A 144,179-nucleotide genomic window follows, 5' to 3' on the forward strand; every position below is an offset into this window, starting at 1 on the left:
AAGTGTCGTGATGCCGTGATGGAATAAGAAACACTATCGTCGGACAAGTTTGCTCACGTCGACACATGTCTACGTGTTGATAAGTGTCGACACATGATACACGAGGAAAAGCCTAAGTGTTTGGGTAACATTGATTAAAGTAAAAAGTTATATAACGTGTCAACTTTATGATATAGGATTAAGGTGCACCTCAAGAAACAATCAAAACATATTGTTTTGACACCACAAAACTTTCCACTATATCATCTTGACCTCACGATGTATAAATATTAAAATAAAAATTAATTTCAAATTTAAATCGTCTTTTTTAAAGATTTTCATGTGTTTATAGATCTACTTGATTTGTACTATTTTTAAAGTTTTAAATTTCAAAATTAGGTACAAAAAATGTTTTAGGCCATCACAAAGTTTGTTGGCACTAAAATTACATCTTTTAGAATAATTTTGATGGACGCCTTACTTGGATTGTTTACAATTCATACCCTTTCAAGATGTTGATATGTTCAATTTTCAACATTTTTGAGACTTTGAATTCACGAATAAAGACATATTCTTTTCAGCCCATTGTAAAGTTTCTAATATAAGAACCACATCTCCAAACAAATTTTAGAGGCATGCCTTACTTCTATAATATAATTAGGACGCTTTATAAAAACCTCACCTTTTAATTTAAATTTTAAAATTGAGTGGATTTATAGACTCTTGAAAATCGATAATGTAGAGTCTAAATAACTTGTTTCAAACTATACTGTTTTTAGAATTTGAAATGAGGTTTTTCTTCATATCCGCACAAGTGGAGGTCTAAATGATAAGTTGGAGGGATTTGCAATGTCCAAATATTCTCTTCAAGATAATTTTTGAGGTGCACCTTAATAGTATAAGGGTAGACTTATGTAAACTTCTTCCAAATCAAAATTCATTGTGAGAGAGATTGAGGGAGACTTTGCCAGATAGATTGGGCACTAGCAATAACCGCCGCACCACAAAAAAAACACGTGCATTTCGAAGGTGGGTCTCTCTCTCAAAACTCAGAAGACATTTTCGAAATTTGCAGAGGAACCAGGGCCATTTTCCGGCCCGATTTGTACTCTCCTTCCACTTTGAATTGTGAAGCATCGCCGTTCTCTGCAGCAGGGAGGTCCTTACTTCCTTTTTTCGGCAACAATGGCGACTGCCCTCAATCCTCCTCTGCCTTCCTCCACTCCCCGATCGACACGTCTGACGGCTTTCTCCTCCTCTTTTTATACCTCCTCTCTTCTTCCTAAACTCTCTCTCCATTCTCTAAATAGAGACTGCAAGTTCAAGTTTGAATTGAGAGCCTTGGATCAAGAGTTGGGGTTAGGGTTAGGGTTAAGGTCACGCCACAGTTCCTCTGACACAGGACACTTTCAGTTACTGTCGAGCTCCTCTGCAACTCCGATGTCCACTGCTGCTGCTTTGAAAGCGTCTCCGCCTGTGTTGCCTGTCAAAAGGGTTTGCCTTTTCTATTGTGATGAGACCAGAGAACTTGCAGAGAGAGTTGCAGCTGAATCGGATGCGGTCGAGCTAAGGAGCATTAGTTGGAGGTATTTATTGCTTCGTTACTGTGTTTGATGGAATTGTTTTTCTATGGATTTCATGGTGAATTCGTATGCAGTTCAGAGTTTTTGTTGCTCATGCTTGTTTAGCTTAATTGGTGAATTGTTGGCATTGTTTGATTTGTGGCCTCTATTTGATGTTCGCTGTTGCGCTTTTTTTGTAATTTCAATGGTGTATCCATTTATGTTTATAGTCAGTGTTTCGTGCTATTCTCTTGTTAAATTGCTGATTTCTGTTACTTTTTCTTCGTCAGCTCTAGTGTTTTGCATGTTGGCTGTTGGAAGGTAGGCATGTTTCTTGATCTTTCTTTAACTCCATTGATGTATTAGTATTGCCTCTCATTTTTTTTGCATGTCGTTTCTCCTTGAGTTTGATTGGTGTATGAGTATAGTGCTAGTTGTTTTTCAAGACGTCTTATGGCCACTACAGATTTTTCTGTTAGGTTTCAATTGCATGCAAATATTTTATGTTTATTGGGGAATTATCTGATGTTATTTTATCACATGATGAAGATTTTTTTTTGAGCTTAAAATGCATTATGTAGATTACATGGTTAGGAGCATGTTTTTGGTCATCACACCATTCACATTATGATGACCTCTTCTTTGATAAATAGACGCCAAAGAATAGTGTCAATGATGCACCCATGGACTGTGTTTTTCAATCTGATAAATTCAAAGAGGAAAGATATAAAATAACAGCATAAATAACACTAAAATGTCCATCAGATGCCAAATATTACATCTGATCATCAATGTTTCTAACCTTACTAAAGCTTCTCCCGAGTTCCTAGTTCTTCGTCCCTTCTTGTGCACTTCTATACTTGTCTGTTGCACTTCGAAACAACTAGATTTAATGAGTTTCCATGCAATGTATGTTACTTTTCAAGAGAAACAAAACAAGAAATATATATATATATATATATAAATAAATAAATAGGGCAATGATATAATGCAACGATTGTATCATTGTATAATGTAACAACACTTCTAGAAAACTCCGTTTGTGGTATTTGTGTGACCTAAAATTTTGCACACTCTCTCTTCATCTCAATAATCAATCCAAAAAAAAAATTTCAATTTGAACTCTAGATATGGTCAAAATGAGTCCCCTCCAACAACGAATCTAGACCATTCATTCGGTGAATTTTTAGTTCTTAGCTTTTTCAAAATCACAATCATTTTTTTTCTACTTGAACATTGTTTATCTAATAATAAAGTCATCTAAAAAAATTGAAAAAAAAAAATTCCTTTTAAGGCCTAGATCTAAGCATCTTATCAAAATGGACAGCCTATGTTAATTGAGCTAAAAAAATACTTTTGAGGTTGCATTTTCAAATTTTTCTTTTTTGTGATCGTTCATTAGAATAAGAAGAATATATATTTTAAATATTGGATCAAACAAATGGCCCTAATATGGCTTTTGAAGATTGTTGCATTATACCACTATACAACCATTGCATGAAATCACTGCCCATATATATATATATATATATGACTAATTAAAAGACTTAGTGCAAATTAATTAAAAAACTTAGCACAAACTAATTAAAAGAGCAGAACCACATATAATCCATTAATTCACAAATTCACCAAAACTTACCAATCCAAATTGAAGAGTCTCAGGATTCTCTTCAATACGAAAACTAATTATACAAATATAGAAATCTACCATAAACAAATTCAAATGAACTTACATGGATAGAAGAGAGATGGACTTCGAGAAGGTCACACAAGAGGAAATGATACACTAACAGATATATAGACTGTGTACCAACTTTTAAAAAAAACACTCACACTGTATACAGACTTTCAGAAATAGAATTCTTAAAATTATCCTAAATTTTTCCGTTGCCTTCGAATGAGGAGCCGTTCTTCTTTTATAGAGGCCCTTTGCAGACTTATGGCACTCTTAAGTCCATAAAAGATGTCGGTGGACTTGAAAGTGGTTCAAATCCACTGCAGTATTGTCGGTGGACTTGAAATGAGTCCAAATTCGCTACAGTATGTCGATGGATTTGAAATGAGTTTAAATCCGCTATAGTAAGATTCACTAAAGTAGAATCTTTTGGAAAGTAGGGACACGTGGCTTGGATGGTGAATGGAGTCGATCCGTGCCTTTTTCTTTTACCTCTTGAACTTTTTCGTTTACCTCTGTGATGAAAAAGGGGAGGCATAGCTTGGGTCATATCCTTCTTCCCCCTTTGGATGGTCTTCTTCTTCTTCTCCTTTGGCAGATGTGGCTGAGGTGGACATATCATCTACCTCGTCAAATAGTAATAACGGCTGCTTTTTAATCTCTTTTTTAGTTAAAGTAGGGTTTTGAGTTTAAAGGGTTTTGACATAGTTTGTTAATTCGATATGGGAACCCTGCGGTTTGAGGGTTTTTTGAGGGATACTTTTTAGTATCAATGTGTTGGTGGAAAACATATTTGTATTATATTTATCCCACCATTTTATATAAAATTGAGGGATAAATATAATACATATATATTTTCTGCGAACAAGTTGATACTAAAAAGTATCCCTTAAAAAACCCTTAAACAACAGGGTTCCCATATCAAATTAATAAATTTTGTCAAAAACCTCTAAATTTAAAGCCTTAAAGAAGAGATTAAAAAACAACTTTTATTACTATTTGACGAGGCAGATGATATGTCCACCTCAACCACATCCGCCAAAGGAGAAGACGAAGAAGACCTTGCAGAGGGGGGAGAAGGATATGACCCAAGTTATGTCTCTCCTTTTTCACTACAGAGGTAAACAAAAAAGTTAAAGAGGTAAAAGAAAAAGGGACGGATCGACTCCATTCACTATCCAGGACAGTTGTCGCTATTTTCTCAAATACTTTACTTCAACGAAGCTTATTGTAGTGGATTTAAACTTATTTCAAATCCTCTGATGTACTATAGCGGATTTGGACTCATTTCAAGTCCACCGACAATACTAGAGCGGATTTGAACCCCTTTCAAGGCCACCGACATTTTTTATGGACTTAAGAGTGCCATAAGTCCACCAAGAGGCTCTATAAAAGGAGAATGGCTCCTCACTCGAAGGCATCAAAAAAATTTAGGATAGTTTTAAGAATTCTATTTTTGAAAGTCTGTATACAGTGTGAGTGTTCTTTCTAAAAGTTGGTACACAATCTGTATATTTGGTGGTGTATCATTTCCTCTCATGTGACCTTCTCAAAGTCCATCTCTCTTCTATCCATGTAAGTTCATTTAAATTTTTTTATGGAAGATTTCCATATTTGTGAATTAATGGATTATATGTGGTTCTTCTCTTTTAATTAGGTTGTGCGAAGTCTTTAGTTTGTGCTATGTCTTTTAATTAGTTTGTGCTAAGTTGGCATTAGAGCCATAACCCAAAAGTCTAAGTTAAAAAAAAAAAAATACCAAAAAATTTACAAGACAAAGGATTATATGTGGTTCTTCTCTTTTAATTAGGTTGTGCGAAGTCTTTAGTTTGTGCTATGTCTTTTAATTAGTTTGTGCTAAGTTGGCATTAGAGCCATAACCCAAAAGTCTAAGTTAAAAAAAAAAAAATACCAAAAAATTTACACGACAAAGGAATTTAGTAAGGCTAGTCCAGATTAGCAAAGTTGCAGTGGCCTACAAATCTTGTAAGTCCCAAGAACGGCAAGGTTAAGGCATGGTAGGGTCCGGACAAATAATAGCGAAGAAATAGTAATAAATAATATAGAAAAACAACTCCAAAATAGGAATATTTCTAAAGTTCGTTCCTGTGATGTTTATGGAAAAGGATCATTCGAATTTAGGAGTTATTATATTATCAAAACTGTTGAAAAAACTATTCCAGTTAATGAATCTCAACATAGATTCGAGTTATTATCAAAATCTTTGATCGAAAACATTAGAAGAAGAAATATAATTATTTACGTATCGGCTTAAGTCAAGTTGCAATAAAATCTTTAATCAGAACAAGGTGAAACTATTATGTACTTTTATGTTTAAGAGATTGTTGACATAAGAAGTTTACTGATTACTTATTAGGGATTGTAGAATCTAGCTTGAGTGAGGGACATATTTACTTTAATTGTTTTCCTAATTTTTCAGTCTCTTTAACAGATAAATATCCTCAAGGTTTTAAACTTAAACCTAAAAAGTTAGGGATTTGATATGGATATAGGATCCCAAAATCTAGCCATAGTCTATATAATATCCTATAAGGCTATGACTACACTACCTAGATGTTAAAAGAATAGATGAAAAGGGCAAACAGTATTTTTCCAAACTAATACAGAAAAATCCAATTTAATTACTCCCAGGACTATTTCTTGGAATGAGATCAGATTGCCTGAGAGATGGACCCTTCATAATGAAGACCCTTCATAATGAGGTTCAACCAAGACCTCTTGAAAATAAGGAGGTTGAATAAATAGTTGAATATGAAAATGGAGAAATTGAGATCTAGTTTACCCCATTAAGAAAAGCTAGAATAAATACAGGAACAAAGAATTAATATAAAATTCTTTGAAGGGTTAAAATATTTCTTAAAAGATCAAGGAATTCAAATTTCCTAATTTCAATAAAGAGATAAATATGGTAAAAAAAGAATTCCAAGTTTTTACCACTAAAGATGGCAAAGAAATTCATGCTGTCCATCCTCTTGAGATGCCCTTGGATATTGAAGGAATAAAAGCTGTTCCTTATGCTATCAGAGCCAAACATATTTGTGTTATATCTATGCCACCATTTTATATAAATTTGTCTTTGTAATTCGGGTATATAATCCTATTTATCAGTATCAAGGTTAATCATATAAGACCATTTGATAATCCAAGGGACCTCGTATGAGGCCATGAAATAAATGTGGTAGACCCTTTTAGGAACATGTTTTTTATTATCGACAAATTTTTGATGGGCTACTTGCACCGTGTTTGGAAGAATATCGGGATTTGATCCGCATACTAAGAACTAGTTAGGAAAATCTTCTGAGGTTTGTAATAACCGAAATTGTATAAACCAGCTATGAGTTGCAGCTGTATTTTGATATGAAAATATCATATCCCAAGCTTTAATATAGTCATAATAATTGTATGCTCTTAATTTAGAGCTGTTATTTTGCAAATACCTTGGTTTTAAAGGATCAACCCCCAGTCTTTATAAGGCATGATATTTAATATGGTCAACTTTGAGTATGCCAATTCATTGTTGTTTCTATAATGGTGCTTTATATATACTGACTCTGTTTCAGCCAGTATTCTTTCAAAATATTCTCTATTTTTCCCTCCCATATTAGGGTGCATATGATCTTTTAGATATATTTTAGCTATTATATTTGGCATTTGAGCTGCATGATCTTCCTCTATTATTATTAGAGGAATAACATATGTCTCCACATAAGGAGTTCTTGATGATGCTCGGTTTGATGGACTTTGAGTCCCTTCTATTATTATGGATATATTATCCTGATTTGAAGCCCTGGTTAAGGACGATGAAGAAGTGGCTCCTTTAGCCAATATCTTATTTAGACTCTGGATTAGTGCCTGTTTTGGATTCTGCACCCTTTTCTGCTTCCTTTTGTCGCTGTAAAAATTCTCGAGTCAAGAAGTCAGGCAAAGAATTTAATTCTCCTTTTATATGTTCTATGTAAAAATAAAAAACAAAGAAAATCGCTTGCCATCTTGCAAAAATTTGTTTTGAAGCAAAGTTTTTCACATCCTTTTCTAAAATTTCCTTGACAGACTTGCTATTGTCCTTACCAAATTTTTTTTATTAAGGTAACGTTCAAATTTGGTGATACAATTTACAATAACGAAGACTTCTTTCTTGACTGTAGAATAATTCTGTTGTGCAGGATTCCATGTCATCGACGTGAATCTTACCAACTGTTCTTTAGGATTGTTAGGAAATCTTTGTTTAAGAATTCTTCCTAACCTTATTTTTGAAGCATCTGTTTCTACTATTTTAAATGCACTAGGATGAGGGATGGCCAAACAAGTTAGCTCTTTAGCTTTAAGTTTTATTTTCTTAATTGCCTTAGTATGTTCATTTGACCACTTTGGTGGGTTCTTTTTTAGCCGTTGAAATAAGCTTGCAATCCAAGGCCAAATTTTTATAATAATGTGAGATATAATTTAAACTGCTTAAGAACCTTTGAAGCTGTTTTTATCCCTAATTTCATTAGGAAATTTTCTTGTTATTCTGTCTTTTTCAAGCTGATTTCTGAGCCTAATATCAGTACATAGAGCTAATCCTTTGGCACAAATTTCAGAGGAGAGTTGCCCCAATGTATTTCTTCCCATGGTATTATCCCATCATGCTTATTCCTTTGTCTGGTTTTTACCTTTTCAGAAAATATATTAGGAAGTCCTGAGACAAACTTTTCCTTTCAATAATTTGCCTTTGCATCTTCTCTGGTTAGCAATCTTGACCAGAACACATCGTTATACCATTTATAATGGGAAAGAGGGAGGCATCTAAGGTTTGATAATAAGTCCTTAGATTTTTCTAGTTGTAGGGTATTGCTACCTACAAAATGTAAAGTTGTTGTATAAAGCTGAGCATTTACAACATCATCTTCATCAACCAATTTATTACTAATTAAAAGACTTAGCGCAAACTAATTAAAAGAGCAGAACCACATATAATCTATTAATTCACAAAATTCACCAAAACTTACCAATCCAGATTGAAGAGTCTTAGGATTCTCTTCAGTATGAAAACTAATTATACAAATATAGAAATCTTCCGTAAACAAATTTAAATGAACTTACATGGATAGAAGAGAGATGGACTTCAAGAAGGTCATGCGAGAGGAAATAATACACCAACAAACACACTGACTGTGTACCAACATGTAGAAAGAACACTCACACGGTATACGGACTTTCAGACTCTCAGAAATAGAATTCTTAAAATTATCCTAAATTTTTCCGATGCCTTCGAATGAGGAGTCATTCTCCTTTTATAGAGGCTCTTGGCGGACTTAAGGCATTCTTAGGTTCGTAAAAGGTGTCAGTGGACTTGAAAGGGGTCCAAATTCGCTCTAGTATTGTCGGTGGAGTTGAAATGAGTCCAAATTTGCTACAGTATGTTGGTGGATTTGAAATGATTTTAAATCCGCTATGGTAAGATTCGCTGAAGTAAAATCTTTTGGAAAGTAGGGACACGTGTCTTGGATGGTGAATGGAGTCGATCCGTGCCTTTTTCTTTTACCTCTTTAACTTTTCCGTTTACCTTTGTGATGAAAAAGGAGAGGCATAGCTTGGTTCATATCCTTCTCCTCTGGAAAGTCTTCTTCTTCTTCTCCTTTGGCAGATGTGGTTGAGGTGGACTTATCATTTACCTCGTCAAATAGTAATAAGAGCTGTTTTTTAATCTCTTTTTTAGTTAAAGTAGGTTTTTGAGTTTAAAGGGTTTTGACATAGTTTGTTAATTCAATATGGGAACCCTGCGATTTAAGGGTTTTTTGAGGGATACTTTTTAGTATCAACGTGTCGGTGGAAAACATATCTGTATCATATCTATCCCACCATTTTATATAAATTTGTCTTTTTAATTTGGGAATATAATCCCATCTGTCAGTTTCAAGGTTAATCACATAAGACCATTTTATAATCCAAGGGGCCTCGTATAAGACCATGAAATAAATATGGTAGTCTCTTTTAGGAACATGTTTGTTATAATCTACAAATTTTTGATGGGCTACTTGCACTGTGTTTGGAAGAATATCGGGATTTGATCCCCATACTAAAAGTTTTTAAACCACTTAGGAAAATCTTATGAGGTTTGTAATAACCTGTCCTGTATAAACCAGCTATGAGCTGCTGCTGTATTTTGATATGAAAAATATTATATTCCAAGCTTTAATATAGTCATAATAATTGTATGCTCTTAATTTATAGCTGTTATTTTGTAAATACCTTGGTTTTAAAGGATCAACTCTCAATCTTTATAAGACGTGATATTTAATATGGTCAACTTTGAGTATGCCAATTCATTGTTGTTTCTATAATGGTGCTTTATATATATTGACTCTATCAAAATATTCTCTTTTTTTCCCTCCCATATTAGGGTACATATGATGTTTTAGATATATTTCAGCTTTTTTATTTGGCATTGAGCCGCGTGATCTTCCTCTGTTATTATTAGCGGAATAACATATGTCTCCACATAAGGAGTTCTTCCTGATGCTGGGTTTGATGGACTTTGAGTCCCTTCTATTATTATGTATATATTATCCTGTTGTGAAGCCCTGGTTAAGGACGATGAAGAAGTGTCTCCTTTAGCTAGTATCTTAGTTGGACTCTGGATTAGTGCCTTTTCTGTATTCTGCTCCATTTTCTGCTTCCTTTTGTTCCTGTAAAAATTCTTGAGTCAAGAAGTCAGGCAAATAATTTGATTCTCCTTTTATATGTTTTGTGTCAAAATAAAAAACAGAGAGGATCTCTTGCCATCTTGCAAAAAGTTGTTTTAAAGCTAAGTTTTTCACATCCTTTCCTAAAATCTCCTTGACAGATTTGCTATTAGTCCTTACCAAAAATTTCTTATTAAGAAGGTCACTTTCAAATTTAGTGATACAATGTACAATAGCCAAGACTTCTTTCTTCACTATGGAATAATTCTGTTGTGCAGGATTCCATGCCATTGACGTGAATCTTACCAACTGTTCTTTAGGATTGTTAGGAAATCTTTGTTTAAGAATTCCTCCTAACCCTATCTCTGAAGCTATCTATTTCTACTATTTTAAATGCACTTGGATGAGGGATGGCTAAACATGGTAACTCTTTAGCTTTAAGTTTTATTTTCTTAATTGGCTTAGTATGTTCATTTGACGACTCTGGTGGGTTCTTTTTTAATTGTTGAAATAAGAGCTTGCAATCCAAGGCCAAATCTTTATAATAATCTAAGATATAATTTAAACTGCCTAAGAACCTTTGACGCTGTTTTTATTCCTAATGTCATCAGGAAATTTTCCTGCAATTGTATTGCCCTTTCAATTGGGGCAATTGTTCCTTTATGAATATTATACCCAAGAAATCTTATTAAAGCTCTATCTTTTTAGCAGACACTACTAATCCTGCTCTTTTAACTGTCTTTAGAAAGATATTTAAATGCTTCTAATACTATGATATGGATTATGAGAAAATAAGAACATCAATATAGACGATAGCAAAACTGGTATAAGGGTTAAATATATTATTCACAATATTTAGATGGGGCATTCTTAAACCCAAAAGGAATCATGTTCCTTTCATAATGCCCGAAAGGAACTGTAAAGGTTGTCTTATACCTGTCTTTTTCTATAATCTGGATTTGCCAATATCCAGATTTCGTATCAAATTTTGAAAAAATAACTGCATTATGAAGTCGATTAGTAGATCCCTTTAATTAGGGATAGGGTATCTTACCCACCTAAGAGCTTGTTTATTACTATTCTGGGTACGTCTCTTTCTATTTCTGCAGCCTTCTCAACATAAAAACCTGGGCAGCCCCAAGGAGAGTGGCTTGGTCTGACTAGGCCTTTATCCAAGAGTTCTTGAATTTCTTTTTTACAGATTTCTTATATTCTACTATTCATTTGTTGCGGCCTGGATTTGTAGGAATAAGGCCTTCATTGAAATCAGGCTTGTAGGGTAATTCTAATACATTTTGTTTCCTGATCGAGAAAGCATTGGGTATATCTGCACAAACTTCTTTTTCTATCTTGTTTTGGAACTCTTTAATCTCCTTTTGAATTTTAGGATTCTCTAATCTTTCACTAATTGTCTTATGCTTTATTTCTTCTTTAAGATGTAACATGAATGTTTCCTTATTTTGTATTATCTTTTATTTGGTTGATTTCTTGGAATTTTGGTTTTTCTATGAATTTAATTTAACCTTGTGGCAGTCAATCTCTGACTCTATTCCTGTTTCATCCAATTTTATTATCGGATGAATCATATTGAGGATGGGGGTACCTATTATAACAGTCTGACTCAAAGTTTTTCACCATGCTAAAAGGCATAATGAAGCAATTATATATGGCAGCTTCTGATAATTTGTATTTAATTATAATTCTACTTCTATCTACAGTATTGAGGACTTGGGTTGTTTTGTCAAAGTATTTTGTGGGTTAAAGTCTTTCATTTATGCAATTAAATCAGTTCCTGAATCAACAAGGGCGATAGTTTTGGAAGCTTGAAGTTTGTTTGAGGGCTTTCCTCGGGAGGTTTAATTATGTATTCTTCCATTATTTCCTCAAATGATTTTTTACTCTCTTGATATTTTGATTCTTGGTTGGAAAAGTCATTTGCTAATTCCAAGATATTAACGCTATTTTTTAGAGCTATTAATTCATTATGAATTTCATTTCGTTCATGCATAAGTTCCTGAACATTAGGTTCCTTTTTTATGTTATTTTTGCTTTGGACGATTTTCATAATATCTTTAAAATTATAAGGTTCTTGTTGGGATTGATTCATTGGTTTAGGTCTGGGGCTTTCTTTAGCCCTCTTTTTTGGCTTGAATATCTTCAATCTTGTTTATAAGGTCTATGATGAGGCTTTCTTCCTTAGCTAGCACATTTAGCCACAAACCATTCATATTAAGAATAGACTTATAATAATTGCATTTGCAATCATCATCACTATTATCTTCTTCTTCAGATAAGCTTTCATATGAACTAGGCATAATTAAATTTTCATCTTCTATATTCCCAATAAGCATTTCTTCTTCCTCAAAATCTGATAAGATTTCATTATCAGCGATGATTTGAAAAATTTGTTGCTTAACTTTTTTGTGTACTTCTAAAGAATTTATTTTATTTTTAATTCTGCATTTATTTTTGTAATGCCCTAGTTTCCCACAATTATAACATATAGGGACTGTCCTTTTATTACCTTCTTTAGGAAATTTGAACCTATTCTTTTTAAAAGGTTTATTTTTGGTTTTAAAAGACTTTCCTTTATATCTTTTTTCATGATATTTATCCTTACTCTTCTTTTTAGCGATATTTATCCTTACTCATATCCAAACTGCTCACAAAAATCTCCTAGTTCTTTCTTCCCTGTTATTTTGTCTTTTTCAAGCTGTTTTCTAAACCTAATATCAGTACATAGAGCTAATCCTTCGGCACAAATTTCAGAGGAGAGTTGTCCCAAAGTATGTTCTTCCCATGGTATTATCCCATCATGCTTATTCCTTTGTCTTGTTTTTTCCTTTTCAAAAAATTGATTAGGAAGCCCTGAGACGAACTTTTTCTTCCCATAATTTGCCTTTGCATCTTCTCTGGTTAGCAATCTTGACCAGAACACATCTTTATACCATTGATAATGGGAAAGAATGGGACATCTAAGGTTTGATAATAAGTCCTTAGATTTTTCTACTTGTAGGGTATTGCTACCTACAAAATGTAAGGTTATTGTATAAAGCATAGTATTTATAGCATCATCTTCATCAACCAAACTTCCTTGTTTATCCTTTGGGCTCATATAGATTATCCACTATTTTTTAGCAGTTAGTATCCAGTTCCTAGTTTGTTCATCCAAGACAAAATTCCACCAACCTTTAAGTTGGCCAGTAAATCCACAAACAATTGCTTTAGCAATATCTGGGTCTCTATTCTTGTTATTCTTAGAGGCCGTAGCATACATAGTCATATGCTTCATCAGAGTTGTGATCTGATGCTTAGACATTCCGTCAATATTCCATTCTACTATGGATCTACCAGTATATTTTGCCCCTCCTATTGCTTCTTCTTCATACTGGAGGTCTACTGGTGAAGATCTAGGGTAATACAGTTTTGTGGGGGCAGTGAGAATTGTTTTAGTTCCTAATTCTATTTATCTTCAGGTTGGAATTAAATCCCTTTTCGATCTTGGCTAGCTCCTCTTCTGAATAATCTTCTATTATATCTTGCAGGGTTAATACCTGTCATGAACCTTGATGATCATCATTTTTAATATCTAATTGAGCCAATTTGACTGTAAGCTGATATAACAATTCACTGGTGACAGGATTAAGCTTAAAAATTTTATTTTGGAAGTTCCGGAGGAGGTCTAAACATAATTGGTTCTTTTCCCTTATTCTTGATCTCTGGTTTTTGTCCTAGATTTTCAGGATTTTGTTTTACACTTACTCCCTTATTAATCGCAAGTTCTATCCTAGAAACCTGCTTTCCTAAGCATTTTAAATATAGGTTTGTATAACTGTTTTGTTCAATTACATGGTTTATTCTTTCTACTGTTGTAGTTTGATTCATTCCTTTTGGTTCCAATTTATAAGGAACAACTTTTACTCCTTTAATATCCTGGGGCATCTCAAGAGGATGGATAACATGAATTTCTTTGCCATCTTTACTGGTAAAAACTTGGAATTCTTTTTTTTACCATATTTATTTCTTTATCGAAATTAGGAATTTGAATTCCTTGATCTTTTAAGAAATATTTTAACCATTCAAAGAATTTTATAAATTCTTTGCTCCTGTATAAATTTTTCATAGAACTTGTGTCTGAGTTTTTCTTGAAACTCATTATGGTTCATCTTCTTACTTCTCTGTTATCTTCAGAATAAAAATCATCTTTTATAGCCCTTCTATCCATTTCAAATGCTTTTTCTTTACCTAACACATTCAGATCAAATACCATATCTTAAAAAGTAGGACTAGTAGGATTTTTAAGTTCTTCATGGTATCTTGAGGATCCAGGTATTTCTACCCTATAATAGGGTCTCTGGACTTACTTTTGGGTAGTCTTAATTCCTTCTAAAATTATTCTTTCATGATCTTTTTCATGCTCACTTTGAGGAATAGACGAGCATGAAACCCTAGAGGGAATTTTGATATGGTTATCACCTATATTTATTCTGGTTTTTCTTATTGGGGTAAACTGGATCTCAATTTCTCCATTTTGATATTTAATTATTTGTTCAACCTCCTTAGTTTCAAGAGGTCTTGGTTGAACCTCATTCTGAAGGTTCCATCTATCAGGCAATATGATCTCATTTTAGGAAATATTCTGGGGGTAATTAAATTGGATTTTCCTACATTAGTTTGGAAAAATATTGTTCGCCTTTTTTCATCTATTCTTTTAACATCTGGGCAAAGTGTAGTCATAGCCTTATAGCATATTCTATAGACTATGGATAGAGTTTGGGATCCAATATCCATATCAAACCTCTGAGTTTTAGGTTTAAGGTTAAAACCTTGAGGATATTTTTATCTGTTAAAGAAACTGAAAAATTAGAAAAACAATTAAAGTAAATAGGTCCCTCACTCAAGTTAGATTCTACAATCCCTAATAAGGAATCAGTAAATTTCTTATGTCTACAATCTCTTAAACATAAAAGTACATAATTGGTTAACTCAGTTCTGATTAAGGTTTTATTGCAACTTGAATTAAGCCGATATGTAAATAATTATATTTCTTTTTTTGATGTTCTTCGATCAAAGATTTTGATAATAACTCGAATCTATTTTGAGATTCATTAATTGGAATAGTTTTGTCAACAGTTTTGATAATATAATCACTCCTAAATTTGAATGATCCTTTTCTATAAACATCACAGGAAGGAACTTTAGGAATATTCCAATTTTGGAGTTGTTTTTTTATATTATTTAGTACTATTTCTTCAATAATAGTAGTAAATAATAAATAAATCTTAGCACAACCAAACTTCTTATATATATATATATATATATATATATATATATATATATATATATATATATATATATATATATATATATATATATATATATATATGTAGGAAAACTCTTAAAAAATGCCTATAGGCAATTTTGAATAGTGTTTCACCCCGCCACAGACATGCCCAGGTGGTTTATTGAACGGAGCCGCAGCGGACGTTGCATGGTCCGTGGTAATTTCCTCGTGTTTTTTGATCGCACCGCAGCGGACATAGTAGGTCCATTGCGGTCTTTTAATCCACGCCGTCCGAAAAAATTGGATGGCGTTGAGCCTTTGGGCGAAAACACTGTTTATTTTTGCCCATAGGCGTTGCGTAGTGGGTTCCATATATATATATATATATATATATATAGAGAGAGAGAGAGAGAGAGAGAGAGAGAGAGAGAGAGAGAGAGAGAGCCATATACAGTCAACTTTCTCAAAAAAATTATCAAAAAAAAAGAAAAAAGAAAAAAGAAAAATAATTCCTTTTTATAACTATTGTTAGGGGGAAGAATATTGTTGTGAACTTCAGTTGTTTCGATGATCGAATATTTGCTTTAGCTTAACTAGGTTGGCAATTTTAGCAGTTGCCAGTTGGTCACATTTATGAGCAAGTCATTGTGGCGGTGAGAAGTTTGAGGGATTTGGAGGAGGTTCCTTAAGGGAAGTTATTGGAAAGTTATGTGGGCAGTTAGAACATAGGAATGTGAGTTGGTTGTATGGTATCTAGGTCTTGGAGGGTAATTATTTGAGTCCTCTTGGAATTTGTATTGGGATTAGGTTTAAGTATAATGGTGTGTATTGCGGGCACGTTTTAAGGTTATAGTTTCAGGTTTGGCTTGGCTGTCAAGAATCCCATATCTTTGGTAAGGAATTTATTTTTTGTGCAATTGGGAGGTAAGATGGAACCATTTGGTGGTTATGCTCAGGACTAGGAATGAGGTGATTGATGAGCTGGCTGAGATTTTACCTTTGTTATAAGAGATCTTCAACCTATTAAGTGCCATTCAATTTTTTGGCCCAAATTGCAAATTGGCTTTAGGCACTGTTTGATTTGCATAACCACTATCCTCATTAACAAATTGGCTTACAGTCTCAAGCATGGATGAAATAAGTTAGGTTTGTCTTTCTAAAAATCTGAATTGCATTTTCCTAAGGAGAGCTTCCGTGATGGAAAAGAGGTGTGCGCATCCTCCCTCTCTCTCTCTCTCTCTTTGTTCCTCTCTCTCAGAACCCTAGCCCATACCCCCAAAATCTCAATCTCAAATCATTGTTTTAAAATGCAGCCGCATGGCGGCATATGAGGCTGCATAATGTGCTATGTGCCCCGAGGCACATTGCCTAAGGGTGCATATGTGTTGGTGGGATGCACTTGCATATGCGGTGCATCCCACTGCTGCATATGCAGCCGCATAGCATAGCCTGCCCATGCTTGTGGGCAAAAATAGTGCCACAAGTGTGGGTAGTTTGGTCATTTTCCCCGCAAAAAAGGGAGGAAATGGTTTTGGGGGGTACTAAAACGCAAAACACAGCCCTATTTTTTAATCAAGAAAAGAGATTTGGGTGCAATGTTTTTGCACAAAATTGTCGGATTGCTTTTGTTGTTGGGGTTGGGTTGTCGATTTGCTATTGTTGGTTGGATTTCCTTACACTCAGATGCTAGAGATTCACATGCATATCTAGACTCTATAAATCATCATCATCTTTGAAGCCTTTTTCCAACTAATTGGGGTCGGCTATGCGAATTCTAGTTCACCATTTTGCTGTATTAAGGGTCACACCCTCAGTTAGGCCAGAAGTCCCCGTATCCTTTTGGGTCTACCCCTTGCCGCCCTTTTTGAGTCTTCTACTTGAACTAACTCGCACCTCCTAACAGGTGCTATATTGGGTATGCGCCACACATGGCCAGCCCACCTAAGTCTCTTTCTCTCATTGTATCGCCTATTGGTGCCACACCTAAACTTTTCTAAATGTATTCATTTCGAATTCTCTTCCTTCTTGTCTTGCCACTCATTCATCTTAACATCCTCATCTCTGCTACACTCATTTTATGGCTATATTGTTTGTTGATGACCCAACATTCTACCCCATAGAGCAAAGCTGGTCTCACAGCTGTCCTATAAAATTTACCCTTCAGCTTTTTGGTATGTGGCGATCACAAAAAATTCTGGTTGCACATCCAGACTCCTTAGATGACTTGTCTAATTGAGATTTGAGATTGAGACTAGAGACTTGAGAGTTGAGACCTGATTAGATTATCTTTTGATTTCTATTGCCTTTTATGTTTTGTTCTTGACTCTTGAACTCTTCGTAGGCTTTTAGTGTTTGTGTGTATATTTGCTTTAGAGTTTGTAATTTTAAAGTTGCAATTGCAATTATGGTTTTTGGATGTTTTTGAATAATGTATGATGTCTTCCATAAAGTTAGTTTCAAGTTTCTAGTTTTACTTTCTAATGTCTTTTTTGTCTATCAAGGGATTTAGAGTCTCCGTCAACTGATAAAATTGGAGTTAATGAATAAATTAAAGGGTGCGGTTTGTATAGAGCCGAGGCTCTAAACAATCAAAGTAAAATGGTTTTAATACTGAAAATCCTTGTGATAGCCTTAAAATATATTTTCGTCTTTAACTATAAAATTTAAAGCTTAAAAAATAGTGTGGATCGAGCAGATCTTTGAAAGCTTGAAAATCTTGAAAATTGATGGTCCAAAAATGCGTTACAAGATACACTATTTCCAAAACTTGAAATGTTTTTTTTCTTTATGTCCATGCATCTTGATGTCGAGATGATCAATTTGAGGATATTTGGGCATCAAATCAACCTCTTCTCGTGAAATTTTTTAGGTGGGCTCTAATTTGATTGTTTAGTGCCTCCGCTCTATATAAACTTTTTCTTAAATTAAATATCTACTATCATGTAAATTACTCCATATATTTTCCATGCATTAAACTATTTCTGAGATTTTTTTGGATTTGTTTTATCTTTATTGACCACATAGGGGTAATGCGCCAGCATCTACATCGCATTGAGCTGCATCGGAACCACATCCCACATTTTACAAGATTGTATCAAATCCTAACCCCACTCTTTCTCTCTTCTCTCCCCCTCCCCAATTAAAAAAAGAAAAAAAGAAAAGAAAACAGAAAAACCAAAACCATTTGATATATTGACCATAATCAAGTGGTGCTTCTAAGGCTTCAGGGGCTATCTATTAGGACAAGTGAAGGCTGAAGATCTTGCTTTTCTATTAGGTGAACTTGTTCCTTGATCCATTTAACAACATTTGAATTTCAAGTTGACTTTTTCTTTGTACTTCCTTTTTATTTCTCTGCTCGCTAGGTTTTATGTAAGATGATTCCATCGATAGAGATATATTTCATGTGAGGCAGCTGTAGATGTTTTCTTCTTTTCTTTGTGAACAAATTTTTTTTATTGGCTTTTACAGTTTTGGTGTCTTTTCGTAATGTGTCTGAAATTTTCAGGACAACTGTTGAGATTTTTGGGAGAGAGTGTTGAGTTTGTTTCACTAAAATTCATAGTCCTGTTTCCTAATAGAGAATTTTTGTGCATTTCTATGAATTTAATGCCCTTTTATTCAGCATCTTATCTCATTCACTAGTGGATCTCCTGCCACTAAGCAGTGGAATTATGGTAACCATCCACATTTTAGGGTTCCTTTTGGTTTTATTGTGGATCTCTTGTGTTGCATACCTGACTTCCATTGTTCTGTTCAAACTTAGAATGTACACCCAAGTAATTGCTTTTTGGGTAGCTATAGATTTGAACTTTATTATTGGAATTTAAGTGAATCCAATATATATCATTGCAGCTTATATGTGACTTCTATTTTTGTTTTTTTTTGTTTTCTTTCTATCTGCCTTTGATATTACTATTTCTTGAAGGCATGCCTTTGATAAAATCCTTTTGTTATGTTTCCACAAGAAAACATTACGATAGAACTCTGGTTATTAAGTGTGAGTTGGTTATGGTTTTGTTGGACTGGTAGACTCCATTAAATATATAAGAGAACCTTTACTTCGCCATTTTTGCCGAACATGAGATGGATGTTGAAGTTTGTTTATCGGATCTTGTGCCACACAGTATGCCTGGTGCCAGTAGCATTGTATATTACATCTCCTCTTCATTGGATAAACTCGATGAATGGGAAATGTTGAGTTTCCTCTTTTGTTTCCATTTCAAAAGATTGATTTAAATTTACTTGTAAAATCAAAATGATCAGTTATCAATGAGTTTGGTCGATGTTATTTGTATTGCACCAATTAATGTTACTTGTATTCATTGCCATTATTTGGGATGACCATCAGAGAACATCAATAAAATTTGTAATTGCTAGATTACCTATTTTGCATCTCTTCATTTGAAAAATTGTGCAGTGTCCTATGAAGCCTGAAATACAAGATCTCTGTAAAAGCTTGTTCTTTCAACGATTTTAGCTCAAGATGTGGTCTAGGTTTCCTGTTTTCTCTTTTAAGCTGAACATGATAATCTTCACTCACTCTTTCTCCCCCCTTTCCATGTTTTCTCTGAGATTATGTATATTTCTCAAGTGATTAGCTTTAAGCCTTCAAAGTGATTCTTGACCAACTACTATAATAGACCAGGCTCAAGTATTCTGTTGGGAGCATTTATTGTGTTGGTCTAGCTTTCAGTTTTTTCTTAAAGCCTGCCAAGGCTTGTGCAGTCACTAAGCAGTGTTTTTGGTATTGATAGGATTTACAAGACTATTCATTGAGGATGATATTCATTGCAATACGGTGAATTGTAGTGACATTAGAATTCTAAAGATTCGATATTCCTCTCTCATGGATTCTAGATCACTTTGTAGCATTTGGATTGTGTGGTGTTGTATGATAATGAATTATAACAGTAAGTTTTGGAGAACGGATGGCAACATGTGTTTGTAGAGCAACATGTGACCTGACATTGCTATTGCAAATTGTAACCTTCAAAAGTTCTAATGTTGTTTTATTTTGAGTAATTGGTTAAATATGTGCATGATTGTGCTTTGCTATTTCGATTGATTATCTGAAGATTATAATGGATATAAGGAAACACTGCCTCTGAACCAAAATTTGTCCCAGGGACAAACTTAGGAAGCTAACCAAGAGGCTGATGCCCTTGCCAATGCCAATGGAGATGTTCTCTTCTCACATTGACCTTTGTTAATCTTTTTTTATTTTATAATTTACTTCAGTAATAAAATTTATTTTTATTAAGAAAAACAATAGAACACCCCAAGACAGCAAATAACATTTCCTCAAACTGCAAATTGGTGAACATGGAAATTTGATAACAAATTTCTAGATTTGGAAGTCAATCGGTGCCTTAATAGGGTTTTGAGAGGAGGAATTCATCTTATGAATGTGATGGAATTCTTCTTCTCTTTTTGTTTGTAATTTTTTGAAGCTGTCAACAAAGTTGTCTGGGGAAGCACATTAGAGCTTTTATAGGTTGGCTATCTTGCTAGGTTGGTTGGGCATCTTTGAAGTTAGGTGCACCTTATATTAGTGATGGTTATATAACGTGTCAACCTTATACTATTGAAGTAGGGTGCCCCTCAAAAATCCTATAGAAGTAAATATTTCAATGTTGGAAAAATCTCCCATTGATCATCTCGACTTCGAGATGTATAGATGTGAAAAATATGCATTTCGAGTCCTAAAAGTAATGCATCTTGTAATCAATTATCTAGACCGTCTTAAGGTTTTCAAGTTTTTATAGATCTGCTTGATCTGTATCATTTTTGAAAATTTAAATTTCAAAACTTAGGTTGAAAATTGATTTTCACGCTATCATAAAGTTTTTGACAACACAACTATATCTCCAGGAAAAATTTAGAGGTGTGAGTTACTTCTATATTATATGGAGGGTGACTCATATAAACCTCACCCTTTAAGTCTTGAAAATTATGATCAAGGTTTTAAAAAATGCTTGATGGCCCTTAGGCTCCTGGGAGCTGCCTAGGGCGCCCAATGCCTAGGCAGTTGCCTAGAACCTTAGTCACCCTGTGGTTTAAGATATACACATGTATGCATATAATGCCGTCCAATTTCAATATATGCATATATGTGTCAAAATATGCATATATATGTAGTCTAGCTAACTTTTTATGCAAATATATCCGCTGAACATAGCTTGAAAAAGTTAGGGGGAAAAGAAACGAGGAAGTGCTTACAAAGCGTCAGAGCAATACATTGAGAAACATATGTGGAAATGCTTAGGAACCATTTTGAAAGAGTATGGGAAATGATTGAGAAAGGAACAAGAAATTTCTAGGGGAACGTTTTGAGATAGGTTATAGTGCAGATTAGAATTGTTTGCCACTACAAGATACAAGTCTAAAACCATTTAGCTTAACATATATTCCACTTTCAAACTCTTTAAGACTATAGCTTACCATCTTTCTCTCTTCTCATGCACCTGTAATGCATATTGAAGGTTAACTCATTTTTACATATCATTTCTCTCTGTCACTATGACTTACCTTTTCTCTCTATACCTCTCACCTGCACATGAATATGAACCTTTTTCTGTTGTAGTATGATTGTACAATGAGCCATAATGGAAAAATGATTATTAGAAAATATTTTATTATGACCTGTATTAGAAAACATTTTATTTTCAGTGCCAATATCACAATGCATGATTTTATGCAATTTTACACTGCATGTATGGTTTCATATAGATTAGCATCCCATCGGCAATTTCTTCACGTGACTTCTTTTTTGTTGCGATGTAGGACATTCGAGGATGGATTTCCTAACCTATTTATACCAAATGCACATGGCATTCGAGGTCAACATGTTGCTTTTCTGGCCTCATTTAGCTCTCCTGGAGTAATATTTGAGCAACTATCCATAATATTTGCACTGCCAAAAATGTTTACATTGTCGTTTACGCTTGTCCTTCCGTTTTTTCCCACTGGATCTGTTGAGCGCATGGAAGAGGAGGGAGATGTGGCAACAGCATTCACACTTGCTCGCATCTTATCAACTATACCAATTTCAAGGGGAGGCCCAACCAGTTTGGTCATATTTGACATTCATGCCCTGCAGGTTGGTACGTAAAATTTATCCTAATAAAGATATATCGTTGGTTGATTTATTGTTCTATCATGTTAACTTACTGCCATAATCAAATATCTTGAAATGTATGCTTTCTTTGCTATCCTTTTCTATCATTATATTTTTCCTGTTACATTTGATTTTACACCCAAGGAGATGCCTTTCAAATATTGTTGTAAGGGAAATAGGAAAAAAGGAAAAGTACTAGAACAATTCGCCAATAAAATTAGCAAGAATCAGGAGCCATGAGTGCCAAGAGAGAGTAAGTTGGAGCTTCCAAATGCAATTCTTCTTTATTTTCAAATATAAGTTCTTTAATTCTACAAATACATTCTTTTTGGATTCTACAAATAAATGTTTATGATGATCCTTGGTAACACCCGACTTTCTTGACGAATTCATTCGTATGCCAACTAAAAATATAAAAATATAAAGTTCATGACCTATTGAGATTCTAAATGGAAGTAATTTAGTATACTAACTCAAATAATGAACAGCATCAATAACCGCATTAAAAACAAATCCTAAAGGGGCCCATACACCTTACCGCATTATTCCTGGCCAATTGAGAAAAACTCGACTAGTGCAATTGTTGCAATATATATTGAAATAGTGTCTCAATATTTGCTTCCTTTGAGAGTAGGATAAGGCAATCTTCGACTCTTTGAAATTCTGTGTTCCACTTAGATTTGATAACTATTATATACAGATTCCCCTGAATAAAGGTACTCTTGGTTTCTAGTCTTCTACTCTATGATTTCTTTAGGCACATTACAATGTATGTCAGTTGCGCAAGCTGTTGTGATTCTCTTGGTTTATATGGGTACTCTCCCTGCAAATACCATCAGGAGCACATTCAGTTCTTCCCTCTCTTGCTACTATCATGATGCAACTTAGGGATTTATGATGCAATGCTCTGATCCTAGTTATTGCAGGGAAAAAATGGGAAGAAAATATCAGAAAAATTCACTAATATCTATAAGACTAACAGGAGCCAGGGGGCATGGAAGCCATACAAGATCTTTTTCTCTAGATGACAAACAATTCGGGGTAAAAAAAGAAAAAGAAAAGAGAAGTTCCTTATGTTGCCCTACTCCATATTAGTGGCTTCAGTTACTAAAATCTTTGTAAAACTCTAATTTACCCAGCTTCTTGTTTTATGATTTAAGTAGTCTACCTACCTTGCTTTTGAAAATTTACAAAGAGAAATAGACTTCGCACACTTCTAGTAGCTGTGTGTTTGATGTGAATTTTTGTATGGTCCACCATCTTCCCATCGTATATATTTGTTTTCTATCGATTGTCGCCCAGAACAAATATGCATGTATATTAGCAATATGGATTGCTCAACTTGCTATCTATTGGTTCATGTGTTTTTTTAAGGAAAACACTGATTAAAGCAGATACAATACAATAGAAAGTAATGAGCCCTGGGTTTGTTTCCTGGATGATTATGAACTCCAATTCCATTCATGGTAAGATTTTTACTGGATGAACACCATAACTCTTGACAAACACAACCTTTAGGATCTCTTTGTCATATGGTTAATCAACATCTTTTTCAAATCTCATTTATCTGCCCATTGGACCATATGTAATCTATTTGCCAATGCAGATCATTTGTTTTAGTTCCACTGATAAATGGCACCATATTTTTTGTGGACTTGGATCTTTTTATTTTGGACTGGCTTGGTGATCTCTAAAAGGAAGTTGATTTGCTATTTTGTCTGATGAAACTGGAAGACTTATATCCATGTTATTTGCAGTTCAGATCGTTTCTAATAATCTGTGTATCAAATATTTTTAGCACTATCTTCTGAGTTCAATATTGATGTCAGAGCAATTTCTTGCTTTCTCTATCACTGTGGCTTGTCCATTATGAAGTTTAGTTTGGTCCATACTCTTGGGATACTCCTTTGAGAACTCATGCATAATCGTATGTCTCACTAATGTCTAACCATCATTTGTCAAGAATCTGTGTCAGATTTTTCGTAGTTACAGTTTTTCACTTCTTTACTAAGGGAAATCGGGGAGTGAAATATTTTTCTTTCAATTAATAGAGATATAGAAATAGATTTTCAATTTATTGCACATTGATTTTAAATTATGACAGCGGAAAACTACATTGTGTGTCATTGGACACACAATGTATACCGCTCTTCCTTTTGTCTTGCAGAAATCATCGCATTTGGGATTTGCATTCTTTTGCCTTTATTTTGATTTTTTTTTTCTTTTTCTTTTTGGAGAACGCATTACATATAAAAATTAGTATCCACCAAAATCTTATTCAGATATCAAAAAGCTTTTAAATTCTATATATGATGATGATGAGTGGTGTTCATCTGAGTTTAAATTTGTCAGAAGACCGAGAACTTGGGTTCATGAACTTTAGATCTAAAATACATTTATTTGCCAATTTCCCTGCCTTAAATCAATTTTCTCATATCAGCATAGTTCTCTAATGATTCATGATTACAGGAAGTAGCCTTTTCTTTTTCTTTTGATATTGATTAACTATAGTTTTATTAATGTTTTGTCCTATTATGTTAAAATTATAGGAGCGATTCTACTTCGGTGATAATGTTTTGCCTTGCTTTGAGAGTGGGATTCCTTTGCTCAAACAAAGGCTCCAACAGCTTGATGACTCCAATAATGTGAGTACAGTTCTAATCAGACCCTTGCACAGTTCTAATCAGACCCAATAGTTGTGTGTTTTAGTAGGATTGTTTCAACTTTGCTTCTTATAACATTAAATCATGTGATTGGCTATAGAACTCTTCTACTTGTGATAAAGTTGCCTCTCTTGATTTTATAGATAACAATTGCATTCCCTGATGATGGTGCATGGAAACGATTCCATAAACAACTTCAGCATTTCCCTATGGTAAAACTGTAATCACTTTTCCCTGCCTTTTTACATTTATTTTGATTACTGTTAATTGTTGTTGTTCTTATTATTGAGGCTCCATTTGATTATCAAATTGCATCAAATGAATCGTTTGTGAAATTGTAGTTTATTAAAGTGCAATTTGGTGAATTTCTCATTTGCTGTCTAGGGTTATTTGAATGTCTGATTTGAATTGAAATTTCTTATTGTGGTGCGATGGTGATGGTGTAGTGGTGTTGGTGCTGTGATGATGTGGTGGTGGTGGCTGAGTTGTGGTAGTGGCTATCCGAGGACGGTGGTGGTGGCTGGGTGGTAATAGTGGTGGCAGTGCTATGAGTGGGCGGATAAGGTGAGGTGGTGGTCATGGTGCTGGCAATGGTGGAGGGAGGGAGGTGGCAATGGTGAGGAGGGGAGTCCAAGTGGTTTTTCCCTGATCGCAATTGGGGGCCCAACTTGTGAGATTGCAATTGGGGCCCCAACTTGTAATTTGGAGGGAGGGAGGGAGGTGGCAATGGTGAGGAGGGGAGTCCAAGTGGTTTTTCCCTGATCGCAATTGGGGGCCCAACTTGTGAGATTGCAAATTGGGGCCCCAACTTGTAATTTGGAGGGAGGGAGAGAGGAATAGAGTCTTAAGTGATTTTTCCACAATCGCAATTGGGGCCTAACATGAAGATCACACTTGGAGTATGATTTTGCCTCCAACATGTAATAATAGCATTTTAACCAGTCCAAAAGGAGTCTAAGTGTACGTGCCGTTTTCATGAATAACATGCTCTGTATATGCTTTTGCCTCCAACGTTTTAACTCGCTTTTCAGGTAGCCAAAAAGACAAATTATTATAACTGTATTGTTGTTATTTACCATTACCTTAACCTTAAGAGGTTTATAAAAAATTAATATTATTTACCATTTTTTATTTTTTTTGCTGTTATCATCATCGTCGTTATCATAATGATCATTATCATCATCATCATCATTGATGTTGCTATTGCTGACAATGTCTGAATTGTTAGATAACATTTTCATTTTTGTGGTGCCTTTGTGAACTTTGGATGGAAGATAATCTGCACAAAAGTTCGAGAGGGCGACCAACGCATTGTACGCCTCAAGGAAGGAAATGCTCAAGGTCGCCACGTGGTGATAGTTGATGATTTGGTACAATCAGGAAGTACCCTCATTGAGTGCCAGGTATGTGAGTATGTGTATTATTGCTGCCCTATGCCTATATTCTTCAAGGGGAAAACATATACTATAGAATGTTTGGTTAGTTCCCTCAATTATGTATTATCTGTCGTCCATATCATTGTCAAAGTTTGCAAACATGTTTGAAGCAGGAAATGAAACTCTTATGCTCGAGTAAAGATAGTTTTAGGTATTCTCTTGTTTCTCTCTTTTATTTTTTGAAACAGTATGCGTTAATTTTCACAAGAATTATGGTTATTTATAGACAGCAGGCTACTAGAGTTGAAATGTCCAGCAAATTGTGGAAGTTAGCAGGCAGCAGCAGGCCTCTTTATTCACGTATAATACTTGTGACGAAATCATTACGTGGTGATATGTTTCGTCCACATGAGAGAGAGAGAGAGAGAGAGAAAGAGAGAGAGAGAGAGAGATAAAATATGGGAATGAAACATACACTATAATAGAAAAGAATATGTTATATAGGAAAGAATATGTTATATAGGACCAATGTGGCTATTTGGGGGGGGGTGGGGCAAAATCCCTTGATTAAACTTTATATATCAAACAATAAAAAAGAAAACTTTTTCTAAGTTGTTTTGTATGTGTTATTATGTTGTACTATTTCCTAATATATATACATGAATTTGAAACTTGAATCAGTATAACTTTAGAATATTAAAACTTGCCTTAAATAACGATCATTTCATGCTCAGTCATACAACATTGAATAGAATTATAGATAAAACAATTGCATTCCTTTCAATCTATCCTTAGATGTTATAGTTAATCTATACCATCCTCACCAATCATCATATACCAGAAAGACAAAAAATCAATCTTGTTAACTCAATTTGCATATTGCGTTTCATCATCCTCACCATCACCGCCAACACCACCAGCAGGACCACGACCATTTGCAGCTTCACCACTAGTTGCATTCTATGAAACATGGACACACATATCTGGTGGTCTGACCACACGTCAACACTTGGTGGATACAGATATTCGTGTCGATGCTTCTAGAAATGCGTACAACACTTCTATGGGGTGTCTAATGGCATGTCCCTTATTTCGATGAGTTTAGGTTTTGGAATTTGGCGTTTCTACGTTTAGACATAATATTCATCAACGAATAATATTTTATTTTTAAAAAATATTTTAAAATAATAAAAGTAATAATTGAATAAAAAATAAAAAATATTTTTTATATTTCCATCAAGGCTGCTAGTGGGCTGATCATATTGATTTTGGATGAATACATTAGGACCCTATTCTATAGCCATGCAATTGGGGCACTACATTTGAATTAATACCTAGAATACTTTTTAATTTTTTCCATGTTGTTAGGAAATCGAGTTCTGCTTCACAAAGTAAACATTTCTTGGACTATTAATTTTATTCAGTTATTCTTGATGCTTTACTATTGTTATGACATGAATTTTTTGAATATGTAAATGCAGATGTGAACTACATGTAAATTTCAATATATACGTGTGTATAGACATGCGCATATACATAGACACCAATATATTGTATGGACGTGTCCTATTCAGATGTTATTTTTTTGGGTTCACATTTTTGACACTTGCATCCATGTCACAAATAGACACACGTACCCTGACACTTGCATCCATGTCACAAATAGACACACGTACTCATTTCTATGTAACATAGATTGCATCTGAATTTGAATCTGATGATACCTATCCATCGTCATCAGAAGCATCCTCCTCAACGTATCACTCTTATGTTTCTTGTAAGTTAATATCCTCTTCCTCCTCATCCTCCTTTATTGTGCTCATGCTCTTCCGTAAAGATTTACATCTAGTGGCCTACATAGGACAAATGAGTTTCTCCTAGCCTCGTGAATACGGCCCAAGTTGAATCTCTCTCCAGGGAACATTGTAACATCTCCAGCATCGACCAGCCCCTTACTGAATTCGTCCACTTCCCTCACATCAATTGTAATGGTAGCACTTTTTCAACCTTTGATTGTACTGAACATAAACAAGATCATTTGGTCTCTTCTGCTCGAGTTGGATTCTCCTCTTTGCATGAATCCGCTGGATGTGCATGAATGCATTATTTAGAAAAATACAATATAAGTTTGGGTTGCCTTAATAGGGCATATGAAGACCAATAGACTTGGGAGCAGCAGGACAATGAGTTAAGAAATTTCCATATCAAAGCAGCTAAATTTGGGCTCATAACCAGATGAGCTACAAGTCATTAAAATGTGAAGGGTCATCCTCTGTAAGTGGATGGCTTCCCCCATGTGCTGCCCACTGTAGTGCTAAATTACATGGAAATAAAATGGAGTACATCACTGTAATTGGAGTTTAAAACTAGTGATCCTAATGTATATAAAGTCATTGATGTACTCAACTCACAAATCACAATGAAAAAGTAAGTACAAATATTAGCGGAATTATTTTAGTCCTCTGCCTTACTACTATATATTTCCAAGTGAGTCCATTGAGAGTTTATACATATTTAGGTCTTTTTTTTTTTTTGATAGTGTGATATTTAGCTCTAATGTTACCTTGTCATGTTGCAGAAGTTGTTTGCATCTATGATCCAGCCCTTAGAATCAATCCCAAAATCAATATAAGTTAGTGTGATTGGGAAAATACCTTGTTGCATACAACAGCCTATGCAGCTGGCTGTTCCACTGAGCTTCTACAATCTTCAAAACCGAATGATACTTTCTTTCATCAATGCCAAATTTCTTTGAAATTTCGTCCCAGGTTGCCTCCATTGCCTTGTAAATGGCCCATTAGTTGTTCCTTCATATAAACTAAACATAAGACCTTCAGCAATGGATGGAATGCTTGGAGGGAGTATACTACTCCATTTTGAAGCCAAGGTTGCAAAACAAGACTAGGCACTCTCTTCCCCTTTGCATTCTTTGACCATGCTTTTTGGTCCAATTCTTCAGAGAAACATGTCCTGAGCTTGTCTTTTGAGGCCAATGTAGACTAGGTGAGTTAGAAGTGACAAACCTAATCACCCTTGGCATCACCAAGTCCCTCTTATCGGAGAACCTCCTCATCTTGGCTAGGACGTGGATGTGGGTGCATATTTTTAGTGTGGCTCTTGCTTTCTTGATTGTTCCAAATGTTCATTGCAAAGGGTGTCCAAAAAATGTGCGGCTTCTTCTCCAACCACAGATTAGCAGCCCCCATCTTGGCTGATACCATATCCATGACCACTCTTATTTACATATTGCTTGCCCACCTCCTACATATAATGGGCTGCTATACTGAAAATGAACTTTGTCTTATGATTCTCACCAGATGCATCGATCAATTTAATATTGTCCCCATTGGATTGTTTCACCAAAAATTCATAGTACTTCTTTGGTTCCTATTTGTCCATGAAATTGCCATTATTTGACTCCATACATTCCCCATGCATCTTTTAAGGGTCTTCAAGTACTCATTTGTAAGCTCCACATCTTTCTTAAGGGCTTCCTGTGCTCATGAAAGTGTAAAGGCCTTCAGCTAGGCCTAAATTGCGCCTAGGGCTGGAAACGGGTCGAGCCTTGGGCCGTGCTGGCCCTGGCCCTAATCCCATAGGGCCGGCCCAGGCTTGGCCTGGCCCTGATCAGGCCACAGAGGCCTTGGCTCAGACCTGGCCCGAGCCCTCTCTAGGCCGGACTGGGCTATAAATAAAGAATAAAGAAAATAAAAAGAAAAATAAAGAAAAATGATAGCCAGGCTGGGCTGGCGCCTTGGCCCTAGCCTTACTCGGTCTCGCCCTCATGCTCTAGTGGCCTAGCTGGGCTCAAGCCACATTTTGTGGCCCAGGCCCTAGTTTTTTAGGGGCAGGTCGACCGGGCCACCTGGTCCATTGCCACTCTAAACTATGCCATTGTTTCCAACATATATTGGAAGCCCTTCAAGCTAACGTCATTGAAGCACCTGCTTGATACATCCGTTGGGCTTTTTATTCATAAACCCAAAACCCTTTTGCCTCTTTTAGGGGACAAGGACAGATAATGTCCTTGGCCTTTGGCCATTTTCCATCCTCGGTCAAGGAATGAGGCACCTGCCTTGGCCCATAAGGGAGCCAAGGTGCTAGGCAGTGCCTCGGCCAACTACTGCTGCCTAGCATAGGCACCTGCCCAGCCCTAGGCAATGCGTTGGGCCTTGGCCCACCTCAACATGCAAAGGCAGGCCAAGCTTTAAAACATTGATAATGACATTATTATATGCTTGTCCTATCATAATGTTTGTGCATCCTGCCACCCAAATAATACATTTCAATCTATTTTCGTTCATCGTGTATTACTAAAAGGATTATGATTCTACGTTGAATATCCATAGATTACGTTATTTACTATGTCAAGGGGAAATATTGTGTAATTTGTACAATTGTTGGGTAGTCATACCCAACATCCGCTTTCAGTACTTATCTATGGACAGTGGAAAATGAATTGTTTTCCACTTTTAAAGGATCCCTTGTTTTAAGTAGGATAGTTACTCATTTCCAGCATCCACTGACAAGGATGGATGTTGGGTATGAGTAGCCAACCTATACTCGTATGAAGTATATAGCATATGGTCCCTGGCAATACTATAATGCATATTTCTATTTTCTTATGTGAGCATCTTATTTTTGAACATTAACTGTTTCATTAATTTTAAGCATTAACTGTTTCACTAATTTTAAGGCATACAGATATGACTGTTTACACAAGACTATTGTTGTAAAGTCACTTTCTCTCAACTAGATAAAAGATTCTATCGTTGTACCACCACACACTTTACAAAAATACTATCAAACATGAACCTCTATAAATGTATGCACAACCCAGTAAATGATGGTTCTGCTAAAAAAGGCTTTGCGATCTTGCCAAAGCATTGGCTTTTTTATTGGTTTCCCTTTACAAATGTTTCGTGAACATTGTGAGGTGACCCAGCCTATCCCTGATCTTGTTACATATGTTGTTTAATCGTCTAGGGCAGGAATTCTCTTTTTATCCCATGTAATCACATGCTCAAGTTGCCTGATGTGACTATGGAAGTCCAGTTTGGGTCAAGGTCCATTATACCGAAGAGCACGGACTATGCCTCTGCTTTGTTGGGCCCACATATATGTAGTGGGGCAGAAAATAAGTCAAAAAGGGTTATTCCATGGTAATCCCTCACAATAACCTGTGCAGCTGCTGGCCCAAGATTTCCCCTAGAACTCCAATTTACTTCACTCTCCCTTTTGGTGATGTTGTCCACTTTTAAGATCTGCCTTTTTAATGTTTGTATGGACATTGTACTTCCAGTGGTTTTTGAGCAGAAAACCCCAAAATTCTTTCCGTGCGCCATGACATTACAGCGGCCTTGATACTGTCCATCCATTGAGTTTCATGTCTTTTTTCTCTGAAGCACCTTCTCTTTCTTTCACATCATATGCTTCATATTACTCTCATATGAACAATCTCCATAGTTTTACTGCAAACAACGCTTCCATTGGAAGAGGTAGTACCCATACAACATCAAAGAGGCCTAAGACAAAGCCCCATATGTCCTGTGCCATGGTACACTGTAAAAACAAGTGTTCACTGTTTCTTCATTCTGCTGGCACATTAAAGAGATGTTGGGGATGGGCGTGCCTCTATTATTTAGGTGGTTGATAGTTTGCTGAAGTATAGTGAACCATAGTTACCTGAAGCGATTCGGAAACCAAATCGATTTAGGAATCAGAATCTCCGTTGGCTGGAAGATTCCTGTTTTCAGAATCGACATTCGTACAAGAGGAATCATGGGGGATGAGATTCCTATTTTAGGAATTAAGATTTGACCACAATAGAATCCAAATCTTTAAATAGATGGAATTGAGATTCCTAGCTCTCTAGAATCGAGTTTCCGACCTAATTGGAATTGGTCAATTTGGAATCGAGATTCCTTCATTTATGGAATCGAGATTCTGACATCTTTGGAATCGAGACGGAACTGAGAGAGAAACAATACATGTCTCAATGCCAGTCATTGATTGACGTGCCATACATGCACGTTTACATTATTGGCATTATATTATTTCTAACATCTTGGAGTTGCAATCTCTCCAATGGATCAATAAAATGCATACTCAAAGAATTAAGTAAAGAACGTCGATCACCACTTTGGTTTCTATTGGTCATTTCATACCAAAAAAGATGATTACACCTTGTAGCTTGAGATTTAGTGTCTAGCTCGAGTAGTTTGATGCCTTGAAAACTCCTTAACATCATTTCTAAGTAAAAGCAAAAAGGAAAAAAAAGGGTGGGTGGCTGGGGGGGTGGGGTTGTTGTAGAATTCCGGTAAATATGGATTCAATTTCTACAAGTACAAAATCGAGATTTTAGACTTCACGGAAATGGCTCCATGAAGATTCCTAGTCAAAATCTCCGGATCGGGTTCTGAACCGGAATCATGATGTTTGGTGAGAGATTTAGGTAACTATGTAGTGAACATACAAAGTCCTGCATTTTCAGCATGGTGGAATGGTCAATACCTTCTTGACACCATCATCAATATTGCTGGTCCTTGTTTGGGCACGGTACATTGATTCATGAAAATCTCCTTGACTCTTAGGTGTCTAGATTAGATTATCTTTCCTCATTGGCGAGAATGCTTGCTGCAGCTCTGCCATCAGGTTCCTGAGTTCTTCAGTCTCTTCATCCTTTAAGTCTCTTCTCAGACATGGAGTCCAAATGATGTTGTACGGTATCCAGATCTTTCTGCTATTTCGGGCTCTGTTACTTCTGGTTTTGTTGCCATATCATGCACCTCTGGATAGAAATCCTCAGGGGCTGATCCCCATGTCTATGAGATTCTCGTGGTTCTTCCATTTCCAACCAGCATTCTCATTTGGTTGGCAATTTGTTTATTCTGTTTATATTCTTTTTAGCTGCTACTACTGGTATAGAAAATAAGGACATGCAATAAACATGCAAGTTAGTAAATAAATGGTGGATTTTCCCTTGGTTATCATTCATGCCATGGTCTGCATCCATGGCTATATATATGGGGACTGTTCTCTTGGCCACGAGAGCATTTGTGGTTTTTCCCCTCATGTTGATACATATAAATATGACATATAACTATTTGCATATATTGTTTTCTTCAAAAATAGAACTTGAAGTACCTTTTTCTTCAAAAACATGTGCATTATCCTTGTCTATTTTTACTTATTCGATCGAAAATTGTCATGTTTGCGTCCATTAATTTGGTTGTTGGAAGTACATAATATATACTGTTAGGAAGATCAAACTAGGGTTTTCACATGCTTGACTTCCTAACTACTGAACCAGTTGTCCATCTAAACATTTCCATTGCGTTTTTTGTTTTCAAGTGCCACATATGGTTAGGAAAACCGGGTGCCAGAAATTCGATTTTGATCGCTAATAAATAAATTTTGCAAGACCTTGCATTTCCTTAATTTCACCCTCTTACGGGCCAGTTTCCAACATAATTATTCCCAATGTTCAATACCATCATAAAAGAGTAAAAAAAACGAAAGAAAAACGAAAAGGGAACAAAACCATGAATACCTAGGGATTCATTATTATGGCATAGGGTGTGCTTAGGGTTTCAAATCTAAATTTGATTCCTCCATAGTAGGAATTAGGAAGTTGCGGTACTCTAATAAAATTTGATTCCTCCATAGTAGGAATTAGGAAGTTACATGCCCTATTTGTGACATGTGAGTTCATGAAATACAACTACTACTAGATTTTTACAGACACCAAAGGATGTGGAGTTTTGGAGATTTGGGAATCAAGGAGAGCCCTCAAATAAATATGAGCAAGTCCAAGGTGGCCCGCTTGCGTTTAGAGTCATCTTGATAGTTTGGTTCTTTCAGTAGTTCTGTCTTTTGTATTATGAACTCTCTCTTGCTCTCTCTCTCCCCTTTCCCCCCAAAAAAAAAAACAAAAAGCTTATATATTTCTTTGATTAATTTAAGTGGACAAAAAGCTTGTATATTTCTTTGAATAATTTAAGTGGAAAATCATTCTTATTGTGTGTTTCCTTTTTTTTTTCTGAAATATTTAAGAAAGTGTTAGCAGCTCATGGTGCAGCAAAAGTAAGTGCCTATGTGACTCATGGAGTGTGCCCTAATAGATCATGGGAGCGGTTCCAGCATGATAATGGAGGTAATTTTGTTTTCCTGCCATCGCGTGTACGTGCGCACACTTTTCGAGAGAGAGAAAGAGAGAGTGCCCACACACTGCAAAATCGTTTGTGTCTATATGTTTGAAGAGATCATGAGATTTTAAGGATATCGTTGTTTTCTAAAGCTTGTGATACTACACTAAGATCATCAAAAGACAGCAGACATTTATTACTTTGTATGATGGAGGGAAATGATATATGGTTGATTTTGTTTGTTATTATTGCCATTTCAGTGGGTCCAGAGAATGGGTTTTCCTACTTTTGGATCACAGACTCTTATCCACTTACTGTAAAGCAGGTAAGCAACAGGCATCCATTTGAGGTCCTTAGCCTAGCTGGTGCCATTGCAGCCGCTCTCCAGATATGATTGTGTCGAGACGGCAAATGCTCATGGAGGGAAATTTTTGTTTTTGTGATCCATAAAGTTTGACATGTTCTTATTCTGGTGTTATTATTGCAAGTTGGAGGAGGAAAATAAATGAGCTGGGATGAGGAAACTGTTGATCCACTTAATCTCTGATCTTAAGTTTAGGAGTAATTGATGCTTACTTACTCGCCTGGTAAACAATGAAACTAAATCGATATGCATCCATGCAGATAGAAAAATACAGATGTGGGAACAAACAAATGATCTTTTGAAACAAAAAGGTGAACTTCGATAAGTTCCAACTCTTTATACTCAATTACAAAGAAATAGAGGAGGTTGCATTTACTTGTTGGGTTATGTCAAGGTGCTCACCCAGAGTAATTTATTATTATAGTCAGCGAATATATCTTAACAAAAAAGAACTTTCATGTACAAAACAATTTATTTTTATAGTCAACGAAAATATCCTAACAAAAAAGAACTTTCATGTACAAAACAAGGTAATATAAATTAAAGAAAATATCTCTATAGACTTTATTTTTAAGTTTCATTTTTCCGTAAACCTGAAATTTTAAAACCTATTTAGCTGTATACAGATTTTATTTATTATATCTTCAAACTCTCTAAATCAATTTTATTTTATTTTTTAGTTCAAACAAATTTTTATAAAGACATCATTTTTAAGCTCTTCTTTCCAAGTTTCTCTCTCTAAGCTCGCAAACCCTTTTCTCTGGCTATTTCCTCAACTCTCTCTCCCTGTGAGAGAGAAGCACGTGAAGATAGAGAAAGAAGAGAAAAAATTAGGTTTTTTTAAAGAGCTATTTTTCAAATTTGATTGGATTAAAAAGTTATGGTAAAAATGGATAAACATAATTTAGAGGGTTGGAAAATAAAAAGATAAAATCTCTATGTTTTAAGATAGGTTTGAAAAGTTGAAGTCTATAGGGAAATGAAATTTAAAAATTGGATCTACCAAGATATTTTCTTTATAAATTACTCCATGAGCACTTTAATATAACCCTTATTTGTTTGTTGTTGCTATTATGCTCAAAGACACGTGGGACATTGTGGTCTTTTCCACCGTTTTGGTCATTTTCTTTTTCCTATTTGCCGTAGACCAGCAAATATAAGAGCCAAAAAGTTGAGGGGGTGAGCGATACATGATGATTATAATAGGGAAAATGATTTGATAGGGCCAAGCCCTAACCAAATAAGTAAATCATCACTTCAAGTCTCATCTAAAAGTGAATTCAAGCATTGGAAAACCTTTATGTTGATCATATGGACTTGAAGATTAAGATTGTGAAAAAAATTAAGCTTTCAAACACTAAAAATACAATGTAACAAATTATCTAGATCGTTTATTTTACTTTAAAAATAAGTGTTCATATATTTGTAGCATTTTCTAAGTTTCAGAATTTATTGTCGGTGTTGGAAATTGATATTAGAGCCATCATAAAGATTTGGGTCATTGAAAGTACTTTCCGGATGAGGATTTTCCGGATGAGGATTTGAGGTGACGGTTTATTTTGTTTTCATAAAACCTAGGTCTCATATAAACCTCGTCTTTATAATAATGGTTCTCCATTTGATGAAGGGTAGTGCATTGAACGTGTTGTCTTCTCATTGGTGTCGTAACCTCGGCCGAACCATAATTTCTTTGAATTTTCAGGGAATCTTGGCACTCTTAGTTATTATATTTTCAATTCCTCAACCTAGATAAATAATTAATACTTTACATATATAAAGTCGTATGCTCTTGTATTTATGAGATGAATGAGAAAGAAAATCCTTTAGGTTCCAAATCTCAACTCATAAAAACACGCCCTTTTTTTCCTGCAACTCCAAATACAAGTATTTAAGATATGTACTTGTAATTGAATATATTACCTCCTACTATCCAAATTCACAGAGTGCTTGCTCAAACTCCCCTGCATGGCAGAAAAGATAGAGATCTCTGCCATTAAGGACTCAAACACCCCCTTAGAACCAGAATGTACACCATTTTCCCTCAAACTTCAACCATTTGAATCCTGTCTCTGCAACTCCAAACACACTAGAACCTGGAGATCTTCACATCCAAACAAACACATTACCTCTTAAAGGGGAAAATATACACTATTTTTGCTCAAATGCATCTCATTTGAAAGATCATCTTGCCCTGCAACCCCTGGTTCACTTGAAACTAAGGATCTTTGCAGGAATGATACACATAACAATGACCTGCAACTCCTACATTTGGTTCCAATTGAATTGGAAGAAATTAAACTAGAGAAGAGTGGAGACAAAACCTTGATGTGATCTCAGATAAAAAATGATAGACCAAAAGACCGAGATGAGGGGGGGGGGGGAGAGAGAGAGAGAGAGGAGAGAGAAGTTAGATAAATAGGTTGGAGAGAATTACCACAAAACCATCATTCTCTCCGCTTGGAGATAAAGCTCCAGGTCCAGATGGTTTTTCACTTTTCTTTCAGAAGTTTGGAATATAGTTAGGGAGGAGTTATTGGATATCGTAAATGTGTTTATAATGCGTGGGGACTTCATAGGGATTAATTCTACTTATATCTTTCTTTCTTTTTTGACCATTTATAAATTTTATTGCTTTCGGAGAGGATTACAACATATGTACATCACGCAAAACCAAAAGCATAGTCAAAGAAGTTCCCCTCTTAGCTAACGAATCAGCTCGAGTTAGCTTATCTAAAAACATGTTGGAAAGAGACTGAGTCCTCCTGTCAAGTCTAGAATCTCACACCACATAGGCCTAAGGGTCCAAGGTACTCTCTGCTTATTTGTACACCAGTTGATGACATTCAGAGAATCTTCCTCCACCATGCAACAGTTGCCCACATTTTTCTCTCTGAAGAGTTTCAAACCTTGCAACAGAGCTACAAGTTCTGCGACGATAGCAATGACTTGACCCAATGGCCCAAAAACCCAACTAGTACTCTTCCAATGGCATCTCTCGCCACACCCCCAATACCGGCATCTCTCGGATTCCCATAAGAACTTCCATCGAAGTTCAATTTAAAAGATCCCTCCATTGGTGGTGTCCATCTACCTACACGCCTACTTCTGATCATTCAAAGATGAATAAGATTGTGAATATTTCGTATTACATTTACCTGTGAAATACCTTGACATTCTTTGGTAACACTTAGCGAATTCCAAATTGAATGTCAAGCATTGTTAAGAACCCTTTCTACAATTAAAGCATTACCTTCAGAAACTCTCCTATTTCGTTCTTTCCACACTTCCCATAAAACTGCTCCTCTAACAACTTTCCAAATAACAATACCAACATTCGAAAAACAAGGAAAGCTTAATTGGGAGACAATCCCCAAAACACCTTGAGGAAGGGTCGCACTAATACCAAAGAGATTCAGAAAATTATTCCAAATCTTAGCCATAAATGGACAGTGAACAAAAAGGTGAGCACATGTTTCCTCATCCATCTTACACAATAAACAAAAATTTGGCAATACCTTGCCTCTCTTTATCAGACTATCAATTGTTAGTACTTTCTCTTGTGTCGCTAGCCATATAAAAACCTGCACCTTGTGTGGTATAGGCCATTTCCAGATTTGTGATACTTGTGGCAACATCCTTCTCCACTTGTCATGGAACAACAAAGAGTAAATAGACTTAATTGTAAACTGCCCATCACTTTCTACATCCCAAATGATCTCGTCCTCCATAATCTGAGAGAGGTTGAACTCCTCGAGTTCCCTCAACAAAACAGTGTATTGTGACAACATTATATCGTCAAGTCCATTATAAGGAAACTGCAAATTCCATACCAACTGATTGTTCGATAATGTATAGACCTCATTCACTGTAGCCTCCTGATTCACTACCTTCTCAAACACATATGGATAAGCTAGCTTTAGTGAGAACTCTCCAACCCATTTGTGATGCCAAAAGGAAACTTCAGACCCAATTCCTACGCACCATTAAATATTCCTAGAAATCAAAGTTTTGCACAAATAAATATCTTTATAAAAAACAAATCTATTCGAGCTCCCTCTACCCCCTCTTATCCAAAGACCAAATCTATCCACCCCATATTTAGCACTTAGAACTTGGTACCATAAGTGGTCCTTAGGTTTGAAACTCCGTTGCCACCACTTGGATAGCAGAGCATCATTCATCAATTTAAGTCGTCTAATCCCCAAACCACCTTCTTTCCTTGGCATAAAAACTCTATCCCACCTAAGTAAATGATAGTTATTCCCTCCTCCAAAAGAGCCACAAAGAAAATTACATATCATTTGTTTCATCTTTTTGACACAATTCTAGGCATTTTCAATAATGCCATCTGATAAATCAGGAGATTTTCCAAACGCAATCTTAACAAAGTCACCCTTCCTCCCTTAGGCAGATATTTTGGTTTCCATAAGTCCAACTTAATTTGAACCCTTTGCAGTACCTTATCCCATAACTCTAGAATCCGAAATTGGTAGACCTAAATAAGTAATGGGAAAACATCGGTCCTGCACCCCAATCTCTCAGCTAAATTTGTTACCACCTGTTATACATCATTTTTGACATACTTGTATTATCGAGACACCTAAGGAGAGAGCCAATTGCAAACTGGTCCCGTCGATACCAAAAACACCGCCAGACCACGGGAGCAATGTGGAAACAAGCATATTTTGGGTAACATAAAAAAAAGTGTCAGATTGGCCTCAAAATGGATGAGAGGGTAGTTTTGGCTGCCCTAAGGACACCCGTAAAATTTCATCACATTATGACAAGTGTTAAGCCAATAAGGACAAAACTCAGTTTTCAAATCCAATCCATGTCATGCTGAAAATGAACCATATAATTACAACCCTATTTTTTGGGTCTCAGATGAACACCATACCACCGCCATTAGATCTGAAATGTCGAACTAAATTTCGGCTCAATCGAATCCTCTGGAACTATTTTGGGCCTAACTTACCAAAAAAAGGGTGGGTTTTACACCATTGCAGTGCAGCCTTAGTGAACTAGTTTCGATTTATGAAATTGTGTTTTCTCATTTTGGGATGAATTTCAAATGTTTATAACTTGCTCATTTTGAGTCCAATTACCCTCAAATTCGGACACGAGCTAGATCTCATCGATACACTCATTTTGACATACAACACGCATCATGGTGTGACCCGAAACGAGATAATTTTTAGAGAGAAGATGGGCTCGAAACTTGAAATTTCAGATTTTAAAAAGTGAAACATCTCATTCTTTGAGAGGCTATATCTTGAGATCCCGATGCCGGATTGTCGCAAGCATGGGTCTGTTGCGACCGTGCTTTGAAGGGCTTCACTTTGGCATAATTTTTTAACGTGATCAAGGCCGGACGATATTGAATTTTGAGGTTAAAGAAGGCATATTTTCCTGTCGCTGAAATCCCATTTCCGAATTGTTATACATCATTTTTGACGTACATACTTCTCCCATACAAATAAGGAGAGAGCCGGTAACAACTTGGTCTTGCTAATACTCAAGACATTGACAGACCAAAGTTGTGCCACGAAATAAGTCTCGAACCAAGCAACCCGCTATCACGTCAAGGAAAGACTTTACAACTGTAGCCCTATGCTAGCGGCGTCATAACAGTACCAGACCATTGCCATCGCACTCAAAACATCGGAAAACCCCGAGGACAAAATTTGGGCTCAATCGGACCACCCAAAAGGGGTCTACTCCCATATTGCCTCAAAACGAGTAGGTTTTACAATATCTCGGTGCAGCTTCACTGAACCAGTCCCCAAGCACGGAGACTGCAGCGTCGCATCTCGCGATTGGCTTCAAGAACCCACAACACCTTCTAAAACCAGAAAAAGTTTAGATTTGGACATGTTCTAGATCGCGCCAGCCCCTAAGGCACGTACTGTGACGCGACCCATAGTCAAACTTTTTGTAGAAAGAAGTTGACCACAAAACTAAAAAAATTCAGGTTTTAAGACAAAGACACCTCAAACCTCGTGAAGTACAGCTCGAAATCCGCGCATCAGATCATCGCGAAGGCTAGTTCAATGCAACCATCTCGCGAAGAGCTGCAAACTGGTATAACTATTGTACCTGATCCAAGGTTCAATAAGCACAAATCCCAAGCTTACAAGTAAAGCAAGCTCGCTCATTCGCCGGAATTCCTTTTCCCGGTGACCTCCCAAATTAGGAAATGCCGCAAATGAAGACCAAACTTGGTGCAAAATGATTGTCAGTCACCTCTTTCATATGCAAGCAAAACAAAGACTCAGAGCATCAAAAGTCAAATGGCATTAGCGACTAAAGTTCACAAATATGGCCGGACTTCCACCACATGCGAAAAGGCTGCATCAGCACGACCAAAGGGCATCAAAATGATTAAAATCGAACCAGTTCTGAGGATATAATGACAAATCGACTGAACCTTCGCTACAAGTCCATGGGAAAGCTTCAAAAATTTGGCAATGGCAGAAGGACCCTCAACCAGGGATGGTTTCGTCATTAGTATAAAAGATCTCATGGGCATTTTGATCAATGCACCTAATTTCGGGATTTTATTTAAATTTCTTTAATTATAATTAAGCTTTGTTTTTGAGCATTCACCCTTGTTCAGTGAGTCCTCTATATAAGCAAGCTTGATTCACTTGTAAAATGGCGGATTATTGAACATTATTCATCGCTAAAACAGACAACGCTTGTTTTCACTCATCTTTTACTTCTGAACCTATAATCCCGTCGAGAGGAGAGAGAACTTTTTCGGAGAGAGAAAATACCCCTGAGTGCACGATCCCGTCCCTTCTCGGAAAGAGAAACATCTCCGAGCGCATGGACCTATTCTCTTCCGAGCCCCCTCTCTCTTCTCCTCCACGCGTTGTTTGCCCCAAGCAGTAACCTGCATCCGCCAGAGACGCGCAGTCCCGAGCAAACCCACAAGCCCCAATCCTTGTGTTCTCTCGCAACCTTCCGCCATCCCCTCCAAGAGGGAAACATCGCAGCGAGGGATAATCAAGTCCCATTGCAGTTGCACACAAGAGAGAGAGAGAGGAGAGATCTTTTGACAACCTGAAGAGAGTTCTCGTCCAAACCGCGCTGGCTGACAGTCGAAGGGCTTCGTGATCGTTCTAAAAGGGTGAACTGCCTAGGCGTGTCCCACGAACCCCAAACAGCGAGGCAAACATGCAGACGCACCCCCGTCGCAAAATCTCTCTCGGTGTTGGTTCCTATCGACGCAGTAGAGAGCCCGCACATGCACACGCACACGCACACGCACACGCGCACCCGTAGGTGCCCAGCCCGCGCGGATCCTCGCGGTTGTTTGAGAGAGGGTCTTTCACCCCGAGTCCGCGCGACGCCTCCCACGCGAGGACCTCAACAAAGATCAAGCCTCGACCAACTGGCGACTCCATTGGGGACATGTCACCCTATCGTTGGCTCGGACCGTTTTCAGGTAACAACCTCCCCTCTTTCTCTCTCTAAAATTACAATGGGATCCGGTTGTCCCTTCTTTGTTCAGATTGGGGATTTATACATCCCCATATTCGAGACATTACCTGTGGCGAGCGGATCAGCTGATCATGCCTCCCTCACATCCTACTCGAGTGGCCAGACTGGCCCGATATCCTGGTCCAACCTAGGAACGCTCGGGGCACGGGCACTCAAGCCCCTTTCCCCTCCTCCGACATCAAAGGGAATCCCTTAATGTCAATTGCATGGGTGGCGTTTCCACCAGCCCTACACATAAGCACCCTATCACTGGCGGACAACCTGCCAGTCACAAACTTCAACGTGGTCCTTTCGCTCGGTGGGCCCCAGCATCTCTACGGATAACCAAAAGGTAACCCCACATGTGTCGCACAAGGGCGTCGCTGGCGCTGACACGTCCCTACACACACCACACTTTAGCAATTTCTACGCCAGCCCGTGCGGCCCTACAACCACTGCACGCACCGACACATACATCATCGTTGACGGTCTAACCGTCATTGTGACGAGTCGGGGCAGGCAACAGCCCAGCCCACTCTCCTCAACTGCCTTGGGTTCCTTTCAACCCAGACGTAACATAAGTGGTCCTAAGACCACCCGTCTCATGCATGCTAACCCTGCAGCTCGGGGCAGCCCAAAGGCTGTGACCAAACGAACACCTGACTTTCGAGACAATCGACAGTCTTATGAACAAATACACTTGCATGCTGAAGGCCTTCCAAACTAAATGGGAGAGCATTGCTAATACTCAGGCCCCTGCTTCACAAGGGGTTGGACCTAGAACCGCCCCAAACACCACTGTGGCTCGTGCACACACATGCAGGTCCAGGAACGCTGTCGGCGAAAAAGGGAAACAGGCATTTGCCATCCCCCCGACTGCCCCAAAGCCGCTGGCTACATGGTACTCGAAGAAGTTCCCCTCGAGCACCATCCTCTCCACTCCTTCCATGCATGTGCGAGCTAGCCCACGGGGCAGGGCTCGAGATAGGAGGACTCCATTGGCGACGACCAATTAGCCCCCCCTTCTTCAGACAGCCCGCAGCCACCGAGGCCGCCTGCGAACTCCCTCTTTCCTGGGCACCACACTTTGCCCAAATTGATCAGCTTTGCTCGTGCGTTTGTCGAGCGACCTGTCAAGAAGCAGACTGGAATCGTTTTCGATTCTGGGGGAAGATTTACCGGAGCTTGTGGCTTAAACAAGCAAAGGGGATGGAAATGCCACCCCTCCAACTAAAAGTACAGTCTTCTGTCTCAGAAGACCTACAGAAATGAAATCGGTTCCACTCATCGCAAGGATCGAAGGAACCCGAGACAAACGACGTTCTTCTTTCCAATGTTGTTGAGGTCTAGGAAGGTGAACCCACTTCACTCGACTCACGGCCCCATGGCTGTCAAGAACCAGTAGCCGAGATAAGACCCCAAGGCCATCTGGAGCCCATTCAGGTTCGACACTAGTCCAGCCCCAAGGCAGTCCAGAGCCGTTACTCACACGTGCCTTAAAGCAGTCTTAGGTTCAAGCGGGGCAATCCCAGCCTTTGCTGCTAGGGATGCCGGATCGAGGCATGAAGAGGACAGGGTCACCCCTCGCGCCGAACTACCCGACCCTGGTGAGGAAGTCGCGGTAATGGTGGTGAGTCATGACGGGGAAGACCCTGAAAACCCAATGGCTCGTTTCGAGAATGTATTAAACATCATTCTAGACAGACTCAAAGGGCTTGAAGATGCCCGGCCCGCGGTGTCGTCTCATCAGGAGGCAAACTCTCCTCTCGAGCCACCACATAGAGAGGAAGAAAGACCTCAGCCACCCCCTCTCATCCAGACCTCAAGACCTCCAAATCCCCCCCTCTCTGGAGGATCAGCGCAACGTAGCTTCCCAAGCTATGCCATTGATGTTCACGCAAGAGGACGTGCAACGAACGATCAATAAAAGCATCCAAGACTTGTAGATGTCGAAAATGCAGGAAAGAGTTTCGTACCAAAAGCCGAAGCAATCCGCTTCTTCTTTTCCTCGTGCTCCCACCCCCCCCACGAGAGATCGCTGGTTGGCCAACCTTGCCCATAGAGAGGCCAGGTGTGCCTCATGAGCCACCTGCACCATAGTTTTGCATGAGTGGGCCTCCGCACCCCAACTCGCGAAATTTCGCAGCAACTCTTCCTGCTGGCCGAAGGTCCCCTCATCGTCATACGCAGCCTTTAATCAGGTCGTGCAAGCGTCAATAGCCTCGATCTCCCCTTTGAGGTTAGAAAGAGGACACTCCCTAAGCCCTTGAAGACTCGCACGAACCATGCGCCTCAAGGTGAGCACCTTAAATTTCGGCGAATGGACCAGGGGCAAAGGAACCAACAGAAGCAAGTGGCGGGACATCAAGCACTAGACCCCCAGCCATGAGGGTCAAAGATTCAAGAAGGACAGTGCGACGTCCAAATAAGGACTCTCTAGGATGCGTCCTCGAAGTAGACACCTCCGGAACCGCTGGCCCCACTGGCACTTCCGCTCCTAAAACACCCGGAGCAGAAGTCACTGAAGCCGCCATGCCAACCCCAGCGACTCCTTCCTCAGCCTCGACTTCAATCGGCATCGACGTCGAAGAAGGTTTAGTTGAATCACAAAAGCCTCTAATCTAGCGCGTTTGGCACCACGAGTTGCGAGCGACACACCTATAACGGATGAGTCCCTCCTCGAACGGGTTCTTTTCTTCAGAACTAAGGGGGGCGACAGGGTGCCCTCGAGCCCTTCGCTTCTTCCTCCCTCTCGCCACTCCCCTCAAGCTCCTCACATGGCAAAGGGTCCACATCTAGGATTTCCACAGCAGACGAGAATCAGAAACAAAGAAAAGGGTTAGCCCCAAAAAGAAGAAAAACAACACTGTGGCCATGCCAAGGACACACTGCAAACAAAGAAGCGACGCTACCTGCAGGAGGAGTCGAACTGGTGCAGCCAAAGTCGTTGACGAAGGCAACGAAGGGTAGCAGGGGTCTCAACTCAAAAAGGCGATGATAAAAGGGAGCACAGGCAGAAGACATAACAAAAATTAAGGTTCACTCTGGTAAAAATAGCAACTGCCCTTGTGCACCCTTTATAAAGCCAAAAGGAAGAGAGGGCATATCGTGCAAAAAACGACACGTCGATATGCCCTCTCTTCCTTTTGTGTCGGGAGCGCCAACGCCACGTGAAACGACACATCGCGTAAAACAAGGCAGTGAAGGATCACGCTCCATCCCGAGAAGGCACAAAAAGGACACAATCAAGACGTGCGATCCCGATGCAACCTGCTCATGCAACATATACTACCATGCATGCGCTGCCCTGTTCACCAAGAACGACGTGCCCACTGCCGACGAAATGCCACTCAGGTATGCAATAATTCTCCTCAAGCTCACACAAATCTCGAGCCTACTCAAAGGTTAGGCACACACCCATACGCTGTCACACCAGATGGACAAGTGAACCACATTCCTTTGCCCCATCTGCACACACAGAACCCTCTGCGATTAAATGTTTTCACAAAAAAATTGCAAGGTCCTTGCGAAAATCAGAAATGACGCATACCCTAGGGGTTGAGACGAAAACCACAAGGGCATCCCAACCGTTTATACCAAGGCAAGCGGTGATTGCCTCACGAGCAAAACAAGTGTCCTACAGACCATTTCTTATCCTCACCATCAGCAGGAATAAGAACTGAGCCAAGGAAAAAGAAGATGAAGCAAATCATGGGCAAAGTGAGCACATAGAGCAATGGAGGAGAATTCAATGCAAAGGGAGATTTATTTCATGAACAAAAAGGATTACAAAATGGTTGTTACAGCAAATTTGTAATTCCTAAAAGTACATCCATTTTAAAATAAATACATCCCCTTCAAGAGCCCCGCCACCTTCTCACAGCGATAGTGGCCTCTAAGAGGCAGTAGTATCCTTCGTTTCAAGCAAGGCTTGAAAAGAAATGAGGAGTGCCTCTTCCTCCTGCATGTCCTCGGATGAAAGCGAAGAACCAGAAGTTAGTTACCCGAGCAGCAACAAGTGAAAGCTAGAGCAAGAAGGGCCTTGCTTCGTATACCAACAGTTCACTCAAGCGCTGAACCGACAAGTCGACCAAATCATCCGATTGGTCGATCATCGAGAAAAAGATGACGGACCAGCAAGACCATCACAATTGACCACCATATCTAGATGGACGCGATGGGATTTAGGGTGGCTGACCACACTCAGATTCACTCCACGATCTGGGACCCGAGAGCCGGCCTCAACAAAGGACATCGCCTCTCGGGAGGACGCTTCAGAAAAGGAGGGCTACACAAGAAAATAGGAAAGTGAAGTTTCTCAAAACAACACGAGGAACTGATTTCCCACTCACTCCGCCTCGACTTCTCATTGGCTGGCCATCAAAGCACCTCGCTTCTTGAGCAACACCTTGTCCAACCACACAGACGCATGTCATCACAAGGGTGCCTCATTTGACCGCCATTTAAGTCTTCTGACGCCTTACCTCCCAGGCACCACTTTCGAAGCATCACCGGTCAAATCTTCAGCCGCTTCGCCGCCCAAGCGTCATCATCAACAGGGCATAAGACAGATCTCCCGCAGCTCTGCCTCCGAGGCATCATTTTCTTTGACCACGTATCACTCTACGAACGCTTTGTCATCAGAGCGCCGTCTTTGCGCATTAATCCCTGGGCAAACACACTTTCCAGGCTACATTCCCCATGAACGCAGGCCACTCGTCAAACAACCCTCTTTCCCAACGTCAAAGAACCTCTAGGCGGATGCATTCCGCTTCCTCCTAAGGTCGTTCACAGCAAAACGACCAGCAAAGACAAAGCGCTCCGCACTCCTACAACAGGAGCGCGACTATGCCGCGCTCATCTCCTCCAACACCTTAGCACGAGGATCGCTGCTCTAGTAAGCATCCTCCTTTGAAGAAGCCAGGTGCAATGAAAACCATCGTGAGTAAAAGAAAAAGAGCTTCAGATGAACATAACCACCAAGGCTATGGGTAAAATCGCCAAAATAATGAAAAAAAAAGGAAAAAAAAAGGGGCATAGTGAAAACCCGCAAGGGCACCATGAGTAAAAATGACAGGCGCGAATGGCCACGAAGCCATGAGTAAAAGTGTCATGAATACATGAAAACCGGGCATGGCAAAAACCCGCAAGAGCGTCATGAGTAAAAATGGAAATCAACAGGCGGATGTGACCTTGAAGTCACGAGTAAAAATACCTCAGCAAAAGGACTTGGTGATTACCACCCTCGTGGCACCACTTCCACCTGGTTCAAGTGAAAACCTGCAAAGGCGCTTGAGCTAACAAAACTCCAACCCCAGTGTCGACAAAATTCCGGCCCCAGTACCGACAAAACTTCATCCGAAGGGCCAAAACAAATCTCCGGCCCCAGTGCCGACAAAATTTCGGCCAAAGGGCCAAAAACAAATCTCCAGCCCTAGTGCCGACAAATCTCCGGCCCCAATGCCGACAAAATTTTGGCCTCAGTGCCAAAACAAATCTCCAGCCCTAGTGCCAACAAAACCTCTGGCCCCAATGCCAAACAAAACTCCGACCAAAGGGCCAAAACAAAACTTTGGCCCCAGTGCTGACAAAATTCGGACCAAAGGGCCAAAACCAAATCTCCAGCCCCAGTGCCAACAAAAACTCTGACCAAAGGGCTAAAAACAAAAACTCCAACCCCAGTGCTGACAAAATTCAGGCCAAAGGGCCAAAACAAATCTCCCACCCCAATGCTAACAAAATTCCAACAAAAGGGCTAAAACAAAATTCCGGCCCCAGTGCCGACAAAATTTCGGCCAAAGGGCCAAAACAAATCTTTCGCCTCAGTACTGACAAAATTCCGGCCAAAGGGCCAAAACAAATCTCCCACCTCGATGCTAACAAAATTCCAACCAAAGGGCTAAAACAAAATTCCGGCCCCAGTGCCGACAAAATTCCAACCCCAGTGCTGACAAAATTTTGGCCAAAGGGCCAAAACAAATCTCCAGCCCTAGTGCCAACAAAACTACAACCCCAGTGTCGACAAAATTCCGACCCTAGTGCCAACAAATCTCTAGCCAAAGGGCCAAAACAAATCTCCGGCCAAAAGGCCAAAAACAAATCTCCGGCCAAAAGGCCAAAAACAAATCTCCGGCCAAAAGACCAAAACAAATTTTCTTTTCTTACCAGCTAGATTAGAATCAACACTCACAAAAGGGCACCTGCTGGCTGGTCCATCAGGAGGTTCCGCTGGTATGGAATGCTAAGCCCTCCACAAGGCTATCAACCTGCTCTTCAAAAAAAAAAGGGACTCCAGCAGGACTTGGAGAAAGCCCCCAAGCGTGGTCTCAGTCCCCTAGAGACAAATTTGGTCACCCTCAAGGGAAAAGCTCAACAAAGTCTACCCCTCTTAGATTGCGCTGACGTTGATGACCAAGAAGAAAAACATCTGTTCAGAGGAAATAAACATGTCTTAGTGAGGATTCAAGATATGAACTTCGATGATAAAGTATTCATTCCGAATGTTGCACTTCTCACTTCTCTCGAAGCGCAACATCTCCCACACGAATAAGGAGAGAGGCGGTAATAGCTTGGTCCGGCTAGTACTCAAGACACTGGCACAACCAACGAAATAAGTCTCGAACCAGGTAACCTGGGAAGAATGCTATCGCGCCAAGGAAAGACTTTACAACTGTAGCCTTATGCTAGCGGCTTCAGAACAGTATCAGACCACCGCCATCGCACTCAAAACGTCGAAAAACCTCCAAAGACCAAATTTGGGCTCAATCAGACCACCCAAAAGGGGTCTACACCCATACTGCCTCAAAACAAGTAGGTTTTACACTATCGCAGTGTGGGTGCGGCTTCACTGAACCAGTCCCCAAGCACGGAGGCTGCAACATCGCATCTCGAGATTGGCTTCAAGAACCCACAACACCTTCGTCTAGAACAAAAAAAAGTTCAGATTTAGACATGTTCTAGATCGTGCCACCCCCGTCATTTTGACCTAGGGCACGCACTGTGGCACGACCTAGAGTCAAACTTCTCATAGAAAAAAGGTGACCACAAAAACAAAAAAAATCAAGGTTTCAAGAAAACAACTCGAACCTCGTGAAGCACTACTCGAAATCCGCGCATTGGATCATCGCAAAGACGAGTTCAATGAAACCACCTCACGAAGAGCTGCAAACTAGTATATTTGTTGTACCTGATCCAAGTTCCGATAAGCACAAATCCCAAGCTTACTGGAAAAGCAAGCTCGCTCAGTCGTCGGAATCCCATTTCCTGATGACCGCCCAAACTAGAAAATGCTGCAAATGAAGACCAAAACAGACCAAACTTGATGCAAAACGACTGTGACTCCTCTTTCATATGCAAGCGAAACAAAGACTCGGAGCCTCACAAGTCGAATGACATTAGGAACTAAAGTTCACAAATCTTGCCGAACTTCTACCACGTGGGAAAAGACTGCCTCAGCACAACTAAAGGGCATCAAAATGCTCAAAATCAAACAAGCACAGACGATATAACGACCAATCAGCTGAACCATCGCTACAAGTCCACAGGAAAGCTTCCAAAATCTGGCAATGACGGGAAGACCCTCAAGCAAGGATGGTTTCGTCATTAGCATAAAAAATCTCAAGGGCATTTTGGTCATTGCACCTAATTTCGGGATTTTATTTCAATTTTTTTAATTGTAATTAAGCTTTATTTTTTAGCATTCACCATTGTTCGGTGAGTCTACTATATAAACAAGCTTGATCAGTTGTAAAAGGTGGATTATTGAGCATTATTCATCGCTAAAACAGAGGCATAACGCTTGTTTTCACTCGTCTTTTTCTTCTGAACCGTTAATCCCGCTTAGAGGAGAGAGAGAACTTTTTTGAGAGAGAAAATAACCCTGAGTGTGTTGTCTCGTCCCTTCCTAGATAGAGAAAACATCTCCAAGCGCGCGGATCCAGTCTCTCTCTCTCAAGCTGGGTCACATCCCGAGCCCTCTCTCCTCCATGTGTTGTCTGCCTCAGGCAGCAGGCGGCATCCGTCAGAGACATGCGGTCCCCAGCGAACCCACGAACCGCAATCCTTGGCCTCTCTCGCACCCTTCCGCCAGCCCCTCCAAGAGGGAATCGTTGCAGGGAGGGATAATCGAGCCCCATTGCAATTGCATGCGACAGAGACGGAGAGGGATGAGAGACCTCTTGACGACCTGAAGAGAGCCCCCGTTCAAACTGTGCTGGCTGACAGCCGGAGGGCTTCGTGATTGTTCTAAGAGAGCGAACCGCCCGAGCGTGTCCCACGAACCCCAAACGACGAGGCAAGCGTCCAGACGCACGCTGTCGTAAAATCTCTCTTTGTTCGTTCCTATCTGCGCACAAGAGAGCCCATGCACGCGCATGTGCATGCGCATGCACACGTGCACCCGCCAGCACGCGGAGATCCCCGCAGTTGTTTGAGAGAGGGTCTTCCACCGCGCGCGCGACGACCTTCCCAATTTGGAATGCACTCAAACGAAGACCAAAAAGATGAATTTTATCACAAAACGACTGTCACGAAGTCTTCTTCAATTTGGGATAAAAAAGAAGACCCGGAACATCATGGATCGTACTACATTTGTGGTTGAAGAATCAAAAGTTTATGGACTTGGTCGGATTTTGGGTTCTTCCTTAAAACTCTGTTTCAAGTCGATCAATGGGCAACAAAATGTGCGTAATAATGCAAACAATGATTCTACGACGTTTGATCGCCCGAATAGCCATCGGATGTGTCCGAAAAGGCTCTCGAGGCCTAGCAATGGCAAAAGGCCCCTTCAAGAGGGATGGTTTTATCATTTCATGAAAAGTGCTTAAGGGCAATTTGATCATATTTTTATAAAACAAGATTATTATTTTATTCCATTAAATGTATAACTTCTAACAATTGTAATAGAGGCTTCTTGAGAATTTTGGAATGTATTAGAAAAGCTTGAGAATTCAAAGAGATTTTGGGCTTCTTCTCTTGCTTCTAACCCATTTCCTAACTCAAGAAGGGAGGAGAGAGAAACAATTGTTAGAGAGAGAAACTACCCTTGGTACCCTTCACTTCCTAGAACTCCAAACTTCCCATTTCCTAGAACCTTTAGCTCCCTACTCCCTACAACTCCCTACTCCCATACCATACACCCCTAGCCTATCCATACACCCTAGCTTACCATACACCCTAAACTACCATACTCCTTGGCATACCATACACCCTATACTACCCTACACCCTACACCACCCAAACCCACTTAGGTCATCCAATTATAACCTAGACCCTAACCCTAGCCCTAGCCCTAAAGACCAAGCCCTCTCTCTAAGGAGCACTCAAAGCGACCGTGGAAGGCGCACTAAACCCAAGCCGCCTAGGTCCACCCTCTCTCCTCTCCCATCTCTCTCTTGGATCCATAGCGGGTTCGAGCTCTCCCTCTCCCTCTCTCTCTCCTACTCGAACCCACAACAGGTCCGAGCCCTCTCCCTCTCTCTCTCTGTCTCTCTCTCCATCACGGAATCACACTAAGGACCGGTTCGTCTCTCTCTCTTTCACCCCCGTCACGGACCCACACCAAGGGCGGGTCCGTCCTCTTCTCTTTCTCTCTCGCTCTCTATCTCTCTCTCACCCTCTCACACTCTGTCATAGACTCATGCCATGGACAGGTCCGTCTCCTTCTCTCTTTCTCTCTCCATCTCTCTCTATCACAGACCCGTGTCAAGGGTGGGTCCATATATCTCTCTAACCCTCATCACAGACCTGCACCAAGGGCGGGTCCATCTCCCTCATTCTCTTTAACTCTCTCTCTTCTTCTCCTCCCCTCACTCATGTACTCTCTCCCTTACTCTTTTCTCTCATCTACCCTCTTCCTTTCTCTCTCTCTCATCTTGTTATTTTTTTTCTTATTCTCTCTCTTCTCTTGCACTCAATCACTCAAGCTGGGGTCTTCCTGAGATAGCTTCCTTAAAGAGTTTTTACTCTTGGACTGCTCTAACCACCAGTTTATATAGTGATTGGATTGTGAGAGTGTTTGGGTTGTGAGAGAGATTTCTCTCTCATTTTCTTTTCTCTTCTCTCTCTCTGAGTTACTTTAAGAAGGCTCTTTGGGTCTGACATAGTTACGGGATAAGTCCCGTGACTCTACTTCCCGAACCCTCCGGGTATCAAGGCTTCTAGCCTAGTACCTTTCCCTTCTCTCTAGCAATACCTATTGGGAGAGGTTACCCTGGGAGGCTGCTCAATTCTTGGGTCATTCTCTCTCTTCTCCTATCTCACCTTCTTCTTTCTAAACTAAACCCCCACCAATTCATCCTCATTCTTATCTTCTTTCTTTTTATTTTTCTATATTTTCTTCTTCTCTATCACTCTAACCCTCAAAACTAGAATCCCTATCCTAGTATCAACTAAGAGGAAGTTACCATAAGAGAACTTTAAAAAGCTATTTTTAGTTGTGAGAGTCTGAGTGAGATATTGAATTTTGGAGGAGCCGAATTCAAACCGTGCTGCTGTACAGTCGGAGGGCTTTCAAAATGATCTAAGAGGACTAAGGCCTAGCGTCCCATGAACTCAACTGGTAAGGTAGGTGTTCAAGTCCACTCCTTTACCAGTTTAAAATCCTCTCACTGTTGGAAACATATCTGCATGCGGCACACGAGCACACATGCACACACGGGTCGAGTGGTTGTTCGAGAGGGGGTTTATCGAGCCCGGGTCCCCGAGGGAGCAACGGCGGTAAATCCAAGCCTGACCACCACTGTCTCGCTACAATGCACTCCAATTAATGAAGTTTTATCCAGATTCACTTTCAGCCCCAAAGCTACCTCACAACAATACAAGAATCTTCCAATATTATTAACTTAATCCACACTTGCACCAAAAACAAATTAATGTGTCATCCGCATATTGTAGATGAAAGATACTAGGACCATTATTAGCTACCCGAAATCCACTAAAACTACCTGCATTTCAACCTTTCTAAGCATCAAGCTGAAGCATTCAGCATAAATAGTAAACAAGAAGGGAGACAGTGGATCACCCTGTCTCAGACCTCTAGTAGCTCGAAAGTAACCTTTAGGACTTCCATTAATCAAAACTAAAAAATGAGCCAACGTGATACATCCAAAAATCCAATTCTTCCAATTTGCTCCAAAACCCATTATGTTCATGATTTCAAGTAGAACACCTCATTCCACCCCATGATAGGCTTTTTCCATATCCAGTTTGATAACTACTCCCAGTTCCCTACTTTAATGAATACATTCTTGAGCCACTAACACACTGTCAGTAATCAATCGATTTTGGATAAAGGATTGTAGTTCAAATATGAGATAATGTAACACCATCTTCAAACGATCTGCCAAAATCTTCGCCACAATCTTGTACAAACTTGATAACAAGCTTATAAGCCTAATATCCAAAAGATTAACTATCACTGCTTTTTTAGGGATTAGAGCAATATAAGTAGAATTAACGCCTTTAAAAAGTTCTCCAGCTATCAAAAAAACTTGAACCATTTGTAACAACTCCCCACATAGAAGAGACCAAAATCTCTAAAAGAAAAAGATAGGGAACCCATCCGGACTAGAGGCTGTCACCAGAGAGAGAGCATACTGTTGTTATCTTTAATTCCTCCAAAGACACCTCCCTTTCCAAGTCCGATGTCAACTAAGAAGATAGAGAGCCTTAAAGGGTACTCTCTCCATCCTAGGAGTAAAGCGAACTTCATAGGTGAAGGCTTTTTGAAAATGATCAATTATAGCTTTATCAATGCCTCTTGACCATGCTCATCAATCCCAGGGATTGAGATCCCTGAGATATCATTTTGTCTTATGAAAAAAATTTGGTATTGTGGTCACCCTCCTTCAGCCATTTCACTCTTGATCTCTGTCTCCAATAAATCTCCTCAATTATTTGATAATCCCACTAAGTTCACAATTTTCCAATCCTCTCCCTCAAATTATTAGCGGATAAGACACCAGAATTTTGAACATTATTATCAATGAGTTGGATATCTCAAAGAATCCCTTCCAAGTTTTCTTTGATCTGAAATATGTTCTCCTTCTTCCATTGTAGTAATCGCTGCTTTAACATTAAGCAGATTTTTGTGAAGCTGAAAGTTTGACCACCCATAATTAATTGAGTTCTCCCAAGTACTCCTAAATAAGAACCATAATTAATTGAGTTCTCCCAAGTACTCCTAAGTAAACTTGCCACCCTTTCCTCCAACCAGCCAATCTCCATTCTAAAAGGCTTTAGACCCCCCACCATATCACTCCTACTCAACAAAATAGGTGTATGGTCAGAGAACAACCTCGTTATAGCCTTGACGGATGCCAAAGAGAACGAGTTCATCCATACTGGTGAAATTAAGAACCTTGCGATCTTTGTCTGAATGAGGTGAGATACGCTATTATTGGACCAAGTGAATTTGGTACCGACTAATGGCTAATCAATCAAGCAGTTGCTTTCAATAAAGTGATTGAACAATCTCATAGAGGATTTAATGGAATCCCTTGATGACGATTCTTCTGGCCATCGAATCATATTAAAATCCCCCCCCCCCCCACCCCCCAATACAAACAAGAATATTAATTCCAGACAGAATAGCAGATAATTCATTCACAAAAGATTCTTTCATAGCAACATTGTTTAGTCCATACACATTAACCAAACTCCACGAATAATGCTACATTGGACCATTAAAACACACAGCCAACACCCTATCACCTTGAATAATATCAAAACATTGAAGAATTAAAGGATCCCACAAAATCTATAGACCCCCTGATGTCGCCACAACATCTAAACTTGCAAAATTTACAGCACCTAAACCCCCAACTTCCCTGACCCCAAATAAAGGACCTGGAAGTTTGGTTTCCTATAGAATAACAATGTCTGGTCTATATTTCATTACCAAAATGTGAAAATCCCTCGTACGCTTAGGGTCCCCAAGACCCCTTACAATCCAGCATAGTATTTTCATTTAAAAGGTGTAGAAGAAGAACCTTGGCCCTCCTGAAACTGACCAGAGAACTGCCGCTCCATGATGAAGGCCAACTCCATTGGTGTCAGTTTTGAATCAGAAGAGGCTTCGTCACTTGGAATCTCCACCACCTCACCTTCATTGAATATCACTTTCGGGGTAGCGATACTCTTCAGAATTCTCGGTGCCTCCAATCTAGCAGAATGCCTAATATCCACCAATTGGAGCACTCCTCTGGACTTTCCTTTAGCAGTTTTCGCAAGAGTGATAGCAACATCTTCCGAAGGGGTCGACATGGGTACAGGAGCGTCACCCAAACTCAACCCTTTCACTACTTTTTCTACCTTCTTATCCTTGATATCTTGGAGAACCACCACAATAGGGACATTGTAGTCAAGTTCCATGACATCCAACATACTACCCATCTAGAAATCCTCCTGCTGAATCTTTTACTCCTTATCTATTGCAACCTCAGAACCCTATCCAATCTTCTTCGTCTCTCCGGTCACTACACCTTCCACAGAAAGCTCCGATCCCAAAGTTTGCCTCGCCTCTGGATAAGTAAGAAGCAACGGTTCAGTATAAACCTCGGGTACCATTTTCGAAGGAGGTTGAGACAACCCTACTTCTACCATCGCTAAATATGTAACCATAGGTGCAGTGTAGCTAAGACTGTCATTATGCAAATCTTCACCCTCTGACTCCACTTCAACAACAGCCAGAGGATCCACCACAATAAGATCAAAGTGAGGTCTCTCATTTGGCTCAGTTCTCTTATTAACTGCTCGACGGCAGGGAACAAACTTCATCCTTCCTAAAAGAAGAACGATGATCAACCAACACCAAGATGAAGAAGCCTTAAGAAAAGCCCTCCTTGTTTGCCAAACTGCCACCCCTGCTTTCCAAAACAAGAGCAGTGGTGCTACAAGGTTGAAACCGTCTCAAAGTGACATACCGAGAAAGGGACCGCCACAATGCCATCTCTTCCTCATAAAAATCCTAGCCGAATCCAAGTCAGTTTCCAAAGCAGGCACACAATCACCAAGTGTCCCTGCCGTTGTCAGTGGATCAATCCCCAGATTCGTGACATTTAATTTCCTCTGTGCTAGATCCTCAGATGAGGTGGATGCATTGTTAAAATCCAAGGACCCGCAGGAGCACATGTGAAAGCATGAGCCATCTTATTTGAATTTTCCCCAACCGTAGCCTCAAAATCAGGAAATCGTCCAACTGGAATCATTCTTTCCATATTTTTCGTTTTTGGATAGCTCGTTGGTTACGACACCTTCTCCTTCACCTGATATTACGATTTGGGCATTTCCAATTATCGTCAGAAAGTTTTGCCTCATCTTCTCTGACTTGAGCATCAGGTTCCTTCTGGTTCAACTGAACTACAAGCCTCTTATTTTCTACTACTACCAACTCACCATCATGATCCTTAGCCATAGGTGTATTTAAATAATATGTGCATTGCCCTCTATGTTCCCCTCCACCACCACATAAATCCAAAAATGGTCAGAGCCCACTTGCAATCTCACCTTCCTTAGGACTTGGGCACCAAGAAGCCCCCATATTTTTAAACGAACAAACCGTCTATTTGGATTTCAATCATCCTCTGATCCAGTTCCTGAATAGTGGCAAAGGACAAAATCAACTTTTGGAAAACTGACAATTTCCAAACATGTAAAGACACTCTCCACAGACGGATCCAACATGAAACTTTTTGAATGAGAGAACCATGTGCCGTAGGCTTCCAGTTCTCCACGGCCAACAGTCTACCACGAACTGTATAAAATTTTCATCTTAGTGCGTGCCTGGCATCCGCCCCTGAATTCAAAACAAAATCACCTTAGGAGGGTATGAAAGTCCCCAGCCTCTTCTAGCCCAGTCACTCAAACTGAAAATATCGTCAGAGGGCGGACTAAAAGAACCAACCACCACCGTTCTACTCACCTTGATGGCCTCAACAATCTCCTCCTCTAAAGATACACAGGGAAAGGTGTTCCAAACCTCCCCTTCCTCCATCTCATTCTCTCTCTACTCCTATTAGCTAGGGGCTCTATTACTTTTAGTTTTCTTATTCTAAAGAAGTTTACAATAACTACCCTGAGTGATATAAGACCCATCAACCTCCTTACTAGCCATGAAGTTGTTGGCGGAGAGGCTAAAGTTCGCAGAGATGCTATACAATTTGGACTTATCAAGGCACAATACACCCCGTGCAATCAATGTGGCAAAGTTGTGAGCACGATGCAGGGGATGCACAAGTTGCCCACAACAAATTGGTCGTGGAGGGTGATTCAATATTATTAATTAGTGTAAGCAATCTAATTCCACTCCTTCATGGACGAGATTATGTGTCACCTCTCGAGAGAGACTACATTCATATCATGTAAGGGCGAGGGTTTGGAGGGGCGGAAGCGAGGGTTGGAGGGGCAGGGGCAAGGGCAAGGGCAAGAGAGGGGGGGAGAATTGAGCCTAGCATGTGGCATTGCAAATTGTCAAGCATTAAACAATTAAGCCCATGCTCTTTTCCTAAAATGAATATAAAGTGTACATGCACATATCATCAAAGTTTTTTTTCTTTTGATCTTCATTAACCAGCAGCCATCGTAGTTGTTGTTTTTTGGGTGACTCAGTAGGGAGAGAGCCTCTACCCTGGGTAGGAATTGAGCTTAGAAAGTAGCATTGCAAATCGTCAAGCACTAACTTCTCTTTACACTTGTACCTTTTTCATATTCTCAATGAAAACATTACAAAAACAATGTAATAGGTTTGTACAAGTATTTTGGTTCGTATACGAATGTATGCATACATGTACATATTTATGTGCTTCTATGTAATTACATATGCACAGTTTCTAAAAAAATGTAATTACATATGCACAACAAAAAAAAAAATGCATATGCATGCACCTGCTACATAAAATGTGTGCAAGTGGACCGCTGGTGAAGACACATCATGCCATTTTATATACAAGGCACGCAAGGGAATTCACAAATTTGTCATTTTTATCACCAATATTTCCATGAAAGGCACATTGATTCATGCAACTCCAGGTAATAAATTGCCTATGACGTACTACGCATATCATGAAAATTTGCAAGCTCATTTTGAGACATCTGCAAATTCCATCTGCAATAATAACCTAATTTTTTTGGGATTCTTCAGTGTAATTCAGTAAATTCAGGTATGAGCACGAACAATAGACCCAGAAATCAACAAGTTGAAAACCTTAAAGAACTGCAGTGTTATATATCACAAGCAAGTCTAAAAATATTTTTTACAATGAAAGGATTCCTGTAAGTCAATCTTATGTGGTAACTTTCATGGAGGGAGGAAAAAAAAAAGTTACCACTATCAAGACAAAAAGAAAAAAATAACATGGGGGGAGGAAAAAAAAAGAAAACAATCTTATGTGGTAACTTTCATTTGACCATGTGACTAGTTTTAATGTAATTCATGAGTCTCTTGAGAGCCTTACCACTATCAATGGCTTCTCTTGCCCTGTCCATTGCAGAAAGGACATCTTCTGCACCACGGCAACCTAACAAGTGGTCGACCATACCAGCGTTCAGCACTATGCGGTCATAGGCCGGGCCTCGCTCTCCCCGAAGCGCTGCCAAACCCAACTCAATAGTCTTCATCACCTACATATTAAGTAAATTTAGAATCAAGGTTCATTTAGCAGACTCTGGGATCCAGTCTTTGGTTGAGGTATAGTAGTTACAATTATATGGAAAAGCAAGAAGAAAAACCATATGTTTTAATATGAGCTGAATGTTACATAATAAGACCCAGACCATTAAAAACAAACCTACACCATGCACACAGGAAATCCTCCCCTTCTAGGACAAGACAAGTTTGTGACTTTATAGAAGGAAGAATCTGGTTCTCTTTTTTCTTTTTCTTTAAGGGGGGGGGGGGGGGGGGGGGGAGAGAGAGAGAGAGAGAGAGAGAAATCTAACAAATTAATCAAATTATTGACAAACTTATTGACCTATCCCAGAAAGAGATCAAAAGAATTAATCACATCCTTGATAAACTTACTGATCTGTCTGTCCTTGGAGTGTCACAAGGTTCAAATCCATAATCCTTCGCATCAATTGCACGTCTGAAAGTCTCACGATTAACCCCTGACACAAAAGATACCATTGTCGTCAGACTTCAAGTTCAAGCTAGTTTAAGAAAAACGAGTCATTCTTAGATGAGGATGCAGCCTCCTCTAAGAAAAACAAATGCTCAAGTCTACTCGGATACCATAACATACAGGAGATATTCACATATTACTCAAATGCATATATCATAAATGAACATGGAGATCACCCAGAATAAAACTGTTAGTCTAATATAAATCCAACCAAGAACGATAAACAAAATTCTTCATTGAATCTCTCTCTCTCTCTCTCTCTCTCTCTCTCTCTCTCTATATATATATATATATATATATATAGAGAGAGAGAGAGAGAGTAATGATCCTATGAGACCCTCCCACACCCATGTGTGTAGGACCCCAAAAGATCACCATTAAATTTAGCACAAATCTCTAGAAAAGTTATCACATGGTGTGGGACTTGACTTTTCTAAAGATCTGTGCCAAATTTAATGGTGATCCTTTGGGGTCCTACACACATGGGTGTGGGAGGGTCTCATAGGATCATTACTCATATATTTAAATCGATCAAAAATCGTGTTGGACCAAATTTCTTGGTTCTAGTGTAACATGCCTTTGATATCGATCCGAATCAAGATGAAATATTAAGATCTTCTCACATAAGACTTAGATGCACACGCTACAGGCACTATCATGCATTCCATACATTAGATCCTAATGAGAGCACCTACTAGGCTGAGAGACCTTAGCGCAGACCTAGGGTGGCCAAGGTGAACAAAATGAAGTCGTGGTATCAGAAAGATGCAAGGGATATTTAGATACAGAAAGGTGGGGGAAGAGTCCAAGTAGAAGGCTGGAGCAGCAGGCACAGAACCTGGTTGTTTCCAACTCTATACACACACACACAGCTGAATGACAAAAACTCAATTGACATTGACCCCATAGCACCTCTAGAAAGCCCTCCCCATCAGCAACAGGGTGTGCTTATAATTTTTTATACAAGATGATCTCAAAGTTCATGACTAAAGAAAGGCCACAAAAAATGTGATAGAATGCAAGAAGCTTGTCCTGTTTTATAGTTTCTAACATACACGCTCCGGAAGAAGATTCTTCTCCCAATGAACAGAAGCAATGATTACCTCAGTTTTGCAAGATGAGGGCCGATAACATTGCAGCATAGAAACAACTAAAGAGGATATTCTATTCTGTTATCCACAATCATTATTCCGACATTGACAAAGGAACATGTGCCCAGGAATCGGTCTTGGGTCCAGGCATAGCAGCTGGGTTTTCATAGCAATACGTCTTCGGTTCCATTCCTACGTAACCTTGTTAAAAAAAACAAAAAAAAAAGAACGGATGCCCACATTTTTTTTTTGTTTTTTTAAGGCTTATGCATTCACAATTAATATGGTTACTTGCAATGATCAGATGTCAAGCAAGAGAATATCGAACATAAATTGTTACATCACAGCAGATGACCCATTAAAAATTGGTATAGAGGGAAGGAAAAGGAACTATGATAAACATGAAGAAAAAACAAGAAAATTCCGTTATTGTTATCGGAATTTTATAATCATAGGTGGCCCATGCAAATGTTAAATTCCATAAGACATGCACCATAAGAAACATTTGCATTTTTTGAATATGTGAACTGTCATAAGAAATACTTCTATTCCACGTACAAGTAAAGTGAATGAGATAATAACTTTGTTAAGAAGCCATAAACTGTGTCTTGAAACATCTTTCTACTCTTGAAAGAAGAAATACACACCATCAGATTCAATAGAACCCCCAATTTCTAGTTCACGGAACCCCGAACAGTAGTTCACTGGAAGCCCTTTTGATGCACTTATCGATCGAAATTTTGTTGTCATTGATAATCCTCCTTCCTCACCCTAACCACAATCATGGCAGCATGGAATAAGTTTACTCTAAAGTATGTTGCCAAGGAAAACAAGTAGAAAAACATAGGGTCAGTCCAAAACAATATATTTACATATGAATGCTACATCCTAAACTTTAGAGCCAAAGAACAGGGTAATTTCAACTGTAAACTACTATGGAATGTAATATACACTATATCACTAGCAATGCAAGAGTTGAAATCCTCATTGTGAATTCATCTTGCACTTTTGCCAGCATATCAAGGTGTTCAGTCACACATTGATAATGATTGGTCAAGCTATTGCACAAGCTCGTAGTTTCATAATTAAAGAGAGATTCTGTCTATTTCACCGAGAAAGAGATCACAGCAAGTGCCATCATACACCATATTGGGGTGAAGTTCACTTCAGTCTGGTCATGGATACTTGACGTTCTCCAAGGCTGTTAATGGCATTCCTATATTTTATTAAAGCATGTTTATGTTTAGCCATATCGTCCTTGACTCTGTACCATAATAATGCTAATGGACTCCCTTCTAAGTTCAAAATCATTACACCTCTAATATCAGAGAAGTTATACTGATCACTCTGCAATGCCTCCATGTCCTCAGGTAATTACGTTGCTCCCTATTACATTAGGGCAGCACTGGGAGCCAATGCATGCCAACCTGAGCCCAAGTAGTGACACTAAACCAATGTTGCTCAGGCTTGGGAGCCCGGAACTCCCTGCTTGCCCATGGGGGCACTGTAGACAAACTCGCCCAAGTTACCATAGTAACTCAAGAAAGTTATCAGAAACTCGATGAGTTCCTGAGGAGAACTCATCATGTCTGTTAGAAGTCGGTGAGTCTTTCAGTAATTACCAAGTCCAAGGATCTCACTGTTGTAAAGGGGGGGCAAGAACCGAACCCCCTTGTTCTCATTTTCTCTTCAACCAAGTAGAGATTTGGCCACAAGTTAGGGTTTAGAGTTGTTTTTGCATCCTCTAGCAATTAATATTTAATTTGAAAGAACAAATAAAATAAAACTTCTCAAGTTCGTAAGATTTTGATTTTCACACAAGGGTTTAACTTTGACAAAAGTTCAAAACAAGGTTTCAAAAACGCTAGGCAGCCCCTAGGTGGCCTGCTTGGCGCCCAGCGCTTAGGCGGGCGCCCAGAACCTCAGGCACCCCGTAGTTTTAAAAAAAAGAGAAACGCCTAGCCCACCTGGGAGCCTGCCTAGCCCGCAAGGGTGCCCGCCCAGGTACATTCGCCTTGGGCACCCACCTGGGCGCTCGCCCAAGTACATCCGCCCGTGTAGGGCCGCTTGGGTCTAAGCAGGGGGATTTTTTGTCCAAGCAGGCGCCTAAGCGCCAGGAGGACCGTTTTTTAAAACATTGGTTAAAAACCTTGCAAATCTTTGTAGCCCTAGCGCAATCTTGTTTGAAATTTACCCAAGATTGTTTTTGAGTTCTTAATCAAGTCCTGGGCTTATTTTCAAGGGCAAAAAACATACAAACACTATTTGGCCAAAAACATTTCAAGAGCTCAAATCAACTAGATCCGAACTCGAATGCCAAATCTAGTTTAATGGTCCAATTTGGGGTAGTTGATGACCTTTGGCAAACATTGAGAGGCATTGCTTTACTCACCTAGAATAAATATTAGAGGATTGGCTTCCAAGTTTTGGTAAGAAAAATTGTGTTTCTTATTTTCAACTCAAATTCATGGATGACTGATTTTGTGTAGTAAAATACACAGGCTTGATGTGAATTTAGCCCCTAATTGTCTGATCAATACCAAATCTCGAGGTGCCACACACCCTAAACCGGTTAACTCATCCCACAAGTGACCATAATTATTTTCTTGTTTGTTTGTCTCTTTCTCAATTTGACGATGAATATTTTGGAGTTTGTCGACTCTCTCTCTATAAACAGCTCTCTTTTGCTCTAACCATCTTCTGCTCTTGGTTTTCTATCTAGCCAGACCCCATTTTCTCTCTCGTTTTCTCTCTCTAGCCACTCTCTCTCTCTCTCTCTCTCTCTCTCTCTCTCTCAAGTAAAAACTACTCAGCAAAACAATTAATTGAGTACCCACCGGCTTCAAGGGGAAAATCATGAGCTTCCTCATCATTACAATCAAAAGCAAAATTGCAACAGGTATTGGGTCGCCAACCAATTTCTGATTGAACCAAAACAAGCAACTTGTGTTCGATTGATGGGTCTTGTTTAAATGATAAATTCACATGAAGCAAAACAGTATGTCGATTGATAGCACTAGGTCCTCTCTCTCTTCCAAAGAGACCCAATAATCCCCAAAACCACAACTTTAAACCCCTAGTATCCATGATCAAAATCTGGTAGATAATGGAGGCTAGGTCCTGCAAATCCACCTCCTATAATTTCATAAAACTTTCTTCAAATATCTTCATATTGTGGTTGATTCATAAGTTGGTCTATCAGTAGAGAACCATACTGATCATCAGACCTCAAGGGCTTGGATGGATGCTGATTAATCTAAGGAAGTGCGGACACAATCAAAGCCATTGGTTCCCAATGAATTGATAAGAAGAGTTGATTGCGCAAGAGCTTGAGGGACCAGGCAACATCAGGCTCGAATAAGTTGAGAAGGGCATCCTTAGGCTCACAAATTGAGTTTAGAAGAGCATCCTCAGGCTCACAAATTGAGTTGAGAACAGAAAAAGGACTGAGAGGTTGCAGAGAGGAGGAATAGAGAACGAGTCAAGGTACTCCTGATGAGAGAAAAAGAAAAAACGATACATGAAATATCAGGTGAATGAAATTAGAAGGGGGTAGGGGGCAGGGGGCAGGGGGCTGGGGGAAAAGAGAGGGAGAGGGGGAGAGAGAGAGAAGGTTATGAGAACAGCAGAAGTTGGGGGAAGGGTGGGGAATGGGGAAGGAGAGAGAAAATGGAGCCGGTGTGGAGAGAAAGGATATGAGAAGAGCAGGAGTTGGGAGAAGAGAGGGCGAATGGGAAGAGGAGAGAGAAAATGGAGTTGGTGTAGAGAGAAGGGCAATTGGAGTTTGTGAGAAGACTGAGAATAAGGAAGTTAGAAGCTGTGAGAAGGCAATCGTGGAGAGGGTCGTAGGTTGTGAGAGAAAGAAGGTAGATGACTGTTGCTTGATTTCTTAGCTGATTAGAGAAGATAGATGGCTGTGATGGTTTCTACAATGAGGTAGGGTGTTGATGCCAATGGGCTCACTGGTTTACATACAGGAGTGAGCTAGAGAGAAAAAATAAGAGAGAAGAGGGTGCTCGGCTAGATGGAGAACGATGACGAGGGAGTGGGTTAAAGAGTGGGTTGGGTTAAGAAGAGGCGACCTAGAGAGACGAACAAATTTGCAATTAGTCTGGATCACGCATTGAACTGGCTAACTGGTGAAATGGTAGGTCTCACCTCGAGATTCGATATTTATCTAACAGGTAGGCGCTAAAATCATCCCAAGCATATATATCGATAATACAGAGGATCATTCCCCTTTGTATAAAGGTTTTATGAATTTCTATATATTTTCTATTTTCTTGGATTTTTATATTTTTCCAAAATTTCACACATTTTTATGTAAATCTCGCCCAACTCTTGACAAAATTTGACAAGTCCACACGAAACTCGCTGAGCCAACATACTCCAGGCCCCTTGCAAATCCTGGAGTGAGTCCAAGTTTACCAACATTGCTATAAATAAATCTGAGCATCGATCACTCATGAAGTGGTCCTTTCACCTCATGCTACTCCAGATGAGAATACATTTAAGCCATAAACAGAGGGTAAGCATAGAATTGCAGTCAATAACCTTGGTTTTTATATATGAACCCATGCCCTACAACTATCAGTTGGCTTTTCTAATAACAGAATGCATCCTAACTTTGTAACCTTATAGCAAATATTAACTATGCAAAGGAGAAATAAACCTTACATCACCAGAAAAACATTACATCTTAGCAAAAAAAGTATTAGCTACTGAGACAGGATGCGGGTTGTATGGAGCCTAGGCTCTAAACAATCAAATTAGAGCCTACCTTCAAATAGGGTCAAGAAATGTGGTTTCAATACTGGAAATCTTTGTGACAACCTTAAAACATATTTTTATCTCTATTTATAAAGTTTAAAGCTTCAAAAATAGTGTAGATCAACAGATCTATGAAAGCTTGAAATTTTGAAAATTGACGGTCTAAAAATGCATTACAAAATACACTATTTTCAAAACTTGAAATCCATTTTTTTGTCATGTTAATGCATCTTGATGTCGAGATGATCAATTTGATGATATTTGGACATCAAAACAACCTCTTCTAGTGAAATTTTTGAGGTAGGCTCTAATTTGATTGTTTAGGGCCTCAGCTCTATATGAACTTTTTTCCTGAAACAAACCTTTACAACCAACCCAGCATGGACGCCTCTTCTCCTCATAAGCATCAATAATGGAACTTCATAACCTTCGTGGTAAAATCCTGCAACAATCGATTCCCACCCGCGTGCCTGTCATCAAACAGCTACCTTATAAATCATCTCCACATGCTGTTCTTGGCAATGTAAATAAGCATCAATGCAATCAAATCCAGCAGATGCAATTACAGAATCAATCGATGACGTGCCTACTGTTGTTATGCTCAAGAAACAAATCACTTTCAAATAACACGCAGTCACTAGAAAAGAGTCCGAAATACTGCTTTTATGTACAGCTTATGTCGAGCAAGGGGCAGCTTATCAAAAAAGAAAAATGTAAAGTGAGGCATACTAAATTAATTTTTATTTAAATGGTTAGGAAAGTTAAAAAAATGGAAAATAAAAATAAAGAAACACAGGACTAATATTGTCTGCACTACTATAGTATTCAATTAAATCATATATTTAAGGTAAATAAGTGTAACAAGATTTAAAATATAGCAAGTCAAATTAAACAAGAAAATGCTCAATAATATCTAGAATTATTAAAGGGAAAATATAATTAAAGGGCATAAATTATTCTAAAATATCAATAGAGGGGTCAAGAGATTCCATTTATCACTGCTGGGCATGTCATTTCATAAAGCAAAAAGCTTATATAAGGTTGCAACCTTAAAATGCAGAATTAAGATGCACCTAGAAAATCCATCGGAAAAGGCTGGTTTAATGTTGAAAAAGCTTATAATTGATCATCTCGATGTCGAGATGTATGATTATGAAAAAAAAAAGGTTCCAAGTTTCAAAAATAGTGCATCTTGCAACATATTATCTTGATCGTTTGTTTTCAACATTTTCATATGTTTATAGATCTACATGATTTGAACCATTTTTGAAGTTTAAAATTTTATAATTAGAGATGGAAATAGATTTTCAGGTCATCCTAAGAATTTTTTACACCAAAATTACATGTCAAGAAAAAAATTTGCAAGTACGCCTCAATTTGATTGTTTAAAGCTTCAACCTTAACAACTAGTAGGGGTGTATATGTAATTTGCATTAAGCCACTTAAGTGGGTCAAATTACAAATTGCCCTTGATTGTTCAAATTTCTAAACCTTGAACAAGGGTAATTTGGGAATTTCAACATTTTTTTTTTGTGGAGGTACTTTAATGAAATGAAATTTAAAACGTAAACCATATAGTGAAAGATGGGATCTTTTGGCCCCTTTAATTATTATGTAAAATAATATAATCTTTTTAATGATATTTTCCCAATCCTAAGTATCAATAATTTGATCATAAATCAAATATGGAAAATTGTTTCACACGGACTGGATCGCATTTCTACATGTGTAGTCCAAAAAGAGTAAAGCATCCATCTTAAAGATGGATGCAAGTAGGTGTTCCATCTAACAACAATGGAAACTAATAGTCCAAATGTTTTCTTACTAGAACTATTATTTTTAGTTTTTAAAACTTTTTTATTTTTTTCATATTCATGATCTCTATGTTAGAGATTATGTGTCCTTAAAAATTAAGTCTTAAATTTATTAAGATGCCCGCATTTCTACAAATGCGGGCTTGGCCGCATAGAAACCAGGTCTATCAAATATAAGCAACCTAATTTATAAAATTCATTATACAAAATTGATACATACTATGTTTTCCTGGATAGTTAAAATGGCTATCATGTAACAAAAAATAAAGTCAACGATTAAAGGATCATCATACAATTAAAATGATATATATACTGGTCAATAATACATATTTTTCACTGGAAAATTAAACAATATAGTATTAAAAATGAGAGGTATTTTAACTTGAGGTAGTTTGCAATTCATTTGTTTAACCTTGTACTATACAAAGGCTAGTAGCACCAAATTGACCAATTCTTACAGGAATGTAGTCAGTAGCACTAAAGCTCACAAACTATCTGATCACCTCTCTGGTGAAAGACCTACTGCACGCCGACCTCTGATACACCATATTTTGAACTTAACAAAAATTTCCCACCTTAATCTAGGAGAGGAACAAGATAATAAATGAGGGGATAGGAACCACGAGTTGGTCTGCAAGAAGTCTAGGGCTAAGAAATGTCCATGCAACAACCATCCAAAATAAATACTTTTCCTATCATAGTTCTACTGAAAAGCGGACTTCAACAAAAACTTATATTTCATAAGAGCATATATATATAATAAAACTAAAAGCATTAAAACCATGAGAAAACATCACAAAAATGAAAGGACGAATGGACGACTTCGAACGACAAAAATAATGATACTCATACAGATAAGCGAAAACCACATGCTAGGAGCACTTTGGCAAACAAAGATACATGTTGACGGCATTTTGGAAATTTGGGAGCGCTATTGGGGCAATGGAAAGCGGAAATTTGAAAGGTTGAGAGAAATAAATATAAGTTGACCAACGGATGGAGTTCTAGTGAAAGGTGTATGCTGTTGTATGAGGTATATGAATATTAAATAGAACTAACTCATAGTTTGCACTATATTTCTTATCAGTGCAGTATCAAAAAAAAGTATACTTCTTATCAATGTTTTAAAAAACAGATTGGTAGGGTGGATCGCCCACCCCATCGATCTTGGTCCAAATCAGTGATCAGAATTGTCCAGATCGGCATTCCAATAATTTTTTTCTAAAAACAATCATAAAAATAGTAAATGAAAACAAATATAAACATAATGAATATAATATCTAATGCTGGGATTACTAATCACATATTTCAAGTGGCTTACTTGGTTGCATCGTTGCCTCCCTAATGCACCTATGCACCTTTGTAAAAGGTCAAACGCTCGAGCCCCCGCAATGCAATTCTATTTTAATGAACTCACAAAAGAATATCTTTTTAGAATTGATAAAAAGAGAAGAGGCTACTTCTAAGGATCGAACCTCCATCCTAGGACTTAACACCTATACCTTTCAAAGATTTTTTGATATAAATTTGCTATATTATATACCAGTATAAAAATAACTTTTTTAGCATTGGAAAAAGAACAGGATGCACCTGAGGTACCAGTATAAAAATAACTTTTTTTAGCATTGGAAAAAGAACAGGATGCACCTGAGGTTCGAACCTTCATTGTCAGTTAACAAGTGATATTACCCAACCGCAAAAACAACCCATGCCTTTTTGTTATAAAGCAGCCATGTTATATCCTATATTTGATAAAATTGCCGATCACAACCAGGAATTGGCACGGTCTCCAATAATTCCCAACCCGGATCGGTGATCTTTTACACACTGCTTTTTAATGGTTAGCACATCAAAACCATTATAACTTAAGAAAGAAAAAGTAGTATCCTCAAGGCAGAATTTTTCATAATGATATATCTCAATATTGTATTACACTATATTTTATTGAATCAGATAGTAGTAGCTTGAAAGAATGTAGCGCAAGTGCTAATAACTTTAGAAACAAAATGCAAGAAATAGTAGCTAAAAAAGAAGAGTATGAAAACCCACCCTCACATATTGCTGAACCTTCTCTGCCGTTGCAAGTGGGGGGCGCTTTTTCATGTGTTCCCTCATCCCAAGAAGTGAATATCTGCAAAAACACCACAAGCATATTTAGATGTATGAATATGGCTAAGTAAAACATAAAATGCACTCCGGCTAAATAGAAAATAGATGGACTCCACTAAGACATCATGCCTTATCAATTATACTTAATAAGAGTTTGTGCCATCATTTATCATCTTTAAACACTATGCTTCTGTACTACAGTTGCTGAACGAGTTTTAGTTACAAAATAAGTTCTATCACGAAAAGACAAATAGATATTTGCTAACTCAACCATATATATGATCGCATTGTAGCCAAATGACTGAAGGGAACCAACGCATCATTCATTAGATTTGAAAGATACATGCATTTTAAGCCAAGATCATCTAACTTAGTTTATTAACATTAGCGCGCCGCAGTCATGTCACCTGGTCAACGTGCTTCTTTCTCTATGCGCCCAATGTATCCTTTCAATGACTATACAGGTTTCTACAAGTAATTATATAGAGCCAAGGCTCTAGACAATCAAATTAGAGCCCACCTCAAAAATTTCACTAGAAGAGGCAGTTTTTATGCCCAAATATCCTCAAATTGATCATTTCGAAAGCAAAATGCATGGACATGAGAAAAAAATGGATTTCAAGTTTTGGAAATAGTGCATCTTGTAATGCATTTTAGGCCCTCAATTTTCAAGATTTTCAAGTTTTCATAGATCTGCTCGATCTACACTATTTTCGAAGCTTTAAATTTTATAATTAGAGATGAAAATATATTTTAAGGCTATCACAAATATTTCCATTATTGAAACCACACTTCCCGACACTATTTGAAGATGGGCTTTACTTTGATTGTTTAGAGCCTCGGCTCTATACAAACCGCACCCTTCCACAATTCCAAACCCTCAACTACAGATTATGAGATGGTAACATCAACAGAAACATATCCAACATATTTGTCTGGCATTGAGAAACACACATATAGAAATTCCAACAATGCAGTATTTATGTAATAGTATAGAATCGAGAAATCCAAGTGACTAATACCGACTAATCATTATAACAGCATCAGATTTTCATGTAAGATCTATGCATGACTTGTAAAAAAATCACATATTGAAATTGTATGAAAGTGCACAAAGAGCAAACGAAGAGTTAAAACATTTAAATGGAAAAACCTCCATACAAAGATGGATGAGCCTCGCGTTGACTAATATATGCAAATCCGACATCGTCATCCTGAAATAAATGTGAGGAATAATATCAGACACAAATAGGAATACATAATAGAAAAGATAAAAAATAATCAATGTTTGGAAACGGAGTATAGAATGCTATAACACCTCAAGAAGCTTTTTTGCCTGCAATGTAGACAAATTTGTGCTTGCCCCCATGAATTTAAGCATTTGTTCTTCAGTTATGCCCCCCTGAATACCTTAACAACGCATAATTTCAGCATAGATACATTTCATGTTGAACAGAAAAGAAAATTAGAATTGACAGATACAGGGATTTGAGACTCCTGAAATAACATTATGAGTAGAAATACGCAACGAGGAGAAACTTTTTAAATAAGTAGCTCTCTGACCTTAGGTGGCATCCACTCTACACCATGAAGAACAGAAGATTCTCCATAACAAGCTCTCACTGCAGCCATAAACAAAGTACCCCTAAAGAACCGTGTATTCCCATCGTAAGTTTCACCATAATGAGTCAAGGAGCTAACATCAGCCACTGGTGGAGGACCTGCTTGATGGTAGACACAAGGCCAAAGAATATCATGAAAAGAAAGATGTGACTAACATACTTTCTCTCATATCAGGTAACACAGGAGAATATGGAAAATGATAATAATTAAAGAACAAGGACAGAATCATACTACCTTTAACCCTCTGCGAGAACACAAATACTCAACTTGAAAAATGCCATTAGTTATGAAGGCAACTTAATCTAAGAGTTTTTGCATCTATTTAACTATTTTCAAGTGCTTTACCAGGATTTTCCTGGTTGGCTTGTTTGGTGGTTTTGTGTATGACATCACAAAGAGGCAGTAACCTTTTACAAACTCTTGGAGGTCTGGCATTTCTAGATCATCAAAGAGAAAGGAAATTTCAAACCATTTTATGGTTGATTCTATCAAGCTCTTTATTGCAACAAACTGAGTATAACCATGACGGATGAACTGGAGGCCCAGAAAAATACCACCGACAAGTCAAAAAGCTGGAAATACATAGGAAGCAGAAGGAATTCTCTAAGCAGCCAAATTGAAGCCAGGACCCCTTCACATCATGTGCCATAGGGAATAGAAATCTAGGAGAAGTTCTTTCAAAGTCATATTTCCAGTGGTTATACTTGGTTTCCATATTGTGATTGTTGGAAGAGCAGAGAAGTAACAAGGAGTATACACAAAAAAGAGCAACCTAATTATAATTCATAAGCACGTAGTTGTATTTGGAGAAACTGGAGAGATGAAGATTCCAAATCCAGATTTGGCTAAACTTAAAAAACAGTACAATATTATTCATATCGGACATAGTAGTCTTATATAACTACAAAACAATACAAGCCAGACACATCACATAGTATAAAACACTAAACATGAATTCCGCAACATTTGGACACATCTTTATTGTACTCCAAGATACCTGAATATATTCATATGATCCGCATACTGGTTTTGTCAGGATGATCCCATCACTGCAGCAATATGCCGGAGTCCATGGATATCTTACTTTTTTTTTTGTGCATGTGCATGTGTTCGTTGTGAATACTGCTAAATTACTTGTATGCATATATAGAAGATATCAATAATGCATAAAATACGTATAAGATATGCAGCTATGGTGATGATATGAAACTCAATGCTGGGAAAGAGGGGCACCACACATAGGTCCATTTTCGGACATCACAACCCCCTTTTCTTGACCCTTGTAAAAGATTCAAAGGGATTGAAGTGTAGGTCCATGGAACCAGGCCCACTAACCCCACTTGCCACTGACATCCATAATCTGTAACAGACCCAGGGGACAAAATGCTCAGTAGCATGACGACTCTGCAGCCATGATTCCCATGCCAATGATGTAGTAACCCTCTCTTTTATTTTATTTTTTTCCCCCTCCAAAAATATCATGATAGAATTCATGAAAACACCTTAATCATTTTCAATTAGAATGTCTTTCCTTTAAAGTAAAAATCGTAAAAACTGAAGATAACTGTATCCAAGATGACACCTGAATCTATAGTAAAATATTCTGCCAAAGTAGCAGAGCTTCAAAGTCTAAAGCTTGATCAAACTGAGTATCTGACATATATGAATTAATGTATGCATGTCATGAAAATGTATGCATGTAATGAAATAATTTAGATTTGCAGAGACTTCCCAAGGACATAAAAAAGATGGAGCATGAGCTTACAAGAGAAGTACGTCGAGCCAACTAAGTTCAAAGCAAACTTTGGAGACACTTAAACATTCACAGGACATGAAAGTTATATATACAAACTGGGATAATTCCTAAAAGAGGCATTACCAAGCTCATCATCAAATGCAAGACAGTATGCTTTCAGCTCACGATCAGTTTCTCCATTCATTCGCTGGCCTATTAGAAAAGCAGAGAGCAACGGTTCACTCACATTTGCTGAATTCTTATCCTCTGAGCACAATGGAAGGACATCTTTAAGGAGACCTTGAACCTCCTCATATCCAAGATGACCCCCTGCCAAAACTTCCCTCAGAGCACCAACCAATCTCATTTCAGTTGCTCCATTGCCGACAAAACTAGGCCCTATTGAAGTAGCTCCCCCCATAATTGTGCCCTCAGGATCTGCTATGAAAATTACATCTGCCGGCAGAGCATGGACTAAGAATGGCCAATACTTGTTCATTGCACGCTTTTCACCTTCAGACCATTGTGTAGCCTCTGGAAAAGCATTTGCACGTATCGTCATTGCACCAAAAAATGCTCCAAGCTGTGCTTTAGAAACTTCCTCCTCACCTTTTAGTTCTCCTCTAGCTTGAGAACACGTTATGAGAAATCAAACTCTAAAATAATCAGATCAAACTTCAAACCACGTATATGAATCTCAGAATAGTAACTACTCAAAAGCCAAAGCAGGAATGAATTAGCATCTAACAAACACAGTTCCCAACTAGCTTATATATCAGGAAGGGTATTAAAGTAACTGATGAAATAAATCTTGGAAACTTCATTATTAACTGTGTATTCTCATTCAAGTAACTAGCTTGTTCTTTAGGTATGCGGACATTTTTACTTCTTTCATATAATCAGCTATATTTTTGTGCAGTAAAGAAAGTATATGATGCTAAATTTGTCCTAACTGTACTGTGAGCAAGTGTACCATAATCATCTTCATCACATGATCCAATTAACTTGTTAACACTGAGAAGTTGCCTTTTCTTTCTTGTCTTTTAAAGAAAAACTAAAAAATATTTCAATCTACCCAATGATTAGATGGAAAGAACCTCCAAGCACTCAATGACAGGAAAAAAGCAAAAATCAAGAACAATAGCAGAAAGCCACGCCTAAGAAATCTTTGAGAATATTCATACATGCTTCCTACACAGACAGTTAACAGATTCTTCCGTAGAACAATTCAATGCAACTTTGTAAGTATAATGTCACCTAGGGTCATGTATGTTGCGCAAAATTCAGCTTCATTAGAATGATGACAAAGAACATCAAACTCTTAGAAGCTTTGAGAGAGGAAGAAAAGGAAATATATAGCTTAAATAACCTCCATTTCTGCTACGCAAAGATTGCAAAGGAAATCCTTTGCAATCTTTGCGTACAAGCAGGGTTTAACTACTTGCCTGAGTTACTTGGACTCAGCCCCTTGCCAAGCCAAGTACCCAGGTACAACTCAGGAATAATAATAAAAAAAAAATACAAATTATATAAATTTTTGGGATCAGTATAGAAAGATAATATTTGTAATTTGGACTTGTTTACAAGGATTTGTGAGTCTTTCTTGCCATATGCATATTTTTAAATTTTCCACTTTTATTTGGTTTTTTTCTGAAATGCCACAATTGTAAATCTTCTTTCTTTTTTTCCTTAATCTGTATGCTATGCATTCTTTCAACTTATTTGGATAAGTTGTTTTTGGTTTTTTCTTACCTTTCAAAATTTTATTTCATTTTATCAATTTTATTATTTTTAAATTACTTAGGGTTTTTGGGTCGAATTGACTCGCTCGCGATAGGGCTGAGTCCGGGGCCAGCAGAGTTTAAAACATTGAGTAGAACATAAATAGGGAATCCTCGTAGTAACCACTCAGCAAGGATCCTTTAGAATATCTCTTGATAAGCTAAGAATGACAGAGATTGACACATAAGAGGGAGAGGTATTTCCGGGTATTATGTTCTTCATAGATTGTACCAGGGGAGTTTATACCACCAATTAAAAATGGTTTATACTAATGTTTCACATGGACGAACGTAACCAAGCGTCAATCCACAAAATGTATGGAAAGCTTTGAAAAATTGTTATCCCCAATTACATGGTTTTCAACTATTTTTTGCTGATAATATGTACCTTTTTCACTTAACAGGAAGAGAGAGTGAGAGAGACAGAGAAACAACTGATGAACAATTTTCTACTACCAGACTGATTGAAAGCTGAAATTCAAAAAACCTTCACATTGAAAAAAAACCACCAAAGCTGCTCAATTCAAAGTTATCAAATATTGACAGTTAATTTGTTGTCACAGTTGTTTTTGAAACTGAAAGTAAACACAAGTGTGATAATTGTTTCCAATTGTACCAAAATGAAAATCTACCTGAACTCAAAATAGTTTCCAGAACCTTAAAGGCCTGGTCTTCTCCAAGTGGCCTCGTCTGTGTAGGCCCTGTACAAATCCTAGCTTGAGCGTCATGCACCGTCTGGTTGGGTTTCGGCCACCTTGAACCCCTGTATGAAGAAGAAATAGCTGGGTTTCTTCTCTCTCCATATTCAATAAGCCCTGATTCATCAAGTTCGTCTACGCCCGGATCAACCCCGACACTACGAATTAGGCTTTTCCTTTGGTTCCCACGGTGGAGAGACTTGTTTGCTGAATATGGAAGCTGAAGTCGGACTGTAACTGGAGATCTAGACCTCCCAAATCGGGAAGAGGGGGAGAAAAAGTAGTAATGAGGGTTCGAATTGGGTTTGTATGCGATGGCTGATCTCATCTCCACCGTTTCCTCTGAGGTCCGTCTCTGACAGGAGAAACGAGGAGCTTTGCGTTGAACGAAGCCAACTACCGAGTCTTTCAGGTATAAACCCCAAAACTAGAAATAATTGCGGGGAAAAGTTTGTATAGGGCCGAAGCTCTAAACAATCAAATTAGAGCCTACCTCAATAATTTATCTACGCTCAAATATTCTCATATTGATCATCTCCGTATAAAGATCCATGAACATGAGAGAAAAATGAATTTTAAGTTTTAAAAATAGTATATTTTCTAATACATTTTTTTATTATCAATTTTAAAAATTTTTAAGTTTTCATAAATTTAAATCTACACTATTTTTAAAACTTTAAACATTATAAATAATGATAAAAATGTATTTTACGGCTACTAGCCTATCACACAGATTTTTTATATTAAAATTACATTTCTTGACATTATTTCAAAAAATATTAATACAAACCCCACCCTTAACTCCGTGGATTTCTCAATAAAATGGGTGGTGGTACCAGTGGCCCCCTTATTACATAAGGTCGTTAAGTACGAGGATGTGTCGGTCCAAAAACGCGCTGTTACTTGGGGTTGAGGAAGAACTTCAACCCTTCAATTTAAATTTTGAAGTATTGAAGGGCTAAGTTTCTTGCTTGCCGCCAAGGGCCTTGATTTTTAACTACTTCTGGACTCGAAAAGAACTTGCCTTTTTTTGGATTTTGAGCTTAAAACTAGTATACAAATACAACGGGGAAATGTTTCTAGTATACGGTTTCTATGCGGCCAGCCTGTGGTAGAAATGTGGGCTTGGTAATAAATATATTTTATAAATATAATTTGATCCTAATTTTTAGAAAATATATAATCTTTAATATAGAGATTATGAATATTGAATTTTTTTAAAAAAAAACTAGATATAATAATTATATTAAAAAAAAACATTTGGATCATTAATTACATTTGTTTTCTACATTTTCATAAATAATAATTATATTAAATAACAATTTTTCATGTTTCTATGTGACCCCAACAACATATAAGTTATATGTGATCCCACTTCTTATATTCGATCTGAATCGAACGGCTACAATTGTTCATACCGTAATGTCACACCAAACACTATTTTATTTTTCAATTTTTTTCTACAAAACATTTTTGGATGAAATTTTGGGCTTCCCATCATAAAATTAGGGTGAACATGGAAAAATATAAAACAAATATTTTATATAAAATAAATGATCAAAATGCCCTACAATATTTAGGGGTATTTTGGTAAATTTTTATCATCATAAATTTTTTTTTTCATGTATGTCCCTAACAAATATATGAATGCCCCAAATTTTGCTTCAAAAATATTTGTATAATTAAATTAAAAATAAAAACTATGAGTTGTCTATTCAAGATCTGACAGTTAAGAGCTAGCTTGTGACATTATGACTCAAATCATCTTAGCCATTTACTCAAATCTAACGGTTGAGACCAGGGGTCACATAAAACATATATGTGGGTTCATATAGAAAGCCCTCCCCAATACAACTAGGGTTCGCAGTGGACTTGCACTGCCTTGGCCTTAGCTTGCCCCTAGTCTTTATAGGATTGACCCTAGCCCAGTCAAGCCTGGCCCCTGACCCAACCAAAGAGGTTGTTACCTAGGGCGGAACTGCTTGTTTGGGTTGAGCTGACCTAATACACTAAAAGAAAATATGGGAAAAAAAAGCCTAATAAAAAACTAGCCCAGCTGAACATAGGCCGGTCTTCAGGCCACATTTTGTGGTGTTCTCGGGGCCCTAGTTTCTAAATCCAGGCCGGCCGAGTCCGACTGGCGCGTTTGTCCCTTGCTAACCCTAACAACCCATAATTTTTTAAAAAAATAAGTGAAGGGTTAAAATATCACAAGATGGACTACTTTTAAGCTCAAATTTTATTTTATTTATTTCGTATAGTCAGCTTAGAGTTTAAGATCGAAGATCATTTATTCACTCCAATATGTGAGGCCCCCAGGCGCACTTACACCGCTCTATTAAAAGTCTTTAATGCATTTCTGCAACTGTTTGATGCAAGGTCTACAAAAGAGGATCGCGACCTGAATCGTTCATTTCTCAACTATTTTCGAATCGTAGAATCAGTAGGATCGGCCTGATTTGGCTTTTAAAAAAATTTCAAAAAAATAACTAAAATTTCTTAGAAGTCATTTTCTTACGTTTTTCGAAAAAAAAAAAAAATTTTATAATTTTTCATTTTTTTTACAGAAAATATGTAAATATTGAGAACTTGTCTCTTGTCACAATCAACAATTCATCTTTCCTATATTAGTTATCAAAAAACAATTCATCTTTCCTATATTAGTTATCAGAAAATGTTTATATAAGGATGCTACCTTATAATGTACAACCACGGATGCCCCTCAAAAATCCATCGGAAAAGGTAGTTTAATGTTGAAAAATCCTTTAATTGATCATCTCGACATCGAGACGTATGACTATGAAAAATAAAAAGATTTTTTCTACATTGTCTATTTTCAAGATTTTCATATGTTCATAGATCTACTTGATTTTAACCATTTTTGAAATTTAAAATTTTATAATTAGATAAAAAAAATAGATTTTGAGATAATCCTAAGAACATTTTACATCAAAATTATATACCATGATAAAATTTGAATGTGCACCTTACCTGTACACCTACTGATGTATCTGTATGCAAACTGCACCCTTAGTTATCTACATGGATAAATAAATAAATAAAAAGTTTATACAAGGATGCAACCTTATGATGTAGAACTACGGATGCACCTCAAAATTCCATCGGAAATGGTCGTTTTAATGTTGAAAGACACTTTGATTGATCATCTCGACATCGAGATGTATGACCATGAAAAATAAAAAGATTTTAAGTCTCAGAAATAGTGCATTTTATAATATATTATCTACACCGTCCATTTTTAAGATTTTCATATGTTTATAGATCTACTTGATTTTAATCATTTTTGAAATTTAAAATTTTATAATTAGATATAAAAATAGATTTTGAGATAATCCTAAGAACATTTTACTTCAAAATTATATACCGTAATATAATTTGAAGCTGCACTTTACCTCTACAGCTATAGATGCATCTGTATGCCAACTGCACCCATAAATAAATAAGTGACAATAAAAACCTAATTCGACACCTTTTTTTATTTTTTGTGCCATCTGAATCAATTCTAAAGAATACATTCTTGTGACATTTTAAATTTGGGCATGCGTTGTACTCCTCGAGAGTATAGTTTACTTTTACTCCCTCCGATAGACTACCTCTTTGGGACGATTTTTTTCAATCAATATTTAGAGAATCACCTAAAAATTAAAAGATGATTATTTTAAAAAGTAAGCAATTGAAATTTGAGTTTTCTAATGCTTGGATCTCACCTTCTAAAAACTGGAATATTCAATCTCGATACATTATTTTTTACAAGTGCATGAATGGTACAATTAGGAATTTTTTTTATTGATGTATGAGTTGAAGAGGTTATGTCCCCAAAAAATTTACCTTATGAAATAACTCTTGGTAGGATTTACCCAAGGGAGTACATGTATAGTATATACCTAAGCAAGTATAATATCTTTTGGCTTTGAATTAAAAAGTGAAATGAAACGAAAATGAAAACTTTTTATACTCTAAACAGCAATTAAGCCCCCCTCTGTTGCACCGGCTGATCACTTTGCTAGTGTTCACCTTCGTCAAGGTTTACCGACCTACCGGTGAACAGTCGTTTACTAAACTCAAACTAAAGAAGAACTAGTGGTGAGATGCCTACATCCCAGGTTCCCAGTTCCTATGAACCTTGAGTTTGAAGGTCTAACCTTGAGTCAATCAATAGGTAGGATCAACTACACCAAAGTGGAAGGGCCACTATCTAAGCTATTAGTAGGCTTGTTCGTTCAACTAATATTGAAATGATATACTGAAGGTCGCCCTAGAAGTTCAAGTGGTCGTCTGCCCTTTTTTTTTAAGAGTCAGTGGTAGCAATGTCAAAGCACTTGTTGTTGAGGGTGGGTTTGCTTTTCAAAAAAACGATTGTTGAAGAAACGAAGAAAACTACACCAAGCGTTACCCCTCTCTCTCTTATTGCATTCATTTTAGCCCCACACTGGAATTTTCCGAAATATCACGGGGGTAGAGCTGACAAAAGAGTGTGTGGGATATGGAGGGTTGTGAGCATATGTTACCCAAGCGAACGTGGATGAGTGCTTCCTCAGAGGGATGTGGGCAACCCTTTCAAAAAGGAGCCTTTTAACTTATTAAATATGAATTAAGTTTTGAATTAAAAATTAATGCCTGCAATGGGCTCCACACCTTTCTCCTTAAAAGCATATTTAGTATAAACAAGAATATTTTTTTTACGTGGAAAAACTTATTTATGTGATTGGGTGTGATAGTATTTTCATATCAATTGGTTGCTAATTAGTGTGACATAATGCACTGGAATTAATTTATATGAAAAAACTCCCACATCTAATCACATGAGGAGTTTTTTTATGTGAAAATACTTGGAAAAATTGTAAATACCCCCCCATATTGGAGTTTCTAGACAATGTCCCTCCAACCAATCTTTTCATCACAAGTTTTACCCCAAAACGAACTTTTCTAGCAAATATTCCCCCAAATAAAAAAGTCATCGGTTTTTTTGACAAAAATGCCATTACCCGTACATGATGTCACATCCCTGTAAGTTGCTCAACAACTCGAAAGAATGCTAGATCAAGTACACAAAGTGCCAGACCGAGTGGAGATATTGCTGGACCATACTTTGGCCCTATTGCTAGACCGCATGGATTTGTTGCCAGACCGCATGGGCCTATTGCCGGATCACATAGGCTTATTGCCGGACCGCATGGGCCTATTGTTGGGCTGCATGGGCATGTTGCTGGACTCCTCTTTAACAGTGTCAGACTGCATGGGCCTATTGTCGAACCATTCTTTAGCAGTGCTGAACTACTTGTTTATACTGCCGGACCACCTTTTTTGGTGCTAATGGAAAAGTTAAGTAGTTAATTTTAGAAGAGAGAGTACATTTTGGTCCTAAAAACTATAACTTTTTGACTTGGGGGGGCTATTTGTTAGAAACGTTTGTTTTGGGGTAAAAATTGCGATTATAATATTGTTTTAGGGTAGGTTGTAAAGAAAGTTAGGTCATGGGGGTTTTTGTAATTTTCCCAAGATACTTCTCTAAAAGTCATTTCTCACCAACCAAATGTGGCCTAATAAAAAAATTCATTTTTTTTCTTTTTAAAAAGGTGGCATGTTTATAACAAGAACTATCTGACATAACTGACCAATTCTATTAAAGAATTGTTTGTTCATGAGGAAACCAGCCGATTCCTGATGTTTTATGGGGTCCCGATCGGCCTATCGATTCATGATATGAGATGGCAGGTTCCAATCCAAATCACTGATGTTTTTTATTATAAAATGGTGAATTTGCGGATCCTCATCATGTTCTTCACTGTATATCAGGGACTGTAGTGTGGTAGTGTAGGTAGGATGCTCCTCAAATGCATAGGTTTATGGCTAGAAAAGTAAACAATGTATGGGAAGCCCTAGTCAACATTACAACATTTTGTGCAAAATCTAAATATGGTTGCATCCTTAACTAGTATAGTTGTAACCTTATCAAAGCATTTTCATACACGTGGAGGAAAATCATACAATATGCTATAGCATTTTTCTACAATAGAGTGCTACGCACCCAACTGTCTTGATCTTGATCAATAAAGAGTGTGTATCAGCATAGTAATTTCACTTTATTTCTAGCAATTGAATTGGACTGAAATTTGGGTGTTCACACTTCCAATAAGGGGGTACTTGTTAACAATACAAAAAATATTTCGAGTAAATAAAATGATAGTTTCATGGGTGCTTTGGTCATTTTATTTACTCCAATTTTTATTTTTTTATCACTTGCAACCTTGTTGGAAATGTGGACACCCAAAATTTAACATGATTGTGTTCGAGGAAAGGAGTACATGTGCTCTCAAATATTTGACAAAGTTCAAACGATTAAGATCGAGAGTACTCCACTATTGGAAGAACATTATAGCGATTTAGATGTAAAATGATTTCATTATCCAAGTGCTAGCGGACAGTATTAGCCCAATGAGCAATATTTAACTTGACAAAACCAATGACCAAGGTTTATGGATACCATTTGATTTTTGTTTTTATTTTAGATCAGTTTGACCAAATTTTTTGGAGATATGTATACCTAACTTTAGATGCACAAAAGAAAAAAAAAAAACAAAATATGTTCACAACATTCATCGTCAAAGGGACGGGATATTTTGGTCGTATTCAATTTTATATACTAGTCTTTTGATATGTTTTTGTGCATCTTGTTGATGCATACATGCCCCAAAAATTTCCCGATCCTAACAAGAACACAACAAACTACACGAAAATCATTGATTCCGGAGCATCCAACCACTTTACTTGTTCCACTTCTAGGCTATCAACTTGTGTTCCAAATCATAATAGTAAACCTATTTGCATGCCTAATGGCAGCACTAATGGTTATACATCATTTTTGACGTACTTGTATCCCAGAGGTGAATAAGAAGAGAGCCAGTAGTAACCTGGTACTGACGGTACCCATGATACCGCCAAACCACATGAATACTACAACAATAAGCTTAAAACTGGGCGACCTCTAAGGAAGAAGAAAAAAAAGCTTGAAATTGCATGAGAGGGAATTTGGCGATACCCTAAAGACACCTATAAGGTTTCGTCACGTTCTGATAAGTTTTGACATGATTACGATGAAACTCGATTTTCAAATTCAGTTCCTATTGTGCTAAAAATGGACCTTACAACTACATCCCTATTTTATGGGTTTCAAAATATACTAGACCATCTCTATTAGATCCAAAATGTCGAAAAACCCACAGGTGCCAAATTTCGGCTCAATCGGACCCTCTAAGTCCATTTTGGGCCTAATTTACCATAAAAGGTTGGGTTTGACACTATTGTGGTGCAACCTCAGTGAACCAGTTTCCATTTATGGAAACTACGTTTTCTCATTTTGGTATGATTTTCAAATGACCATAACTTGCTCATTTTGAGTGTAATTAAGCTCAAATTTGGACACGAGCTAGAACTCAACGACCCGATCATTTTAGCATAAGGCATGCGTCATGACGTAACCCAAAACGAGAGAATTTCTAGGAAGAAGATGGATTCAAAAACATGAAAATTCAGATATTATAAAAGAGGACATCCGATTCTAGGAGAGGCCATAGCTCAAGATCATGATGTTAGAACATCATAAGTATGGGTCCATTGCGACCATGTTACGGAGAGCTACAGTGTTATACAATTTTTATGAATGATCGGAGGTCGAAAGACACGAATTTTGACGTTGAAAATGATATACTTTATGATCCCTGGAATCCCATTTTTCGACGACTTCCCAAATTTGGAATATGCTCAAATGGAGACCAAAATGGATGAAATTTATTACAAAATGATTGTGTTAGTGTCCTCTTTGATTTATAATAAGAATGAAGACTTGGAACGTTATAGATCATGTCACATTGATGATTGAAGAATTGCAAAGTTTATGGACTTGGTCGGATTTTGGGTTCTTCCTAAAATATCCGTTTCAAGATGATCAAAGGGTATCAAAATGTTCACAAAAGTTCAAGCATCGATTCTACGACGATTGATCACCCGAATTACCATTATAGAATGTCTGAAAAAGCTTCCGAAGACAAGAGGCCCTTCATGGAGGGATGGTTTTGTCATTTGTTGAAAAGTACACAGGGGTATTTTGATCATTTGGTCCAAATAAGGGATTATTATTTTAGTTCATTAAATGTATATGTTTTTGATAATTTTGCATACTTTTGAGCATTCCACCCTTGTTTAGAGGTTGCTCTATATAAGAAAAATCCAAGTCATTTGTAATGAGCTCTTTGGATGATTCTAGAAAGTTGTCATTTGTTATCAAGTTCTTGCCTATGCTTGTGCTTTGCTTTCAAATTCAAGACCAAGAGGAGAGGAGAGAGAGAAATTTTCTAGAGAGAGAAAATATCGTTAGACTATCCTACACCATAGCTTATTCCCTACACCATACACTACACCACAAATCCTAGACCATCATACACCTTAGAGTTCCATAAACCACACCTAGATCCTAACCTTGACCCATCAAGCTTAAGTGTCTCTCTTTAATGTGCATGTAAAGGGACTTATGAGTGTGCACCTAGATTCAAACACATCCTAAGTCCATCCTCTCTATTGTTTCTCGCTCTTCTCTTTTCTTTATTTTCTCTCTCCTCTTTCCTTCCTTCTCACTCTCTCTCCTACTTGGACTCATGGTGGATCCAAGCATCTTCGGTTCCTTTGCTTCTTCTCCTTCTTCTGTCTCTCTCTCTCTCTCTCTCTTTCTCATTCGAAGTCATGGGCCCTTGCCTAGGGCGGGCCTAGCCTTCTTCATTCTTCACCCGCCTTCATCCTTTGTTCTCCTCGATTGCTGCCCCTGCCCAGCGCATGCCTGCGCACTCCCTCATACCCTTGCTCTCACACCCGCGCACAACACACATTTCCACACTCTCGCCCTCATCTTGCGCTCATGCCTAGGATTCCATTGCACCTTCACTCTCCTTTTCTCTCACACCCTTGCCCACACACTATCACAAACTTCTCACCACTTTATACCCGCACCGAACCATCACATACCTCTACTTGTGCTTAACCCAACACTCTTCCACCAGCACCTAACCACCACGTACCTCTGCCCGCGCCTAATCCAGTACTCTTTTGCCCGTGTCAAAACTTGCACACACTTCTACCCGCACCTAACGCACTACACTCATATCAACACCTAATCCCTCGCATCCTACCCGTGCTTATCCACTTATACCCCATACCTCATACACCACTTAAACCCCAGGTGGTGGAGGAATGTGGGGGGTAGCCTTGCGGCGACCCACATGAGCAATGACAACTTCTTTGCCTTTTGTAGCAAGGGACTAGGTAGCCTTTCGGTGTACCTCAGCAATATGACCACCAAGTAACTTGCCGATGACAGGGTGCGTGCTGTGAGTGGCAGCAGACGTACTGCCGATGCAAAGTGATTTGGTGGAGGTTCCACCAGAGCTAGGAGATGGGGAGTTAAGGACCTTTAAGTCCCTCCTCACACCTATCTTGGTTAAGACCTAAGAGCTAGACACTGGGTCTTTGCTCAGAAGGAAAGTTGAGAACAAAGTTCAAGAGACTTGTTCCTCGGAGAAGCTCTTGAATGTGGGGATGAGAAAATCCCCGATCTGGATGAATGGGTTAAGGAACCCAGAAGCCATGTGAATGCAATACAGAAAAACAAAGGAGAGATTACCCAAACAAGGATGATCCGACAAAGGGGTAGTAAGTCCCTAGTGGAGTCGCTAAGCTGGTTAGATGCCTCGATCTCGCCCTCCTGGTCAAGTTGACCTGGTGGCACATATCTCGGGTTTCAAAGAAAACCCAAGACTTGAGACCGCTCTCTCGGGTGCCTTGTTAAGAAATAAGAGCAGGTACACTAATAGATGAGAGAGGAATTTAATGTGAGGCAGGACACACCTCACTTGGGTCCATGACTTACTCGGGATGACTCGCGTGGGCGCCCTCTTAGGTCACGACGGAAAGCACCCTAGTTCTTCAACTGGTTCGAAATCACTTCCCTTGACCTGTACTATCTTGTTTTTATGATCACACACACATGGTTAATTTTTCAGAACAAGTGGGCCAAGGAACCTCACCTTGTCTTCGGGTGAATGCACATAGGTATGCACATTCAAAGGAAGAAGGAAAGAATAAGAGGATAAAGATTGGGGTGATGAAAGGAGGAGAAAGAGATTGAATAAAGGAAAGGGAAGAGAAGAATTTGACCAAGTGGTTAGACTGACGCAATGGCTTGACCAGTACAATGATTCACCCAGCATGGTAGCAAGACGGACATGGTAACTCAGACTAGCACGACAGCAATACTACGCGACGATAAAACCAATACCGACCAGCCTAGTACGATGGCTAGCCTATCGTGGTAGCAAGACGATGAGATAACTCAAACCGGCACGTTGACTATATTGCTCGACGATGAGACTACTGTGCTAAACTTAGCCTCCCTTGGTCAGACGAGAGAAAAGAGAGAAGGAGAAGAAAAGAGAAGAGAAAAGAAGGAGAGATAAGAGAGAAGAAACAAAGAGAAAAAAGAGGAAAAAGAGAAGAGAGAGAAAACGATAGGAGTTTAAAAGAGAAGACATAAGAGAGAAGAAAGAAAGAGAAAAAAGAGGAAAAAGAGGAAAAAGAGGAGAAGAAGAGAAGAGAGAGAAAAAGATAGAAGTTTAAAAGAGAAGACATAAGAGAGAAGAAAATGAGGGAATAGAAGAGAGGAGAAGAGAGAAGAAGATGAAGATGAGAAGAAGAGGGTAGAAGAAGGGAAAAAAGAGAAGAAGATGAAATAGAAAGGAGAAGAGAGAAGCAGAAGAAAGGAAGAGGAGAGAAAAAAAGAGAGAAGAGAAATGAAAGAAGAAGAGAAGAAAAGAAGAGAAGTGAGAAAGACGAGAAGAAAGAAGAGAGAGAAAAGAGAGTAAGAAGAGAGAGAAAGGCGAGGGTAGAAGAGAGAGAAAGAAGAGAGAAGAGAGGGAAAGAAGAGAGAGAAGGAAGAGAGAGAAGATAGAAGAGAGGGAAAGAAGAGGGAAAGAAGAGAGAAAGAAGAGAGAAGAGAAAGAGAAAAGAGAGACGAGGGAAGAGAAACATGAACGACGATGTGGTTCTGTCGTCCATGACAGAGGAGAGAGAAAGGGAAGGAAGCATGCATGACGATGAGGTTCCACCATCCATGATAGGGGAGAAAGAAGAAAGACAAAAGCATGGATGGTGATAGGGTTTCGCCGTCCATGACAGGAAATGGAGAGAGAAAGAGAGCATGGATGACGATGGGTCGTGCCGTCCATGACATGAAAGAGAGAGAAAAAGGAACATGGACGACGATAGGTTTTGTCGTCCATGACAAGAGAGAGAGAAAAAGAGAACATGGACGATGATAAGTTCCGCCGTCCATGACAGGAGATAGAGAAAAAGAAAACATGAACGGTGATAGTTTCTACCGTCCATGATAGGGGATAGAGATAAGAGAGAGAGGAGAAAAGAAAACGACGCACGCGACGATAGCCATCACCGTGCATGTCAAAAGGGCCTTTGATACACCCAACCCGCCACTCGGGAAAGGGCTCGGTTCAATATCCTTGTTAGAGTTTAGGAGAAGTAATGTCGTGCACGATGATGAGCATCGCTGTGTGTGACATGAGGTAAGAGGAACTTGGATAGAGGTCAGACGCACCACTCGGGTTAAGACGCGGCTTACTGTGCATGCTCCAAGAAAAGGAGGACATCATGCCCGACGATAGGCACCACCGCGCATGAATGGAGAAAAGAGAGAAAGAAGGGAACAAGGAGAATGAAAGAAGAGATTAGGTAAGTGAGGAAAGAGAAAGGAAGGAAAGAGGAGAGAGAAGGAGAAGGAAAAGGAGAAGGAAGGAGAAGGATCAAGAAAGAAAGGGGTGAATAAGGAAAGAAAGCAGAGAAACAGAAGAAAGAAGGGGGATAGAAGACACACATGGTGATGGCCCACTGTGGTGCATGTTGAGAGAAGAGCGAGACATAAAGAGGAAGAGAGAGAAAGATAGAGAGAAAAAGAAGAGGAGATAGAAAGGATGAGAGAAGAATGAGAGGAGACAAAGAAATAAGAGGAAGAGAGAGAAGAGACGAGAAGAGAGAAAGAAAGTAGAGGAAGATAGAGAAGACAGGAGGAAGAGAGCAGAGCGAGAGAAAAAAGAGGAAGAGAGAAGAGAGGAGGAGAGAGAAAGTTACCTTCATCAAGGGGTACTAGACTTTTTCTTCTCTCTCCTCTCTCTTTCTCCAAGACATGCCCACAATTTCAATGTAAAACTCTCAAATTTTATTCATAAGATTGAAGCCTTAAGGAAGCCCTTTACATTTAGGTTTAGCATGTATTTATAGAATTGGACCTTAAACATGGGTGGATGCCCAAAATCTAGCCTAATTGATGATAATTACAATTTATTTGAATTAAAGAAAAATCTAAAAATGGGTGCAAAATAATGGTTTTGCCCCTACCCAACAATACACGAAATTTCAAAACAGTCCCTGCTGCTGCCCTAGAATGTGCGTGATCTTCCATGGATGATTCGGGGTTGCTCCGACGCCCTTTTGACCGAAAGATGATTACTTTCTCCTTTGGCTCGGCATAACGATCAATTTGATACCAACTTCAAGCCACATATCGTGTTTTTAAGCCACGATCACACAACTTGAAATTTGTATGAATCTTGGAAAGTTTCGATCGATAGTGCGCTCGTTTCTTGATATATTTTCATGATTTCTTCATCGAATTGCACTAAACATGCTGTTACGATCGCGTTGCAACAAATGCAGCTCGATTTCGTGCCCAAATGAAGATTTTGCCATCTTAGGTTTTTGGTCAGATCTTGAATCCAGACGGCCGGAATCTGCAGCAACTTTGATGCCTTTGTGTGCCAAATCCAACCATTCATCATACGTGGAGTTCAGACCAGACATAGCCCCAGACTTTACATAGGTGAGGCAACTAGAATCACATCGATCCGATGTGCAAGTGGCATGATATGGCCACTCAAGTGGGACGTGTCGCTGCTGAATTTCCTGCAACTGTCTTTACGAATCACCAACTTCTCTATAGCGTTTCTCCCTGCTCGAGCATCGTCAAGGAGCATGCCACATATCAAAACGCTTGTCTTGATGAGACGAATAAGTTCACAAAATTTGAGCACGATCCGACTCAGGACGAAAGAGATATGGCTCCCAAATGTCACTGTCAGAAACTGTGAAAACCAGTCTTCATTAATGGAGACTGGTGCAGGGAGGGCGCTTGGGAATAGTGTGTGGCCTACCCCTTTTCAGTCTTTTATTATTAACTTTTTCTTGGAGTGTCTGTTTAAGTTGAAACTTGACCCCTAGGGGTTTTCGACCATGCCAGATCCAATGGCGGTGGTCCTCACATCTGTTTGACATGCCAAAAATAAAGTTCTAGTTACGACGTCCGTTTCAACGTGTTAGAGGCTAATTTTTCTAAAATCGCTTCTTTGTCTGCACTGCCTTAGACATATTGGATTGTGATGAAACTTGGCACATGGCCTTTTGAAGTCCTTAGGAAGATTTTTACCCGTTTTGGGGCAATTATGATACAGTAAAACATAATACTGTATGTCAGGGCTTTATTAAATGACTTCTTTTTATTCCGCATTGAGGACCTAAGGTGCTGAAAATGTGTTCAAACAGTTAGCTATGTTTGTCAAGGGCTATTGCCAACTGTGTTTTCAAGGGCTAACACCGGCCGTGTTCATCAAGGGCTAACGCCGGCTGTGTTTATCACGACTATTGCCGCCTATGATCTTTGAGTAGCACTGTCCATGTTAGAATGCCTCACACGTGCCACAAATTATGCATGTGTCACCTCAAATCCAGGGCATGCCGCCTAACAACTGCTGGCCATGTGACACGCACGTGTGGCCGGCGACCGTTTGCTTCCCACAATCATTCACTTGGTGATCTTTCACAGTCCCCCGACCTTCCGGCTACTCACCAGGAAACTTCTCCATTTGTCTAAAACCCACTAACAGACCTTTCCCCTTCCTTCACACCACCGAAAAATAGCCGAAATCCTACAGCAAGCCTCTGCTACACCCTCAGTCCCTATTTTGATATCCCAGAACCCTTACCGGAACTTCTATAGTTTCGCTAACTAGACACCGACAGCTTCCCTGAGCAAGGAGATGACTGTAACTCCCTTGTGAGCCTCGTGTCTTGATCGGAGTTCTCACCAGAAACCTCGACACTCTCGCCCTCTTCTTACAAACAAAACCCCCCCTTCCCCCCGAGTGCCCTGTGTGCTCATCGGAATCCTCACCGAAAGGTTTCTCTCTCTCGGTTATGTTAAAACCTCACTACCATTTTACCAAAGGTAAATGGTAAAAGGGGGTTTACCCCCCTATATAGCAAGAGCTTCCCTGAAGTACCCCTCATAAAGCAGAAATGACGGATCAGTCTAAAAGGCCAAACAACAATGGAATGGACCGGGTGAGGCTCAGGCTCGAGGCCCAAACTCAGACGAATGTCATGTGTGACTAGCGCCGCGCATGAAAGTCGCTAAACAATGCCACCTGCAACCAACACCGTCTGTGATGACTGCTAGCGTCGTTCGTGCAACTATCATTCAGACTAGCACCGCGCATGTTACTGCTGCCCACGCTAGCACCGTGCGTGTCTAAGCCTGGTCACCGCCTTGAGTGTTTTTCCACTACCCACAGTGGAGTTATACCTACACCCTGGCCGGTCATCCCCACCAGAGCTGTAAGCATGCCACAACCCTTCATCCCCAGGGAGTCCTACCCCCTTTTAATCCCAAGGGGTCTGTACCACAAACATTCCTCATCTGGGTTCATTATATCCATGGTGAGGTAGGCTGTCATCCACAACCTTATTCCCCATGAAGCCTCATCCTTCACCCCAGGGAGTCACACTCACCCCCTAATCCCTAATGAACTCCGCTTCTGTTTGCCATTCCTCGTTGGGCCACCATCTCTATCTGAGCGCTCTGCTTCAACTATTTTATCCCAAGGGAGTCGGATTGCCATCCACAGACCTATTCCCCATGAAGCTTCACCTACATGGAAACCCACACAGTGGTCTAGATGCATGACCCTAAACTGTATGGTCCAAACTATATGACCTTAAACTGTAGCAGAGGTCTAGTTGTACGACCTCAAACTGCATGATCTTAGCTGCATGACTTTAAACTGCATAGCCACGGTCCAAGCTATATGACCTTAAAACTATAGTGCACATCCTGTCCGCATGACATTAAACAGCTTTGCATAGGTCTCGGAGGCATGACCTTAAACACGCCCCCACATACAAGCACTCAGCTTTTATGTGTACCACCCTCATAACTCCCCAGTGCATCCATTTCCCTTATCATTGTCCATCATTCCCCAGTGAGTCTTCCCTATGCTCACAGAATAACGGCAAGCCATTTCACCGCCCATATTTGCCGTTAGCTAGTCGGTCACCACTTTCCACCTTCCATCTATACACCATCCATCCTTCATAGGCAGCCTCGTGCCATCTCTCCAAAGTGAGTCAAACGACCACCATACTCACTCCATGGCCTCCACAAACTGCCATCCATTTCCACCACGGTCCAAGTAATATGACTTTAAACTGTAGTGCGTGTCCTGACCGCATGACGTTAAAAGGCTTCGCCTAGTCCCGAAGGCATGACCCTAAACACGCCTTCACAATAAAAATAAAAATAAATAAATTAAAGAATAACGAGCATGGTGTATACCTGAACAATGGAATGCCATGAGTAAAATGACGGATGGGCATGGTCACGAAACCATGAGTAAAAGAGTTTGGCAAATAAAAACCGGCTACGGTGAAAACCTGAAAGGGCACCGTGAGTAAAAATGGAAGAATAAGGGTGGACATGGCCGTAAGGTCATGGGTAAAAGAGTTCCGAATAAAAGGAGGTTGGTGAAAACCGTCTCTACGACACCACTTCCCAAGTCCAAGTGAAAACCTGTAAAGGGCGCTTGGACCAAGAGAGCAGGTTGATGCAGCGCTCCCCTCAGTAGGCGGCTTCAGCTAGCACTCCAAAAGAAAATTCCCTGATATCAGAATCCCCTGACATCGGGACATGACCCGAAAAGAAGAGCCGGGTGCTGAGTAAACACGTAGCCCGGTCAACATCGTTTCTTCAATGCTGGGTGAACACATAGCCCAGTCATCATTCTTCTTCAAGTGCTGGGTTAACACGTAGCCCAGTCATTATCACAAGGTCTTCATAGGTACTGTCCGACAGGGTGAGGACTTAAAATACTAATCTCTCCAAATCACAAACAGTCCCTTGAGGGTGAGGACTTTGACAAGATCCCTCAAAGAAACAAAATAGTCCCTTGAGGGTGAGGACTTTGATAGGATCCCTCAAACAAATAAAATAGTCCCTTGAGGGTGAGGACTTTGACAAGATCCCTCAAGCAAACAAAACAGTTCCTTGAGGGTGAGGACTTCGACAGGATCCCTCAAACAAACAAAACAATCCCTTGAGGGTGAGGACTACGACATGATCCCTCAAACAAACAAAACAGTTCCTTGAGGGTGAGGACTTCGACAGGATCCCTCAAACAAACAAAACAGTTCCTTGAGGGTGAGGACTTCGACATGATCCCTCAAAACTTCCTATCTCTCTTCCTATCTATTTCTCTATCTCTTTCTCTATCTCTCTTTCTATTCATCTCTCTTTCTCTCCTTATTCCTCTATCTCTCTTTCTATTCACCTTTCTTTCTCTCCTTATTCCTCTATCTCTTTCTCTCTCTCCCTATCTCTTTCTTTCCCTTTCTCTCTCTATTCTTCCATCTCTTCCTATCTATTTCTCTATCTCTCTTTCTATTCATCTCTCTCTCTCTTTATTCCTCTATCTCTTTCTCTATCCCTTTTCTATTCATCTCTCTTTCTTTCCTTGTTCCTATATCTCTTTTTCTATCTCCCTATCTCTTTCTTTCCCTTTTTCTCTATATTCTTCATCTCTTCCTCTCTATTTCTCTATCTCTCTTTCTATTCATCTCTCTACATCTCTATTTCTCTATCTCCCTATCTCTTTCTTTTCCTTTCTCTCTTTATTCTTTTATCCCTTCCTCTACCTCTCTATTTCTCTTTCTCTATCCCCCATCCCTTTTTCCCTACTCCTCTTCTCTTGATATGCACGGTAGTGACAACACTGTGCATACCTATCTCTCTTTCTCTTCTTCTCTTCTCTTGATATGCATAGTAGTGGCAGCGCCATGCGTGCCCATCTCTCTTTCTCTTCTTCTCTTCTTCTCTCTTCTGACATGCACGGCAGTGGTAGCACTGTGTGTGTCCCTATTCCTCTCTTTCCTTCTTTCTCCTTCTCTCTCCTGACATGTAAGGCAGTGGCAGCACCGTGTGTGTCCCTCTTCCTCCCTCTCTTTCTTTCTTTCTCTCTCCCATAACAAGTACGACAGTGACAACATCGTGCATGTCCCTCTTCCTCTTTTTCTTTCTTTCTCCTTCTCTCTCTTGGCATGCACGACAGTGGCAGCGCCGTGCATGCCTCTCTTTTTCTCTCCCCCTTTTCTATCTCTTTTTCTCTCTATTTCTCTCTCTCTATCTCTATTCTCCTCTCTTTCTTTCTTCCTCTCTTTCTCCCTTCTTTAGAGCTGGGTAATACCTAGCCTAGTCATCATCCCTTCTTCAGAGCTGGGTGACATGCAGCCCAGTCGACATTTCTTCTTTAGAGCTGGGTGACATGTAGCCCAGTCATTATCACAAGGCTGTCACAAGAACCGTCCGACAGGGTGAGGACTTAAAAATACTAATCCCTCCAATCACAAATAGTTCCTTGAGGGTGAGAACTTCGACAGGATCCCTCAAAAGTCTATTCTCCCCCAAAGTCTCCACGAATGGACTTGCGACAAATGCATCCAGACGTCTGAGCATCCTAGTTACAGCATTGCGTGGATATCTCCTCAACGTTCACATGGTCCTGTGGCTAGGAAGAAAAACGTAATAAAGCCGAAGGAAATTTTTCGAATGTTGTCCTTCTACTTCTCTTGAAGCACAACATTCGGTGGGGCAAGCTATTTGAAGACATTTTTCAACACCTTGGGTCCCTGATGCGGAATAAAAGAGAAGCTGGTCAATAAAGCCTTGACTTATAGTGGAATTTTTTAGTCTCAGAATTACCCCAGAACAGGTGAGGATATTTTAAGGACTTCAAAAGGCCACCTGCCAAGTTTTGTCGCAATTTGACATGTCTAAGGCAGTGCGGACAAAAACATAGTTTCAAAAAAATCGGTCTCTAACACCCTGAAATGGACCCTATAAATAGAATCCTATTAACAGAGCTTCAAATGGTTGTGAGACCAATGCCATTGGATCTGGCACGGTTGAAAACCCCTAGGGGTCAGATTTTGGTTTAAACAAATGTTCCGGGACAAAGTTATGAGCAAAAGACTAAAAAAGGGTAGGCCACACGCTATTCCCATGCGCCCTCCCTGCACCAGTCTCTATTAAAGGGGACTGGATTTCACAGTCATGACCAGTAACTTTTGGGACTCATGTCTCCCTCGTTACGAGTCGGGTTGTGCTCAAAATTTGCAAGCATGTTCGTCTTGTCAAGACGAGCGTTTTGATATGTGGCACGTCTTGTGACGATGCCCGAGCAAGGAGAAAAGCTAGAGCGAAGATGATGATTCGAGAATAAGAGTTGCAGAAAATCAGCAGTAGCCTATCCCACTCGAGTGGTCATATCACGGTGCTCACACACCCGATCGATGCGAAACCAGTTGCATTGCGTGCTAAAGGTCTAGGGCTACCACTGGTCCAGACTCCGTTGGTTAGGTGCCTCGATCTCATCCTCCGAATCCGGATAATCTGGCGGCACACGTCTCGAGTTTTAGGAGAACTTGGGACTTGAGATCACTCCCTCAAGAACCTTGCTTAAGCGCAAGGGCAAGTAGACCAACCAATGAGATAGGAATTTAAGGTGGGTTCGGGACTTACTCGGGCTGGCTCGCTTGGGTGCCCTCTTAGATCACAAAGAAAGCCCCCTAGTTGTAAAACTGGTTCAGAATCGCCTCTCTAAGAGACTAGGGAAAAAGGGTGATTCCCTACTGGTGATGGAAAGGTAATGAGGGGCGAACTTGTTGGTGTGCACACAGATGGGCCGATTTGGGAAGGCGTGCATGAAAGTGCATGCAAAAGGTGTGGGTGTAGCAGTAGAAGGTAGCGCCCGACAGGACAGAGCTAGCCTGCTTGATGGCAACATCAACAAAAATCATCGAGGTGCATACTGCAACGGAGTATGCACGACGACGAACGTGCTCGACGGTAAGTGGCACACTTGGTAGTAAGAGTCGAGTGGCGGTGAAAAGTGCACGGCATCAAAACACGCATGGCAGTGGGAAGCGTGCAGCAATGGAGAGTGCGCGGCATGCAAATGCGCACGGCAGTGAGAAGTGCACAACAGTGAAAAGTGCGCATGGCATCAAAATGCGCACGACAGTGAGAGGCACACAGTAGTGGAGAGTGTGCTCGACAATACGTCTCAATTTGGGTTCAGGCTCAGATCAAGCCCGACCCGGTTTGGCCCATCACCATTTTGACTTCTGGACCTGGGCATCATTTCTTCTTTGCGAGGGGAATTTTTTGGAAAATACCCTGGTGAAAAACAACAAAAGGTTTTAGCATCAAGAGAGAGTGAACATTGGCGAGTAGAGAGAAAGGGCTAGGCAGTGGGTTTTTTTTCAGCGAGAGGAACGCGCTAGAAAGAAGAAGAAGGTCCTGCAGTGGGTGTTTTCTGATGAGAGGAACACGTCAGAAAGGGGAAGAAGAAGGTGCGGCAGGGCCTTTTTTGTGCAAGGGCCCATAGGAAGCAGTTGCAAAGAGAGAAACAGAGGGATTCCAGTGTTTTTTCAGTGAGCGGCATGGTTTTTCGGTGGTCACTGACGTCAAGCGCAGTGAAGGCGGGAGGTTTGTGCTGACTTTGTGCTGAGGCTTTGGGATTTTCAGGAGCCGTAGGGGTTTTGCTGCAGTTTTTTAGCGTTTTCGACAATAGCGTAAGTTTCATGGGAAGCCCCAGGGGTCCCTAGTGAGTTGCAGAGGTCCTTTTGACAACTGTTAGTGGTTTTTCGGTGGGCAGTAGGGCATTGGCAGTTTTTCGACCAGTTCGCTCACAGGGGAGCCGAAGGGTCATCAGGTAGCCAAGGGGTCGCGGGGCGATTGAAGGGCCACACATGCCCATGCAGTGAGTCACTGCGCATGCAGGCATAGCGCACGAAAAGCGAAAGGTTGCCCATCAAGGAGGCATCGTGCACAAAATTTGAGGCATCAAATGTGCGCGCTTGCTGATGTACATTAGGCAGGAAGCACACGCATGGCAATGAGCATGCATGCGCATGACAGTGAGCACGCACGACGGTGTACACACACGACAAGAAGTATACGCATGGTAAAGAACACACATAGAGGTGAGAATGTGCGTGGTAGTACCAGCGCACGGCCAAGTTGCGTGCACGGCTGCGTGTGTTTTAAGAGGCATGAAGGTCTTCAAGAATGTTGAGGTCTCAGGGAGAGACTGCAGAAGGCTGGCATTCTCATGGGCACTCGGTCGATCAATGGAATCGTGATCTAGCTTGCAAGGTCTATTGGAAGCCAAGTCCTCGAGCACAATTGTGAAGGAATGATACCTACTATGATCAGAGTGTGCTCTCCATCATATGCCAGTTCCTCGCCAGAGGGATCTGTTTTGGTCATCTTATATACTCAATCTAAAGCCCTTCTCTTTTTCCTCTTATGCGAGAGAGGCGTCGACTGTCTCTTTTCTTCAGATGTAAGAGAAATGCTGATGATAAGATGTTCTCTTTTGCGTGAGCAATGCAGACGATCTCTTTTCATTTGAAGCTTATTGTAACTTGTAACTTCTCTTTATTGAATGGAAACTTTGCTAGTTTATGCTGATTGTCTCCCCTTTTTTCTTTTATATTCTTGCTTCTACTGACTCTTGCCCTGTCAAGTTTTCACCATGTTTGTCTTTCGACATTGTTACTCATGATAGCAGATGGTGCTACCATGCCACATCGTTTCTTTTTTTAACATTTTTGCCCATGGTGCCCTTTCAGGTTTTTTGCCATGCCTGTTTTTTTTCAAGGAGGCACTTTTAAGGTCATGCCGTCTGGACCGTAGAGATGGTGTGTTTGTGGTCACACGCCAAGACCTGAGGGCATGTTTTAGGATCTTGCTTCCGAGACCATTAGTCACGGGTAGTACTTTTTTAGGTAACGCCCATTGATAGGAGGCATTGCTTCCTTCTCGTCAGGATTAGCAAGTATATAACCTTCGTTTGGCGAGGCTTACTTGATCACGAAAGGGCACTCCTACTTTGGCTCAAACTTCTCCTTGCATCGCCCATGCATAACGATCGGTAGTTTTACTACTAAGACTAAATCACCACGAGTAAATAAGTGAAGTGTGACCAATTTGTCAAAAGCCCTCTTCATCCTCCCTTGATGGAGTTCAAGGCTTTGTTGAGCCTCGAATCTCTTCTCACCAAGTGCGTCTAGCTCTTAGTAGTGAAGCTTAACCTATTCATCTTCGGTCATATTCTGATATATGGCAATGCACATCGAAGGGAGTTGAATCTTGAGGGGTAGTATAGCTTCACTCCCATAAACTAATGAATAGGGAATAGAGGCAGTAGCACTTCGGATGGTGGTGCAATAAGCCCACAAGGCCTCGGGAAGCTTCTTGTGCCAATTTTTCTTTGTGCTAGACACTGACTTCTGCAAAACATTGCAAAGAGTCTTATTGAAAGCTTCGGCTAAACCATTTGCCCGAGGGTGGTACATAGTGGAGTACTTCCACTCGAAACAAAACTGGTTAACTAAGCGATCGATATGCTGGCCTCTGAACTGAGGACCATTGTCTAACGTGACACCGTTGGGCATACCAAATTAGTAAATGATCTGATGTCGTACAAAGTTGGTCACTATTGTCCCGGGGACATTCTTAAGGGGAATTGCCTCGGCCCATTTGGAGAAGTAGTCTGTGGCGACCAAGATGAAGGTGTAGCCAATTCTGACGGGGGATCGATGGGTCCTACACAATATCCATGCCCCAATGTGAGAAACGCCATGACATCACCGTAGGATACAGAGGTTCCGACGGCTGGGGAATGAGATTTGAGTGCATTTGGCACACTTGACATCTCTTGGAAAATTCCATCGAGTTGACGACCATTGATGGCCAGTAGTATGCTAGCCTACGTATCCACTCAAAGAGTTTGGGTCCTGACTAGTGAAGTCTGCAGATCCCGGCATGCACTTCTTCTAGTACGCATTCTGCCCCCTTTGAGCCGATACACCTGAGAAGGATTCCATCGAAGGAACGTCGGAAGAGACCGTTGCTTTCAATAAGAGTGTATTTAGTGGACATTCTTCGTATGTTGTTGCACTCAATGTGATTGTCTGGTAGCCGACCGTGTTTAATAAAGTTGATTATGCGTTCCCCCCAATCCTCAACCTGCTCAATCTCGACGCAGATCGAATCAATGGTCTCTTCTTCCCATTTCTCAACCCGATCCGTCTTTTCGGCTTCGAGAGCATCCTCAACAGCAAGGAGTGCCTCGAACGGATAAGGAGAACATTCTGGCAAAAGAATCCTCTCATCGTCCCCATCTAATTCTTTGACCAGCCGTACATGTCTCTATTATGCTACCCATATGGGCATGGGTTCCTTTGGGGAGACTCGGATGGTGGCTCTGAGCTTGGCTAGGGCATTAGTTTGTGAATTCAACCTTCTGGGGATGTGCTGTAAGAAATGTTATCGAGATTTTCCATCAAAGTTTTAGTGGTGTCATGATAGGGCTTGACGCTTTCCTTTCTCACATCGTATATTCTTTTAAGTTGGCGTATTACCAGCTCGAAATCATCGAAAATGGTCAACCACTCCAAGTTCATATCTAGGGTAATCTCAAGCCCAATTACGGGCGCTTGATATTCAGCCTCATTGTGCCAGTCTGTATGTGTGAGAAAGAAGGATAAGGGGATAATGCCATCTTGAGGACTCAAAAACACCATGCTAGCACCACCTCGTTTAGACTGAAAGGCCTCGTCAAAATACATCTTTCGATCATAAGGTTGCTCGACACAAAACACTTCTTCATCAGGGAGATCACTTGACAGGGGGGATTATGTCGGTAAGGGATGTGCGGCTAGGAAACCAGCTAAGGCTTGGCCTTTGACGGATTTCTGTGGTACATACGTGATGTTGAATTCCATCAATAACAATGACCATTTTGCTAGACGCCCTAACAGGCAGGGGCACATCATAAGGAACTTGATGTGATCAGCCGACTTCATGGCCAAGCAGGTAATGGCAGAGCTTTTGGAATGTGAAGATCAAAGCTAGGCACATCTTCTCTATTGGTGGATAGTTCTTCTCAGCTCCTTGCATGCTGCGGCTGAGGTTGTACAAAGAGGTTTCTTTTCCCACCTCATTGTTTGTTCTAAGAGTGCACCAAGTGACTCGTCGAGAGCGGTCACATACAAAATGAGAGGCCTTCCCAACACTGGCGTAGAGAGTACTAGAGGGCTTAGCAAATATTCTTTGATATCGTCCAAGGCTTTCTGACATCCCTCATCCCATATGAAAGGAAAATCTTTCTTCAATAGGTGTGTAAAAGGCTCACAACGACCAGAGAGATTGGAGATGAATCTTCGAATAAAGGCAAATTAGCCCTGTAGAGATCAGAGCTCTCTAACTGTTGTTGGTGGTGGAATTTCTCTGATTGCCTCGATATTGATAGGTTCGATTTCAAACTCTCGATACTTGACAACATAGCCCAAGAATTTTCCTGAACGTACACCAAAGACACACTTCAAGGGGTTCATCTTGAGTTGGTGCTGGTGAAGCCGCTCGAACACTCGTTCAAGGTCACGCATGTGAACTTCCTTGTTCTTAGACTTTACCATCAAGTCATTGACATAACATTCCACCTCCTTGTGGAACATATCTTTAAAAATGGTGGTCATTGCCCACTGATATGTGGCTCCAGCATTCTTCAATCTAAATGGAATCATCGTGTAACAGAAGGCCCCTTTAAGGGTCAGGACGGTGGTGGCCTCCTCATCTTCTGACGCCATCCTTATCTGATTATACCTTGAGTATCCGTCCATGAAGGAGAAGATTTGGCAATGGATTGTAGATTCGATAAGAATTTCTGTGAATGGCAACAAAAAGTCATTTTTCAAACAGACAACGTTCAATTCACAGAAGTCAATGAAGACCTTGATTTGCCCATTCTTCTTTTTAACCGGCACAACATTTGCAAGCCATTTCGGGTATTTGACTTCCCGAATAAAGCCTGCTTCGCTGAGTTTATTCACTTCAACATCAATCTGCATTTCGAGGTCAAGCCGGAATCTTCTTGACTTCTGTTTCATCGGCTTGAAAGATGATTCGATGCCAAGTTGATGCACCACAATTTGGGGATCTAGACCGGGCATCTCGTAGTAGGTAACGACATCTCGATTTGCACGTAAGAAGGCAGTATAACTTTCTTTCTCCTCCGACGATATGTTGGCCAAAATAAAAGTCGGCCTTTGATTAACTTCATCTCCTTAGTTTATCTCCTCGTGATCATCAATCGTAGCTTGGCCACCTTCTTCCCATTCATTGGGGGCTTCTTGGATTTTTACCTCCTCCTCATTTAGTGATCCCCAGGGTTCTTTTTAACCTTGAATGCAAGTACCCATGCTCCTGACATCTCTTCCTCAGATGAGGATTTGATGATATGAAACATGATAACAACATCAGTTTCTTGTTTGACCAAGGAAGGGTTTGCTTCAAGGAGAGGGAGCGTATAAGGCAAATTGTGAGGCACTCAGGTCAACTGGGAACAACAGGGCTCAAAAAGTGAGGGGAGGGTGCTTAGGTGCCTCGATCTCGCCCTCCAGATCCCTAGAAGATCGGTCAGCACGCGTCTCGGGTTTCGAGAGAGACTCGGGATGTTTGTGAGATCACTCTCTCGGGAACCTCGTTCGAAAACGGGGGCAGTTGTTACCAACCGGTGAGAGAGGAATTTAAAAGTGGGTTCGGGAATTACTCGAGATGACTCGTGTGCCCGCCCTCTTAGATCATGAAAAAAGTCCCTCAGTGATGAAACGGGGTCGAAATCGCCTCCCTTAGCTCGTATTCTTCTTATTTTCTGTTTTCTTACAATCACACACATATATGGCAAAGGTTATGGGATAGGTGGGTCAGACCTCACCCTTTTCCTCTTTGATGAACATACACATGCATGCGTATTCAAAAAGAAGAAAGAAGACGGGGGGAGGGGGGGGGGGGAGAAGAATTCGATCAAGCGAGAAGATTAGAGTAGTGCCTAGGTTGCTGGATGATTGGTGTAACGTAGTGGCGAAATGGGCTCGACAATTGAGATCAGCTCACGGGATCGCTACTAGACGTTATTACCAATATCGATTAGTTAAGCACGATGGTCGGTCTCTCATGGCAGTAAAGCGGGCCAAGCGCACCTAGTGCAACAACATTATGGATAGACGATAGGACTGTCATGAGATGCAAACCTTAAGCCCTCTTGGTCGAAGAAAAGAGTAATCGAAGAATGGTTAAAGAGAAGAAGGGAATAGACGGAAGGAGAGAGAAGCAGGAAGAGAGGAGGGAGAAGAAGGAAGAGGAGATGCAGCCTGCGTTAGACATTACAGACTGTTTTAGGAGATGGGAGAGAGAATAAGAAATCGACGCTAAGCTTCGCCGATTGTGTTAGATGAGAAGAGAGGAAAGGGACTAACTGACACTAAGTCTTGCCAACTATTTGAAAAAGAGAGGAAAAACCAGTCGACACTAGGTCTCCCAGACTGATAAAAGAGGAGAGAGAAGACTAACTGATGTCAAGTCTCATTGACTGATAGAAGAAGAAAGAGAAGACCAACCGGCGCTAGGTCTCGCTGACTGATGGAAGAAGAGAGAAAAGACCAACTGATGCTACATCTCGCAGACTGATGGAAGAAGAGAGAAAAGACCAACTGACGTTAGGTCTCGTCGACTGATAGAAACAGAGAGAGAAAACAAATCTACATTAGGCCTCGTCGACTGATAAAAGAGAGAGAAAACTGGCTAGTGTTAGGCCTCACCGACTGGTAGAAGAAGAGAGAGAAAAACAACCGGTGCTAAGCCTCACCGACTGATAGAAGAAAGCGAGCAGACTAACCAGTGTTAGGTCTCACCGACTGATAGAAGAGGAGAGAGAAGGTCAATCAGCGCTAGGCCTCACTAGTTGACAAAAGAAGAGAGAAAACCAATCGATGCTAGGTCTTGTCAGTTGATAGAAGAATATAGAGAGGACAACCGACGTTAGGTCTCGCTAATTGACAAAAGAAGATAGAGACGAGAGAGAGAGAGTTGAAGAGAGAGAAAGAGAAAGAAAGAGAAGAGAGAAAGAGAGAGAAGAGAGAAAGAGAGAGAAGAGAGCATGAGAGAAGAGAGAGAAAAAGAAGAGAGAAAGAGAGAGGAGAAAAGAGAGAGAAAGATAGAGAAGAGAGAGAAAGAGAGAGAACAAAGAGAAAGAGAGAAGAGAGAGAAAGAGAGAGAAGAGAGAGAAAGAGAGAAGAGAGAGAAAGAGGGAAGAGAGAGAAAGAGAGAGAAGAGAGAAGAGAGAAAAAGAGAGAAGAGAGAAGAGAGAAAAAGAGAGAGAAAGAGAGAGGAGAGAAAGAGAGAGAAAGAGAATAGAAGAGAAGAGAGAAAGAGAGAGAAGAGGGAAAGAGAGAAGAGAGAGAAGAGAGAGAGGAGAGAGAGGAGAGAGAGGAGAGAGAAGAGAGAGAAGAGAGAAAAAGAGAGAAAGAGAGAGAAGAGAGAAAAAGAGAAGAGAGAGAAAGAGAAAGAAGGGAGTAAGAGAGAAGAGAGAAGAGAGAAGAGAGAAGAGAGAAGAGAGAAGAAAGAGAAGAGAGATAAAGAGAGAAGAGAGAGAAAGAGAGAGAAGTGAGAGAAAAGAGAGAGAAGTGAGAGAGAAGAGAGAAGAGAGAGAAGAGAGAGGGGAGGAGAAGGAAGAGGAGATGCAGTCAGCACTAGATATTGCCGACTATTTCAGGAGATGGGAGAGGGAGGAAACAGTAGGCGTTAGGCTTCATCGATTGTGTCAGATGAGAATAGAGAAAGAGAACCAATTGACGCTAAGTCTCGTTAACTGATAAAAGAAGAGAGGGAATACCAATCGGTGCTAGATCTCGCCGATTGACAGAAGAGGAGAGGGAAGACTAACTGGTGTCAAGTCTTGCCGACTGATAGAAGAAGAAAGAGAAGACCAACAGGCGCTAGGTCTTGTCGATTGATAGAAGAAGAAAGAGAAGACCAATCGATGCTAGGTCTCGTCGTCTGATGGAAGAAGAGAGAGAATACTTGGTGCTAGGTCTCACCGATCGATAGAAAAGAGAGAAAAAACCAACTGATGTTAGGCCTCGCGGATTGATAGAAGCAGAGAGAGAAGACCAACCAGCGCTGGTCTCTCCCACTGTAGAATAAGAGATAAAAGACCAACTGACGCCAAGTCTCACCGATTAATAGGAGAAGAGAGAGAAAACCAACCGACACTAGGTCTCGAGGACTGATAGAAGAAGAGAAGGGAGACCAACCGACGCTAGGTCTCGCCAGTTGACAAAAGAAAATAGAGAGGACCAATCAGCGCTAGGTCTCACCAGTTGATAAAAGAAAATAGAGAAAACCAACTGGCACTAGGTCTCGCCAGTTGACAAAAGAAGATAGAGAGGACCAACTGGTGCTAGGTCTCGCCGGTTGACAGAAGAAGGTAGAGAGGACCAACTGGTGCTAGGTCTTGCCGGTTGACAGAAGAAGATATAAACGAGAAGAGAAGATGAGAGATAGAGAGATGGAGAGAAAGAGAGAGGATGAGAGAGAAGAGAGAGAAAGAGAGAAGACAAAAGAGAGAGAAGAGAAAGAAAGAGAGAAGAGAGAGAAAGAGAGAGAGGGGAGGAGAAAGAATTTCCTACCCGTAGGGTACCTGCCCTTTCCTTCTCTCTCCTCTCTCTCTCCAAGGTGTACTCGCATGCTCAAGCAATGAATCGAAATTTTATTGAATCCTCCAAGAATGAGTCGTGCGTTGTGTGTCCTCTTAGCGTGTTTTTATAATGAGGCAATGCATGTTTATATAGAATTGTGCCCAAACATAAGTGGATTGATCAAAATTATACCTAATTACTGAAAATTAAGATTTAATTGAATTAAAAGAAATTCTAGAAATGGGTGCAAAAAGACTGTTTTGCCCCTGCCTAACAATGTGTGGAAATTCAGAACAGTCCCAGCTGCTGCCTGAAATCTTGCGTGATCTTCCATGGCTGATCTGAGCTGCCCATTTAATAAAAAGATTATTGTTTTCCTGTAGGGCTCGACATGGCGATTGTTTTTATACCATCTTCAAGCCATGAATCATGTTTTTGAGCCATGATCACAAGACTTGATATTTGTTTGAGTCTTGGAAACTTTGGATCGATAGTGCAGTCATTCCTTAATTTTTTTTCTATGATTTCTTCATCGTAGTGCACTGAGCATGCCGTCACGATTGTGTGGTAACAAACGAAAAACGATTTGGAGCCCGAACGAAGATTCACAATTTTTGAGTTTTGGTCAGAATCTGAAATCCAGCGGTTGAAATTTTAGTTACTTCGTCGGATTCGTGCATGAAATCTGACTGTCCATCATGTGTAGGGTTCGGACTAATGATAAAACTGGACCTTATGCACACAATGGAATTGGTTGCACGTCTATCAATTGTATAAGCCTCATGATTTGGTCCATGGAGGGAAGCATGTCACTGCTGAATATTTTACAACTTCTTCACGAATTGAAAATTTCCCTCTAGCTTTTCTGCTTGCTCGGACATCATCTTGAGGCATGCCGCATATCGAATTATTCGTCTTGATGAGACAAATACGCTCACCAAATTTGGGAACAATCTGACTCGGAACGAGTGAGTTATGGACTCAGAAAGTGACTGCCCATGACTGTAAAAACAGTCACTTTAATGATGTTTTGGTGCAGTGAGGCCACACGTGAATAGTGTGTGGCCTCTCATGTTTCAATGTTTATCTCATATCTTTGTTCTGGAGTATCCGATTAAGCCCAAACATGGCCCATAGGGGTGCCAAATCGAATGGCAGTGGTCCCACAATGATTTGAGACAGCGAAAATATAATTCCAGTTGTAAGGTCTGTTTCAGGTGGTAAAGGGCATTTTTCTGAAAATTGTTCCCTTGTGTTCACTGCCTTAGAGATGTCGAAATATGGCGAAACTTGGTAGGTGGTATTTTCGAGTGCTGATGAAGATCTTGCCTAATTATGGGACTATTATGAGATTGTCGAGAATTTCCCCTATTTTTTAGGCTTTATTGACCTGCTTCCTACCAAGGACCAAGGTGTTGAAAAATATGTTCAAACAGCTTGCCTCGCTGAATGTTGTGCTTCAAGAGAAGTGAGAAGGACAATCATTCGGTAAGTTTCCTTTGGCTTTTACTTTTTTCCTTCCTTGCCACAGGACCACGTGAACACCGAGGAGATTCACGTAATGGTGTAACTTGGCTGCTCAGACGTAGGGATGCATTGTTTGCGGGTCCGTCCATGGATCCTTTAGGGGGAGAAGAGACTTCTTTGGGGGATCTTGTCGAAGTCCTCACCCTCATGCAGACTGTTTGTGATTCTAAATTTCAGGATTTTGTATGGACCTCGTCAGTCAAAATCAGGCCCATCTGACAATTAAGTGCCATGTCATAGGGCATTGTTCCCATTTGGCATGGGTTTGCTTGCATCCTCTGGTGTTGAGCCACGTGTCGAGGGTGAATGGTGTGCTGAAGGGCCTTACGTGGCGCCTCTGCTTTACGTAATCGTTCTTTGGTGAGTAGGGTACCTCAATTTGTCGAGGTGACCATCTTTGGGTGCAACCACCCCTACCCGTTGCTGTGCAGCTAGGACAATCACCCCCATTGTCGGTCCAAAGTTTGACTGACCCGTTATTCCTTGAGAAGTAGGGTACCTCAGTTTGTCGAGGTGTCCAGCTTTGTGTACAACCAGCCCTACCCACTACTGTACTGCTAGGACAATTACCCCGATTGCCGGTCCAAGGTCATATATGACTTAACTTCCTTGGGGTGTCTTCAACATTTTTGAAACTATGTTGATGACCTTGTGAGAATGATGCTCTTTTTCATGAGACTTGTCTTGTCGTCTAGGCGAGTCTTATGTCTTTCAAGTCCTTTTTACAGCTGTCCTCAGACTGTCGGAATCTTTTCCTTGAGGCTCATGTTTTTGGGTTCTTGATTTTTATGTCACAAAGGATTTTCTTCTTTTGAGCGAGGATTGAAGCCGCCTGTTGAGGTGAGTGCTGCATCAACCTGTTTATTGATCCAAGCATCCATTGCAGATTTTCGCTTAGTCTCGGGAAGCGGCACCATAGAGACGGTTTTTGCCAACTTCGTTTTATTTGGGGCTCTTTTACCCATGACCTTTCGGTCATGTCCACCCTTTTTGTTTATTTTTACTCACGATGCCCTTTCGAGCTTTCACCACACCCGGTTTTTATTCACGAAACTCTTTTACTCATGATTTCTTGACCATACCTGTCCATCGTTTTTACTCATAGAGTTCCCTTGTTTAGGTATACACCATGCCTGTTATTCCTTTATTTTATTTTTTTTGTGAGGGCGTGTTTAAGGTCATGCCTCCGGGACCTATGCAAAACAGTTTAACGTCATGCGGCCTAAACATGCACTATGGTTTAAGGTCATACAACTGGACTGTAATAGTGATGGATGGCAGCCTATTAAGGCCATGGAGTGAGTATGGTGGTGGTTTGGCTCACTTGGGGAGATGGATGATGGCTACCTATGAGAGATGGATGTTGTACGAAATATGAGTGGATGATGGAGACCCACTAACTTACGATGAGTATGGATGGCAGAATGGTTCACCGTTTTGTGAGCATAGGTAAGACTCACTGAGGAATGATGTAGGATGATGAAAGGAATGAACTCACTGGGGAGGTAATGAAGGTGGTGCGCGCACACTAACAGATAGGTTAGATAAGGCGTGCGTGAAACTGCACGAAAAGGTGTGTGCACGTATGTGGTGGCGAGTTCATAGACATGCTTCTGGGACCTACATGAAGCAGTTTATTGTCATGCCAACAGGACGTGTAATATAGTTTAAGGTCATATAACTGGACCATGGTTATGCAGTTTAAAGTCATTCAACTAGAACTATGCAGTTTAAGGTCGTGCAATTAGACCTCTGCTACAGTTTAATGTCATATAGTTCGGACCATGGTGTTGAGCCTTTTATCATCATGCGACTAGGACGTGTACAATTGTTTAAGGTCATATAGTTCGAACCGTGGTTATGCAGTTTAAAGTCGTACAACTGGGTAGGACCGTACATTTTAAGGTCGTGCAATTAAACCTCCGCTACAATTTAAAGTCATATAGTTTGGACCATGGTGCTGAGCCTTTTATCCTCATGCGACTAGGATGTGTACTATGGTTTAAGGTCATGCAACTGGACCTTGATTATGTAGTTTAAATTCAGAAAACTAGGACCATGCAGTTTAAGGTCGTGCAACTAGACCTGCGTTACAGTTTAAGGTCATATCGTTCAGACCATGGCATTGAGAAGTTTAGGGTCATGCAGCTAGGACGTGTACTATGGTTTAAGGTCATACAGCCGGACCGTGGTTATGCAGTTTAATGTCGTACAATTAGGACCATGTAGTTTAAGGTCATGCAACTAGACCTCCGCTACAGTTTAAGGTCATATAGTGCTGAGCAGTTTAGGGCCATGCAGTATGGATCGAGGATGAGAAGTTTAAGGTCATGCAGTATGGACAGAGGCTGAGCAATTTTAGGGTCATGCAGTATAGAGAGTTTAGGGTCATGCAATATGGACTGAGGCTGAGTAGTTTTAAGGTCATGCAGTATGGACCGAGGCTGAGCAGTTTAGGGTCATACAGTATGGACCGAGGCTAAGCAGTTTAGGGTCGTGCAGTATGGATCGAGACTGATCAGTTTAGGGTCATGCAATATGGACCGCAGCTACAGTTTAAGGTCATATAGTTTGGACCATGGAATTTAGGGTCGTGCATCTAGACCATCGTGTAGGGCACCATGTAGGTGGAGCTTCATAGGGAATAGGTCTATCGATGGTAATCCGACTCCCTGGGGATAAAATGGCTAAGACTGTTCACAAATTGAGAGCTCAAATGGAAATGGCGGCCTGATGAAGGATGACCAACAGAAGTGGGCCTCGCTGTGGTTTTAAAGGGGGTAAGCGTACTTCCTGAGTGAAAGATGAGTCTCTAACAGGTAACCCGACTCCTTGTGGGGTAAGGTAGCTTAGTGTGAAGCTGACCAACTTGGGATTGGGGAAGTAAGAATGACCCTAACTTCACCCGGGGTGATGGGCCGCAGTGGGGGCGTGACTCCTATTGGGGGATGTGGGACAACTCCTGACTCTATTGGGGAAGTCATAGTTTAGGTGCAACAGCCTTGGTGTAATTCCACTAGGGATGAATTATCCTGGCTTGGATACAACTCCACTGAGGATAGTGGTAGGGCATACATTGCTCGAAATACAGCCGGTGCCATGTGTAGCGCTGATGATTTATTGTGAATATTCAACCACCGTTGAGTTCTCACAACACAACCGGCACTGTTCAGCCGTCGTTGTGAATGACCTGTGGTATTATCTGAAGACAACTGGCACTGAGGTTGTTTTTGAGATGTACCTAGCACTAAGTCAACCAGTGCTAAGGTTGTATTTGGAAACACACCCAGTTGTAAGTCAACCGGCTCTAGGGTTGTTTTTGAAAACACACCCGACGCTAAGTCAACCGGCACTGGGGTTGTTTGGAAATACACCAGGCGCTAGGTCAACCAGCGTTAGGGTTGTTTAGAGACACACCCGGTGCTAAGTCCACCAGCACTGGGGATGGATCGATGAGAGTTACCTCGGGCCTTGTGTCGAAGCTCGACCCGGCTCATTGTCGATTGGCTTTCCTTGGACTCAACTGGTATCTCGAGTTTGTGAAGGGCTTTTGATGGTAGTGTAGTCTATATAAGGGGGTAAAATCCCGTTTTCCCTTATATTTCACCAAGGGTAAAAACGTAAGCAAGTTTTCTTTAACCGTGAGGAGAGAGTGCTCGGTTGTGGGACCTCAGCAACAGTCTCTACGTGGAAGGTTCTTCTATTGGAAGCATGATTTCGATAAGGGTTTTACAGAGAAGACCTTCAGCGTGTAAACTTTGTCCCAAATTTGGGAAAGTTGCAAGAAGAGTAGCAGGGAAAGGAGAGTCCTTCGAGAATTTTTCCACGAAAGGGTAGGAATTTCGGCTGCCGTTTTCATTTATGATAGGGGTTTTTCAGTGGTTGTGGTAGTTTTCCAACACCAGTCGTGGTGTTGCAGAATTTTTCGATCACTTTCAAGAGGTTTTCCGAGGTTGTCTCCACTTTTCGACCCTGTTAGTGGTGTCGCAGAGGTTTCTTGATGAGGTTCTGTTGACGTCGAGGCCAAAAGTCTTAGGCGAAAAAGTTTTCCTGTGAGTTTTCGGCTGTGTGGCAGAAGTTTCGGCGGAAGACGAACGGTCACAAGAGGTGGGCCATACGTGGGAGACGTTGTACGGTTCCTGGAGGTGAACTGTCGCGAGGAAGGCATACGGTTGCTGAAGGTGAGTAGTCATCCTTGGAAAGTGTACAGTTATCAATCGCTCGTGTGTGAGGCAGCGCCGAAGGACATGGCGACGGTTGTCAGTTGGCGCAACTGAATTCAAGGTGTCACGACTAGGATTTGTGGCAATGTGGGGGATTTGCTCTCAGCCAGTACTGGCCTTTGAAAAACTTAACCGGCACTCGGGTGTTGGCAATCTGAACTAGCGCTGAGTGCTGAAAGACTCAACGGTGCTAGTTGTTGGCGCTCAATCAGCACTAGGCATTAAGAAGCTTGACCGGTGCTGAGTGTTTCGAAAAACTCACCCGGTGCTAATCTTTAACACATAACCGACGCTGAACATTGAGGAGCTCACCCGACGCTAAGTGTTTGACAGGCTCAACAGGCGCTGAGTGTTGGACAAACTCAACCGGCGTCCTTCCAGTGCCTTAGGAACATTTTAGGAGTGAACCATTAAGTCCTTTGTAATGGCTAACTCTTCTTACCAAATCCCCGATGTGAAGAGGCTTTCAAGGGAGGGGGAAATCGGTGCCCGTGATTTTACGGGTGAAGTTTTATCAAGGGGTGAACCCATTCGGTTGACCCAGCCAGTGTACGAACCAGAGTGGCCTCTTAGCATCACTTTCATTACTAACCCCATATGCTTTGAAGTGCGGGAGGGCAATGATGACAATGTCTGTATTGAAGAAGGGATGACACTTCTTCACTGTATGCAGCGAAACATAGCTTATGTGGAGAACTTGCCCACCTTGGGGAAGCGAATGGTCAAGGAGAAGGGATTACTTAGGTGTCAGCAAAGGCCTCCGGATTCAGGGAGAGCACCAAAATCTAAAGGGATACGCTTCCTGGACTGCCAAGGTATTGGCTTTGTATGGAAGCGTTCTTGAGCGTGCCTTGCTATTAGCAGTGGTCCAGTGTTCGGGCAGCTACTACGACCGTTATTCTAATACAATATAGGTATTGCTGGAGACGTGGATGCATGTGAACAATACTTGGCTTCTTAGTCATGGCGAAGCGGGAATCTCTTGACTTGATCTTCACTTTATTAGGGGTCTCCCGATGCTTTGGGCTATGTATGACGCGTTTGTGCCCACAAACTCAGTCATCTTCGGTAGTGTTAACTTGGGGGGTGAAGAGCTGTCGACCAATCTTTCAAATGGCAAGGTCACCTTTATAGAATGGGTGAAGTTCTTTTGTGGGGATTATCTTGAGGGCGGTCAGGGTACTCCGAAGGGGAAAGGGAAGGCAATTGCAAAAGAGACGCCTCCCTTATATCAACTTGAGACTGGTGATGACCGTGGTTTCTTGGCTGCTTACTTGGCCTTGTTCTTGTGTAAGTTTGTGCTTCCTAGCTGGGGGGATGACAGTTATTCGAGGGTACTATATGTGGCATGCGACATGGCCAGAGGGCATGAGTATGCCCTTGCTCAGCCTGTCCTGTGCAACATATATCATGGCTTGAGGGCTCTCTCCTGTGGAAAAGCCTTTAAGGGAAAAGAGGGAGGGAATGACATCATAGGAAGATAAGCTTTTCCTAGAGACTTTAAAACTCCTTTCCCTGCGCATTACGTGTACGGGTGGCTAGGGGCTTATTTCCCTAACACCTATGTCAAGCATCAGTGTATAGGAAATAAATTGTGGCCCTTCTTGATGAGGATTGCGAACCAGACGGCTACCTTCCATACCCTAGGGGAAGCTCGGGGTCTGTTTGGAAATGATTCTTTGAACATGAGATGGGTCGCCTTTCTGGTTGAAAGCTTCACCGACCGTGCTTTTATTGATGAGTTGGGGAAGGAACTAGACGGTGCCCCAACAACGATTAAGGAACTCATGTTCATGCTGAGCATCAGATGGGAAGTCTTACCTTATCAGACTCCACACAGTGCCCAGCTAGAGGCGTATTTCTCCCACCTCTTCGCCCGTCAGCATGGGCTTGACCAAGGCTGCCCCTTCTCAATATTCATCGAAAAGTTCCGGAGTAAGGTGTATAAGGGGAGGGCAGAAGAGTTTGGAACTTTTCGAGAGTGTTGGCTACCGGAGCATAGACGGACCGCTTGGGCTATGTGTCTTAAAATGACAAAAACCAGCAAGTACGTGCTACCTCACTTCGGGAGGAGAGTTCGAACCACCAAGGCATATATGCATTGGTGGAGAATCATTAGTAAGGGCTATTGGGAGAAGGATCACTTGTGGAAAGAAGTGAATGGTAACTGGTGTCAGGACACTCGGTAAAGGGGGCTGGCGGATGCTCATGCTCCCGACATTGTGTTTGCCTTGGATTACCCCTCCAACAGGTGGGCTTTAGGGCTTCCGCGCGAGATAGCAGCCGATGAGGCCTCGCCAGAATTCCATGCAATGAAGACAATGACTGGGAGTGTCTTCGACAATCTCAGCTCGATCTTTGAATGGGATGAGTAGCGACAAGTCCTTGGTTACGAGGAGCGTCCATCCCAAGACCTGAATGCCCTAATCAGGAGCAGTCCCCATAACAAATTGGTTGGAAGGTCTTCTCAAGGAGGTGGATCTGAGGTAGCAACTCCTACTCCAGTAGCGGGAAAGAAAAGAGAGAGCTCGACTGTGGTGTCAGAAACAGGAGTTAGGCATTCCTCTTCTGATCTTTTAAGAATTCTTCTATTATCACCTTTTGTATTTTCAGAACCATCTTCTGCTTTTGCTAAAATATTTTCTTTTTCTTCAGAAATCGAGTTAGATGACTTTGACAGCTTTGAGCCCATTAGCATTGCTTCTAATCGAGAGGGGACTCCGGATCTTAGGGAGACACCCTTGAGTCAAGGGGTAGTTCCTGAGTCTGAGGCAGCTCAAGTGGAGACTGAGGAGGACGAAATCCCTGAAGCAACTGCTCCCGATAGGGGCTCAGATATCGATGTGGCCTCCATGCACGAGGAGTTCAGTGCCCCGACTGAGGCAAGGCCTATGGCTCAAGGAGAAGATATTGAAGTTGATAACGTGCCCGAGCATTAAGAGGTTGCCGCTTCCATGGCCTCGATGAAGATGAGGGAACTGAGCTCTTTGTGGTCGAGGTTCTGGCTGTTGAAGGCGAGGGATAAGTGGAGGAAGCCGATGCTAGGGATGAGTCGGTAGGCGAAGGCCAAAGAGAAGGGAAAATTCCTGAACTTGATGACGCTGAGGTGACAACCCAGGAGTGTGAGGAGCAAGGGGAATAGGTTCCTCTACAGCTTGTGGGGACAGAAGTAGAGGTCCCCATAAGAGAGGGTCCAGACAGTGAGGTTGACATCGAAGAACCCATGCAGATTGAGGCACAAGGGAGCTTCAAGAGAATGATCAAAGTCAAAGAGGCAATGCAAATACTGGATGAAGAATTCACGAGCCTCAAGACAGAGAGGGCTCAAAGGAAGGCCATGGAGGCCTCTTTGGTTGCAGATTTGTCCGAACTCGATGGCACAATTGAGTCGGAAACTGTGGTGATGACAGAGGCAACTCAAACAGTGGAGGAGCTGAAGGCATGTATTCAAGGCACCGAGACTTCTCTTGATGCACGCAACGTAAAGATCAATAAGATGATTGATCGTTTCTAAACACGTCATTCCCATTCTCTTCTTTGTTCTTTTTTTTTTTCATAGCACTTGTAAAAGTTTTGACTGATGAATAAAGTGCTTCTCTTTTTTGATTGACTATACTGGATGGTTTCATTCTCTCTTTACTTTTATTACGCTTCATGCGATTCTTTTGAATGCCTCTCGATACGTTCCTCGTCTCAAGAGACTAATACCTTAGGCACTGTTTAGCTCTGTGATGGACTGCCGTGGCTCGGATAGCTTCGAAATAGGGAGTCGTTGCTTTTTCTCCTTTCAATGTCTGATTGGCCAAGGGCTCATAATTCATTTTCCTCATGATTTGGTGAGCTTGATTGCTATAGATAGTCCAGTCAGGAGGGGTTCGACCTCCATTAGTGACGCATTTACTTCAAGCTCATCATAGCTTTCAGTCTTCGGCCCGAACTCTTTGAGATGCTTTGAAGCGATACGCATGACCTCCAGCTAACTTTGGAGACTACGAACTTTTGTTCCCAAGTTTGCTAGAGGATCCTGCCCCTGAAGGGAAGAAAGTCATTCTTTATCAAACTGCTCTCCTCTTGAGAGATTGGGGAAAAGTAAAACTTTCAGCTGGTCACCAGGTTGAGGAGCATCCACTATACTTATAGCCACCAGATTTTGAAAAACGTTTTGCGACGATTGTCGCATCCCTTCGGATTTTAAGAGCACTATAGGGATATGCAGAACTTTCTGATGGTTTGACGTATAGGTGATCATTGGAGCCGGGAATTCTACCCCCATGGCTTGGTCAATCTTGGGGGTGACCTCTGGAGCCTTTTCCGGCCAAGGTGGCTCAAAATTGGGGGTAGAAGGTGAAGACTCTTTTTCAATGGAAGGAGGAGTTTCTTGAGGGATGATGGTTGGGATGTTGGAATGAAGAGTAGTTAGGGGTAAAATTCAGCCCTGCGTTTCTTCCTCCTTGAATCCTCCCAACATCCTCAACATCTTCATGAGACAAAGATGCCGTCTTGCTTGTAGCCTCGTGACCTTCATCAATCAGCTTTTGAGGCGACGTTAGATCTGTGAAATAATATTTTGCATCTGCATAGTGAGTTTTGGCCATAGGGAATGGTCTTTTGTCAGCATAGACCGTATGCTGTCTCCCGTCTTAGCTATACTTGAAACATTGGTGCAATGTTGATAGACCACCCCCTGATCATGGAGTCATGACCAATCGAGGAGAATATTGTAAGAAGTGTCAGTGTCGATTACATGAAATTAGGTGTAATCTTTCAGCTCACCGATCTTAAAACGAAGGCGTATCGTGTCAGCCGGCTTCTCTCTTGATTGGTTAAACCCCTAAACTGTGGTGTGGGTCGGGATAAGATCTTCGGACCCCAACCCTAATCGAGTAAGGATCCTTCTTGGAATGAGGTTGACGATTGACCCACCATTTAACATGATTAGGTTGATGGGGCATGCATGTAATTCGCCAGCAACAAAGAGAGGGCAATTATGAAACTCTTCCCATAATTGCAGATCGTCCTCTGAAAAGGTGATTGGCATACATCCTTGTAGAATTCTCAGGTCTACCTCGATAGGTTCTACTTCGGTCTTGTACACTTTTGGGTCAGTGAGAGCTTGAATCGAAGCCATCCGGTAATCATTTGAAAGCATGAGGGCATCGTAGACGTTGAGAAGGGCAGGAAGCTTCCATAGATGCCCTATCACATCATATTTTACCTTCTCTTGATCAAGGCATTGTGCTCCTGGTCCTGCCACTGATTTGGTGGGCGTATTGGGTTAAGGAGTAGGTTTGGGTAAAGAGGGTTTATTTTGGCTGGCTGGCTAACTTGATTGCACAGTGGGCTTGGTTTGAGTGATGGAAGTTTGAGTTTTTAAAAGAGACTGAGTGTATGGGATAAAAGGGGTCCCAAGAAATTGGAGGGTAGGGGGATTGTTTAAGGTATTGGGCTTAGGAAGAAGTCCAGGGAGCTATAGGATAGGCATGATAGTCTTTGAATTAATGGGCAGTGGTAGACTGGGGAAGTTCAAGGTGCCCGATTTCTGCGGTGGAGGTTGCAACATCTTCCTTGATCTGAGATTTATCTACCCTGTTGCGAGTATTGTTCCTGAAATTTGCACCATGTGGCAAGCTCCCTGAGAATAGAAGCTTTACCCTCTTGACTCTCTCAATCTCTGCTCGAAGTCAGGCTCAGAGGGCCACAGGGCCTTCTTTGGCTTCTACTTCTTACGCTTCTCTGTGGTAGGTGGCTCTACCTTAGCTTTAGCTGCCAGGGCATCAACAACTATTAAGAATCCTGCTGCCTGTGTCGGGGTCTTTCTCAATCGCTTCCGTTGCATCCTGCTCATACTGATTCCTTCAAATTCCTGGTCGAGAGCCTTGAACTCTGGGCATATCAAGGTCGTACCTGAAGAAGACACAAGAGAAAGAGAATGAGAAGCAGGAGAAGAAGGAAGAGTAGGGTTAGAAGCTCGGGGACTTTTAAGGTCGTTCCCGTCATCAGACCGATTTGGGCAGCTTTTTATGTCATCATCAAGATTGGACGGTTGCAGGGGGTCTTTTATGTCTTTCCCTTACTTAGACCATTGGGGAGTGCTTTTAACATCGTCACCCTCATTGGACGTGTGCAGGGGGTCTCCGGGACTGGTTTGGTGAAGCCACATCGCGTTATGGTAAAACCCATGAGTTGCGAGGCCGCATGACATAGACCCTTTTAGAGGGGTCCGATTGAGCCCAAATTTGGTCCTTAGGGGTTTTTTTATGTTCTGAGCACAATGGCAATGGTCTGGTGCTCTGTTACAGCCTGTATTATAGGGCTACAGTGGAGAGTCCTTCTTTGGTGCTAGAGCATTGCACCCAGGTCACTAGGCTGGAGGATTTATTTTTTTGCACAATCCTGGCGTACGGGTGTTTCGTGAACCAGCGAAACCAAACTATCACCGACTTTCTCCATATTTGCATTGGCTCATGGAGGTACATAAAAAATGATGTATAACAACGAAGGCTGGTTTGGATTTCACCCAGCTCTTCAAAGATAAAATGTTTTTTTTTTTGGGAAAAGAGAGAACAAAGTGAAGCATGGTTTGGCTTTCACTAAGAACTTCAAAGAAAGAGAAAAAAGAGACGAAGGCTGGTTGGTGTTTCACCAAAATCCTTTAGAGAAAGAGAAAAGAGAAACAAAAGCTGGTTTGTTTTTCTCCCAGATCCTTCAGAGAAAGAGGAAAGAGAAACGAAAGCTGGTTTGTTTTTCACCCAGATCCTTCGGAGATAAAATGTATTTTTGAAAGAAAAGAGAGAAAAGAGAGAAAAGAGGAACGAAGGCTGGTTTGTTTTTCACCCAAATCCTTCAGAAAGAAGAAGAAGAAAAGGAATGAAAGAGGGTGAAGATTAGCTTGGCTCTCGTTAAACCTTTCAAAAGGGAGAAGAGACGAAGTAGAGAAAAGAAGAGAAGAGGGGAGAGAAGAGAAAACAAGACGTTTGGCATGACGGCTAGACTCGTACGGCAGCAAGACTGGCACGACGGCTTGTCTGGTGCGGCGGCTAGACGGGCATGGTGACTAGACCGGCACGGTGGCTAGACTACTTGATAGCAAGATCGGCACAATGGTAAGACTGGCACGACGGCAAGACTGACACGGCAGCAACACTGGCGCGACGGTGAGGCTTGCACGGTGGCTAGTCTAGAGCAGCAGCTAAACGGGCACGATGACTAGATCGATACGATGGCTAGACTGATCTATGATAAGACTGGCACGACGGTACAAGGTTCAGCCTACCCTCCGGTCAAGCAAACAAAAGAGAGAGGTGAGGAGAGAGAAAGAAGAAGAGGGGAGAGAGAAATTTCGTGCATGGCGGTATACCCCATCGTGCCAAACAAAGAGAGAGAAGAGAGAGATAACACGCACGGTAGTGCACCCTGACATGATAGACATAAAGAGAGAGAAGAGAGAAAGAACGTGCATGGCAGTATACCCCACTGTAGTAGACATAGAGAGAGAGAAGAGAGAAAGAATGCACACGACAGTATACCCCACTGTGCCAGATAGAGAGAGAAGAGACAAATAACGTGCACGATGGTATACCCCATTGTACCAGACAAAGAGAGAAGAGAGAGAAAACATACACGGTAGCATACTCCACCGTGCCAGACAGAGAGAGAAGAGAGAAATAATGCACATGGTGGTGTACTCTGTCATGCCAAATAGAGAGAGGAGAGAAAGAACGCGAATGACAGTGTACTCCGCCGTGCCAGACAGAGACAGAGAAGAGAGAAAGAATGCGCACGGTGGTATACCATGCCAGACACAGAGAGAGAAGAGAGAAAGAATGTGTACGATGGTATACCCCACCGTGCCAGACACGGAGAGAAGAGAGAAAGAACATGCACAGTGGTATACCCTGTTGTGCCAAACACAGAGAAAGGAAAGAAGCAAAGAGAGAAAGGAAAGAAGAAGAGAGAAAAAGGAAAAAAACAGAGAGAGAAAGGAAAGAAGAACAAAGAGAAAGGAAAGAAGAAGAGAGAGAAAAGAGGGAGGAAAAAAGAGAGAAAGAAGAGAAAGAAAGAAAGAGAGAGAAGGAAGATCGAGAAAGATGGAGGAAAGAAGAGAGAAAGAAGAGTATAGAGATAAAGTTACCTTTAGTGCCCAAGGTACTCACCTATATCTTCTCTCTCTTTCTCTCTCTAAATCGTGACCCAAAACTCAAGCAAAAAGGCTATTTTTAATTGATGAAGAGGGGTCCTTTTACATGTGAGCATCATGTGCTTATATAGATTTTAAGCTCAAACATGGGTGGATGCCCAATTCGTAACCTAATTGTGGAAGGATAGGAATTAAATGAATTAAAGAAAGTTAAGAAAATTGGGGCAAAATCATCATTTTGCCCCTTACTCACAAACCTTGAAATTCCAATTAAGTCCCTATCATGGTCATGCAACCTTTATAATCTTCCGATATTTGTTCGGGGTCATTCCAGTCTCCATCCGGTCAAAATATTATTCTTTTCTTGATCGGCTCTTGAAGATAGTCGTTTTGATACCCATTTCGAGCCATGGATCAGACTTTTGGTCCACGATAACGAGACATGAAAATCATGAGAAACGTGCGATCTTTTATTCAAGATCACACCCGTTTCTCATTGTTTTTCCACGATTTCTTCACAGTATTTTGATAAGCATGTTGTGACGAGCGTTTGGCGACGAACGTGGTTCGATTTGGTGTCCGAACAACGATTTTCCAAATTTGGTATTTATGTCAGAGTTTGGTTTTCGGTGGCCGAAAATTGCAGCAATATCGTACTCATCTTGCGTCGAATCTGACCGTCCATCACATGCAAGGTTCATCTCAGATGAAGCCTCTCGTGCTCATAACGGGCCAGGTTTCGAGCCAATCCAACATGCGAGCATCGTAATGTGGGCGTTCGATCGAGGGGATGTGCTGTTGGAAATTCCCTGCTACTTTTAGAATTTTCTAACGATCATCTCTCTTATATTTCTCTCAACTGAGGCCATGTCATTATGCGTGCCACGTATCAATCGATTGGGTCGACGAGACGGACATGCTCCCAAAATTTGGGCTCAATCCGACCTGGGATAAGGAAGATACAACCATGGAAAGTTTTCCCCTGAAATGGTGAAGCACAGTTTCTATTAATGGAAACTGGTTCCCCAAGGGTGCACGATAATAGTGTATGACCTACATTTTTTAGGTAATTTATCCATAACTTGCTCCAAAAGAGTTTGAATGCACCGAAAATTGGTACCCAGGGGTTTTTGAATGTTCTGAATCCAACGGTGATGGTCAGGAGATCATTTGATGCTCCAATTATGGAGTTGTAGTTGAGGGTCCATTTTCAGCATGATAGAGGCAGAATTTCCCAAAATCTTTTTATCGTTTAGATTGCTTTAAACTCATCGGATTGTGATGAAACTTGGGAGGTGTTCTTAGCAAAACCTTAGGCACAATCTTGAACCTTCTTTGGCTGTTTTGAGACTTTAAAAAATTTCACTTTTAGATCAGAGCTTAATGTCATATGGCTTCCACAGTCCATAGGCATTTTGGTACTTGCGGAATTAGGTCACGAAATTCTTTCTCCTTATTCGCATTAGAGATACAAGTGCTGAAAAATAACTTCAAACAATGTGACCTCGAAGTCACAGGTAAAAATGCCCCAGTACTAGGATTTGGTGAAAACCACTCTGCTGGCGCCATCTCCATTTGATTCAAGCGGAAACCTGCAAGGGACCTTGAATCGACTTCAATATCCGGCCGCAGTTCCTTCAAAAAATTTTCGGCCCCTGTGCCATCCAAATATCTCCGACCCCAGTGCCTCTCAAAAAATTCTGGCTCAAGTGCCTTAAAAAATCTCTGGCCCTAGTGCCTCTCAAAAACTTTTCCGGCCTCAGTGCCTCTCAAAATATCTTCGACCCCAGTACCTCTCAAAAAATCTGTCCCTAGTGCCTTCAAAAATATTCGGCCCATGTGCCATAAAAAAACTGTCCAACCCCAGTGCCTTCAAATATTCAGCCTCTGTGCCTTCAAAAATCTTCGGACTCTGTGCCATCCAAAAAATCTCCGGCCCTAGCGCCTTTAAAAACTCTCCAGCCCCAGTGCCTCTAAAAATCTCCAGCCCTAGTGCCTTAAAAAATCTCTGACCCTAGTGCCACTAAAAAATCTCTAGCCCCAGAGCCTCCAAAAATCTTCGGCCCCAATAACTTCAAAAAATCTTCGGCCCCAGTGCCTCTCAAAAACTCTTAGGCCCCAGTGCCTTCAAAAAATCTTCGACCCCTGATCATTAAAAAATTTCTGGCCCCAGTGCCCATCAAAAAATCTCTGGCCCCAGTGCCTCTAAAACAACATTTCTGGTGCCAGTGCTTCCCAAAAACTCTTTGGCCCTAATGTCACTCAAAACAATTCCGGCCCCAGTGACATCCAAAAAATCTCCAACCCCAATGCCTTCAAAATATCTCCAGCCCCAGTGCCTTCAAAACATTTTCAGCCCCAGTGCCATTCAAAAAAATCTTAGGCCCTAGTGTCGCATCCAATCTCGAGCCTTAGTGCGCAACAAAAAAAAAATGTCAACTTTCTCTTCTCTCAAAACAAATTTCAGCATCCAGGGTGAAGTCTCCTAAAATGAGACTGGCTCAGAGGACCCCTCCCTATCACGTCCGGGTAATTCGAGAGATCCCCAACTAGAACAGTAGGATGTGGACCGAAGAGGTACCATGCCCGCCTTCTCTTCTTCTCAAGCAAACCCCAACATCCAGGGTGAAGTCTCTTAAAATGAGACCGCCTCAAAGGCCACATCACTATCATGTTTAGGTACTTCGGGAGATCTCCAACTGGACCAGTAGGATGTGGACCGAAGAGGTACCCTGCTTGCTACCTCCATCCTGATGTTTCTATTTGGATAGGAATAAAGCCCACAAAAAGGGCACCCACCGACTGGAACACCAGGAATTTCCCAGTCGGGATGGGATATAGCCCACAAAATAGGGCTCCCACCGACTCTCGTTGAAACAAAAGTCGTAAGCCCGTCGAAGGCAGACCATCAACGGATCTCCCAGAAAACAGATTCTAGTGGAACCCAGAGAATGCCCCTCAACAAGGTACCGGACCATTAGAAGCCACTTTGGTCACCCATCGGTCAAGGGAAATGCTGAACAAGGTCTCCCCCTCAAGGACTGCGCCGATGCCGGTGATCAAGAAAAAAGTATATTTGAGAGACAATAAACACATCTTAGTAAGGATTCGCTAGAGAAGCTATTTTTCGAATGTTGCACTTCTCTCTTTTATCGAAGTGAGCCGATGACAGCTTGGTCCAGCGAGTTCACCAGACACTTGTGACTAATGTTGCGTCAAAAATAAAGCCTAGGGCCATGTGACTTGGGTGCGCTGCCATCACACAAAAGAAGAACCCTTCAACTATATCCCCATGCTAGCAGCTATAGAATTGTACCAAACCACCGCCATTGCACTCAGAATGTCAGAAAACCCTCGAGGACCAAATTTGGGCTCAATCGGACCTCCCTGAAGGGGTCTACACCCATGCGGCCTCGTAACTGGCGGGTTTTACACTAACGCGGTGCAGCTTCACCAAACAAGTCCCCAGAAATGGGGACTGCGACAACACCTTCCAACAGCACCTTCCACAACCCACTACGTCTTCCTCTGATGCCGAAGAGAGCTCAAAAGTTGATATGTTCTCGATCATACCAGCCCCGTCATTTTGACATATGGCACACATTGTGGCATGACTGGGAACTGCATTGCTTCGAGGAAGAAGGTACTCGCAAAACTAGAGGAAGAACCAGTGTTCAAAGGGAAGAAGCTCTGGTTTTCATGAAGCATAGCTCGACATCCAAGCCTGGGATCAATACGAAGGCATGTTCAATGCAACCACCTCACGAAGAGCTACACACTGGTACAACTCTTGAATTCAATCCAAGGTTCGATGAATGCAAGTCCCCAGGTCACCGGAGAAGTAAATCCTATCAGTTGCCAGAATCCCTCTTTCCGGTAGCCTCCCAAATTAGGCAAATTCGTAAACCAAGACCAAATCAGCCCAAACTTGGTGCAAAACAATTGTAGCAACCTCCTCTCTAACTTGCAAGCAGAGCCGGGAGCCAAAACAATGCAGCTCGAAGACGGATTGGCAAACAAAGTTCACAAATTTGGCCGGACTTTCACCTTGGGGAAAAAGGTCACTACAGCACGATGAAAGGGCATCAAAATGCTCACAATCAAGAGAACATTGAAGATATGCTACTAAAATAGTTGAACCATTGCCTCAAGTTACAGAGCAAGCTTCCAAGTTCTTGTCATGGCGGAGCAACCTGCTTGCAAGGACGGTCTCATCATTTGGGCAAAAGATCTCAAGGACATTTTGGTCATGTGCGCTTAATTTCAGGATTTATTTCTAATTTATTAAATTTTCATTAAGCTTGGCTTTTGAGCATTCACCCCTGTTTAGTGAATCCTCTATATAAGCAAGCTTAACTCACTTGTAGAAGAAGCTCCTTTTTAAGCTCCAATACCCCCAAAGGCTGAGAAGAATTAAGGTTAGATTGTGCTTGTCTCATTAGCTTCTTTTCCTCTTGAGAGCCCCTATTCCTCTTGAGAGCCCCAGCCGAGAAGGCAACTAAGGCCTCGGGGCGCAAAGGATGTAAGGTCCCCACGGTTTGCGAGCCAGGAGACAGTTCCTCGCCCTTGAGTACTTTGGAAGGCTGTGCGTCTTGTGTCATTTCCTGCAGCTTCGCCTTCACCTTCTCCTTCCCCTGAGCATTCTCTTGGCCCTTCGGAGGTTCAAGCCAATGCCTCAGAGCCTACTGCCCCGATTGTGGCTGAAGGGGAGGGCTCAGTCCCAATGGAAGTGATTGGGGCTGAAGAGGCTGGTCGTGATGAGGCTGGCCCCGACGAGGCGGTGGAGGAAGTGAGGGCCTCTAGAATTTTGACAGTCGTCGTGCCTACCGATGAAAGAGAAACTCGAGTAGAAGTCGTGATAATAGAAGAGGATGAACCCCCAAGTGCGGAAGAAGGGCCATCCGAGTAGCATGAGATGGCTGCCTCAAGCAATAGATCTGTGGGGGGTGGAGAAGTAGGACGCTCAAAGGGATCATGCTTGCTGGGCCCTGAGGCGGCGCTCGTGGCTGTTGAGGAGGCAAGCACTATGGGAGAGCCTGTCGCTAAAATAATCGCCGCGGAAGACAAGGGTGAAGAAGGAGAGGGACATGGTGTCGAACCTCCCTAGGTGGAGACGGTTCGAGAAGAGGGGACACAGGGAGAGGTCACTGCCCGGAGCAAGGAGACTATCGAGGTGCAACTCGAGACTGAGGTAGTGGATCCAAGCGAGGAGGCCAGCCTTGCCCCAGCTACGATTGCGGTGCTTGTAGAGGACGAGGTGGTGGTGCCTAGGTATAAAAGGATCGAGCCTGACATGGTCATGACCGGGGGACCAGAGCGAGAAAGTTGCCACCGAGATACCAAAGCAGCCTGAGGTTTCTCTTGAATCAGAGGACCCTGAGACCTTGGTTGTAGTTGAGGGTCCTCCTATTATGGTTGCTCTTGTTGTATTGCCTAGACCTTCTTTCAGCGGGCTGCCAAGCGTTACTTTAGAGTTGCTTCAAATGGGCCTCCAAAAACTGAAGGGGCTGTCCTTTGAAGAGCTTGGAGCGGCGATCCAACAGTTGAGGGGGATTGCATTAGGGAATGCGCTCGAAGTCCTTCCTTATTTTGACAGCATTGTCAATGAGCTGGAGGGATGGAGGGTGAAGGCCCTGCGAGAAGAAGCCATTACGCAACGATTGGAAAGCTCGTGGTTGCCCCCTTTGGTGCCTTCTCTTCTGCACTATCGTGAATTGGTAAACACTCAATCGCAGCAGCTAGATGCCACAGAATCCCAGATATTAGGCCTTGTTGTGGGGGCCATCGCCCGCCAGCGCAAGGTGATGGCTTTGAGGGTGAAGATATTAGAGCTGAAGCAGAAGCTTGACAAGCTGGAGAATGAGATTGTGGATTGGGAAGAGAAGGATAAAGTTCTTTTTGATAACACTTTGGCCCTCAAGCATTATTTAGGAGAAGTGACCACCTTGATGAAGCAAGAGGTAGGACTGGTAGCAGAGCTAAAGAACGAGATTGAACGGGTGAAACCATCGGCTGCAACGTACAGGGGAAAGATCAATAAAGCAATTGATCGATTTTGATGACGCCTTCTTTCTTTTCTTTTTTTTTTTTATTTCTTTTCATTGTAAAGGAAAGAAGTTTGTAATGCCCTTTTGACTTATTAATGAAACAATTCTTTTCATGTCATTGCTTCCTTGCTTTCATAACTTGAGACGATAAAGAAAAGCCCACTCCTTGCTTTGTCTTGTGGCAGCTGTTGTGGTTTCAATGACCTCGAATAAGGGAGCGGTTGCTTTCTCACCCCTTAGTTTTTGATTGGAGAGGGGCTCATAATTCATGGTTCTCATGATTTGATGAGCATACTCACTGTAAATGCTCCAGTGTGCGGGAGCTTTGGCTTCAATTTGAGGCGCATTGGTCTTGAGCTCATCATAAGTCTGAGTCTCAGGGACAAACCCCTTTAAGTGCTTTGAAGCAATGCGCATGACCTCTAATTGGTTCTAGAGGTTACGAAGTTCACTTCTCAACTCTGCCATGGGGACTTTTTCCTAGGAGCCAGAGGGATGACTCTTGTCTGGCTGTACTTCTTCAACAACCCCTAAGAAGTGTAGGACCTTCTTTTGGCTGCTGATGACCCCCTTGTTCAAGGAGGATGGAACTTGGAGTACCTTCCTTGGTGGTTGGTATTCCAGTTCTGCTTTTAGAAGAGCGATGGTGACATACATGACCTTTTTTCGGTCTGATGTATAGGTTATCCTTGACACTGGAAGGTCTACCTCTGGGGCTTCCTCGAGCTCAGGGGTTACTTTTAACTCGTCATTTTATTCGGGTGAATTAGAAGTAGCGGGGGAAGCTTTGTCTTCGGGAGAGGATACCATGACCTCAGAGAGGTGACAAGGTATACTTGGGTGGACAGGGTCAAAGGGAGGATCTTGCCTTGTCTTTCCTCTTCTTTGAACATTTCCTTGATCATCCGCCCCAAGTCTTCAATGTCATCATGGGATGAGGGTCCCGTCTCTTTCACAGGCTTTCAATCGTCATCCTTTGACTTTTTTGACGTTGAAAGTTCTGGGGAATAGTACTTGGCATTGGCATAGTGAGTCTTTGCTACGGGGAACGGTCTTTTGTCAGCATAGACCATGTGTTGCCTTCCATCTCTACTGTACTTGAAGAATTGGTGGAGTGTGGAAGGAACCATCCCCTGGTAGTGAAGCCAAGGACGACCAAGTAGGATGTTGCAGGAGGTATCAGTGTCGATTACGTGGAATTGGGTGTAATCGTTGAGATCACCGATCTTGAGATGAAGGCGCACTGTGCCGGCTAGATTTTCTCTTGACTGGTTAAACCATTGCATAGTGATGTGGTTAGGAGTGAGGTCGTCAGACCCTAATCCCAATCGGGTGAGGATCCTTCTTGAGATCAATTTGATTGCTGACCCTTTGTCTAGCATGATCCGATTGAGAGGGTAGGCGTGAAGTTCACCATTCATGAAGAGGTGGCGATTATGAAATTTGCCTCCCAACTAAAGGTTATCTTTGGAAAAAGAGATTGTCAAGCATCCACTCAGGATGGCTGGCTCAACCTCAATAGGTTCTACTTCAGTCTCGTACACCTCTGGATAAGAAAGAGCTTGAGCCAGAGCCATATGGTAGTCTATAGACAACAGGAGGGCGTCATAGATACTTAGAAGGGATGGAAGCTTTCTCTTCTATTAGATTGTATTTCACTTTATCCCCATTAGTCTTTTGTGTTCCTGATCCTGTCACTGGTATGGGTGGTAGGGTAGGCTTAAGAGCAGGTTTTGGTTGGGTCTTGGTTTGCAACACTGGCTGACTTTGTTGTTCATCCGGTATAGTAGGGTTGATGGGTAATAAGAGCTTGTATTAAGGATGCAGAGGTTTGAGGTTGAGGTTTAGGGGAAAGCGGAGGACCAGGAAACTTGAAGGCCTTAATATTTTGAGGTGTGCGTTGTAGCTTTTTTCCCAATTTTAGACCCATTTGCCCCGTGCTAGCTGGTACCTCCAAGATCTGCACCATATGGGAGGCTTCTTTAGAATAGGAGCCTGAAGATGACTCGGTTTTTGCTCAAGTTGACAGGTCATCGGTGGGTGTTGAGAATCCAGCTGCCTAGGCCAGCATCTCTCTTAGGCGCTCTTGTTGTGGCTGGGTGAGGTTGGTGTCTCTTAACTCTTTTTTTAGAGTGTTGAAGTCTAGGCACCCTCGAGCTGCACCTGCGGAGAAAATAGAATAGGAGGGAGGAGAAGAAGAGTTAGAACGTTTTGGGCAGCTTCCCCTAGGTTTGACCATGGTGGGGTGCTTTTAGCGTTGTCACCCAAATTGGTGACTTGGGGATGTCCAGCTAATTGGACAAAAGGACGAGGTGAGCTGTGCCTGGGATAAAGTCTTGCAAGGTCAGCAGTGGAGGAAGGAGCTCAACTGGTGGCTGAGGAGGGCAATTCCTTCGGCGGGCTGATCTAGGTGCCTGCCGTCTCCTTATAGATCCTTGAGGGGGTGTATGGACCACCCAATCAGGCTGGTGAGTAGCTCTAGCTTGGTGGACTGCCTCATGTTTCGAGGATTTGAGCCTACTTCACCCATGGTAGACTTTTCAAGGCTGAGAGGTCGAAGGCTTTGAAGGGTCCAGTGTATACTCAGGAGGGGTTGGTAGTATGGCTTCCTTTAGAACGGGAGCAATGGCCTAGATGTGTTCCGGGAGAACCGCACAAATGACGTGGCCTTGCTAGACTTTCTCTACGACTGTAGCTTCGAACCTAGAGCATTCATTGAGTTTGTGGTCCCATACTTGGTGATATGGGCACCAAAGTTTTTTTGTACCCTGGGCAAGATGCCTCGACTGCCTGGTGGGCTTGGGAGTGACAAGACCTTATTAAGGCATTGCCTTGAAGAGGGTCTGCAGAGGGTCTAGCTTAGCACTTCATTGAACTTGTGTCAGAAGGTCTTCTTGCTCATGCGGAAGAGGGACTCGAGGGTGTCCTTCTAGGTTGCCTTGAGCTTCCTGGCACTGCTGCATCTTCTCTGCCAAGAGCTTGTTGAAGCCAGTGCATTCGCTGACGTCCTGGCCTCGTATGTTGTGATACGCACGCCAGAGGTTCTCGGTTCCTAGAGGTAGGAACTTGGGCTGCCTTGCCGGCTTACAAGTGACTAGCCCTTCTTTGAGCATTATGGAGAAATATGCACAAAGGATAGCAAGTGCCCCGTCGTCCTCTTGGATCGTGACTACATGAGAAACCTCAGTTGCCCCGAACCCTTTCTTCAACTCTTTGAGCCCTTGTTGATAAGGGGTTCGATCTTGTCATTGAGCTTATAGCGGTCGTAAGTGGGGTGGCATACCCTCTTATGATAGGTACAGTACTTCTCACTTGCCTCCTGCCCAGCCTACTCCGCAGTATTGAGCTTCAAAAACTGTATCATGTTCTATTATAACAGCAATTGAAGTACTGCAGGCATCCACTCTTTGTTGAAGGGGTAAGCCTTATTCTGGTGTTGGGCCCAGTAGTCGTTTTGCCTAGAATTTTTAGGAGGCGGTACATTGTTGTAAGACTGGAGCTTTCTCCCGGTCGGAGACGCCTGTGCCTGGGAAAGTCCAAGGTTTGAGGAACCGCTCCTTTGGTGTCAGCCATGGTGATGGCCGCATTGAGTACTGCCTTTTGGCTACCCCGATTGTTGGAGCGAGAGTTTGAGCTGGCAGGTGGTTGACGAGGGTTGCCATGATGCTTGAATAATCCCTCAATACGAACTGCCTTGGAGATGAGCTCTGACATGGAGGGTGGATTGGATGCCTCGACATGTAGAGCGATCTCAGGAAGCATGTTCCTTATGCAGATCTGGATCGCTTCCTTCTCGGTCATGGGAGTGACATGGAAGGTTGCCAACTCTCTCCAACGGGTGATGAACTTGTCAACCGGCTCACCAGGGTCTTACATCAGGGTGAGGAGTTCGATGGTCTCCACGTTCCTTTGGACTTCGTAGAAGCGTTGGTAGAACAACTGCTCCATCTCTTGCCATGTGTGTACTGAGTTGGGAGGCAGCCGAGCATGCCACTGGAAGGATAGCCCTTTAAGAGTTTCGATGAACTAGCAGAGGAGGAGTTGTCTGTCAGTTGCTGTCTCCCGATAGTCCAGTGTAGAGATGTAGTACCATTGAACAGGGGGATCTTCCCCTTTTGATAGTTCAGAGGGAAGGGTACTTGGTTTATGTACGAAAGGTATGGATTTTGATAGAGTGGCGTCTCTTGCATGCCTGAGACCTTGCTCTTGAGGCTATGGTCCACCACAGCATCTATGTCGATTTGGGAGACCCAGCAAGAGGTAGAACTATCTTGGGAGGCTGCTGGAGGAGTTTTCCTAGGAACTGTGTCCTCACCAGTCGGGGAATTGGTCAAAGAAGGGGACCTAGAGGCCTCTAGGCATTCCATCTTTCCAAGGATGGCTTGCATCATTTTCTCGAACTTGTTCCTTCGTTCCTCCTGAGCATCGTCCAGGTCATTGATCACCATGACACTGACCGTCTCTTCCGGAGGGTCAGAGCCTGGTGGGACAGTGAACTACCAAGGTCGGCGAGGGGTATGGGAAAAGTCAGTCTGGAGGGGTTGGGCCTGCCCTGACTGAACTCGAGCCTTGTATGCCGATCTTGTGAGGACCGGTTCTTGACGGTCATGGGACCATGGTTTCTGAGTAGTGACGACCCAGCAATACTCTTGGACTCCGTTGGGCTCTGGAGTTTGGAGAGGGAAAAAGGGGTGACGAGGCAGAAGGTCATCAAAGGTGGTGGCCTCAACTACCTTGGAGGCTTCTTTGGTCAGGATCTAAAGACCTCTCTCCTGCTTAACCCTGAGATGACCGTGGACTTCACTCCAGAATCGAGCCTGAGACCTTGACTGCCCCACCTTCTTCCAACACTCAAGGGCCTTGTCTATGAGTTGGAACAGGGAGTGGGGCTCAAGGACGGAAGGCAGCCTTGGTTTCTGCCTTAAAGGCTGGAGGCCTCTATCTGACATCAGGTCATTGCCCGGATTTCCTTTGTAGGGCCCATGTGCATGGCTGACCTAAGGCTGGCTCAAGATGGTACTCTTAGGGAAGACCTTTGAGTACCAGGGCTCGAGGTGTTTGTGTGGTGTATGGAGAGTGACAGAGGAAGGAGCTGGTTCACGACTCCATCTGAGTTGAGGTCGAAAAGGAACCTGCCAAGACGGTGCGTGTGCACCTTTAGAGTTAGCCGTCAGGGTGACTTGGGGGTCGACCCAGGCCTGACCAATGGATTCGACCTAAGGAGGTCGAGACCCACAAGCTTGTGTATGTGAGGGGTGAGGTAGAAGCCCATCTCTTACAGGGTGAAGCTGTGTGTGTTGGGAGGGAGGATGGAGTGGTCGGCCCTCATGTGCTCGAGGTGGCATAGAGCTAGCGCCGCCCCGGGCTGTGGAAAGCAAAGGTATGGTGCATGTAGGGTTCGGCCCGAGAAGCGCTAACCCTGGATGTGAACGAGGGGTGAAGATCTCAGGACCTTCGCCTCTATGTGCCAACCCTCCAGGTGTGGAGGTTTGGGGTGGTGAAGGAGCATAAGGGGTTGCCTTTAGGCGAACCTCAGGAGCAACGACAACTCGCTTGCCTTTCACGGGAGTGATGGGGGCAGCCTTCCGGTGTGCCTCAGCAATGTGACCAATAAGAGACTTGTCGGTAGCAGGGTGTGTGCTATTTGTGGTGGCAGATGTGCTACTGATGCAAGAGGCCTTGGTGGAGGGTCCACCAGGGAGAGGCTTTGAGGAGGTGGGGACTTTTATGCCCCCTCTCGCACCGATCCAGGTGAGAACCAGGGAGCTGGACCGTGGATCCTAACTTAGGAGGAGAGTAAGGAAGGAAGCTTGAACAGTTCGCTTCCCTAGGACGGTCACGAATGCAGGGATAAGGAAGTCCCCAACTCGGATGTATGAGTTGAACAACCCAAGTGCCATTGAAATTACTGCAGAAAGTAGAAGAGGATACTGGTCAAACAAGAGCGAGCCGACTCAAGAGTAGTAATTCCCAAGTTGAGTCACCAAGATGTTTAGGTGCCTCGATTTCACCCTTTGGATCTGGAGGCACGTATCTCGGGTTTCTGGCGAACCCGAGATTTGAGATCGCTCTCTCAGAACCTTGCTCGAGAGCAAGGGTAGGTATACCAACTGATGAGAGAGATATTGAAGGTGGGTTCGTGACTTCCTCGGGTTGGCTCGTATGGGTGCCCTCTTAGATAACGAAGAAAGCCCCCCAGCTGCTTTAGCTGGTTCGAAATCGCCTCCCTTGACCTACAATCCTCTTGTTTTCTGCACAACACTTATATGGTTAATTTGCGAGATAAGTGGGTTAAAGAGACCCACCCTTGTCTTAGGGCAATGTACGTTCACATGAGCGGGCGATGAAGCATAAGGTTCAAATAAAGATAGAAAAGGGAAGAAAACTTGATGAGGAGGCGAGACTAGCATTGTAGCAGGGAAGTCATCGACTCAAAGTGGTAGCAAGATGGGCATGGTTCTTAGAACCAGCACGGTGGCAATGCTACTCGAAACGGAGACCGATATGGCTGTGCTAGGTTAAGTCTACCCTCAATCAAGCGAGAAGAGACAAGAGAATGAAAAGAAGAGACGAGACGACAGAAATATGAGGTCCCAATGGCGTTAGGCGTTGCCGCTCACGATCGTGGAGTAGCAATATCGTGGCCCTTGGGCGGCGCTCGACACTACTGCTCATGACTAAAGAGTGAGGAATGAACTACAAACGACACTGGGCATCATCGTTGGCAACATAAGAAAACAACATGCCCCCGAGCAGGTGGCCATAGTTCTTGATGAAGCGCGAGACGACGGTCATTCGTGAAGCGCGCAATGGTAATCCTCACGAGGTGCACGATGATAGGCGTGGGACGCAAGAAGGACATCGATGAACGTCGAACAAACTAAGGAAGCATGCAAACGGCGGTAGACGTTGTCGAGGCCTATAGCGGGCGGTGATGAGTATCACCGTCTACTATAAACGTGCAACAGGGAAGGACCCCAACGAGCGGCAACGGGTCTTGCCATCTAGGTTCTTCACCAAGACATCCATCCTACGCCTATGGACGGCGATGGACAGCACCGTCTACAGGTTCCACTGGACAAAAGAGATAGAAGAAAAGAAGGAGAAGGAGGCTTGCGCATGGCACTGCCATCGCCATGCGCAACCTGTGTGACCTCAAGGGAGGCATGCACGGCACTGCCACTAAGTGAGGAAAGAAGAGAGAGAGAGAGAAGAAAAAGAAAAGAAGAGAGAGAAGATTTACCTTGAACTTAGGGGTACTGGTCAAAAGTTTCTCTCACCTCACTCTATCTCAAACGTGACCCAACAATGAGAAGAAAGAGAAACTTGTATTAAGTAAAAACTATCTCTTTTGTGAAAGGTTGAGTCCTCTGATGCGTACAATGCTGGTACGTATATCTAGAATTTGCCTCAAACAGGGGTGGATGATCAAAAGTAACCCTAATTACTGGAAATTAAGATTAAATTGAATTAAAAGAATTTAGAAAATGGGGTGTAAAATGACAAATATTCCCCTTCATAGCAACTCGTGGAATTCCAAAACAATCATTATGTTGCCTTAGAACTTGCGTGATCTTGCATTGTTGATCCGAGGTCGTTCTGATGCCCGGTTGATTGTAAGATGATTGTTTTCTTGTAGGTCTCGATATGACAATTGATTTGATACCAACTTTGAGCCATGGATCATGTTTTTAGTGCAAGATCATGTGACTTGAAATTTGAATGGATCTTGAAACTTCGGATCGATAGTGTACTCGTTCGTTGATGTTTTTCAGTGATTTCTTTGCTAAATTACACTGAGCATGCCGTTACGATCACGGGACAATAAACGCAGCTCGATTATGTGCCCGAACGAATATTTTGTAGCTCTGGAATTTTTGCAGGAATCTAGAATTTTAGCGACGGAATTTGCAGTCGCTTCATCGGCCATGTGTGCAGAATCCGACCATTCATCACGTATGGGGTTCGGGTTAGTCATAGCCTGAGACCTTATGCACATGGTGGAATTGGTTTCGCACCTATCAGGCTCGAGAGCGGCATGATCTGGTCGCTCAAGCGAGGCACAATGTTGTTGAGTTTCCTGCACTTTCTTCAAGTCAACAACTTCTCTCTAGTTTTTCTTCGCACTCGGATGTCGTAACGAGGCGTGCCACATATCGAATCTCTCGTCTTGACTAGACGAATATGCTCCCAAAATTTGAGCACGATCTGACTTGGGAGGGTGAGATATGAGCATCAAAAGTCACTGGTCATGACTATCTCATCCATGGCGTGGAGTTGTAGGGTGGCCGCACGGGAATAGCGTGCGTCCCCTCATGTTTCACTCTTTTGCCTATAACTTCTTCCTGGAGTGTCTGTTCAGGCTGAAATTTGACCCCTAGAGGTTTTCAACTGTGTCAGATTCAATGGTTTTGGTCCCATAGAAATTTGAGATACTGAAAATGTAGCTCTAGTTATAAAGGCCGTTTTAAGGTGTTAGAGGTCGATTCTACTGGAATTGTTCCTCAGTCTGCACTACCTTAGACATGTCAAGCTACGAAAAAACTTAACAGGAGACTTTTGAAAGACCTTATGAAGATATTGGCCGATTCTAGAGCTATTTTGAGACTGCCAGAATTTCCACTGTTTGCTAGGCTTTATTGAGTGGGGGCTACATGTTAATGAAAAATACCTTCCAACAGTAGCTGGATCATGCATTACTCAAGCTATAATCGAAGCAGCGCGAGAACCTACTCCTTCACAAAGGGGTCTGGTGCTGGATTCAGTAGTCGTATTTTTGGAGGGTGGGACCCTGTTGTAGGACTGCTGCTTGCCCCCTGTCCGAGACATCTGTGCCTTAGAGAGATCCAAGGTTTGAGGGGCAGCTTTGTTAGTGTCGGTCACAGTGAAAGCCACACTAATCACTGCTTTTTACTGGTTGCCTCGATTGTTGGAGCAAGGATTGCCCCAGTCATTTCTGGAGCTAGAGGGCTGCTGACGAGAGCTACCATGGTGTTTGGACAAACCATCTATACGAACTGCTTTAGAGATGAGCTCTAACATGGAGGTTGGATTGGAGGCCTCAACATGGAAAGCGATCTCGGTAGCATATTTCTTATGCAAGTTTGAACTGTTTCATTTTTAGTCATGGAAGTGGCATGAAAGGTTGCCAACTCTCTCCATCGAGCGATGAATTTCTCAACTGGCTCACCGGGGTCTTGAGTTAGAGTGAGGAGATTGATCGTCTCCATGTTTCTCTGGAATTTGTAGAAGCGTTGGTAAAACAACTGCTCCATTTCCTGCCATGTGTGTACCGAGTTGAGAGGCCGCCAAGCATACCATTGGAAGGTTGCCCCTTCAAGAGTCTTTATGAACTAACGGAGGAGGAGTCCCCCATTAGCTGCCATCTCTCGACAGGCTTCTTGGAATGAGCAGTATGCTGGTGCGGGGATGTAGTGCCTTTGAATAGGGGAAGCTTCCCTTTGGGGGAAATGACACCTGATCGATGTACGAGGGGTACAACGTTTGGTAAAGGGGTGCCTCTTACATGCCCGTGACCTTGTTCTTGAGACTGTGGGCCACCATGGCATCTATGTTGGTTTGGAAAACCCCACGGGAAGCAGAGCTCTCTTGGGAGACCGGTGGGGGAGTTTGCCTGGGAACTGTGTTTTCACCAGACTGGTAATCGATCTCATGGTGAGAAGAAGGGGACTTGGAGGCTTCTCAGCGGTCCATCTTTTCGAGGATGGATTGCATCATTATCTCGAACATGTTCATCCGCTCTTCTTGGGCGTCATCCGGCTCATTGATCACCATGACGCTGACCGTTTCTTTTGCAAGGTCACTGTTAGGTTGAGTAGTGGACTGCCGGGGTTGGAGATTCGTACGAGGCAAGTTGGTCTGTCGGGGCTCAGCATGCCCCGATTGGACATGAGCCTTGTATGTTGATCGCATGAGGACCAGTTGTCGATGGTCTTGGGACTGTGACTTCTTGACCGTAATCACCGAGCAATACTTCTGGACTTGCTCAGGTTCAGGGATCCGAAGAGGGAAAAAGACATTGTGAGGTAGGAGGTCATCAACGGTGGTAACCTAAATGCCTTAGGGGTCTCCCTAATCAGGATCAGCTAGCCTCTCTTCTGCTAGTTCTTGAGGCTTCTATGGACTTCATTCCAGAACCAAATCTGAGATTTAGACTGCCTCGACTTTCTTGAGTATGCGAGCGTTATGTCTATTAGCTGGGGTAGAGACTGGGGTCCAAGGACAAAAGGCAACTTAGGCTGCTGCCTTGGAGATTGTAGGCTTCTGTTTGACATTAGGCCATTGCCCTGTATTCCCTTGTGGGGTCCAGGTGCATGCCTGACCTGAGGTGGCTGACTCAAGATGGTACTCTTAGGGAAAACCTTTGAGTACCAGGTCTCGAGGTGCTTTCCTGGTGAAAGAAGAGTGACAAAAGAAGGAACTGGTTCATGATTTCGCTTAAGTCGAGAACGGGGAGGAACCTGCGAAGTTAGTGTGTGTGCACCTTTTGGGTTAGCCGTACGGGAGACTTAGGGGTTAACCCGGGCTCGATCAGCTAGTTCGACATTAGAAGGTCGAGACCCATGAGCTTGTGTCAGTGAGGGACCGGGCCGGAGCTTATCTCTCATAGGGTGAAGCAATGTGCGTAGAGAGGGAGGACAGAGCGGTCGACCCTCCTGTACTCAATCTAACCCAGAACTGGCGCTGCCCCAAGCTGTACGTTGCAGATGCATAGTGTGTGCGGGGTTTGGCCCAAGAAGGCCTAGCCCTGGACGCGAACTTGAGGCAGCATGAAAATTGACCCTAGGTGTGGCTTGAGTGGATGAACCACAAGCCTTTAGGTATGTGCGAGAGGTGGAGGCCATAGAGTCTCTGGCTCGGTGTGTCGAGCCTCCAGGTAAAGAGGTTCGAGGTGGTAAAGGAGTATGGGGGTTGACCTAGCGGCGACCCTCAGGGGCGACGACAACCTGCTTGCCTTTAACGAAAGAGGACAGGGCAGCCTTCCAGCATACCTCAGCAATATGACCGGCAAGAGACTTGCTAGTAATAGGGTGCGTGCTGCGTGTCGTAGCAGTTGAGCTACCAATGTGAGGGGCCTTGGTGGAGAAGCAAGGAGTCAGGGACCTTCAAGTCCCTTATCGCAACAATTCAGGAAAGAACTTGGGAGACGAATTGTGAGTCCTAACTCAGAAGGACTGTAGGAAAGGAGGCTTGAACAGTTTGCTTCTTTAGGATGGTCACAAGTGCGGGGATGAGAAAATCCCCGAATCGAATGAATGGGTTGAATAACCTAGATGCCATAGAATGTAATGCAGAAAGTAAACGGAAATATTGATCAAGCAAGAGTGAATTGATGAAGGGATAATAAGTCCCCAATGGAGTCGCCAAGCTGGTTAGGCGCCTCAATCTCTCCTCCCTAGATCTAGGTGATCGGGTGACACGTGTCTTGGGTTCGAAAGACCCGGGATCTGAGATCGCTTTCTCGAGAACCTCGTTTACAGAACAACGGCAGGTGTCCAACTTGTGAGAGTGGAATTTTAACGTGAGGTGGGGATCAACCTCACCTGAATCCATGACTTACTCGGGCTGACTCACGGGGGCGCCCTCTTAGATCACGACGGAAAGCCCCCAGCTTTTTCTGCTGGTTTAGAACCACCTCTCTTGACTTGTAATCTCCTTGTTTTTTGCACAACATTATCATGGTTAACTTGCGAGACAAGTAGGCCGAAGGACCCATCCTTGTCTTAGGGCAATGCACATTCATAAGTGAGGGTGATGAAATGGAAGGTTCAAATAAATCAGAGAAGGGTACTTGATAAAGGGATGAGATAAGCATGATAGTTGGATCAATGACCGACTCGGAATGATAGCAAGACGGGCATGATACTCTTGACTAGCACGACATCAATACTACTTGAAATTGAGGCCTCTATGACTGTCCTATTCTGGTATGGCAGCAAGACAGGCATGGTACTTAGGACCAACACGACAACAATACTGCTCGACAACCAGACTGTTATGGCAATGTCAGGCCGAGTCTACCCTTAGTCAAGTGAAAAGAGAAAAGAATGAGGAGGGAGTGTGAAACGACGAAGAGACAGGGTCCCGACGGCATTTAGGCATCGCCATTCACAGCCGTGGAGTCACAGTGTCATGGCCCTTGGACTGCGCTGACACTATTGCTCACGGTTGGAAGGTGAGCAGTGAATTATAGGCGGCGCTAGGCATCGCCGTTGGCAACATGAGAAGAAAGCACACCCCTTCGTGGGCAGTGATAGGTTCTTGTGAAGCGCGTGATGATAGCCACTTGTGAAGCGCACGACGATGGTTCCTTCTGAGGCACACGGCGATAGGCGTGGGACGTAAGAGAAGCCTGCAGACGGCGATGGGCACCGAGCGCATGAAAAGAGGCTTGTGGATGACGATAGGTATTGTCGCGGCTCTTCGCTGGCAGCAATAAGCATTGACGTCTGCGTTAGGTGCATAACAAGGGAAGGTGGCGACAATAGGTTTCACCGTCTATGCTCCTCGTTGTTACGTTGAGGACACATTTGCGGATGGTGATGAGCAGCACTGTCTGCGAGCCTTACTGAGATATAGAGATAGACGAAAAGAAAGAGAAAAAAGCTCGTGCATGGCGCTGCCATCGCCATGTGCGACTTGTGAAACCACAAGAAGGGAAAAGGAAGAAAGGAAAGAGGCATGCACGAGGCCTTACTGAGATATAGAAATAGACGAAAAGAAAGAGAAAGAAGCTCGCGCATGGCGTTGCCATCGCTGTGTGCGACTTGTGAAACCAAGAAGGGAAAAGGAAGAAAGGAAAGAGGCATGCACGACACTGCCACTGTCGTGCATGGCCTCTGAGAGAGGCTCAGACGAAGAAGAAGAAATGGAAGACGAGAGAGAAGAAGAAAGAGAAAAGAAAAAGAAAAGAAAAGAAGAGAAAGAAAGATTTACCTTGAGCCCAGGGGTATCAATCCAAAAGTTTCTCTCTCCATCCTCTCTCTCTCAGAACGTGACCTAACAGTAAGAAGAAATAGAGATTTTATTAAGCAAAAATCTCTTTGGCGAAGGGTCTGCGTATAATAGTAGTAGGTGGTATATATAGAGTAGTGCCCAAACATGGGTGGATTGATCAAAATTAAACCTAATTGTTAGAAATTAAGATTTAACTGAATTAAATAAAATAGGAAAATAAGGTGCAAAATGATAGATTTGCCCCTTCCTAACAATTCGTGGAATTCTAGAACAGTCCATACTGCTGCCCTAGAACTTGCGTGATCTTTCATGGATAATCGGGGGTTTTTTTATGCCCGTTTGATTGAAAGATGATTGTTTTCTTGTAGGGTTCGGCATGGCGATCGATTTGTTACTAACTTCAATCCATGGATCTTGTTTTTAGGCCACGATCATGTGACTTGAATTTTTGATGAATCTTGCAAACTTCGGCTCGATAGTGTGCTCGTTCCTTGAGGTTTTTTTGTGGTTTCTTCGGTGGATCACACTGAGCATGCTGTTCTAATCGCGTGGCAACAAACACAGCTCCATTATGTGCCCGAACGAAAATTTCGTAACTTTTGAGTTCTGGCCAAAATCTGCAATTCCTGCATCGAAATTTGCAGTCACTTCATCGGCTTCGTGTGCAAAATCCGACAGTTCATCATGCAGGAGGTTCATGTCGGTGATAGCCATGGGCCTTACTCAAGCTGTGCAATAGGTTTTACATCGATCGAGTTTGTGAGCGTCGTGATTCAGCCGCTCGAGTGAGGTGTGTTCCTGTTGATTTTCTTGCAATTTTCTTCATGGATCAACAACTTCTCTCTAGCTTTCTCCACGCTCAGGTGTCGTCACGGGGTGTGCCACATATCGAAATGCTCGTCGCAATGAGACGACCATGATCGAAAAAATTCGAACGTGATCCGATATCGAATGAGGGATATATAAGAGTCAGAAATCATTGTTCGTGACTGTCCCTTTAATGGAGCTTAGTTGCAAGGTGGCCGCACGGGAGTAGTGTGCGGCTCCTCTTGTTTTTGTCTTCTACTCATAACTTCTTATTGGAGTGTTTGTTCAAGTTGAAATTTGACCCTTGGGGGTTTTCAACTGTTCCAGATCCAATGGTGGTGCTCCTACAGAAATTTGACGCACTGATTTCTGAAAAATTCCAGATCCTAGGGGTTGATTCTGAAAAACCTACACTACCTTAGACATGTCGGAATGCAACGAAACTTGGTAACACATTTTGAGTAGTATTTATGAAGATCTTAACTTGTTCTAGGGCCATTCTAAGATTGTCGTAATTTCCATTGTTTATTAGGATTTATTGACCGGCTTCTCTTTTATTCCGCATCGGTGACCCATGGTGCTGAAAAATGGCATAAAAAACGGTACCCACTACCAATGGATGTCCCATTGCGTAGTGGTCATTATCACAATATCTTAACATGCTCAAGCATTAAATTCACTCATACTTAGTCAGTGCCTTATGACTGATAATTCAAGTTTCATCATTCAAAGTTTGAGTCTTGCTCATTACTATACAGCTGTCACATAACTCTATGATACTTAGCATAAAAAATCCATCATATGAGAGCTATTACATGGAACTTATCATGTAACATTTGTTATGGAACTATCACATAGCATTGCACTTATTAGTTTTTATATATCTAATAGCTGCATAACATCATTCACATAACACTTTGGCATTCAGTATTCATCACAAGAAAATTATCACATAGCACTCATGCTTATCGATTATCAAGGATAACACATTGCCACTTGAGTTGATCAGCGAGTAGTCCAGTAAGAGATAACACAAGACGAGCACAGAACTAAATTTTCTGTGATGCGTAACGGTGACGTACCCCTCTTCTCGAAGACATAACTACCAATCTAGAGAGAATTTAACGATGGTTCAAACATGAAACTTTAGGTTTACACGTGGATATTTAACATGGCAGTGGGTTGAAATTATTTTGATGACATTTGATAAGCCAAAATCTCGGCACAAATTGAGTGACAGTTGCTGGAATTTCCTGCAATTGTGAACAGTGATATACCCTCACATTTTGGGGCATAACTCTCAATCTATAGGGAATTTCAGAAGGAGTTCAACATACAAATTTAAGCTCATTCATAGATATTTCGAATGGTAGTGGCTTGAAGGAGCTTGGACATCGTTTGATAGGTCAAAACCTTAGTGAAAAATAGGTGACAGTTGTTGGAAATCCCAGCAACAGTGGACAGTGACATACCCTTACATTTTGGGGCATATCGCTTAACCTGGATGAAATTTTAATATGATGTAAAAATAAAACTTGAAATATACAAGCATATATTTCATTGAAAACTAATTTGAGCTCATTTGGACACCGTTTGGCTACTGAAAAGGTCAATACAAGAACCCTCACAGTTCTTGGAAATTCCTTTTGCAAGTTTTAGCATGCTTCAAGTAACCCATGACATCTCACAAGCCAAGATAAAATCTAATGCAAATCCTTATTCATGTTAAAATAATCTTGCAAGTGAGCTACTCCACAAATTTCCACAACTAACAAGTTTGTTTACCACATTCAATCAATCATTCAAACTCATTTTAACTCAACCACACCCATATCCTTCATTCCATCATTTTACTTATATTTATTACTCAAATTTGATCACTACCAAATTAAGTGATGCATATATACTAAACCTACTTACCAGATGTTCATGACACCTTTTATCCTCCCACTCGCAGGCCACCTTAAGCTCTAAGCAATGGCTTTCTCCAAGGGCAGCAGTTTACTCATGCTTTGGGTTGTAAAGAGAGAGAGAGTATGAGGGAAAGTGAGGGAAACGATAGTGGAATGGGAAGGGGAGAGGGCATAAGTATCCAAGGTAGGTGGGATCCACTGTGGCTGACAAGGTAGGTGAAAGTCACTATGGCTGATAGCTGCCATGTGCTACGTTGACAGGTACAGCTCTGACAGGAATGGAACTAACACGTAAGACAATAGTCACATCTTCCCTTTTCACTCATGGTGTTACGCACGCATGGCGTTACTTTCCCTTCACACGTTGTGTTACCTCTTTTCTGCCTGCACGCATGGCGATGCTCCATTTCACGCGTGGCGAGGCTCCATTTCACGTGTAGTGATGCTCCATTTCACGCGCGGTGATGCTCCATTTCACACACGGTGTTAGCCCTCTTGGTTCACCTCGCTTCCGTTCACGAACGAAATTGCTCCACCTTATTTTGATCCTATTGCCGTGAGCATCTCATGTTCGAGAAAATTTGAGGTCCTCACATATCGACTTTGGGCTGCCCTGAACTGCTCTCAAATTAAGGCAATCTTCTGTGGGGTTACTTCTCCCGGATTTTGTCCTCCCGTTCCCATGTTGATTCTTCTCTTGAATGATATTGTTATTGTACCCAGATTAGGGGGATTTCTCTACTGCGCAAAACCTGTACTCTCTTGTCTAATATCCCAATTGGTTGTTCAACATAGGTCAAGTCTTCCTTCATCAGGATTGGTTCGTACTCCACAACATGAGACGGGTCAGGCTGATATTTTCATAGCAACGATACATTAAAAACATTGTGAATGTTGGCTAATTTAGGTGGCAGGGTAAGCCGGTATGCCATGTTCCCAACTCTTTCTAAGATTTTAAAAGGCCCAATGAATTGCGAGCTCAATTTTCCTTTTCTATCGATTCTCATTATGCCCTTTGTCAGCGATACCTTCAGGAAGACTCGATCACCTACTTCAAACTCGAGGTCTCTCCTGCGATTATCAGCGTAAATCTTATATCGACTTTGGGCTGCCCTGAACCGCTCTCAAATTAAGGCAATCTTCTTAGAGGTCAGAACAATTTTGGGTCCCAATAATTTTCTTTCACCCACCTCATCCCAACAGATGGGTGACCTACACTTCCTTCCATATAGGGCCTCATAAGGTGCCATTTGAATACTAGCTTGGAAGTTGTTGTTGGAGGCAAATTCTATTAGGGTAAGATGGTCCTCCCAGCTTCCCTTAAAGTCAGTTACATATACCCTCAACATGTCTTCCAAAGTCTGAATAGTTCTCTCTGACTGCCCATCTGTCTGGGGGTGAAAGCGGGTGTTAAAGGTAAGTCTGATTTCCAAGGCTGACTGTAGACTTGCCCAAAACTTAGAGGTGAACCTGGTGTCCTTGTCAGACATGATGTTGATAGGTATACTGCGTAACCTGACAATTTCTCTTATGTATAACTAGGCCAGCTTATCTAGGGTGTAGGTTTTGCGGTCTGGTAAGAAATGGGCAGTTTTAGTTAATCGGTCAAAAATGATCCAGATACTATCGTGCCCCGCACTTGACCTTAGCAACCCAGAAACAAATTCCATCACGATGTGTTCCCTTTTCCACTCCGGTATGAGCAAGGGTTGTAACAGTCCAGCGAGTTTCTGATGTTCCGTCTTCACTTGATGGCACGTCAAGCACTTAGCAAAAAATTGTGCCACATCCCTCTTCATGTAGTTCCACCAAAAGACCTTTTTCATGTCCTGGTACATCTTTGTACTCCTAGGGTGTACTGTGTAGTGGAAGCGGTACGCTTCTTTTGGAACAGTCCTTTTTACACTTCCGTCATTAGGAACACATACTCGGCCCTTAAACCTCAATAACTCATCACTGCTTATAGTGAATTCCTCTTTTTCTTCCATTTTCATTTCTTCAAGGACTTTCATAAGTTGAGGATCTTCATTTTAGCCACTCGGATTTGTTGAAGAGTGTCATTCCACTACATCCTCTCGGATGGGTGTCATTCCACTACATCCTCTAGGAATCTCATCTCTTGAACCATCAGGTGTGCCACTGAGACTACGGCTTTCCAAATTAGGGTGTCAGGTACCACGTTAGTCCTGCCTGGATGGTAATCGATTGTACAGTCGTAATCATTCAATAAGTCCATCCATCTTCTTTGCCTCATATTCAACTCCTTTTGGGAAAATAGGTACTTGAGGACCTTATGATCTGTGAAGACCTTGAATTGGGCCCCATAGAGGTAGTGTCTTCAGATTTTTAAAGCAAATACTATGGCCGCAAGCTCCAAGTCATGAGTTGGATAGTTTTGTTCATACGACTTCAGCTTCCTGGAGGCATAAGCAATGACCTTCCCTCTTTGCATGAGTACACACCCGAGCCCTTTATGAGAAGCATCAGTGTAAATCACAAAATCCTCATTTCCTTCAGGCAAGGTCAGTATCGGGGATGTGGTGAGTCTCTCCCACTTAAGTACTGCTTCAATCTTAGAGAGGTCTATCGTGATCCCATCTTTAGAGATGTTGTGCTCAAGGAAAGCTATACTGGGGAGCCAAAACTCACTCTTACTTAATTTAGCCTACAATCTTTTGGACTTCAAAGTTTGCAAGACAATTCTCATATGTTGCTCATGTAGTTTTGGCTTTTCTAATATACCAAAATATCGTCGATAAATACCACTACAAAATCATCCAAGAAAGGTCGGAATACTCTATTCATCAAATCCATGTACACGACGGGGGCATTGGTTAACTCGACGGCATTACAAGAAACTCATAGTGACCATATTGAGTTCTGAAAGTGGTCTTCAGAATGTCTCTCTCCTTGACATACAGTTGGTGATATCTAGATCGGAGGTCGATCTTTGAAAGCACTTGTTGTAAGGATCACAATTTTCGGGACTTGAAGAACTCACGCCAAAAGAGACATAGACAATCATGGTGGTAGAGAGAAGGAAACACTCACAGCGGTAGAGAGAAGGAAACACTCATGGCGGTAGAGAGAAGGGAGTACACGCTCGATGCTAAAGGAGAAGACTTAGCGCCGTCTATGAATTTTGAAGGTATCGCAGTGCAAAGATGAGAGGGAACGTTGTGCGTAGATGAGAGGGAATGATATGCGTGAAATGGTAACGTTGTGTATGAACAAGGGGCATCACTGTGAGCATAAGAGGCAACGCCACGCGCGAATGAAGGCATCACCACGAGCGTAAAGAGTAACGACATGCACGACATGAGGTAGTGTCGTCTGTAAATTGATGAGAGAGAAGAAGTTGTAGCATCGCTGTTTGGAGCAACGTCGGTGTAAGGAGTAACACCATGCGGGAAGATGAAGGAGCTCCGTGTGAATAGGTGACCAACACCGTGTGAAGATAGAGAGAGTAACGCCGCGTGCCATAAGAGGGTAACACCGTGCGCATTTGATCAAGCCTTGTTTGTTCGTCGACAGGGTCAGCGCCGCGTCACGCGAATAATGCCAGCCACAACCATTTTCCCCAACCACCCCGCGACGTTAGCCACAATGGACCTCACCTACCCATGTGCCTTTAAATCATGCCCTTACCCACGACCGTGTGCCTTCCCCTTTTCTTTCCCCTCAAAATTTCTCTCTCAAGAGCTCAAGGGGGAAACCCTCTTCACTGTCGCTGCCACTGCTACTGCTGTTGCTGTTGCTGCTGTTGTTAGCTGCCACGAGGAGCAGGAAGGTGACCTACGTGTAGAGTTTGGGGCGCCATGAGCTTCAAGTAAGTGGTTCTAGCTTCTTTGCATCAATAATAGTAGGAAATGGGTTTTGAATCTTGTTAGGGGGTTAATGACGGGGTGGAAATTGTGAGTGTGGATGAGTTTGAGTGGGGTTGAAAATAATAGTTGCGTGCCTTTATGCCATGATTGTTTGAGCCATGGAAATGCACTTATTAATGGTAAAAGGTTGTAGCATAGTTCTATTGTAAGGCTAATTTTATATGAATGAGATTTTGTATGAAGTTCTATCTTAGTTAATGAAGTATTGAATGATCTCGAAGGTATGCTAAGCTTGGTATTGAGATTTTCCAAAACTGTGACTATTCTTGCAATGCACTTTTCAGTGGCCAAACAATGTCCAAATGAGCCCAAATTGGTCTTGAATGAAAGATATACCAATATATTTTATTAGTTATTTTATACTATTTCAAAATGGTACATGGTTTAAGAAATACGTCATAGGTATGAGCATGTGCCAGTGTCACCATGGCTGGAATTTTCCGCAACTATTGCCTATTTTGCATCGAGATTTTGACCCACCTAGCGACATCCAAATGCTTTCAAACTTCTGTTTCTTGAAAGATCATTGAGTCAACTTAAAGTCACATGTTTTGAAAATTTTGAAAATCCTTGAGGTAAGTGAGGTACGCCCCAAAATGTCATGTGATTCATGTCAAGCTTTTGATCCGTCAAACAATTTCTCAATTCCTTTACACTATTGTCATTTCGAATATTACTGCGTGGGCTTGAAATTCTATGTTTCAATTATTTTATGATTCTCCCTAGCTTGGGAGTTACGTCCCGAGAGGAGGGGACACAAAGACTTTTAAAATTGTGCATGTTACATGGTTTTGCGCTCAACTCGGACCAAATGTATTCAAATCACCTTCTTGTGAGCTTTGAATAAATATATTTTAAAATTGTCTTCAAATCACACTAAAACCTGCCCCTGCTCAACAATTGTACTACATTTCCTACAAGAAGGTCACAATTATGGAGTTGATAAATATGCTCTTTTTCTTGAATTTTTTGCTGATCAATTGAGTGATAGGGTGATATGTGTGCGAATTGTTATACATCTATGCTATAGAATAGTCGTCTTGTAATGATTGTCAAATGTTAATTGCAATGGAGTTAGGAGCATGATGCTATGTGACCGTGCAATTGGTGATCATTTGATAACTGCTAATGCCCCATGATGACTATGTGATGCATATACATGAATGTGACCATGAATTATGAATGCTAAATTGAAAAAGTATAAGTACCTTGAGATATCGCTCGTGATGAATGCCTTATGTTAAAAAGCATGGTATACATGTCAGTTATATAGTTTTGTATGAGACATCAAGCTTTAGCAATGAGACCAGCATTAACTGTCATGGAATATTGATTGAATGTGAGTAAAGACTGATACTCAAATGTTTTATCCTGATACTATTATACTGACCACTGTGCAATGGATTACCTATTTGTAGTGGGACTGATGCGATAGCGTTATAAGAAGTCCCTCGCATGCTTTGTTCGTATTGATTAGCTATGAGTGAGATTGAGGGGTGCATGTTTCGAGAGTACTATAGGGCCTAGTTATGTGATAGTGATTGATACCGGTTAGGTCCGTGCTTTGAGCGTATTG

General features: G+C 41.4%; 2 protein-coding genes across 5 annotated transcripts; one reads left to right on the plus strand and one right to left on the minus strand.

Moving 5' to 3' along the window:
• Positions 1-1,010: 1,010 nt before the first annotated feature.
• On the plus strand, positions 1,011-35,032 carry LOC18437357 (ribose-phosphate pyrophosphokinase 4). 4 transcript variants are annotated; one of them, XM_088862317.1, is made up of 7 exons: positions 1,011-1,565; positions 21,973-22,292; positions 24,856-24,951; positions 25,113-25,181; positions 26,244-26,372; positions 34,401-34,500; positions 34,753-35,032. In XM_088862317.1, the coding sequence occupies exons 2-7, from the start codon at positions 22,188-22,190 to the stop codon at positions 34,884-34,886; spliced, it is 633 nt and encodes a 210-aa protein (XP_088718443.1). In that variant the 5' UTR covers positions 1,011-1,565; positions 21,973-22,187; the 3' UTR covers positions 34,887-35,032. The 4 variants fall into 4 exon arrangements, 3 of the variants coding, with proteins under 3 accessions (XP_088718443.1, XP_006847630.1, XP_011624525.1); XM_006847567.4 differs by having other exon boundaries at positions 21,973-22,288; XM_011626223.3 differs by having other exon boundaries at positions 21,973-22,288; positions 34,818-35,032.
• Positions 35,033-36,577: 1,545 nt separating this feature from the next.
• Positions 36,578-75,484, minus strand: LOC18437358 (anthranilate phosphoribosyltransferase). The gene is made up of 11 exons (XM_088862316.1): positions 75,014-75,484; positions 72,745-73,227; positions 70,806-70,963; positions 70,561-70,644; positions 70,404-70,456; positions 69,183-69,264; positions 65,682-65,789; positions 61,197-61,320; positions 59,359-59,444; positions 58,793-58,958; positions 36,578-36,957 (listed from the first exon to the last, which is right to left on the minus strand). Exons 1-11 carry the CDS (start codon positions 75,405-75,407, stop codon positions 36,905-36,907), a joined length of 1,791 nt encoding a protein of 596 aa, XP_088718442.1. The 5' UTR covers positions 75,408-75,484; the 3' UTR covers positions 36,578-36,904.
• Between the last annotated feature and the right edge of the window lie 68,695 nt (positions 75,485-144,179).

The sequence above is a fragment of the Amborella trichopoda genome, chromosome 3 (assembly GCF_054954075.1).
Source record: "Amborella trichopoda isolate Santa Cruz 75 chromosome 3, AtrichopodaSantaCruz75HAP2 v2.0, whole genome shotgun sequence".
Taxonomy (NCBI): Eukaryota; Viridiplantae; Streptophyta; class Magnoliopsida; order Amborellales; family Amborellaceae; genus Amborella; species Amborella trichopoda.

Excerpts from the sequence above, each read along its gene's own strand:
- LOC18437358 (XM_088862316.1), bottom strand. The coding sequence starts at position 75,407 with ATGAGATCAGCCATCGCATACAAACCCAATTCGAACCCTCATTACTAC. Across the intron at positions 73,228-75,013 it reads GGAAACTATTTTGAGTTCAG|CTAGAGGAGAACTAAAAGGT; the intron begins GTAGATTTTCAT and ends CGTGTTCTCAAG. Across the intron at positions 36,958-58,792 it reads AAGAGAAGCCATTGATAGTG|ATCTCCAGGTTCTAGTGTGT; the intron begins GTAAGGCTCTCA and ends TTGGATGTGAAG.
- LOC18437357 (XM_006847567.4), top strand. The coding sequence starts at position 1,165 with ATGGCGACTGCCCTCAATCCTCCTCTGCCTTCCTCCACTCCCCGATCG. Across the intron at positions 24,952-25,112 it reads AGCTTGATGACTCCAATAAT|ATAACAATTGCATTCCCTGA; the intron begins GTGAGTACAGTT and ends TTGATTTTATAG. Across the intron at positions 34,501-34,752 it reads GTTCCAGCATGATAATGGAG|TGGGTCCAGAGAATGGGTTT; the intron begins GTAATTTTGTTT and ends TTGCCATTTCAG.